At 40.6% G+C, this 127,421-nt stretch overlaps 1 protein-coding gene across 5 annotated transcripts; it reads left to right on the top strand.

Annotated features, from left to right (window-relative positions):
- Positions 1 to 16,899: 16,899 nt before the first annotated feature.
- kcnq1.1 (potassium voltage-gated channel, KQT-like subfamily, member 1.1) lies at positions 16,900 to 119,000 on the top strand. Of its 5 annotated transcripts, XM_070554507.1 has the most exons (19): positions 16,906 to 17,120; positions 17,401 to 17,735; positions 41,362 to 41,452; positions 66,737 to 66,863; positions 67,300 to 67,378; positions 74,353 to 74,449; positions 78,501 to 78,641; positions 87,596 to 87,706; positions 96,124 to 96,219; positions 96,402 to 96,518; positions 101,426 to 101,564; positions 104,062 to 104,085; positions 104,288 to 104,344; positions 109,543 to 109,672; positions 114,559 to 114,634; positions 115,959 to 116,053; positions 116,229 to 116,275; positions 116,387 to 116,448; positions 118,285 to 119,000. In XM_070554507.1, exons 1-19 carry the CDS (start codon positions 16,983 to 16,985, stop codon positions 118,561 to 118,563), a joined length of 2,241 nt encoding a protein of 746 aa, XP_070410608.1. In that variant the 5' UTR covers positions 16,906 to 16,982; the 3' UTR covers positions 118,564 to 119,000. The 5 variants fall into 5 exon arrangements, with proteins under 5 accessions (XP_070410607.1, XP_070410606.1, XP_070410609.1 ...); XM_070554505.1 differs by having other exon boundaries at positions 16,901 to 17,120; positions 116,229 to 116,448; XM_070554508.1 differs by lacking the exon at positions 104,062 to 104,085 and having other exon boundaries at positions 16,905 to 17,120.
- The last annotated feature ends 8,421 nt before the right edge of the window (positions 119,001 to 127,421 follow it).

The raw sequence follows: 127,421 nt of genomic DNA on the forward strand, positions 1-127,421 counted from the left end.
ATGTCAAAACTGTCAGCAATTCAACGTAAAAACTTTGCTATGCTGAGTATTTAGCAAGAAAAAACTAATGGAGATAATTTTGAGCATGCCTAAATTATATTAGCTTAATGAGAATACGTTAAACCCTTAAACCTTGCATTGTTAATCAGACATTGTGGTACTGCAAGCACTGGAGAAATGAACGTATTAATTTAAGGCCTTCATCAGACATTGATAGATGAGATCCTATACAAAGATGATAGGAATCAATAACTGGAGGCTCTTTTGTGCCTGCTTGGACAACTAAGACAATGCTCTAGTGAGTAAACGAAAAAAAAGAGCTGCCTTTTTAACCCTTTATGTTGTAGCGTCATGAAGGGACTGTTTTCCACCTAAAGGTCATTTCCCATCTCTCCTCATGAAGAACTAATCTCCTTGAGATATTGCTCAAGGCCTTTGATGCCTCTGCATCTAAACTGTTTTAACTAGCTATGTGCCTCCCCCTACAGCTCAAGAGAAGACCAAGAAGAACTCTTTTAGAAATCAGAAGAACTCTATTAAATTATAATTAATTAACGTCTGTTAGTCAAATAATCATGTGAAGCCTAATGTTCAATCTGTGAAATGAGAATATTAATTACTTGATATTATAATCCTATATAATATATAATAAGTAATATAACTTTAAACTAGACACTAGACTCCAATCACAAGTATTGTTAAAATCACATGACGCATTCCTTTTGTCTCTCCAATCAGAGCTTTCCTTTCTGACGCGTGGCGTCGTCTGTGCGGTGTTTATTTTGTTGTCAAATCCTGGTTCGACCATAAATCAAAACATCTGGATTACAAACTAATTCCCACATCACCCTTAACTCAGTTCAAACCTTCTAGAGTTTTGAGCCGGGCACTCGTAACTTTTTAACCACAAAGAACTGACAAGCTGGATAATAAAACCTGTTGCAAGCTACATCTAAACGCAATGCTCCCTCAGAGTAAAGCTGAACTCACTGACCCTTCAGGGTCCCGCTGACGCCTGTCCACCACCTGTCGCTTACCTGGAGGCAATCCCAAGACTAGTCTGTCGTACCGTACGCTGTTTCCTCAGCTCCGGTACCAAAGGGGGATCCGAGGACCTGGCATTCTGGATCTACAACGGAGGTCTCCATCAAGGGTATGTAGAGCGGCAAGATAGCATCTGAATGTGGTTTTGAAACTCCGACTGTAGATTAGAGCAAAAACATTTGCTCCCACACAGAACTAGTGCTTCTTCGGAAGCGAGAGTTCTGATAACAAAATTCCACATTACACCTTTCATCTTGCCTCATTCACACCTATCTCCATTCATCACACAGAGTGTTTAGAGTTAGAGTTAGCCTTATTTTAAATTGTTTATAAATAAATCTTCTTAAACTTTAAAACGTCTCTCTCTCTCTCTCTCTCTCTCTCTCTCTCTCTCTCTCTCTCTCTCTCTCTCTCTCTCTCTCTCTCTCTCTCTCTTGACTCTGGGCTAATATGAAGTGTTACCTAATCCCTTCAATTAAAAAGTTCTGATCTTCTGTAATATTCAAAGATCCATCAAATTGATTTCATATTTCCTATGGAGTCTCACATTTTATGGGTCATTACTTAAGATGCAACTAACAAATCATTACAATGTTATGGCAGAACAATTTTATAGATAAAAATAGGCTATTTAAAGAAATTGGTTTCCTTGTCGAATACACAATTATCAATGCATTCCTGAAAAACAGTCAGTGGCAAAAATATCTAAGTTAATGGATGAATAGAGAACTGTGTATGACTCGTCCACACACCTGAACCTCAAACATCCTACATTCCATAATTGTTTATCCATCCATCAGTCCATCCATCCATTTTCTACCATATTTGGAACCAACACACATGTACTACAGCTTACTGGTCCCCAGACTTCCCTTTGCTTATTCATTTTGCTCCAGGTTGTTTCAAGGGACTCCCAGGTATTCCAAGGCAAATTGTAAAAGATGGACTGTCCAGTAAGATCTGTGTCTTCTTGTGGTCTCCTTCCAGAGGAGGACAAATAGCCACACAGAGTCTGAAACACCTCATCTAGCTTCTTTCAATGTGTATGAACAGTGACTGAGCTTCTTCTGAATGATTGAACCCTTTCCCTGAAGGTGAATCCAGTGACTGTGTGGGCGACGTTCTCTTCACCTTTAGGTCATTACCAACAATTAATGACCATACATGAGTGTTGGAAAATCGATCGATCATGATCGGTAAATCAACATTCTTGCCATTGTACACTTCCACAGATTGGCAGATGGGCTAAACATTCACATCTCTACAGATATAGCCCCATTCTGCCTGACAAGCTCTCACTCTCTTCTACCATGAATCATAAACAAGAATCAAAGATGTGTTAATGCTTATACCTTAATTGTGCACCCAAAACTCCTTAACCCTTAACAATCATATCACTTCCGAGTGGTGCTGAGAATAGTGAACTAGTTGAAGCACACCCTTTTCTCCCAATTTTTAAAAAGAAAGACCACTCATTTAGTCCGCCAATCCAAAAGTATTGTTCAATTCAATTTCAATTCAGTTTATTTATAGCACCAAATCATGTCAAGAGTTGTCTCAAGGCACTTCACACAGCAAACATCGCAATACAGTTCAGTTCATTACGCCAGTCAGTAAAAAAAAAATCCTATATAAGGAACCCAGCAGATTGCATCGAGTCACTGACTAGTGTCAGTGTCTTTACAGCAATCCCCATATTAAGCAAGCCTGTGTAAACAGTGGAGAGGAAAAATCTCTTTCTTCTAGCTCTTGGAGAGTACTTTCTTCCGGCTCTTGGAGAGTACAGACACTTTTTTTTTCTCCTCTCTCTCCCTCTCTTATCCCAACGCTCTTTGTCCTGTCTTGTGCACTGCGCTTTCTGCATTTTTTCTGGAAACTGGAAAATGGATCTGGTCAGTTGGTCTCTCAACGCGATTGACAAAATTTTTTCAATGATGAGAACAAGAGAAGGGGCTCCTGGATGCCCCTCTGGGACAGAGCCAGCTGGGTATATCATGGACTCCTGGAAACAGTGGAACCTGATCTGCCTCTCTTAACTGTGTAGAGGATTCTGAAGATGTCTGGATATTCGTGGTTTTGGTGTCGGGATTCCTGCTGTTTGGCCTGAGCACTTACCTGGCTTACCGGAAAATTAACGAGCTTTTGAGGAATATTGGCTCAATCCCGGAGCTCAGGGATGGAATGCATTGCACTGTGAACACACAAACTCATGTAATTGTCGAGATGAGTCGTAACCTTGGAACTTTGGCTGAGATTCAGGCTCTGACCCAGAAGGTGGATTCCATCAAAGACAGAGTTGTGGGCGGATCAGCACAAATTGGGATAGATTAATTACACCATTATTGGATCTAGAGGGGTTGATGACCAACAGAACTCTTAGGCAGAGAGGAAAGTATCTCTGTCTGTCCCAAAACAATCCTTATCTGAATCTGGTGCCCTTGGAGCCTGTGAGGCTGAAGTAAAATCTACCCCCTCAGAAGAAATGTGGAATGCAGCTGTCGCTATGGTAACTCTTCTCCCTATCCTAGCCTGGGTGGGACTGTGACCAGTGAAGGCCGTGGAACCGTATCTGGGAGTCACTGTGCTCTCTAACCCATTATCTCCCTCCCCTGTCCAAACGGAGGTGAAATGTGCTGCTCTGCGGCTGCATGCACCGAAGTGAGGAGAGTCCCAACCCTACCTCCCCACCTAGTGGACACTTATGTTGTGTAATGTCTGAAGTCTGTGAGCATTTCTGTCTGAGGTGTTTCTTTGCATATCAAAGCTACCCTCTCTGGTGAGGGTAACTCTGAAGTACCTTTTTTCCCTCCCCCGACTCTATCCTCACATAAACCCTCTTGATCTATTACGGTAGCGCGACTGGGGTTGCGAATGACCACAGTCACCAATTCCTGTCATGTGTGTGTATGTATGTATGTCTGATCTCAGAATTGTGTGTACTGAAACTCTAATTTCCCTCTGGGATTAATAAAGTATTACTGAACTGAATTGAATTGAACAGGAAGAAACCTCCAGAGGATCCTGGATCAGTATAGGCAGCCATCAAACTTTGAAACCTCAACTGAATCAAAACAGTTCAAACACAGATGAGGTTCTACAGTTACCTCTGATGCTTCCTCACTTAGCTACTGATAAAAGAGAAATCTTATTAGGGAGGATGCTAATGATTTTGTTTCGAATAGAATCGATTTTATTTGTGAAATATCCCATAAAGTCATTGAAGGATGAGGGAATAGATGGTTAAGAGCTATGAGTTTGGCAACTGTACTGAAAATAAATTTAGGAATATTTTTATTCTCCTCAATTAGCCATGAAAAAATTTGCAGATCTATCTTCTCAAAGCTGATTTTTATAGAGAACTAGAGAATTTTTCCAGGATAAGTAGGACTCTTCCGGCAGAGCCATGACATCGTCGTACCGGGCCCGTACAGGCCGTCGGCCGACATCCCGAACACTCCTCCAGGCCAACCCAAGCCGAACTAAACACCATCACTCACCATGCATAAACACTGCCAAACAGCATAGCCTAAAGCCCGGCTATCCACAGAGGAATTCAAGCTACTGCCACAACACCCCTGTCGTAGAGATCCAAGTGAAAAACCGCTCTGTTGCTACCTCTTACTGCCTGGAAAAAGAAAAACCAGCCATCTGATCCGCCTTTTGGGCTGTCAGCGATTATAATCCACTCCACATCACAGGTGTTACATAAGCGGGTGTCATTACTGCCAGCATGAATAACAATCTTACTGTATTCACGCTTATCCTTAGCCAGCAGTTTCAGGTAGGATTTAATGTCACTCGCTCTGGCCCCCGGTAAACATTTAACAATGGTTGCCGGAGTCTCTAATGTCAGGTTTCTGACTATGGAGCTGCCAATGATCAGATTCGGCTTGTCATTGGGTGCATCACTGAGCGGGGAAAATCTGTTAGAAACGCGGATGGGTTGGTGTTGGCCCACAGGCTGGGTTCTATGCTTCCTATGTACTGTCACCCAGCCGGCCTGAGGTCCCGGCTGCTCGGGTTCAACTAGGGGACTGCTACGGGGTGGTTCTGATCTAGTTAGCCCCATGCTAGCTAAGTAGCTAGGGTTATCAATGGACTTTTTAACAGCACAGAGCTTGGCCTCCAGTTCAGACACCCTCGCCTCCAAAGCTACAAAAATTCTACATTTATTACATGTACCATTATCAATAAAGGAGGCAGAGAAGTAACTAAATATCTGACACACAGAGCAAGAGATGGGAGATGGAGAGGGAGAGACAAAAGTCACCATAGCCACGTTGAGGCTAAGCTAATGGGCGAGCAACAGTTTCAACACCAAATAAACTGTGTGCAAACTCAAATGGTTCCCTAAAAGCTAGGTGTAACAACAGAAATCCTGTGTTTTAGTGTGCCCATGTGCTACAATAACTTAGAAATGTCCCAGTACAGAGAAATCAGATCAATTTTAGCGAGCCACAAACACCGAACAGCTACACAGAGTGCAACAGTGGAAACAGGAAGTGACGATCACTGTGATTGTGTTCCTGATTTCCATGTACTGCTGCACAGGTCAACTGCAACAACCCAACAACAGTAACGGCTTTAACAAACTCAGGGGAAATCACATCCATCCCTGGAGCCCTGCCACTGCAGAGTTGTTTAACTAACTCAGCTCCTGCGATAGGTGAGTCCTCCCCCAGGCTCCCCTGACTCCACTTTCTCAAAGTAAGGAGCTGAGGACTTTTTGCATGAGGACCAAATTGCATAAGAGTGACTTAAGCATAGGATAACTAATAAAACAAGCATCTAAACAGCTGACTATGTAGATCTAACACAGTTTGAAGGTGCATTTAGAGAAGACAAATCTTTTAAAATAATTATGCAATTTCTGACCCTTTATCTACTTTAGTCAGCAGCCTCCCACAGAGAGCAGAGCTTACATTCCTTTAGTGTGTGTATGAGCTTTTGCTGCATCTCTGGTTTTCGGTTCCAGACCTTTTTGTCCCAACTGCACACATACATCCTCAGTTGTATATTTTATGAGGGCTAAATAATTTCCTGAAACATCTGCATGCTGGAGCTTTTGGTAAATATTAGTTAAACAAGTAAATATTGCATTTGGTGGAATAGATTCCTGGCGATGGACTGATACACTGTACACCGTGCTTGTTGCTCTTGTGAGTAATTACAACGGCAGGCCTTTGCACATAGGGCCGTGTTATGATGGTATTCACATGGTCATGAGGTTCCTTCACACCATGAAAAATATGCAATTTTCTACAGACTTAAAACAGATCTGCCTGGTGACTGCACTTGGAAAACAAAGTTTTTATTTTTTCTGAATTCCAAGTGTTTGTAGCTGTTTCTCACGTTTGCAGTACATACTGCCCTACATAAATACGCTCCCAAAGCTTCCACTTCTCTCCCGTGTTGTAAATGAAATGCTGCCCTTGCTTCCTCTCTGAAGGGGCACACAGCATACACAGCGTGGGGAGCACTGGCGCCCCGAGGACACAACAGCAGCAATTACACTTAACTCTTGGCATTTGAGTGACAAGGGAACCGATTCAGAAATAACCTGTAGCACAGTCTAGTGTTAAGTGCTAAAATCTTAGCCTGAGGGAGCTATCAGGGAGCTGGGCCAACATGACAAGCAAGCGGAGTTACTGTTTTGAACTGAAACAACTCTCCTTTAAGCATTTCAGAGACTTCAACCCATACAGTAATCTGTTTACTGAGACACAGCATGCTAACTGGAAAATGCACAATGGATGTGTCACCACTAAAGCTCCATCGGTGCAAATGAGCAAGTGTGATATCAAGAACAGAATGATTAAACTGTGAGTTCTGAATTTTAACCAGGGTGGCTTGAGGTTCAATCCTTTGTTTGTTTGACTTTTATTTAACTGAATGTTGTTTTACCTCTGTGTGTGACTGGTAGATGCTTGTACATTTTTAAGGTTGGATGCTTCTATAGTGATGCATCTTCAAACAAAATGAAATTGTGAATGTATTAAAATGAGATTTTTGATTTTTTTCAGGCAACCTTGATAATGTAATTTGTGAATTGGCTTTAAGTATAAAAAATTCATCAATCAAATTGAATTGTTCATTTTTTCTGCTTCTTTGTTTTTGAAGGGACAACAATTATCTTTTGAAGTAGGCCTCTGTGAAAAGGTCATTTACAAATGATATCATAAAGTGACAGTGTGTATTTTTCCTGTTGATAAGAGGCAGTAGATACCTAAATCATTGCAAGCAAGAAGTATTTTTCTGTTGGAGTAAGACCTTACCAATGGATGCCCATTAGGGTCAAAAAGCCCCAGGGAGTGCAAACCTTAGCAAAATAACAAGCACATCAGACTTCCTTTCATCACTGGCAAAAGTGAATAGGTAAATGTGTAAAACAACAACATTTAAGAATGACGCAAGTTTTGTAACTGTTACAAATCAGTAAATGCATTTTGTCCTCATGGGCTTCCGTAGAAGGAAACATGGCATCTAATATGGCATTGCCCAGAGACTTAGGGTGTTTCTCAATGCCAAGGAACCTTGCCTTGATGTCTTGGCCCCGCTCCGGTTGCCTAGGAGATACGTCATCGGGAGCCGCCAAGACGTGTTCCAATGTTCCACCAAGGCGTGTGTTCTCCGTTTGTTAGCCATTTAGCTAGCTAAGCAAAGATACACTGGAGGTGTCTTGTAGCCTAGCCTTGGTCAAAAATTACCCAGAATACACAGCGGAATTTTCTAAAGGATGGCAGATCAGAAGCCAGCAGCTACTTCGGGGACAATTCATGTTTAAAAGTAGGTCACCTAATTTAAAATGTCTTAGGTGTGTTCTTGCTGTGTCGTATTTCTAATTCCATGCTGTAGTTCTTTTTTAAAACACAGAACAGTTTTGTTACCTGTTTTCCCACTACGTTTCCTCAAACTTCCTCAGGCTGACGCTGATGGTGGCGTCACTTCCTTCTCCGTTTATCCGCGGGCAGCAGAGGACGTTGTCGCCCTCTGCTACCCGCTCTCCCCTCTCCGACGATGCAGTCCGCGCGATCCAACGTGTAAACTCCATCGTCCCTGTTCATGGTCCACATCCATGTCTCATCTCGATTGCTTCTTTTATCCATCTTTTGTATTTTTGTTGTTCGGTGTTTACGATCCTTGTCTTGTCCCAGTCCATTATATGGTTTTCTCTTATGCAATGATCTGTTACGGCTGACTTCTTTATTGTACTTTCTGTTTCTTCTTTTGCTGCTCTCGTGTGTTTTCGACTTGCCTCTTTCTCACACTCCTTTCTATGTTCTATTGTTCGTGTGTTGAGTTGGCGTCCGGTTTCTCCTATGTTGTTTTATTGCAGAGTTTGCATGGAATTTCGTAAATGACTCCACATTTAAGTCCAGCTGATATTTTGACTTTTGGGTGCACTAGTCTGTTTCCAACAGTTGTGTATGGTTTTGTTGGTGTGTTTATGTTGTGTATTTTCATTGTTGCTCTTATTTTTTTCTGTTATGCCTTTGATGTATGGTAGGGTAATCACTGGTTTTGGTTCTTGTCTTTCTGGGTTTCTGTTTCTTTGCTTAGGTTGTTCTTTTCTTTCTGTTGTTGTTTGTTGTTTTCTTTTGTTTATTGCCCATGTCGGGTATCCGCAGGTCTTTAAAGCATGTTGTATGTGTTTGTCCTCTTGTTTACAGTCTCTTTCTTCTGTTACCATGTTTGCTCGGAGATATAACGTTCTGATTACTGACATTTTGTGTATGGTGGGGTGTTCTGATGTCCATAATAGATATTGGTCTGTGTGTGTTGGTTTCCTGTATGTGTTTATGTTTAGGGTTCCGTCGGTCTGCCTGGTGATTTTCATATCCATAAATGCTATGCTGCCTTCTGTTTCTGACTCATAAGTGAATTTTATGCTGCATGTGTCATCAATGTTATTTAAGTGTTGTGTTAGTGTTTCTGTTTGTCCTTTTGATATGATTTCCAGTATGTCGTCTACGTAACGTTTCCATAATTTTATTTAGCAGGGTTTTTTTTTTGGGGGGGGGGGGGGGGGGGGGCAGTGGCTATGGCTTTTTGTTCTAGGTCTTCCATGAAAAACTCGCACAGGGTGGCTGATAACGGGTTACCCATGGCGAAGCCTTCCAGTTGTTTGTATATTGTGTTGTCATGTGAGAAGTAAGTGGAGTTAGCTACCAGTCCTATCAGTTGTACTATGTCATCTGCTGTGAGGTTTGTTCTTTTGTGTAGTCTTGTCCTGTCTGATTCTGTTAACTACTATGTATATGTATATGTATACTGGTGCCTATCTCCAGTGGTCAATGGGCAATCAGGCAGGATACACCCTGGACAGAGAGCCAGTCCATTGCAGGACAACACAGAGACACACAGGACACACACTCATACACACACACACACACTCACACGGAGGACAATTTAGACAGACCAATCAACCTAACAGTCATGTTTTTGGACTGTGGGAGGAAGACGGAGAACCCGGAGAGAACGCACAGGGAGAACATGCAAACTCCATGCAGAAAGATCCCAAGCCGGTAAGCGAACCCAGGACCTTCTCGTTGCAAGACAACAGCTCTAACCACTGCGCAGCCCTTAATTGAGATGTAGTTAAGGTCAATTGTTTTAAAGAGTGGTGTGACTATCCCTGTCGTGACCAGCTATTAGCAGAAGAGTTCAATGATTATAATTCTTGTTTCTCCAAATTAAGGTTGTTAGAATATCTGACTGAAAAAGTTTGAGCATTTACTTGTTTAACTTTTTTCTACTCAACTTGTCAAAACATCCAAAATATAGTTTTAAATATGGTACGGGTTAAGAAGAGACTATGAGGAAATGCAAAAAAAAAAAAAAGAAACTTTCATTATGCTACGTGAAAATAAGGTTAATGTTAGGCCACACGCACACACACACACACACACACACACACACGCACACAAACACACACACACACACACACACACACACACACACACACACACACACAAAAACAAAATCTGTCCAATTTTTGATGGTGTATAAATTTACATCATTGACTTCAAACACCACACAAGGCATCACTGCTTATTTACACAAGTACACATTGTGTATCAGACTGTTATTAGCTCTTTTGTTCCAAACACACACTTACAAATGTTGTGTTTGTCACAGCTGCTGCGTGTCAGCCCCGGCCCCTGCTTCCCTTTGTCTGTTTGTTTATGTCTCTTTTTCAGACGCTGACATTTCCCACCTGTCCGCCGTCCACCCTCACTGTGTTTCCCTGGTGCCAGGCTTGTTTCACAGTTGGTTCTCCTCTCCTCTGTCTTCATCCCCTATTAAATACTAATTCTAAATGGATTTGCAGTATGGTGTGGTTGTCATGAGGTCAAATGGGAATTTAACAAAGAGAATGATGTTTAGTTGTTGCCTACTGTGAAAGCCTTTTTTGATTGTGGTAACAACAAAGTGAGGAGATCTATGAAATAATGTAATAATATTTTAAACAATATTTTCTTACATAAGACTAAAATCCAGCTTTATTTTTAAAACAAGGGTCTTTAGATGGGGAATTCTCCAGGGTCTAATGTTTTATGGAGGTAAGAAGGGGGAAGAGCAACAACAAAGTGCAAACTTGGCTGGGTGAAATAAAACAGTGATTCACAATTAAACCTTGACCAATGAAGGCAAAGGTTGTTGGTTTAATAATGGATGTGCAAACTGAATATGAACCTAGAAGGCAATGTTGTTGCTAACCAGAAGCATCCCCCTGCAGACACAGTTTGCAATTTTCCAAATGAATACGTCTTTGAAAAAAATGCAACATGACGGTGACTTATGTTTGCTCCGGTGGTCTCCACAGTGGCTGCCTTTCTGGCCAGCAGGGAAAACTTTAAATGCTTTACGTTGGAATGAGAAGTCAGTAGAAAACAGGTGAGTGTTTCATGAAGGGTGATAGGTCAAGCATTACTTGAACATAATTGGTAATTCACTAATTAGGCTAGGTGTCTGTAAGGAATCCTGTTCATAATACCCAACATCTGGTTTAGATTTATGTTACACAATAAAAATCTGTTGAAATGTCAAGCTCGAATTGTCAGCCTAACGGATTTATTTGATTAGAGTAAAAATAAAAAAGCTTTGTGGATTTCAAACCAGATACACCAGCCTATGACACCTCCATCCCATGACAAAAAGCTCACTAACATAAGACAATCTACATACGAAAACAAATGGTTGACATTTCTGACTCTAACCGATATAATTTTTCTAATGGCAATAAATTTGGCATTTAAAAAATTAAAAGAATGTGTGTAGGTTGGCAATGTTCATGTCGCTTTAAGAAGGTGTACTACCTCAACATGACAACGTGACTCAACGTAATAAATGGGACAGTCCCATCTAGTGGACGACTTTGTTTTTGAGCATACACGCAGTCACCATCTAATAGTCATTATAAAGGTGAAATCCCTAATATACCGTGATGTTGATTTTAGGCCATACTGCCTAGCTTCGAGTTTGATAGATGTCGTCATCTGTCCCCTCTCAGCTACGTTTTTGTATTTTCCAGAAGTGATGAGACATGTGACGCAGCCAAGATGGCGGTGGTGGGAACCGCCCAATGGGCCTCGATTCAGCCCTTCAGAAACCTACGAGTGATGGTGTGGAAGGTTCTTTCATTACGTAAACAGTTGATGGTTCTAGAAAACAAAGCATTCTTGCATTTTGGTTGAAAACAAATTCAGTAATACTCGTGTTCTATTTCTAAGGCTGATAAATGGTTAAATTACAGTTCAGTCTATTCTGAGGGATTAGACATTTGCGTAAAAGTTTAGGGAAATTCTATCACCATGGTAACATGTTCTGTGAACTAAATATGCTCACTGGCAGGTTCTCCTTTAGAAACCCAAAGTTTCCATAGTGTACCTGTCACTTGAAGCGACATGCCTAACAAACACTGAAACTATCATACTGATAACAATTCGTCTTCTGCCCAACGTCCACAAAAGCATTTCCAACCGAGATTGGTTCTGCTTTCATTCCCATTTCTGGTACACATATTTTTTAAACTGTTTCTCGTTTCATCACATTCACTATTTCATCTTTATACCATTCGCCGGCATCCCTTTTCCAATACCACACATATGCACTCATGTCAGAGCAAACCTTGTGCCTCTTCCTGTTGGCTGACATCAACTCAATGTCAAAGTGTTTTAAAATATTTGTTTTAAATATTCTTTAAAGCATTAATGTGGTTTAGAAATCAAAGACAGTAATAAAATGAACAAACAGAGCTGTGGGTTTGAAGGACTACATTCAGTAGCACCCCCAAGTGTTGGTTCTACTGGCCACACCAGAGAAGACCAATGCTCTTTAATGAATCATGCTAATATTTACACAAACTTTAAATTCCTAATATTTAATCAGACATAAAATAACCCCCCCCCCCCCTCAAAGGCAATTTAAAAAAATTAAGAGTAAATATAATAATCATATTTTTTTTTAAGTATACATGTCTCTGCTGCTCAACATTTAAAAATAAATAAATAAATAAAACAGTTTAAATCTCCATAATTTTTGTGGGTGTTTTGGTGAAAAATTGTGTTCTTCTCATTTGAGGTGTGTTGGATGCATGTTGTGTTTTAATGAAAAAGTAGAAAGGAACATGCTCTGCGTCACCTCAGGCTAAATTGACAGGCTGACAGAAGTTGTTACACGGGCAAATCTGGTGTGCTCCAATTTTCTCTAGCCCATCTGACCACCCCTACGAAAGTTTTCTGGGGGTGCCACTGACTACATTCTGAGCTGAATTAATCCATTAAGCCTTTCCAACTCATTAATACAAGAGATGACTGAATGGATAGTAGTCTGCCGGTACACAACTGAAAACAGAGTTTCTCCCTCAGAAAATGTCAGTCAGTCATTTACAGCAAGACAAAGTTTTTAAGGCCTCCTCCCTGGAAACCCCCACCCCTGGTGCTCTACAGAACAAGCTCATTTTTATCGTTTAAAAAGGACTATTGTTTCACAAGAGCAGGTTAGACTAATTAGTCAATTAGACTAATTTTATTTGGACTCACGAGGAGTTTATTTTAGTGGCTATAATTTGCAGCATAATGAAATGATAAATATAAATACCCATAAATGCTCTGAGTCGCTGAGGTCTTGGATACTGAAAGGTTTCACTAATCCATCATTACTCTTGTTGCAAACATTTCTGCCGAGAAACTTCTTTTATAAAATAAAATGGAGATTCTTTACCTCTGAAAAAAAAGAGTTAAAAGTTGCTTTTACATTTTTGCTGCTGCTCATTTATGTCCGATTGTCACTTAAACCCAAACACCTTTTTTTCATCTAGTTATATAAATTACATCTTCTGAACAGGAACGCTTTGAGCAGTCAGTTGAACTTTCACAAAGCAGTCATGTTGTTTCTACATGGCTGAAATAACATGATTGTCTGGTCACATGAGTGCAAGATAACACAAGGAAAAATGGCCTTTCCTTATATTCAAACAAATAAAGCTCAAGTTAGCACAAAGCTGTGCTCCAATATTGTTTTATTAAGCTCAAGTTGGAATAAAAAATGGTCGACTCTTTGTTTTTAGCCTCTAATGTGTTTTTAGCCTGAAGGAGTCACATGTTGAATGAGAGTTGCAAATGATACAACAGCTGTGCCTTTTAAGTTCAAGCAAATGCAAGAGCTATATCCTAGGGTGCCTTCAGAGTTTTTGGCAAAGGAAGGCTAGTGTCATTTCACGTCTAGAAGTACCAACTTCAAGAAGCTCGGCTCCTAAATCAGGCCGAGATGAATATGAGAGCAATAGCAACGGTTCGATCGTACTGGGGACAGTCCATCGTTATTAATTGGGTTATTTCTCCAAAATACATGACCTACAGTAAAAACTAATCTTTACACATTATATGCCTTGGCTTGATTAGTAATATCTTCACATAAATAGGCTTAGTCACTGATAATTTGTTTATACAGTCATGGAGGAATGGATCCCATTCCCTTAATGTGTTTATGCTTCTCATAAATATGGAGGACAATAAAGTCTGAGATCCCGTGACTAATTTCGACTGACTGAGCTGAACAGGACAGAGGTGGAGGAGAAAGGTCTTAGAGAAACAATTGAACCTTATGTAACTTCATCCAAGCTAATAGAATTTATCACAAAGAACATGGAATAATTAGATGCAGACTGTTTAATGTTTGTACAGTTTAAAACGATACTCTGTGCCTTCTGTTTGGTTTCCTCTTTGCTTTCTATTTCATTTCGTTTCTTTTTTGTTTGAATCAAAATTTAATTGCAACAGAATGCTATTGTTAGTTTTTCTCCTGGAAACGAGAACGTGAGCTGCTGCTGTCTCAGCTGGGAAAAAGAATCCCACCTGAGACAACAGCACAGACAGCAGTTAATAAAACACTGCCCCCCTTTATCTGCCCTTATAGATGAAGGCAAGTGTCATGGATTTTATCAATATGTTTATCAATAACCCATTTCCTATAATGAAGAGAGAAGGAGACAATGAGCAGACAAGTCAAACAGTTATAACTGTGGCATAATGCACGAGGCAAAATGCCCCAAACATCTGTTCACAGAGTTTATTTATAGAGAGATGGGAGTGAGAGAGAGATTGTGTGTGTGAAGTCAAGAATGTGTGTGTGTGTGTGTGTGTGTGTGTGTGTGTGTGTGTGTGTGTGTGTGTGTGTGTGTGTGTGTGTGTGTGTGTGTGTCTTGTGTGGGTGTGTCTGAATAAGTGAGCATGCAGAGAGACATAGAGACATACATTTACATTCAGTTGGCTGAGTCCATGATCAAGAATTAATAAACATAAATTTGTCCATAACAGCAAGCATCTACATTTCTCCAGCTGTTACTGTTGGGTAATTTCTATATTGCGTCCAAATTACCTAAAAAAAGTCAGAGCATACACAGAGGGATTAGATCTTTTTGGAAATTATAATCATCAAACAACACATTGAACCTTGAAGCAGATGGACTCCAGCAGCTGAAGGCTAGACTGGATGTTCCTCCTGTCAGCTGAGAACAAGAACCTGAGGATTTAATTTACACAAGATCAACAAACTGGACAAAAGTTTTGACATCTAAAGTTTTTTTTCCCTGGACTGAATGAGTTCATAAATTTGTTGACTTGTAGCTTTTGCTGCTGTTGGCCTTCACACATATGAAACTGAAAACCTTATGAAAAACAAACATGACAATAATCAGACTGCCAATTGTTCAGATGTGTTTTGGGGCGGGGCAACAAGAAGTAAATACAGGTTGAACTTGTGTTCTGAGCCTGAACTAGATTTTTCACTTAGCCATTTATCAAAAATAAAGGTTTTTATCAGTCAGACTTGACATCTGTCCAATAATCAGTGAGGGATTTTTTTCGTATTTATCATACAGGTAAGCCCTCTGCTCAGAGGCTACATGAGCTAAAAAACATGGTTATGGGAAGGTGTTTGGCTCAACCGCACACTTGGTTGTAGTTCACTTTCACACTATGAACAAACAGCTCTTAGTTCAGCTCCTTTGTACTTTTCCTAGTGTGAAAATTGTGTTCACACATGTGTAAACGATCCACAAGAAGAGGTAAAAAGGACCTGGGTTTGTTTCAAGTAGACAAGAGGTGTAAAACATAAAAGCTTCTTGCCTTATTTCAATGGTTCAGGCTGTGTGTGTGTGTGTGTGTGTGTGTGCGTGTGCGTGTGCGTGTGTGTGTGTGTGTGTGTGTGTGTGTGTGTGTGTGTGTGTGTGTGTGGAGGAGGGGTTCTTGACTCACTTTTGGACCCCTTGGTAACAACTAAGCCTGGTCTACACACCACAGCTTGCTAGGTATTGATGTTGACACTGTTCGTAACTTTATGACCACACTGGACTTCCAGCACGATGATGTCCAACTAATCAAACTGGTCCCGTGCACACAACAGTGAGTTCGCTGTACTCTAGTGTCCTCTGTAGTCTCCAGATCTCAATCCAGGTCATTGTTTCTAACAGTTTATTGAATCTCTGTGATGAAAGATTAAATCCGTTCTGAAGGTAAAAGTGGGTCCAACCAAACGTGTATTTTTCCCTCATTCAAATGTGACTTTATTTCAAGAGGGATGTCTTATAGACAGTGTCAGATGTTATGAATGATGTCCCGCAGCAAGATAATTATGTCTAATTCCTACCTGGCAATGGATCCTGTCATCACAAGAGTGCCACTCGACTCTTATTAAAATTTGCTGTGGGGGAGACTTGTTTCCTCTCAGTTAGACTACCTCTGCCAAGGTCACAGCGGAAGACATTTACAGACGTTCACCTTGAAAAATTGAGCTTCTTGGGATCAGATTAACACCATTACCACCTGACATTTATCTAATCACATGTTGGAGAGATAGTCAGCGCACATTCAGAATCAGTCATTTGAGCTTCAGCAAATAGGAAAGTAGATTTTATCCCAGTTTTTGTCTTGTTGGGAGAAATTAAAAGGAGGGGGGATGAAATGGCAGCAGTAAGCTGAAGCCTATAAGATGCAAACCGTTCCTATACATTTAGTGACCAAGTTGCTCTTCCCATTTATTAGCAGTCTCAGCAGTTCCACGTGTCAGTGACAGGAAAGTCAAGAAGACGTAGGTTTACAGAGCCTCCTCAAACACGCCAGAACTCTCACAGATGATCCACATATTAGCCTTGAGTTTAATGAGGAAAATAACTCACAAGCTGCCAAATGGGAGACCACCTCCTGCAAATAAACTCAGGAAGTCTCATTACTAGTCTCCTTTTAACATGATAGCAACATGCACTTGAATTTATGTGCAACTGACATGCTGACTTATTATGGGGTGTAAGTAAGTGTAAGATTTTCAGCAGGATGGCTAAATTTAAACATATTTAGAATTTTCTTTAAATCAATAAAACTGTGTTCACATGACAACTGTTTGACATCTGTGTCGACAGTCTTGGTTTCTGAGAGAAAATGAATATCTTTAAAGCTCATCGTGAGGTTGGAGCTCATGCAGATTTCTGCTTTCCAGTCCAGGCTGCCGGAGCAGCTGGCTCCTCACAGCACACCGCCTGGCGACAGCTCCCCGGGCTGATAAATGCTCTGACAGAGGTAAGAGACGCTCATTCAAGTCTGGGACACGCCATATCCAGAAGAACTCAGTCAGATGGAACGTTAAGTTTAAGAAGAAGACCAACTAGACATTAAGAACTAATCTTCCCGTTTTTATGCGTCTTGGCGCGGTGTGGCGCACAGCAGAAGGTGAGCGCACATGGGCGAACATTTGTCAGTTTAAGTCAGTGACCGAAAAAGAAAAAAAAAACGTGAGGAAAGTTTAGCCTGGGACAGTAGAGTAACAGGAACTTTTTTTTTTTGTCCTGCTCCCGGTCAGGGGAACTTGAGGAGGATTTCTGCCGTGGCACGTGGGATGAGACCACCGAATTTGGAGCAGTCGGACACCACTCTAAGTGCGCATGAATCACGGACACCTGTTGGAAACGACAGAATTCTGCATAGAGACAAAATGCAGGAGGACGGTGCTGTTCCTACAGATGTCACCTCTATTCACCTGCATCCTTATTTATCTCAACCGCGGATGTCTGTGCGGATGTCAGTGTACAGCACCGGCGTGCGTCCAGTCCTCACTCGCGCCTACATCCAAGGACGGGTGTATAACTTTCTGGAGAGGCCGTCTGGCTGGAAGTGCTTCGTGTATCACTTCGCAGTGTGAGTCTTTTCATTTCTTTAATCTCCCTCGTCCGTGGGGCATTCAAGGGCATAATTGCAACTCAGATCCTAATTAATCAGGGAGTTTGTTGCTCGTGTTGCGCATTGGAAGTCCTTACTACAAAGAACTGTTAATCCTGTGAATTTAAGAAAGATGCTGCTCAGATACCACAGCACAACAGGAATCCCCTCTAGGATCATGTAAAGACGGGCTTGCGTAGGCACAGAGAAGTAGAAAAAAGTCAGAGTTCATCAAATTTATGTGAATATCTGAAAATAAGAGTAAATACTCTTGGGATCACTAAACGAATATTACACACATTTTTCATGTGGGAAACATTTTTTCCCCAGACCAGAGCAGACCAAGTGCAACATAGAGGAGCTGCTGGTTTTGCACTAAGTGATCTCAAACAGCACTGCTAATCAGTCTGGACAGAGGGCATAATAACATATTCACATGTATTAATCTATCCACAAATAAAATGCTACAGGCTCAAACATTTTTTCTAAATAATTTTATTTTCCTGATGCAACCCACCTCTCAGAAATTCACTTTAGCATAAACTTTAGAACCCAGGCAGAGGTTTAGGAATGTGGGATATGATTTTTCCAGCACACCCCCATGTGTGCTCTCTGTCCCCTTGTGCTGGCACTGATAGCAGGCAGCTAAACTTGGCAGGATGGAGGTTGTGGAGGATGTAGTGGCCCAGTCTCATGCTGCCTCCCTGTGACCCTGTGGTGTTGGGAGGAATGCAGCCTGTCAGAGCAGGTTAGCGTCTGACACAAAGGGAGCACCATCAGATGTAATGCAAGTCAAGAGAAGATGAAACACATTAGAATAAGGATGCTGATCACAGAGAAACCTTGTTTTATCTTTTACATTTTTTACAGGCTGCAAGTCAGGTGCGATATGGCTGTTTTATACTTCTGCGATCCATGTTTTGTTAGCAAAATATTCCATAAAACACTATAGATTTTAAAGAATTAGTCTAAAGAAATAGAAATACAAGACCCTATATTATATATAGATATTAACTTAAATGTGGTTGTGTTGTCATTAAGAATCATCCTGACACATTCTGTGTTCCACACATTGACCCACACCTTTACTTAAAAGACTAAGCTCACTGAGAAACCGTTTTTAATTGTTATTCATGAAATTGTATTGGTCACTCTGAGTTGAACATCCAGGCTAAACGTGAAAGTAGTCTTCTACCTGCACTTCCTGCATTAGACACCAATAGAACATAGTCAATTGTACGTGAAATTGAAAAACTGACTCACCCATCTTGGCTCGTGATGTGAAAGGCTGTTGTTGGTTTAGTGTCCAGGAGAGCTAATTAGCATTAGCAACTCCACCACACAGCAGAGCTCCGTCAGGCTTGTGTTATTTGTGGAGGTGAAGCATCAATGTTGTAAAGCAGAGTCAGTGGTAGAGTTGTGTTGCTGTTAGACAATTAGATGTTGAAATATCATGAAATATGACTCCAAATCCTGCTTTGCTCTACTTCCCTCTCCTTAGGCTAACTTCACTTCCTGAAACAGGAGAGCCAGAGCTTTTTTCACCATAGAGATAGACTCACAAAGCATTTTTTATACTAGAGATCATTGGCCTAGAAATCTAGATGGACCGTAGCAGAAGGCAAAAGGATTCTAGCTACACTCCATTGTAGCCTCAGTAGGTCTACCATTGGCCTGAGTAGTTTTGTGTCTTGCCAGTCAGAGTGCTCTATTGGTTTGGTGGGCAGACTGTTACTGCGATTGAGCCAAACAACCAAATTGGCGAAGGCTCATTTGAAATGTCTTTGGCATCAACTTAGGACTATGAAAACTTTGGTTTTTCTTTGAGTCAAGAGTATGTAGATCACATATATCAGACTCAAGGCCCACGGGCCAGATGCGGCCCGCGGAGCATTTTTATGTGGCCAGCGAGATAAATATCAAAAATATATTAAAACTGGCCCGCTGGCCGATTTTACCGCAAAGACTTCAACTCCCATGATGCTTTGCGGCGTCAGCGTGGAGCCGACGCACCCCCGCCTTTGTGTTTTTTCCAGCGCCTGCTGCCGGTGTCTGTAGCTCCGCTGTCTTGGACAAACTACACTCCTCTCACTCAGCGCCGAGTTCACTCAGCTGTTTTCTGACGTTGAAGCCCAGAAACAGAGATTCTAACCGCTCAGTAATGTGTTCACGACTGAAAGAGAAAGTTTTCCAACTAACGTCCAGACAGAGCTGATATAACTCCAGCGAGCAGCGACACGCTCAAACCAGCATGGCTCTGTGGTTGCTGTCGTTGTGTTTCCTCCCCGACACACAACAACGTGGTCAAGCTGCTCAGACATGTTCATCAGCACAAACCCATGTGAGCACCTGTTGTCATCTAATGTTGTCATTATTATGATGAAGATGAACAAAACAACAGGAGTCTCCTCCTCAGCTCAGATCAACCCCATGATGCAGGTATCTGGCTGGAACAGGTGAGCATCACAGTAAACCAGTGGAGCAAACTGAGCTTTAAATATGTTGGTTTTATAGTCTTTTTCTGCTCCAAAACATGAAAGTTAACAGGTGAGATGTTGCATTTTCATTTAAGATAAAATTATATTTTTATTTTGTTGTTGGCCCGTGAGAAAAGATTTAACCTACAGTAGACAGGAAGTGGAAAGGCTGCAGATAGATGAATAGAATCGAAAATCCCTTTATTGTTCCTTAGTGGGGACAGCTAGACGTCACAGCAGCGATGACACGTATTACAGGAGAAAAAAGTAGAATAAAAATAAGAAAAATGAATAAACAATAAAACATAAATCCTGAATAGATTTTTAAAATGTTGATTATACCACAAGTAATGAATACCACTGATGCCTTTTATTTAAAACGGACTTGCTCGTGTGTAATTTGGTTATTCTACATTCAGTGTTAATGCAGAAATAAGTATGTTTCCAAATTTAAAGGTTCAAAATTGCATATATGTTGATAAAGAAAATGTGCAAATTTGCCGTCACTTTTTCAAAAAATATTAAGTTTGGCCCTCGACTCCGTCCCAGAGTTTCATTTCGGCACCGTGTGAGTTTGAGTTTGACACCCCTGATGTAGAGGTACCAAACACTTTATGTAGAAAGAGAATGTATTTGCGTTGTTGTCGACAGTTTATGGCAAACTGCCCTAAAGCCTGACATCTGTAGCGGTGAGTATATCACATAGTTCGTTGTCAAACAGCATGCAGAAACGGTGTGAAAGACAACCGTAGATCCTGCCCCCTGACTGAGCTCTGTCTATGGGCTGGCCAGACTATATATTCACATATAGAAGAAGGCTTGCCCAGCTATGAGACCACTGCAATTGTATTGAAGAAACATGAACTTGGTCTTTAAAACTTTGCCATTAAATTTGAGGCATCCTTGATGGTTAGCAAAATATCTCCAACAAATGGACAGAATTTAATTAAAACTTCATGAAAATATTTCTAACATGTATGTCTACAACTGATTAACCTTTGGAGTCAGTTAAATTCAAGATGGCCACCTCAGTTAATCAAATTTTACAGACACATAATACGGATAATGACATACAGTTTTACGTGGTATTAGATAAAATTTGTTGACAACATGAACTCTGAGTTCTAACACAACCTTTCCACTGGATGCATAAGTGGTGCATAATGTAATAGACGCGTTTTACCCTTCCTACTGGGAGCGCTTCAGACACGAAACAGCAGCAAAAGCAGTCCACACAGTAGGTCCCACCAGATCACAAAATCACAGGACAATTTCAACACCACGTGTGCTGTTACACGATAACAAGTAAGGAGACAGATGACAGCATGTATCCAAAGCCCTGCCTTGAAAGTTGGCTGGTGACCTGCACCCCTTGATGAGATGCTATTGTTTTAATATCTACTAATGTTTCCAATTTTGATGCAACCTATTTGTTTTACTGTATAAGGTACTATTTTTGGTTGGTTGGTTAGATTACTACTACTACTGCTACATAATACTACATGAGTTGTGTATACAATTATTCTATAGAGCAGTAGTTGATTCTGTAGGCTTCAGCCCCTCTCATCCTTGCACTGCCCTTGTCTGTCATGCTATTTGAAATTTCTTGTTTCTCTAATGTTATTGCCCTATCGGCCTTGGGGTTTAATTAAATTGGCCTTTCACTGTTCCCCCTAAAAAGCATATGATGTCAGCGGCTCTTGTATTGATTGTAAATGCTCAGCAGAGTGAGAAACTGTAAAATGTCTGCGAGAGGGCTGCAGGTTGTAGCATGAAATTGCAAAATTGTACTAAGCTCAGTGACGGAAAGGCTACAAGGTGGAATTTTTGAATCTCCTTCTTTCTGAAAATGTTTCCACTGGCTGGCATTTCACATAAACAAGGTCAAAGTTAAAGATTACATTTTATCTTTTGTATTTGCTTCTGTTGGCGTGAATAGCAACAAAACCACTAAAACTAGATGGAATTTTAGTCATTTTTCTACACAAAGAAAATAAAAAACTGCACATGCAAGTCTGAAAATCGTGCATTTGAAAGTTCAGTTATGTTATAAAGTGTTCTACTTTGAAATTAATTTTGGAGATTTTTTCCCAACTCTCTTGTGTTTTAGTGAGATTTTGTGGTCGTATTGTGTTACGCTTTCCAGGAAGTTTTGAGGGTCGAACTTTGTTTAGCAAATGTTTGAAGGTAAAAAAGTAACAGTTTCAGAAAAGTTTGACCTTTATTCTTTACCAGGAAGTCAAACATCAGAGTGGGTGAAACCCTATATAGGCTTTGTGTGTTATGTGACTTAGGTGACATACAAGGGAAACTAAAAAGAAAATAGAATATGCTGCAAAGGTACATTTATTTCAGTAATTCATCTTAGACTGAGAAACCATCTAAAGGCTCAGGAACCCACTGCATGTGTTTTGATTCATTAGTGTGACACTTTAAGTCTAGAATTTTGAACCTTTTCATAATATTCGAATTGTCTGGAATTTCGAATGTGCGGTTTTCATCAGCTGTAAGTCGTAATCATCACAATAATAACAAATGCAGGCTTGAATTATCTGGTGTAGCATTTATTTAGAATGCCCTATTTATTAGTTTCACCTTTTAAGTTGAATTATTAAAATAAATGAACGTTTGCACAATGTTCTAATTTTTAGAGTTCCTCCTAGATTGAGATGTTTTTTGTTATAGTAAAAGTAACAAAGTAAAGGCGCAGTCTGCGTTCTTGAAAAAATCTGTTCAAGCTAAAAACAACAAAGGTCCGACCCCTTTCTTTAGGCTCCCCCTTGAGTCACACAGTCTGATAGTGGCAGAGTACGGTTGTGCTGTTTGTGACAGACACACAAGAGCAGTCACACAGCTCTTCTGAATTTCCAGAACCATCTCCAAGCTGAACCTCCTACCACTCGCACTGGAATGGCTATGGTTTTTCCAGGATTGTGCATTTCAGAGGCAACTCGCATATTTTATTTTTTAACAAAACATTGCATTAATTGGTTGCCATTGGAATATAGGAGCATTTCAAGCAATCTGGCAAAAATGGTGCCAGAAAAACATCTCACACTGTGCCTTTGACGTTCTTTTGGGCACTAAAACGTATGTATCAAAGTTAGTGCACTTAATAAATCAAATCTCATAAAATCAACATTAAGATTATTTATGTTTCATAAATCATTTGTTTTGTATTTGCAAATCCCCTTTTTCCTGAGCTGCTGTCAAACAGTTAAATCTGATGTTTTGGTCCTCTGCATCATGTATTCCTCCCACATGCTGAGAATAGACATGTCAGCAGGGAGAGTTAAAAGAGAGCGACTCATAAAGTGCTTTTAAAACTCAGCTCTATTAAGCTGAATCACATATTTTGACAGCCAGAGGAAGGAAAGTCAGACACAAGTGTTAACAATTTAACAAAAAGACTGTGAGATCACAGATTGGGATCTGTCTCCATTAGAGCACTGCTTTGACGCACTGAAAAGATTTTATTGTTTGGTTAACAGAAAAAACAAAACAATCAGCATTTTCTTTTTTATTCTATCTCAAACTGCTTAAGTTCTTTATATTACTTTATAAAACTCAAACGTGAGGCACATAAACAAGGCCACTCTTCTTTTTGTTCGTTATAAATCACTTGAAGTTTTAGTTTATGTCAATGTCCACTTTGTTTTTTAGAGCACAGGGCTAATCGAAATGGAATTGACAAGTCAGATTTAAAAAAATCAGAAAGCATCCAGCAAATAAATAAGTGCCGTAAAATCAAACATAAAAATGAGACGTTTACAACAAATTAGATTAAAAGCGAACTAAAACAAACACCACACTTTATTAAAACCCTTATTGGACTCTAAGTGAACTAGAGGTAAAAGCAAAGATAAGAGTGAGTCTGAAGAGGAATTAAAAAGATTGTACAGACTCTGCAGAGGAAATGTCGGGGCAGGTCGTTCCATAGGAGCTGCCACTGCAAAGGCCTGATTCCCTCTGTGCTTTAAATTTAGATCTCAGCCGAGTGTGGAGCATCTGGCTGCCTGATGTCCATGGTCTTTTAGGGTTACAAACATGATGCAGTTCAGTTAAATAGCTGGATGCTTAATTATTGATAACCTTAAACATCAGCAAAGGGATATTAAAAGCAATGAGGAAATGCAGGAAACCAGTGTAATTCTGCTAAAAGTGATGTTAAATAGAAGCAGTGAAGTCTGAACAATGGAATAGAGATGTAATGGATATGTTTTTAAGGTATCTTTAAATAAGGAAATATTTAATTGTTGTGGTCTGATTCTATTATTATTTAAAACTGGATCCAGTTGATTGATTTAAAAAAACAATCTGAAAACACTCCAAGACACAGTTGGACAGCATCGAGAAGCAAGCTGGCCAAGCGCACTCCAATGATTTCCATAAACTACGACTTCTGCCTTGATTTAATTTAGAGTCTGAAAATTCAGGACCCAGTCTTTAATGTCATCACGTCATGTCATGTTATCACAACAGAGGTCTAATAGGGCGTCCACACTAGCGCTGGCTCCACTCCGCCTAGATACCGTAGAAAGTGTTCACATCCTCATGGTCTGGATCCACGCTCAACCAGTCGTTTTTTCAGCCCTCTTCCCAGGGTGGTCTGCTCAGGGATGAATTGGCCCAACACACCTACTGCCGACTGATTGGCCGGCTCAAATTCACGCCTACCATTAGGGGGAGCCTCCAATAATTTAATAGACTCAGCCAGCTGGGGGCTTCCCACATTTGTGTGATTCATTATCGCGTTGGATACTGAGGAGTCAACAGTGCCTTTGACTGAAGCCGTGTCTTTTTCTCTATCTGTCTCTGAGGAGCAAACACACACACACACACACACACACACACACACACACACACACACACGCACGCACACACACACACACACACATATACACACACAAAATCAGCAATTCTAAATAAGTGATGTAAAAATGAAACTAGTCCAATTTATGATGGTATAGATCACGTGTCAGACACAAGGCCCGCGGGCCAGATGTGGCCTGCCACAAGTATCTTAAAATAAGTGTATGCCGCTTCAAAGCGCACATTGGCTATAAACTACATTTCCCATAATGCATGGCAATTGTGTTCCCAGTACAGTGACTCACCACTAGATCTCAGTGTATCCACTTCCATGTTTAATTAATGCAACAAGTGAAAATAACTGTCCACACATCATCCCAAAATGTCCAGGAAGAGAAAGATTGATGCAGAAGGAAGGGTGTTTCAACAAAGATGGAACATGTTGATGCTTCAAGGAGAAAAACCGGTATGTCTTTACAGTCATTAGCGTCCATGCTACTAGCATCAGCGTCTGCAGCGTCTGCCTCGGACAAACTGAGAACTCTCCTCTTACTCAGTAACACGTTTACTCAGCAATTAGCCGACTTTGAAGCCCAGAAATGGATTTTAACAGCTCAACATAGAAATCGCACCGACCAACTTCCAGACCGAGATGATTTAACTCCAGTTTAGTGACACGCTCAAGTCACTATGACTCTGTGGCTGCTGCGGCTTTAATCCCCCTCCCCGACACAACTGCATGGTCCAGATGCTCTCCATGTCCAGCAGCACAAACCTGTGTGAGTAACGGTTTCTCACTGATGAACTCCTTCCTCAGCTCAGAGCCCAATCCCACAGATGCAGGTCTGGCTGGAACAGGTGAGCATCACAGGAAATCAGAGTGGAGAAAACTGGGATTGAATTATTTTGGTTTTATTAATGTTGGGGTTATTAGGAGCGAACAATTAGTAAGCGTTAACTTACTTTTGGATTCTTCAATAAATTCTGTAAATATGAGAATATTTACTGATTTATTAATTAATTAAGATATTCTTAGACATCTCCGGGGCACCACCCCGTTCTACCGGGGAAAATTGAATCCAAAACTCTTATCAGTCTTTCTTGAAGTTCTTAGAATCCTTGGAGCAGAGACTTCTCTTCGACACAACAAAGCTACTGGAGACGAAAATCTGAATTTTATAACGTTTAATTAACAATTTGTCAAATGAATAAACAGTGGCATAAATGAATAATAACCATGTGATATAATAAAAGGATGTATATTCAAAATAATGTTCAAGGTGTTTTGTGTGTATGTATGTGTGTGTGTGTTTCTAAAATGGAGTCTGTATACAAGATGGCTGACCCCTTTGTCTGGCTAAAGTGTGGGTGGCAACTTGCACTTTAACTTCCAAGGCACTTAGAATCATAAGTAACTTAACCTTAAATTCACTCAAAAATTTCAAAGAATCATGAAACAACACAAAAGATTAATCACGAATAATATCTTTTAGTTTAACCACGTGGTCAAGCAGAAAACATTTAAAGATACCAAACAATGATCAATAAGCAGTTTATTCTTTCAAAATGACCCGACGGACGTATTGGGAGCGAAAGAGGAAAACACGAAACTACTTTTTAAGCAATAGCGCAGTTTTATTGCTTATTCTGGACTATAGAGGAAACGGAAGAAGGAAAGAGAGAGAAGGAGATGAGTTTCTGATCACCAGAACAGTGAAGCGTCCTTCACTGTTTGATTTGACGGTTCTCCGTGTTTCTCCGCAGTTTGGCGTCGTCCGTCGGTTTGATGGTTTTCTCCGTTGTTTGGCATTCTCCGTGAGTGTTTCTCCACGGGCTGGACACAAAGAGAACGAAGTTTCTTTTGTGTTGAGTTTGACAACTTTCAGCGTCTCTGAGAGCTGGATGGAGCTCCGCTCGTTCCCAGTCAGGTCCTGATGGAGTTGGAGTGGCTTTCCAGCGGTTCCGTGGCTCAACTTGGGCACTTAGAGCTTCCGCGTGCTCAAGGGAGTCGGAGCGTTCGACAAGCGTGTCCTTACCGCCAGGTATCCTGGGCAAAAGAACGAAGTTTCTTTGTCTTTGTTGATGATTTATAGCTTGAGTTCGCGGGAAAGCGTCCATGCTCCCGCCTCCTGCAGAACGTGTTTCTGGTATTAGGCGGTGACATCATCCCAATGCTTCCGTGTGCAAAGCATCATGGGAAATGAAGTTTCTTGGCGCTGATGTGATTATTTGCTTTTCAGAGCAATTTAAGCACAGTCATTTTGGAGAAAATCACTGCATAGTAATTTCCTCATGAGGTCAGACCCTCAACATTAACCTTTTCTGCTCCAAAGCATGAACGTTAATAGGTGAGATATTGCATTTTCATTTAAGAGAATTACTATTTTTTATTTATGTTGTTGGCCTGTGAAAAAAGATTCCACCTACTTTAAAATGGGAAAGATAGAAGAATAGAATAGAAATAAAATAGAACATCCCTTAATTGTCCCTCAGTGGGGAAAGTTTGACACCACAGCAGCAATAACATCCATGACAGGAGCAACAAATGAGAGTAAAAAATAAAGAAAAACAAGAAAACATAAAATAGAAACACTTAAAATATTCAAAAGATAAAAAAATAAGAAGAAATGCTGAATATATTCAGTTTTTTAGGAATAAATATAAAGAACATTTGACGAATACCACCGATGTGCTTTATTTAAAATCACTTGCTCGTATGTAATTTGGTTACTCCACATTCAGCGTTACTGCAAAAATAAGTTTGTTTCCAAGTGAAAAGGTTCAACCATTCATATCTGTAGATAAAGGAAAATGTCCACATTTACAGTCACTTTAAAAAAAAAATTGAGTTTGGCCCGCGACTTAGTCCCAGTTTGTCATTTTGGCCCAGTGTGAATATGAGTTCGACACCCCCCTGGTATAGATGATGGTATATAGAGCAGGATGCATTATCACAGTCAGAGTCTCCAAAAGCAGCGCTGCTCATGGCTGCTTTTGTTAAATTTAAGGGAGACACTGCAGACTTCTCCGAAGATTCCACGTTCCTGACAAGTGTGTGTGAACAAACAGTAAATGGCATAAGTGGGGCAGAGACCTCCAGTTCAAAACAGGGAAAGATTTTAATCTCATTAGCGTAACTTAAAAAGGACAAACACTTCCATTGGATGCATATGCACCAGGAACAGAACGAGACCCACAATGGACCTTTGGGGTACATCACACCAAATAGGTGCTGAGGAAGAAAAATGTTTCCATGGAAACAGATAAAAGATCTCTCAGACACATAAGGTTTGGACCAAGAAAGAACTGTTATCTTGAGTCAAACATGTTTACGTCTTGACTAAAGAATGCTGTGACTGACTGTGTCAAAGGCAGCAGGTAAATCAAAAGATGGAAAAGAGCAGAGCATCGTGAGCCAATAGATGGAAAGAAGGTCATTGTAAAGCCTTAATTCTGTTTCATGATCTTAATTCTGATTACATTCTAATTGGGCTAATATGATAAAATGAGGTGATAACAGCTTGTGACAGCTCCATCTAGTCCTTAGCGTCACCGCCAGCTCTCAGCCTATCCCTGGCCTTGTTTCAACTCATGCTGTGCAACAGCCTGCAAGTGACTATCAATAATTGATAGGAGCAACGCTTTGAGCTTTGTTTAGAGTTCAGTGGTGTCTGTGCTGCGGAGCCGATGCATTGTTTTTTGTGTTGCTACACCAAGCCCCAGGGTGCCAGAAGGAGACACAGAGGCTGTATTATCTGAGAGGCCTGGGGGTAAAGAAAGACAGGAAGTAAAATATGATGGAGCAGTTAGTGGCGAGGAAAAGACGAGTCAGACAGTCTTAGCTGAATAAATGGTGAAGCAGAATTGTTTGCTCAGCACACTGACTGTTTATGTTTACTGGCATTTCACATGGCCTGAAATAATTTAAGCTGAGCTGAGCCGACAAATTACCACCACTAGGGAGTATAGTGTTGAGTTGTGTGTCTTTGGATTCTCTACAAGTTCCTCTGTGACATTCATTCATAGAAATGTTCAAATGTGTCCCTAATTCTGAAACTACTTTATGCCACTATTTTGATTTTAATTGAAAACCAGACCAAAAAGTTAAGGATGTGATTTGGATGAATTGTGGTTATTATGTTGTTGTTTTCTCTGTCTGTTCAGTCATTTTAGACAAGACCATCTGCTTCAGCTGTGTTATCCAGCAGCCGCGAGCAGGTCTCTCCTCGGGCTGTTATCTGTGTTAACGTGTAGCGTGCACGTTTTTGCCTCTGTGTGTGTGTGTTAGCTTAAAGGGGAGCATTTGGATTCCTGGCTGGACTTCAATAAACTCTGGCTGTAGCAAGTGGTGATAAGGGTCTTTGTGGTGCAAACATAACTGTCTCTGAACATACTTTCCATCATGGCTGCTGATATATGAACAGCACAGAGATACTTTACGGCTGTTGTTTAAAAGTTTAGGACTATATGAACCAGGTGACAGGTGAGGAACTATCCCTCAGTGCTTTGATTATTTTGCCTGCTTAATGCATTCTTCTTGGAGTCAGTAGCAAATTTGGGGTTGCATTTGAAGCAGATGAAAGTTAAGAAAAACCCTAAAATACAGTGGAAAGCTTTTATGAATGGGAAGGGAAAAATGTTCATGTCAAGTAAGTGCAGCAGTGCAACTAAAACAAGGGAAGCAGGTAAAAGTACAGAAAAGAGCACATAACAGATATTACAGATATCATCTTGTGCCACCTCAGAATGAGATGCCAAGTTAAAATTTTATTTGAAAAAAATGACCCATTTTTTCTTAGATTATTTCCTACATTTAGAACAATTCACTTCACTTTCAAATGGAAACTGCCTCAGAATGGTAACATATGTGGACATAGTTTTTAACTTTTTACCTTTTCCAAAACAAATTTTTGTCTCCTGCACTTGTTACTGTCTAAAAACAGTATTAAGCTATGTTAAATAGACACTGGTTGAGCACTAAGACCAAATGGATAACAACCACTTGTGTTGAAGCCTGTTTCCCATGAGAACCATCCATAAGCTCATCTGTTGGCTCAGCTGATACTTGCTAACGTGTGACTGGCCATCCCTGCCACCTGTGTACTTGACAGTTATGCATTCCTGACATTGCGCAAAAGAGCCTCTAAGCTGTAGTTTATACATATTTTTTGTATACTTACTGTAGACATCCTCCCCCCATCACACACACACACACACACACACACACACACACACACACACACACACACACACTTCTAAAGTCAAATTACGGCCATGGTTACACCACCCTGTGTTTACATTTAAAATAATCTCAACTAATTCTAATTTTTAATTTATATTTTAATATCTCAAACTAAATGTTTCATCTAAATTATTATATCTAAAATAAAAATTTAAATGTAAACTTGAATAATTGTTGAACCATGGTTTATTTGCATATAATGGAAAGGTTTAGCTCACATATTTACCTCTAGATCTAACATTAAAATAGCTGACAAATCTTTCAGGCAGGTGTGAGAAACTCTGTAAACACGGAACACTTTCAGAAATGTAAATAATGATTGTTTATTTGTTATTGTGAGTGACCCAAATATACAGTCAAAATCATTAAAGCTACATTCCAGTTTTCCCCGTTTAGGAATAATGTATGATTTTTTTAGGAATCTGTTAAATGCATTGTAGTAAAATATTGACCATATGTCATTTTTTGGCAACGTTTTCTTCCCGTAGAACTCCACGCAATTTGAATTTGCGTGCCACTCAGCATTAGCCAATAGTGTTGGATAACTGCTTATACAGATGTCAGTCACAGAGCGTTTGCAAGCATTTGAAGACGTATATAGACAGATGCAGACTTAGTGCATAGGAGATATGATGTTAGTGACCTAAAAGGCTTTTATTCACTTTTTATGATATCGGTATCAGTTTATATCAATATTGGAAATTAAGAGTCAGACAATATCGGGGTATCTGATATTGGTAAAAAAAAATCCAATGTCGAGCATTGTGTAGTGAACCTGATTAGGCTCTTTTAATTATGTAGAGTAATGGTTTATGCTCTTTTATGAAAGAGGAACCATCCTACATATTTTATAGTTTTAAGAAGACTCAAAGGTTGTTTTCATCGATAAACTGTCGATAATGTCCGTGGGTCTGTGTTTCAGTTCAATGAAGAGACAAGTTGAAAGTTATAAGATTTATTTCTTCAAATTAAACTAATGATTTTGAAATAACAAGCAGCGGTACAACTATCAACATCGGCAACTTTGTTGAACAATCTTTAACAGTTGATATTGTAAACTTGCTCAAATAGACCTTGTGTTGGACGTGCTGAAGGTTGAGTGTGAGGTGAAGTGATTATGGATGCGTGTGTGTGAAATGTAGTGAAAATTGAGAATAAGGTGAGATGAATGCGTGTGTGTATCTGATTTTGCTTCAGGAAGAAACAGGTGTCTGAGTGAAAAGTGATGGTTTGAATAAACTTAGGTTTTGTTGGAAAAGATGCATCAGACGCTATCTCTCGTGGACTGCCTCACCGTATTGGGACCCTCCTTTTAGACCCGGGACGTCAAAGGACGATGTTTCATCCAGGGGTGACACCTCGGCTGACAGAGAAGACGAAGGCGTGCTGCGACCCGGTCCAGGAGATGACCTCGGTACACGTGATGATGAAGCGTTTGCAGATGCGCTTTCTTAAGTTTAATTACTCAGAAAATCAAAGACTCTGGACGAGTCTGCGTTAGCGGTTGTAATTCAGCTATTCCTGTCTGGCTTGACAGGAATAGCGTGAAGGGGTGGGGGGTGGGGGGGTGGGGGGCTCCGTTCCCCCCGTTAGCGGTTGTTCACACGTCCTCTCTCTCCCGTTGTCAAACACGAACTGAATCATAAGACTGAAACTAACCAAAAGCCTTTCTCTTCTCAAAGCAAAACGTGTGCGTCAGCAAATGTGTTTTGGAGTTTACTGTGAGAGTCTGTGTGTGTGTGAATGTTTGAGTGTGTGAAGGTCACCACTAAAACATCCTCAGAACATTATTTAATTAAGCAGTGATTCATTAGTTATTATGATTACCCAAAGCATAATAATCATTCATTTGATTAAACACATGTATAATGAGCAAAATGATAATGATTATTCTTTAACATTAAAATAAAGAAAAGGAAGTTTAAGACTTGTTATGTTATGACTACTTCCATGGGAACAACATCTTCTGGCACGAAGCTGCAGGTGGCAGATGTTATGGTTTCTCCCAGACTCGCTGGCGTTCAGGTCTTAATCTGTGGGTGAAAGTTCTCAGCGACCCAGCTCTTGACCCAGCCGAGTCAAATGACCTTTGGCACAGAAAACCCATATTTCCTCATGTTACAATTGATACTAATAACCATAAAACAATGTATTTTAGTTTTGTTGGTCGGCTAGAGGTGCACATTCATGAACGAGATGCCTTGCTTTCAGCAGTAAATACGTAAGTGGTGAGAATGGCTTATAGGAAAGATTTGTCAGCCTCTAGATGGTGTAGGAACTGTCTTCTGCATAAAGAAGAATGAGAATCCTGGAAGTGATGGTGTGTCTCCCATAGAACCCTGATCTCAACATCATGGCTTGTGTCTGGATTTACAATGAGACAGAATGATGGGAGGAAGCCCGCACCCAGAGAAGATCTGTGGTTGGTTCTCCAACATGTTTGGAACACCCTACCATCCTAGTTCCTTCAACAACTGTGTTCAAGTGTAGCTAGAAGAACTGGTGCTGTTTTGAAGGCAGAGGGCGGCCAACACCAGATATGGATTTGATTTAGAGTTCTCTTTTGTTCACTCACTGCTTTTTTTGTTGTTGTTTTTTATTTTTATTTTTTTGATTGATGAAAATAAGTGTTTAACACTTCCATTTCTGACAGCATTCTTTGTTTACAGCGTTTTCACACCTGCCTTTGTTAAATGTAAACATGCTGGTACGAGACAGTTTTTTGGCAGCTTCCATTTTAAATGTGATAAAAGTATTCTAAATGTTGGAAATATCAGCTAAAAAACTGTTTTAGCAGTTTACACATGGCATCCCATACCATAGGCTGTTTCTTTTTTCAAGGGCACACATTTGTTTTATCATTCTTTCGCATATCTCATTTCCTCAGGTGTTCCCCTGTTCTCTGTGGCCTAGTTTTTTATCCTGAGACTTTGCTTGTTTTTTCCTTGACTGGAAACACCATGCTTTTGCTACTTTCTTCTACTCTGACACATTTACATTTGATTAACCAATTAAAAAGTCAGCAAATGAAGCAGGCCGGACTAGACTACAAAAGAACAATCAGAGTCGGGAGCTGGCAGCTGTTTGAACCTACCGGTAACCTGACATTATAAACTGATGTTTATGCCAGTAACAGTTATGTCTAAAGGGGGTAAAATGTCCACAGCTGGCAGTAAAAGCAGTAGATGTGACGATCTGAGAAGTATTTGCATGGTGAGTATACATTTGGGGTTTCCCATGGTTATAAAAGTGCTACGCTGTTGTTATCAGCGAGCGGGAGAGGGGGTGCTGTAGGTCAGTGAACCGAACCGAGCTGAGCCCACGCATCTTGTCGTCTAATCATTTCGATTTTTGTGGATGGTTTTGATATGATCAGCATTTTGTACGGAGAAACGTTCAGCTGTCCCAACTTGATCAATCAGTCTGATTAAAAAATAATAAATACACCTGAAAACAATTCTTACCTTAAGTTGACCTCCACTCATTATTAAAGTAACACTTTTTAAATTTTGTTTTGATAGTATGATGTCATTTCCTGTCATGTTTACAAATATTACTGCACATTTTATAGATTTTTTATTTTACTAATATTGAGAGGCAAAATTTCAAACTGTCAGTGTTCACTTTGGTACTTTCTAATGATTACTGTTAGAGAAACACTTATGAATATAGAGTTTTATGGATACAAAGTGTGAAATGTAAATTTAGCATATTTCTTTACAGTTTCAAGTAGCTGTAGTTAACCATTTCTTTCACACAAGTTAGAAATCATTGCATCAGAAGAAAATTACATGTATTTTAGTCAACTAATGTAATACTAAAATTAAAACAAATTGGATGACCAAATTGTGATTAAAATTTAAAAAAGACTGAATTAAAATGTCAAAATTAACACTGGAAGGCATAAGGGGGGACTAGCAAGGTGTACTAACAAGGTGTACCCAATAAACAGGCCAGTGAGTGTAGATTGTTAGGAAACATGGTCTCTTGATAAACAGATATTATCTCTACTTTTACTAATATTTACAGGTAAGTATATCAACTTTTTGCATAATCTGGGCTCCTTCAGTTGTCCATATTTTATCACTGCTCATTTTTGGCATAGCCTTGGTATTTCCCTTTTTTTCATTTACTATTTGCAGTAAACTACTGCCTTTTTAGTTTAAAGACGTCCTACATGTTTAGAGTATTAATTCCATTCATGACTGTTTTAAGCCTTGGATTTCAGTAAGAGGTTTTCAGTCGATTCAGAAATTCCAGTCGTCTTCTTCACATACCTTACAACCTCTTTTCAAAACTGAAAAACACTTGTCCTTGCTTCAGGGTCAACCTCTCTGCAACCTTTCATATAATTGTCCATTTTCTAATAAATCCTGTAACCAGATGAGTTGCTAGAATTATCTAATACATTTTAACTCTGATAGCAGATTTGAAACTGCAGAGACTGAAATGAAACCTGGAACTCTGATCCTACCTGAAGAGATGAAACACATAATTCAATTCAATCCAATTCAAAAATACTTTATTTATCCCAGAGAGAAATTGATTGCTGTAGTAGCTCAGAATAATAATAATAATCAAGTAATCAAAGAGTTATTGTGTATTACAATGGCTGTTGGCAGGACGGATCTCCAGTAGCGGTCAGTGTTGCAGCGAAACTGAAGAAGCCTCTGACTGAAGACACTCTTCCGTTGTCGGACAGTCTTGTGAAGAGAATACTCAGGGTTGTCCATAATTTTCTTGATTCTCTGGAGAATCCTTCTTTGCATCATCTCCTCCAGCGGCTCCGATACTCTGGCTGAGTCCTTGAAAGGGCTTGGAGTTCCTCCATCTTGTTGGCCAGTGATCTCACATAGCCCATTATGATCGATGGAAAAGATGGTTTGAATTTCCTCTTTCTCTGTCTCCGTTTTGCTCCCACTCTGCATCCACGCTTTTTACGTTTTAGCTCATTTGGGATTTGTGGCTTCAGTTGAGGTATTATTTCAGCCTTTACAATGTTAATCAGCTGCTCCCGATTGTAAACAACTTGTTGCCATGGTTACACATCATAACGAATCCTCAAAAAGTGAAAAAAGCTAAAAAAAAATAGCAGTAAAAATCCTCCAAGCTTCACAGCACCAGAAACAGAAAAGTAAAGTGTCTAAAAAATACCGTTCTTGAGAAACTAGAAGAAAAAATGCCCAAGAAAAGGCTAAATTTACATATAATCAACAGAGCTACTCCAACATGCAGCCGCCCAGAGCAGCGCAGTTCCGGGGAAGAGCAATGTTATGAGCTGAGTAGGGCTGGGGGTAAACGATTATTTTTAAAACGATTATTCTGATGATTATTTTATCGAATAGTCGACTATTCTAATGACTATTTAGATGATTAATCTAGCGATTATTTTTCTATTGCACAATTAATAAAAACCAAAAAATCTCAAATAAATTCCTCCAAAAAATTGATAAATTGTTACTGTAAGAGAATAAACACTACAGGCCTTCCATTTTGTATAACACTGCTTTTATTGTGTTGTGGTTGGTTATGTTCTGGTGACATGTAGAACTTAGGAGTGCAGGCTGCTGCCTGAGAGGTGGTTGGAGACGGAGTGTCTCCATGCTGCTTTGTTTTGGTCACTTATGTGCGTGAGGCGAGTGGTGTTATGACTCTTCCTGGGGAGTTTGGCTCGTGTGCAAAAAGGAAGGGCCAATAACGTGGGATTTAAAAGTTAAAATGATGATCAGGTTTATTTACAAAAAAAAAAAAAAAAAAAAAAAAAAAAAAAAAAACCCTAAATCTTTCCATCCACAGGTTGGGAATAATAAAACTAATTCTGCCTGTGGGAAATTAAAACAAAAGTACAAATAACTAGGGACGTCCCACTGGGCAAAGATCACAGGGTTCTGGACCAAAATAAGGATCTCCAAAAGTCCAAACTCTAAACTGGGTGGTTAAACCAAACTCAAGGTGATATTTTAAACTAAACCGAAAACCCACAACACTCTAATTGTAATAAAAGGGAGATCTGCACCACAAAAACGATGAACTCTAAACCAAAACGATACAGCTTATCCAAATGCAAGAAGCTGTTAGCGAAAATGCTAACAGTAGCTTTACCAACGTTAAGTTCAAGTTACCAAGTTTAAATAAACCAAAAACACCCAGCAGCAAACAGAGCAGCACGGAGGAGAGACTGCTACCACCAAAACAGCTCTCCTAATGTCTGAAAGAAGCTCCTTTATGAAGGGAGAAACGCTCCCGGTGATTTTCGACATCTGCGATAGAGACGAAGCAGCGCATCTGACCCCGGAAGTTGTTGTCTGTTGCCGGGAGACGAAGGCGGGCAAAGCAGGAAAGGAATCTAGTAGCGGACGGACGTTGTTCCGGGTCTTCGGTATTTGGTGGAGATGTTAGTGAAGGTGGAGAAGAGGGCGAACTAGAGGAAAAACAGGCAGATTCCTCCTCCATTTACAAACTCCTGGGGATGCAACAAGTGGGCGTGGTGCGTCGACTACCGGATCTGATGTCGACAAATTTTTAGAATCGAGCCGTCGACGTCATCGATACGTCGCCACAGCTCTAGAGCTGAGAGGGGTTTGTGAGTTGTATTACAGCTCACACCGTTCTTCTGCTTCTATCCAATTCAATAGGATCTCTTATATTAACTTATGCAAACAACTTACACACAGATGGAGTCATTGGTCACCACAGGTCCAATTGTCCATTTGCTTGTTAACACAAGTAGCTAATCAGCCAATCACATGGCAGCAACTCAAAGCATTTAAGCACCTAGATGTGAAGAAGAGGACTTGGTAAAGTACAGACTGAGCAACGGAATAGAGAGGGAGGAGGATTGAAATGACATTAAACTCAAATGGTTATCTGTGCCAGACAGGCTGATCCACGTATGAAAGAAACTGCTGATCGACTGCCCCCCCAAATCATCTCCAGGGCTTATAGAGAATGGTTTAAAGAGAAAATATCCAGTATGCACCAGTTGTGTTGATAAATGCCTTATTGATTTCAAATGGAGCATTAAGATGATCAGGTCAGAATTTGGTATGTTACCTGAAAGCATCGATCTATTCTGCCTTGTATCAATGCTTTAGGGTTATGCTAAAGCTGGTGGTGTAATGATATGGGGACATGCTCTGACATGGTTTGGGGAATGTGTTTAACCCAAGACATGCAGAGTTACACACTCACAGATCTTATGGTAAAAAAAAGAATCTTTATTTTAAAACGGGAACTGAAGGTGCACTGGAAAAGCCCATTGGAGATTGAGAACAGGAGCACAGCATCTGAGGAGGGGAGAGCAGATACAGGCGAGTCCAGGAAGGTAAGTCTAAACTTGGTGGGTGCAGAGTATAGACTTACTGGGAGTAGGGGAGCGTAGGAATGAGGGAGGGTGGGTTGGGCGCCGGGACAAATCCAAGTGGGGTGTCCAGGAGAGGGAGTGAGAGGAGAGCAGGAGAGCGGGTCGGCCGGGAGGAATGGAGAACGGTGAGAGCTGCATCCGGAAATCCTAAGGAGCACAGGTGAGTAATCCTGAGAAGTCGCAGAAAACCAAAAACTTTCCAAAACCTGGTAACGGGTAAGCACAGGGAAAAAATCCATAGGTTCACAAAAAATCCTAGAAACACTAGAGCACAAAATCCAAGAGTCGCAAGAGGACAGGAAACTACCAAGCTGTAGTAATCATCAGGCGTCGAGGAGTGTTCTCCATCCTCCGTTTGTAGTCAGACCAGCTGACTGCAAATCAGCTGCAGCTGGAGCCTCCCTTTCCTGAAACACACAACTCAAAGATGGGAAAATGAGAGTAGTATTCACTCCGGCACACGACAGTACCCCCCCCCCCCCCCAAACAAACACCTCCTGGCATCCTAGCAGACGGCCTCATAGTCCCGGATCAGGGACGGATCCTCGATGAAGGAGCGGGCGACCCAGGAACGCTCCTCCTGACCGTACCCCTCCCAGTCAACCAGGTACTGGTTACCAAGTATCCCGGCCACGGGGTCGAGAATCCAGAATCCTGCAAACTGTGTAAACCAAACCCCCCTTGTAGAACCGCGCAGGTGGCGGAGGAGCCGGCGTTGGGCAGAGGGGGCCTGAAACCACAGGCTTAAATAAGGACACGTGAAATACAGGGTGAACCTTATGGGAGCGTGGGAGCTCCAACCGAACTGTGGAGGGAATAGGAACATCCAGTATCTTGAACTGCCCTATGAACCTGGGAGACAGCTTACGGGAAGTTGCCTTTAGCGGGATGTCCTTGGATGAGAGCCAGACCTCCTGACCAGGGGCGTAATCTGGAGCTGGGCACCGCTGGCGATCCGCCAGCTGTTTGTTCCTATCGGCTGTTCTGTCCAGAGCCGCCCGGGTGGAGGCCCAAGCATGTTTGGTCCCCCGGAGGAACTGCGTAACTGTGGAGGGAGCCTAGGGCTGCTGTGGAAACAGGGATGGTTGATACCCTAAGGAGGCTTAGAAGGGAGACTGACCTGTTGAAGTTGAGATGTGGCAGTTATGGGCATATTTGACCCAGGTGAGGTGGGAACTCCAGGAGGATGGGTGAGCGGAGGAGATGCAGCGCAGCATCACCCCAAGCTCCTGGTTCATGCGCTCACATTGTCCATTAGTCTGTGGGTGGTGACCAGACGTGAGGGCGACTCTGGCTCCCAGAGCCTCGGCGGACTCCTTCCATACTCTAGAGATGAACTTGGGTCCCCGATTAGAGAGAATCTCCTCAGGGATACCGTGCAGCCAGAACACATGCTCAATGAGCAGTTTTGCTGCAACTGTGGAAAAAGGGAGAGATTTTAACGGTTTGAGGTGGCAGGCTTTAGAAAACCGGTCCACATTGGTGAGTATCGTATTGAAACCATGGGAACCCGCAGATGAAATCCAAAGCTACGTGAGACCAGGGGTGAGAAGGAGTCGGAAGAGGATTTAATAATCCCGCCGAAGACCGATGCTCTCAGAGTTTCTGCTGCTCTAAACATTAGAATAATTATTTCTTTTTCTATTCCTCACTTCTGATTATCTTCAATGGTGTCTGTTTGTTGCAACCACCAGGTACAAAAACAAACCTGTTTTTATTTGACTATTTTTCTGTCCTTTCTGTTTAGTATCTTCCTGCGTCTCCTCTCAATCCTAAAGAAAAACTGCTACCTGGTTTCATATATATTCACCTTATGAGTTACCTTTTAACTGCAGTTCTAAAAGATCTACTGACCGCAAAAACACCGGAGTGAGCGCTGCGCGCCGGCCGCACCGATAGGTTGCGTCACCGGAGGACAAAACAGGTGATGCGCTCCGCTCCACAGCAGTGAGATGCATCAGGCACAAATAAAAAACAGAAAACATAAAAGGAAATGAGCCGACATGAACGATCGCATGTTAAATTAGTTTTTGAGGTGGTAGCACCTAATTTGATAATGTTACTGTGGCCGTGCCCAGGACGCAGATGTCTGGAGTGCGTCAACCATCAGAGCTTTGCATGTGCAAGCTGGTTAAGGTTAGGATGGGGGTGAGAGGAAGTGTGGAGGTTCCTCCAGCCATTTCTCAGTGTTCGTATTATTAAAATAGTTTTTTTCCACACGATGGTTTATTATTTCATTTTGTTGCAATATTGTAAGATGTTTACAAACGGGTGCAAACATTTAGTAATTTATCGTATAGTTTATTTGATCATTAATTATTTTCATTTGTATTCTGCTGAGATTGGATGAACTGGCAGAGAGGACACTCCCAGTGTAACTCCAGGCAGGAAGTGGAACATTCCATCTGGCTCCTGGAAGCAGGGGACTTGATCATGAAGAAACCAGAAACCAGAAGTTCTGAAGCTCTAATTGAGTTTACCAGATTTTGTTAGGAGGTACTAGTTAAACTTTTTGTGGTAGTTATACTTTGACTTAGACAAACAGTAAATAAACCTAGGAAACTTAGTGTTTCCCGTCTCTCCCCTCCTTGTTGTCTGTAGGCTAGCCTTTGTGTATAAATTTCCCTTTGTGTCTCAGCTTTTGGCCAGTCTTGTTTGTTACTTTTAGTTAAGGTTATTTCCGTGGCCATTTTTTCCTTTGGGCCCATTTTGTTTTGATTTTGGTTAATCATTTATGGAAATAAATTGAGAAGATATTCTTTTTATACCATTGTCCTGTAGTTTTACTGCTCGGTCCCGGACAGGAAGGTTAAATCGCAAGAGGGTAAAGCTCACAATTTGGTTAAATGTCCATTTTACCACGGGTGTCAGTACCGACACTCTGGCACAGCGCGTCACCTCCCGACGCGCAGGGGCTCGTCACCTGCTCTCTTTTCCGAGGACTGCATCTTGTTGGTCATTATCACGTGACATCGACTAGTCGATGAAAGGCATAAAAAGTTACTACAGACCAGTGAAGTCGACTAGTTGAACAACCCCTAAACACTACATGGAAGTGAATTCCACTCAACAGTCCCTCTATACAAATGTGAGAACCTCATTCTTATGCACCATACACAGTTCAAAATGAATAACTAAAAACTTTATACAGACATACAGAGTAATGCATCTTGATTTTATAAATGTAGTTTTTGCAACTAAAATACTGGTAACCTTACAACCTCAGCACACCAAAAATTGTGGGGACCCTCTGCAACCTTTTTGGGACCCCCTAAGGGGGTCATGGACCCCAGGTTGGGAACTACTGATTTACAGAACGCTGACTTGTTTTTTAGATTGTATGCTTAGTAACAAAATTGTATGTTCATTTCAAGAAAGGTAAAAAAAAAAAAAAAAGTGATTTCTTCCACATGGTAGAATTGTAAAAGGCTTAGAATATCCCTGCAGAGGCCTACCTCAGATTTTGTCTGTGACTTAGACCAAACATCAAAGTTGAAGAAATGTTTGCACTTCTGACAAAATCATGAAATTTTGTAATTAATATGAAGAAGGATTAAAGTAACATTTGCCTGAGTTGACAGATTGCAAACTACACAGAGCTTTGATTCTCGGGAAACTACATTTACATTAATACATCATTCCCTTAGAAAAATAAATCACCTTCAATGCAAACATAGCTAATCTTGATATGTGTTGCTTTGGTCTCCACAGGTTTCTGATTGTTCTTGCCTGTCTGATCCTCAGTGTCCTCTCCACCATTGAGGAGTACCAGTCTCTGGCTCACACAACACTCTTCTGGGTGGTGAGTACCTACCCTCGTTAGAAACAGCAGTAGAGGCAACACCTAACCTTTAGATGTTTATGTCCATCCTTTTTTGTAGTCCTTCTAACTTTTTAATGTGTGCTTAAACATAACTAAATAATAATACAATAAATAAATAAACATATGTGGAAGTTTCAATAAAAAATTGTTTGTTATTATTGCACCCAGAATATAAAATCCAATAAAGAGATGAAAGTATAACAGAGCAAAAATGCTTACTAAATTGTATTTTATTCCACAAAAATACTTTGTTTTCAGCCCTTATTCCTTGAGTTATAAGAACTGTAAAAAATGCAATATAAGTGAGATACTGAATCTCAAATCAGATCATATGTTTTATTGCTTTGATAACATTGTGAGAAATTCCTGCAGCCTTTAATGCTAGAGATCTCTGTTCCTAATCTTTTTTTTTTTTTTTTGGCTCCTGTCATCGTCTCAGCAAATTTTATTGGTGTGTTTTTCCTGACACACGCAAAGATGCTTTAATTTGATTTCCACAGTTTTGACTTAGGGGTTCATCCTTCCAAACCAGTTGCATAAGGATAATGAATCATCCAAAAGTAAATTTGGAATATAGTTCTATTATTTTGAATAAATTCAGTTAAATAGGTGCTCAAAAAACAGACTGAAGGTGAATGCGTGATTGTCATTTAAAGATGTGGAACACTCATTTAATCAATACATTTGCAGCGGTCTTTAGAATGAATGCCTTTGGGGGGAAACAAAGCTCAGGTGCACCATTTTTAGGAACTAGAAGATTGCCACATGAGGAGAGTTTCACACGACAGGATTTGGAGTCTCATTTCCTCATAAGCAGACTTTGTTTGCTTTGCAATGTTGATGTTTTATCTCCACAAATAACACAAGCCTGGAGGAGTTCTGTTGTATGGTGGAGTTGCTAATGCTAATGGTTAGCTTCCATTAGCCATTCTCTGCTGTTTCCTGGATGCTAAGACAACAGCTTTCCCTGTCATGAGTTAAGACAGTGGCCTCACCAGCCAGAGGTGTTAGGAGTTAGAGAAAGTGTGGCTGTTTTCTGCCTTGCTGTTATTGCTCTGAGTAACTCATTAAAGAAAGTAAAACACAATGACTGATGCATTATTCACTTTACACACACATTTCACTATAATATCAAGTTGTTGGTAATTGAAAAAGTAGTTTGAGGTATTTTAGAGCTTCTAATACTTCTAATACTAATATTTTTGCTTCTAATTCACCAATTCACCATTAGCATTGTTAGCTCAACATTAGCCTCTAGCCTTCTTCACCTGAGAGAGTAAACCTTCTTAGGGGTACAAGAAATAACTTATGGGTTATTCTTGAAACAACTAGGGAGATTTGGGGATATTTCGCATGTCTATGTTGAATTACGGATGCCGACGCTGCAGTGTTAGATCAGCGCATATCTTACAAACTCACAGAGAAACTCACAATGAGTATGTCCCTCTTTAGTTTTTTGAAAGGAGAAAAACTGCCAAACAAGAGTCGTCGTCGTCGTCGTCTTCCTCCGCTTATCCGGGTCCGGGTCGCGGGGGCAGCATCCCAATTAGGGAGCTCCAGGCCGTCCTCTCCCCGGCCTTGTCCACCAGCTCCTCCGGCAGGACCCCAAGGCGTTCCCGGACCAGATTGGAGATGTAACCTCTCCAACGTGTCCTAGGTCGACCTGGGGGCCTTCTGCCGGCAGGACATGCCCGAAACACCTCCCCGGGGAGGCGTCCAGGAGGCATCCTGACCAGATGCCCAAACCACCTCAACTGGCTCCTTTCGATCCGGAGGAGCAGCGGTTCTACTCCGAGTCCCTCCCGAATGTCCGAGCTCCTCACCCTATCTCTAAGGCTGAGCCCGGCCACCCTACGGAGGAAACTCATTTCGGCCGCTTGTATCCGCGATCTCGTTCTTTCGGTCATTACCCAAAGCTCATGACCATAGGTGAGGATTGGGACGTAGATCGACCGGTAAATCGAGAGCCTGGCTTTCTGGCTCAGCTCCCTCTTCCCCACGACAGATTGGCTCAGCGTCCGCATCACTGCAGACGCCGAACCAATCCGCCTGTCGATCTCCCGATCCCTCCTACCCTCACTCGTGAACAAGACCCCAAGACCCCTTGGTCTGCCACCCGATTCGCATTGCACCGGACCCTTCATGTTCCTCCTGCGGGTGGTGGGTCCACAGTTGGACGAGCCCATGTATCCGGTTCGGGCTGGGCCCGGCCGGGCCCCATGGGCGAAAGCCCGGCCACCAGGCGCTCGCTCACGGGCCCCAACCCCAGGCCTGGCTCCAGGGTGGGACCCCGGTAACCCTCCGGGCCGGGTACTCTGACTCTTTGTTTTAACCGCCATGAAAGATCCTTCGAACCGTTCTTTGTCTCACCCTTCACCTAAGACCAATTTGTCATGGGAGACCCTACCAGGGGCACTAAGTGCCCCAGACAACATAGCTCCTAGGATCATTAGGGCACTCAAACTCCTCCACCACGATAAGGTGACGGTTCAAGGAGCAGCCAAACAAGAGTAAAACATGAATATTTTAATTTTTTTTAAGTCAGTCCTGGACTGAGTCCTGGGTTGGTTGGGCGGGCATTCTCCTTTTGCACCCTCTGTCCCTATCCCCAGGCCAGTAGAACCATTTTTTAATTGTATTTATAATTTCTGCCTCCGTAGATGCCACACAGACCGGATTCCTTCTAACTGCAGCTGAAAATAAAGGCATACACATGGAGAAAGACTTTAAAGAGGACGACACAACAGTCCATGCAAATGAGACCTGTGGTGGGCTAAGTAACTGGCTAGTTAAAAGTCAGTTTTGCATTAGTTAATGGATGCAGCTCGTCATATGGGGTTGAAAGTGACAGCCAAAGTTACAACATTAAATCATCATAGTCACTTAGTACTTACACTGCCACAGTTTACTTTACCAAACACAAACCAGCAGTTCTTTCCTGACACTAAAACCAAACAAGAATTTCACGTCATATTGCGGGCAAAGTGGCAATAGCTGTCTTGAAGCCAGCGATAGCGTAGCGTTATAATTTCGAGGCTTGTGACATTCACAGGCGCACTGCGTGACATTTCGCAAACAAGTTGTTAGGACTATAGGCATTTTGACTTTGAAAAGAAATGTGATTGTCATGGGTGCCTAATAATTTTATCCTAAACTATAATTTTATCAGCTGTGTGATAGAACAGTCGTGTTACTATTGTGATTAAACTTACCAATTACAACGCCTTTTAGGTGGAGCCTCTCAAAGGCCACCTTCCCATTTTGCCCTCGCCAAGTAATTCCCTTGGCGAGGGCATTAGTCATGGCTCCTTTGAGGACCTGCCACACAGTGTCCTTTAATGTGGACCCCCCACCCCCACCCCCTGCAAGGCCGAGTGTTGAACCCTAAAATTAGAAAAATTGATCTTCATTACCGATATTGGTTTGCTGGGTTCCTTATATAGGAAAGATTATTTCTGATTGGCTTAATGAACTGACCTGAATTGGAATGTTTATTATGTGAAGTGCCTTGACATGACTCTTGTCGTGATTTGGTGCTATATAAGTAAAATTGAATTGAATTAATTTTTCAAACAAATATTATACAAACTTAAAGAAAAGCCTGGATAGCCATTGTGCTCCACTATTTATTTGGCGTTTCGTGGTTGCCTGATGAAGGACAGAGACCTGAAACGTGGGGGGCACAAATAATTGGGTGGAGCTTGTTAGCTGCACAAGCAGTCCTTTAACTCCTTTGGCATGTCTACCACTTTAAGATATTGAACTACACATACATTGGATGTGCATGCCAAAATGCATTGTCCAAAACTTTGTTGTAAAGAACAGAAAACAGCTCACCAATTCATGGGCCAATGTTGGACTGATTCCAAGCTCCCTCTCCAGGGCCATCCGGGCCTGAACATCTGCCAAGGGGAGTGGTGCCTGGTCTCCACACTTCCCCCTGTGGTCAGGCCCTGAAGAGCAGCAACAGCAACAAAAAGGTCCTGCACCATTTTGGTGAGGCCGCGTTGCTGCTGCAGGATTATTTCCTGTTTCACCAGGACTTCATGCAGGAGAGCTGAAAAGCATTTCAGACACAAAGAAACAACATAATTTAAGCTTTTTTTGCATTTACCCGCGTGTGTGTGTGTGTGTGTGTGTGTGTGTGTGTGTGTGTGTGTGTGTGTGTGTGTGTGTGTGTGTGTGTGTGTGTGTGTGTGTGTGTATTTAACTTTATAAACCATCTTATATTAGTATGTATGCGTGGATCATGTATGTTCGTATACTGCAACTGGCATGTGATGACTGGGTGAGTGTAAACCATAAAAACCTTACATATTGTGTCGTCCCTCTGCTGCCACTGCCCTGGAGAGGAGTTAGGGCAAACTCTAGGCAACTGGAGAGCCGATTCCTCCCTCATCATCCCACCAGATGATGAGGGAGTTGGAACTGGAACCCCCTGGGTTCCCTGGTGACCCTGCAGGTCAGTGGCCTGCAGCAATAATGTCCCCAGGGTCATGACATGCTGGAAGAGTGTGTAGAAGAGGGAGAGGAAGAAGAACAACAGTTTACAAAATGCAATTATTGACCTCAACAGTGACGTAATGGCTCCAGAAGCATTTTTCTCCGTGTAACTGCCTCATTAACCTTTGTAAATTTCCTAACGTATCACATTTGAAACACCACGCTTACATGATCAGCTACACTCAAACCCATTTGCTATACATATGTTACTGTGGTATTTGTTGAGATTTCCATTACCTGGTAATTGGTCAGGTCAGGCAGAGGTACAGGTTATTGGGGAGGTTGAACCTTCTTCTCACCGGGGGGATGGCTGGGGGTGGGGGAAGCCCTCTTCCAGGGGTCTGGGCTTCATCCTCTGATGAGGCTGTCAGACGTGCTGGAGCGCGAAGCGGAGGTATGGATCCAAACACGGGTGAAGAAGGCAGGCAGACAAACAGACAGACAGACAGGAACGGTTAAAGGCTTTAATGATAACACACGCTGACACAGAAACAATGATCCAACACGAGAACTGAAGGGGTTTAAATACAAGAGGGTTGGGAGCTTGGGTGATTGGAAAACGAGAGGCAGGTGGGAGCAATTAACAGAGACAAGACTAAACCATAAGGGGAGACAGGACAGGGTGTGACAGAGGCCCGGTCCTGGACATATACTTGGCCTTCGGAAATGAACACACAACACAAAATTTTTTCGGAATTAAACATATTGGTAGAGCTGGATTCTGACTATCTGTAAGGTCCCCTCCTCGCAGCTCGGTGCATCTCTGATCGCCACGGCACCTGTCTGCTGCACGGGCTGCCAGCTTGTGGAGCTCTTGGAAGGAAACCGATGTTTTCCACCCAGTTCTCCCCAGCTCTGATCGCAGCAGCACTTGTCTGCTGCGCGGCTGCTGGCTTGTGGAGCTCCCAGGAGACCTCTGTGTTCCACCCAGTTTTACCCAACGGTCAGCCCGGCGTATCTGTGACTCAGAAGCTCCGGTGTTATACACAGTTAACTCTGGTTGTAGCTAGGTTGCTACCTCCATTAACTTAGCTCCCACCTCCGCGTTAGCTTTGGGTTAGCATGTAGCTACATCGCTTCAGTTTGATGAGTGTCATCATTTGATCCGGCCTTACAGCCCCACCCTCAGAAGAAGAAGAAGAAGAAGAAGAAGAAGAAGAAGAAGAAGAAGAAGAAGAAGAAGAAAGATCTTCTCTATAGCGCCTCTGAAGATAAAAATCACGAGACGCTTCACAAAAACAAAAAATGTAAAAATATAAACAAGAATTTAGAAAATAATTAAAAATATATTTAAAATGAGCAAAAAATAGACAATTGTGATTAAAAATGTAAAGAAAGAGAGAGAGTGAATAGGAAAGAGGGAAATCAGTGGATCCTGTGGAAGGTGGAATAGGTGGGGAGAGCAGAACAAGGAGAGGGTGATGAAGGTCACATAAAAGCCAGCTTGAACAGGTGAGTTTTCAGCTGCTTTTTAAAGGAGACCACTGAGTCCACTGATCTCAGGCTCAGGGGGAGAGAGTTCCAGAGTCTGGGGGCCACAGAAGCAAATGATCTGTCACCTTTGGTCTTTAGCCTGGTGCGCTGCACAACCAGTAGGCTTTGATCACTGGACCTCAGGGACCTGCTGGGGGGGTAGGGACTAAGAAGATCACCCATGTAAGATGGTGCTTGTCCATGTAAGGCCCTATAGACCAGAACCAGGATCTTGAAATTAACCCTGAAGTTGACTTGCAGCCAATGATGCTGGAGGAGAGGTGGGATGATGTGGGTGTGTTTGGAGGACTTGGTCAGAAGCTGAGCACAGGCATTCTGAACCACCTGTAGACGGTTCAGGGAGGTTCTGCTCAGACACGTGAAAAGAGAGTTACAGTAGTCTAAGCGTGAGGAGATGAAGGTGTGGAGAACTGTCTCAAGTTCAGAGCGGGACAGAATGGGACTCAGCTTAGCAATGTTCCTGAGATGGAAGAAGGAAGAGCGAACAAGAGCACTGACATGAGAGCTGGGTCAAAGGTCACACCAAGATTCCTGACGGAAGGTTTTGAGTGAGAAGCAATCTGACCAGGAGAGCCTTTGACTTTGGGAACCAGCTTGTCTGGGGCACAGATGAGGATCTTAGTCTTATCTTCATTCAGCTGAAGAAAGCTCCCAGCCACGCAGGTGTCTCTTTCTGTTCCGACGCTGCTACATGCAATATTTTTTATTTGTTAAGCCTTCAATTTATTTTTACTCAGTAACGGAAATTATTTAAAATGTAGCGAATTATAATTTTTTTTAAACTTATTCAAGTAAAAGTAAAAGTACAGATTTTAAAAACGACTTAAAAAGTATAAATTTATAAAAAAAAAAGCTACTCAATTACAGTAACGTGAGTAAATGTAATTGGTTACTTTCCACCCCTGTATTTCACCTTTAAATATTATTTTCATGACTGAATGCGTAAACATTTGCTTCTAAAACCAGTTCAGGGCCAGTTTTCATCAAACCACACACTTGTTTACAACAAACAATTTTAGTATGTCCCGGTGGGCCCAACGGAGCGAAGGCACCTCCTCTAGAATCAATAGGAAATGGGATCAACTTAACCCCGAGCCGCTGAGCACGGGAGCTGTTGGGTGAAGGGTGAGTTACTCTAACTCAAATAAAAGAAACCCCCCCAAGAAAGGATGAAAGGACCCAAGGATTTTCTGTGTGAAGGACTGAAGAGCGCCACATTGTGACAAGTTCACCTTGGACTGAGAATAGTCATGGTGTTTCAGGAGCTTCCAGGTCAGAAACACATGTTGTTGTCATAAGGAAACAGCTCCATATGTTTGTGTGGGTGTCATTAAAAGAAGGTAGAAAAATGTAGATTTTAACAGAATTGTCTTGGTAAAATTATTTCCCCCACCTTTACTTCACCCTCTGGAGATGTTTAATCTTCTTATTCTTCTTTTATATACAGATAATGAATAATTAACATTTGCAACCGAACCTCTTAGAATCTCTGACGCTCATCTGTTTCATTCTCTGCTCCAAAGGGAGTGTTTAGTGTTTGGTGCTTTCTAGCTTAGAGATTTGCTCTGACCCTGCCACTCGTTTTATTCTCTCCCCCTCTTACTGAAGAAGCATTCCCCTTTTGTCTTCTTTCTTTCTTCCTGCACATTCAAGGTTAACAGAAACCACTCTGTTATTTACTTGGAGATGCAGCTCTGACTGGCAATGTTTGTAGTAGTATGTTTGGTGAGATGCCTGGCAGTTTGCCCAAGACAATCCCTGCTTTCCAAAGGTTTTTCACATTTTGAACACAGAGGACGATCAAGTATTGCTGCATGTTGTTTGATTCTGAGTAACTCAGAGTATTGTTGCTGTTTGAGGTGCTTCACTTACGATTTTGCTAAGACTGTAGTTAGTCATGGACATTTTTGTGCAGCAAGAGATAATAAACAAGATTTGGATGTGGATTGATTGATTGATTTGGGTCAAAATGCTGCTGAGAGGAACTCCGAGAGTGAGGTGTAATGTGGGGAGATTATTTTGGGAGGAATCTTAGACTTATTGCTCCTCTTGTGGTTCCCATGATGAGAGAGAAGAAAATGTGTGAGCAGAAAAAGGTGTGGCCGTGGGGGTGATACATTAGATCACAATGACAAATGAAAGAAACAGAAGGTTAGAAACATTTGTTTGCTTTTGTGGCTGTGGGGGTGATACATTAGATCACAATGAGAAATGGAAGAAACAGAAGGTTAAAAACATTTGTTTGCTTTTTAGGCATTAATCATGAACATCTACAAATGTAAATTATTGTTATTTGTATTTTGTTTTTCATCAGAACAAAGTAAATGCATCAGCTGTAATATAAAACTATAGAAAATATTTGACCTAACATTTATTGAAGGAATTCATATGACCCAGGACCTCTGGATCTTTGGGGCTTGGAACTACTACATCTTCTGCAGGACTTTGGGGGAAGGTCTGTGGCCCCTCACACTCATTATTAAACACTCTATAGAGAAACCTTACATACACAAGTGCGTGTACGCACACAGATGCTCACATGGTGCTCTCACAAGTATGGCTATTTTTGACACATAACCTAAGGCTGTGGCTGGCACTAAATGCACCATGAATTATTACCAAGAGCTCTTCAGCAAAAAGTGTTACTGTTATATATCATCATGTTGTTGGCACAGTGGTATTTTGATTTTCCACTTTTTCTGCAGTTCTAGAGGCAAATTGTTGTAAATCATTTATTTACCCCCCCCCCCCCCCCCCACACACACACACACACACACACACCCACACCCCCACCCCAACCTCTCCCTCTCCTCTATCCCCTTTCTCTTGCATTTCTGTCTTATTTTCAGATTTATTGACATGGGAAAAATGATCTTGATAAAAGTCAGAAATTTCGATAATGTTAAATTTTCGATTTATTGCATGCCCTACTTCAAATAGCTTTTAGTTTTAGTCAGTTATTAAAAAAAAGATAATGCACAATCTTATTCAACTTTGCAAGACCTCACTTGCACTCAGTGTATGGGTTGTGAATAACTCTCAGATGCTTAAACATCTTAGCTCAATAACTGTAAATTTGCCAGTAAAGCACGGTTTTGTGTTTGCTATGGGTTTGCTATGGGCTGTGGAAGTTATATTAAATTGGGTTCAAATCAGTCGTCGATGTACTGTACATCAAATGACTACTTTTGGAAGATTTCATAAAAATCCAACCAGTGGTTCATGTGGTTCATGAGATATTTTATAACAAGTCAGGATAGGCTTTCTGGCAGCGAGCAACCAAAAATGTGTTAATATAAATTATTCAATCTATTTTAGAGGCAAATGTTTACGTGTGTTTCCTGGTCTTGATTGCAGATTTTCTTCTGCACTATCCTGACCACATGAAACGGAAGTCTAAAATCATTGGCAGGGTTATGACTCACCCTGTCCTCATGAATGACCCCAACAAATGCAAGTTTCTCAGAAAAAAGGGGGAAAGAAAACTGCTCCGTAATACTACCAGAGGTCAGAAATTATATAGCAAACTGTCAAAGTGAGGCTACATTTCATACATAATGTATAAGGACCATTTGTAGAGTGGCTAAAACCACAACTCACTTCCAGTCTATTCTATGAAACCCACATCACAACGCGTTAGAGCTTGAGCCTAAGTGTTCCGTGTGTGTCAAGGAAATTTGCCCAGCAAACTTTTGAACGAGCCAGACATTTAAAAAGAAAAAAAAAGACAAAGAATGAAAACAGAAGGAAGTTAATTAAAAAAAATCATGCTGACGTAACACTTTACAGCAGGGTTGTACAATCGTGGATCTCAATGACAACCATCCTACGTTTAGGATTCAGCTGTTTCTCTGTTGATCCCACTAGACTTGAAGCAGTGGCTAATGTACATGTTTCTGAAGAATGAGAGGACATTTTAAAGGTAATTCTGCCACTGAGTCAAGTGTCTTGGGGACAAATCTAAAAAAAAATGCAGGACAGTGGTCCTTGAGGACCAGGATTTGACATTGATACTGTAGGTAATGGCTTTCTCTAATGCCAGTTTAAACACATGTTCGGTGTGACGGTAGTTCAATTTATAATTTGGCTTGAAACTTCTTCCTGTCATGATGCTGCCATGCCCTGACCACCATGCACCATCATTCATCTCATCAGCCTTCATGCTTCACACCTGGTCCCCTCATCTAGCCCCAACCAAACCCTGTTTCCACTGCAATCCCAGCCTGCATCTCATCAGCTTCATCCACTTCACCTGCTCCTGACTCCTCAGCTCATCACACACATCTGCTTCCTCTGCTACTGAAGAACCAGCCATCCAACCATTCATTGCCAGATTATTGAACGCTTCTGCTAGTAAATCTTCCGGCCTCTTTCATCCTGCATGATCATAGCCTCCTGACCTTGTTTCCACGCCTGACCCTTGCCAAGAACTCTGCCTGCCTCCACGTCCCTCGCCTGTTCACCGACTGTCTCCAGCCTCGCCCTTTACGGGTAACACCACGTCTTAGCTCCTGGCTAATAAAGACTTTTAAAGTGCCTTACTGTGTCTTGGTGTCCTCAAGGGTCCTCAAGTTCTGCCTGTTACAGAATAATCTGGCCATACTTGCACCCGATGCCGACACAGGACTGACAAAGCAGGAGTTGAGCATCCATCTCAGGCTTGTAATCAAAAGGCTACGTACTCCTGGGTCTGCCTTGAGCCAACGTACGATACACTTTGACCTGTCAGGGATCCAGCGGGTGAGTTTCTCATGCTCCTTGAGTTCATGGAGCTGGAGAAGGAACAGGAGTCACCTTTCTGGGGAACGCACCTGGCATTCAAGCCATCGCCGCGCAGAGGTTCTAACCCTCCGTCCAGACCTGCTACGGAAATCCTGCACAGAGGGCTCCTAACAACGCGTCGAATGTGGCCCCGGAGACCCTCTGCTAATTTGCTGCCTTCCCAGCTCCAAGGTTTATCAGCCACACCCCCACAGTCACAGACTTCACCTGATATCACACCGCTCCAGCCTCAAGCCCCTCCTGTCATCACGCCGCTCCAGCCTCAAGCCCCTACTGTCATCACGCAGCTCCAGCCTCAAGCCCCTCCTGTCATAACGCCGCTCCAGCCTCAAGCCCCTCTTGCCATGCTACGTCAGCGGCGGTGCCGGAAGTCTTCCGGGGCTGCTAAAAATGTTGGTCCTTCTCCCATGCTGGTGTCAGCGAGTTCCCTAGACGACACTTCATATTATGCGCCTAAGCCGGCCCTAACTGAGGAGGCAGTTAGGTTGATGATACAGATGGTTGAGGACTCAATCTGGGTCATCTTTACTGGACCATTATGCCCCCACCAATGACTGCGGGCGGCTGAGATGTTAAATACCCTATATTCCACCCATCCGGAGTTGACTTTGGTTCCAGCCCTTGGTAATCATTACCTTTATGTCCGGAGTGTTTATGGGTCTGCACTCGAGGATGTCGCCGCAGAGGGTCTGACCTGCTGTGAGGGATGGACAACTTCCCCAGAACCCTCCAGCACCACGCCAGGTCCAGCGGTGGTCCCAGAGGTCGCACCGCATCCACGTCCAGCGGTGGTCCCAGAGGCTGCACCTCATCCACGTCCAGCGGTGGTCCCAGAGGCTGCACCGCATCCACATCCAGCGGTGATCCCAGAGGCCGCACCTCATCCATGTCCAGCGATGGTCCCAGAGGCCGCACCTCATCCACGTCCAGCGGTGGTCCCAGAGGCTGCACCGCATCCAGGTCCAGCGGTGGTCCCAGAGGCTGCATTGCATCCAGGTCCAGCGGTGGTCCTGGCGCTGTCTGTCCAAGGGGCTCTGCCCGAGGCTCCGCCCATCCAAGTGGCTCTGCCAGTGTCCCCGTCTTCTCCAGAGACTTTGCCTTCAGCGTTCCCATCTCCTCCAGAGACTGCACCTCCAGCGTCCCTGTCTCCTCCAGAGACTGTGCCTCCAGCCAAGTCATCAGCGCCATGTCCGACGCCACCAGCCAAATCATCAGCGCCACGTCCGGTGCCGCCAGCCAAGGCAGCAGCCCCACCTGCAGCAGCTCCGCCTCCAGTCCAGTCGGCGCCAGGTCCAGCGCCTCACGTCAAATCACCGGCAGCCCCTCCTGCAGCGGCTCCGCCTCCAGTCGGTGGCCCGGCCTCCAGTCCAGTCGGTGGCCCCTCCTGCAGCAGCTCCGCCTCCCCTCAAGTTGGCGCCTCCCCAAGCCAAGTCAGAAGCTCCACATCCCCTCAAATCTGTGCCTCCGGCGCCTCCACACCAGTCTGCACCTCCACTCAAGTCGGTACCTCCTCCTGCAGCAGCTCCACCTCCACTCAAGTCGGCGGACCCGCCTCCAGGGATTCTGGTTCCGGTGGTCCCGCCTCCAGCCAAGTTGGCGCCTCCAGCCAAGTCGGCGGACCCGCCTCTAGGGATTCTGGTTCCGGCGGTGCTGCCTCCAGCCAAGTTGGCGGACCCACCTCCAGGGATTCTGGTTTCGGCAGTCCCACCTCAAGCCAAGTCGGTGCCTCCAGCCAAGTCGGCGGACCCGCCTCCAGGGATTCTGGTTCCGGTGGTCCCGCCTCCAGCCAAGTTGGCACCTCCAGCCAAGTCGGCGGACCTGCCTCTAGGGCTTCTGGTTCCGGCGGTGCTGCCTCCAGCCAAGTCGGCTGACCCACCTCCAGGGATTCTGTTCCGCTGGTCCCACCTCCAGCCAAGTCGGTGCCTCCAGCCAAATCGGTGGACGCGCCTCCAGGGGTCCGTCGTCGCCGGCCTCCAAGAGCTCTCCAGTGTCTGCCTCGTCGCTCCCGGACTCCCAGATTCTCCTGGTCCCTGGTTTATCATCGCCGACCCCCGAGGGTCCTCCAACTCTTGCCTCGTCCCCATCGGTCCCCCAGATCCTGTCGGCCTTTGCACCTGACTCCACGTCACTGGGCCCCAAAACCGCGTCTCTTTGTGCGGCCTCCCAGCCGCCCTCCTGAACTCTGCTTCATCAGGCACCCTTTACTGTGCCCGCCTTTATGTTCTTGGTTTCTTTCTGTTCTCGTTTCTGGCACTCCTTCCTGGTCCCCCTCCTCCCGCCCTGCTCTGGTTTCTTGTGGGCGTCTGGCATTTGAACTTTGAACTAGTTTGTTTTTAAATGAACTTTCCCAACACTGTTGCACACTGTTGTCATCTAGCGGCCACGTTTGAATTGCACCAATAGAAAAGAAAATACTAAAATGTTTGCATGTAAATTCTTCCACAAATTCGATACACGGCTTTTGAATATCGATATAAATCTCAAGAAAAACATCATGATATATTGCCATACTGACATTTTCTTACATCCCTTACATGTAACAATGTCTTTTTTATGGTTTAGACTTAAAACTAAGCATTATGTATGGGCCGTAGAAAGCTGCTTCCTCTCTGCAAATCTTCCATGCAAATAGCCTTCTTACCATTTTTCATGTGTTCATTTCAGAATCAGATGGGTTTTATTGCCATGTACTGTATGTGATATGCTGGTTCTAAACTCAACTTTCCATAAAAAGATGTTTTAATCTTCACATGTTTTATTTATGGACCCAGAAGAGCCCGTTAGTTTAAAATGTATACATGTGTATTCACAATGATCATGTCATAGAGGTTTCAACTGATCTCCAGAGAAAGTTCTTCTCAAATCTGAATCCATCTGACAGCATGATCTTAATATGGATTTTTAACACATACTACTGGCAGTAGGGGTTCCTTGCTCTATCAGCGCATTGGTTAAATCTGGTATTATTCAGACTTTCTAGCAGGAAGCTGGTGGGATAAAACCTGCACAATGTTTGGTCTAAGTAATTTGGGTGTTTGCGTTAGCGCATGTGCCTCCTTCGGGTCATACCTAACAAATTTCAGGGCTGCTCTGCATGTGTGAAAATGGCTCATGCCTGTTTTTATCCCTTGCTGTTGGGAAATAGATTGCCTTTTTGGAAAGGCTGTTTGTTTGTTTACCCTTGAAGTAAAAAACCTTTGCAAATAAATCAGGAAATTATATTTAAAAATATATATTTAGCACATTATTAGCTTAGAGGAATGCAATTTAAGATTTTATTAATCCAATTTCCTTTTCGAGAAGTGCTATTTTATATTCAGTTGCTCTGACGAAGAAGCGGAAAATACTTTTTTTCTGCTCAACACAATAAAAGTGTCTTAAACCTTGGGTGTTTTTTCTGTTTTCACTTATTGCAAATATGTCACCAAAATAACTGAGTTTGAAAAAAATCTATAAGGCTTTTATTCTTTGCGTTTGTCAATTGTTAGGACGTATGTGGATGCATTTGCATTCTCGTTTCCACCCTGTTTATTCATTTTCACATTTTCAGTTCATACTGTGATTAAATCAATATTTTTTCCTATTCTTTCTTTTTTCAATCCAGTGAGCTGAGGGTGAAGCTTCTATGAAATAAAAATAGAGCAGCTCTGTTTTAGAAGCATTGATTTTTTTTATTTTGTACTGGACGCCTGTTGTTTTCAGTTGGTTCAACTATTTTCATTGACATGAATATAATGATTTGGAAAACAGCAGTGAAAACTAACTAAAACACACAATTAATACATTTGATTAGAGTGATGTAAAATGCTATGTCTTTCTTGCAGTTAGTTTGAATACTATTTCTTTGTCCTGTGTGCTTCTAATGAAGCTTTTGAGCAGATATTTGGAGCTTTTTTTGTCAGAGGGAACCATCTAGAGGCAGAAAGAATGTATCACACCTGAAGCCCCTCTCCCTACATCAGTGGTTCCCAAACTTATTTAGCCGCGCACCCCCTTCTATGTCCCGACCATGTCGACGCACCCCCCAGCCCCCACATCAGGGCATGGCTATATATATATATATATATATATATATATATATATATATATATATATATATATATATATATATATATATATATATCAGACATCAAGCTAAACAGCGTGCGCGCTTATTGAATCTGTGTGTGTGTGCCACCTTCAGATTTCTCCAACATCGTTAAAAATGATCAAATACGGAACATATCGGCGTGCGCAGGCCAGAGTGCTGAAGCTCGGCGCATTGTTATTATGAAGCTAGGGCACATGTGGAGGACACACGCGCACGCGCGCACAATAATATACTTGTTTTCAATTACATTTATTGAGCCCACTTACTTTTTCTTTGGCCGACCCACAAATGAGTTTCTGGCTACGCTAATGGTGACATATGACAGACTTCTCTGAGCTCCACAGCCATTACACTTTTCACCTCGCGCACCCCCTAGTGGCAGCTCGCGCACCCCCGGGGGTGCGCGCACCACACTTTGGGAATCCCTGCCCTACATCCATGATTACGACTAAAAGCAATGGCTCTCGTTCATGAACGTGCACTTTTAACTGTCAAAAAAGTGAACACACACACACATATACATACTGTGTGTGTATATATATATATATATATATATATATATATATATATATATATACACACACACACACATATATATATATATGTATATATATATATATATATATATATATATATATATATATATATATATATATATATATATATATATATATAATTTCCCTCTGGGATTAATAACATATCTTTGAATTTGAATACCGTAAATCCTCTAATACAGGCCCAGGCCTGTATTTTACTCAAGCTCCAAGCCTTTATTGGAAGGAGGGCCAGAATTAGAGGCAGGCCTCAATTTCTTTTTGAGTAAAATTAACTACCAGTAGAATGAATAAAAATGGGGTGTGTCTATTTCAATTTATAAAATATTAGGTTCATCTATTGAAAATGTACAGTTAACATGACGTGGTACGGCTTGCCTATAAAACATTAACAACAAGGCTAAATTACAGTAGGGAAATACTGTATTGTAACAAAACAACAGCAAACATACCTGTACTCCATTTTAAACGTTATTAAATACCGGTATTAGTAAAGCCAACAGCCACCTTACAGCTTCCAAGTTGAATCGTTTCGTCTCGTTTGGGTTGTAGTAAAAAATAAAAACCCTCAAATTCAATTCAATCTTTGTCCAGTTTGAAAGTAAAAAAATAAAATACCAGTAATCCAATTCAGTTTAATCCTCATCCAGTTTGATGGGTCGATGTTAAAACGTTTAGCAGCTTGTTCCCCAGAGTGTTCTGCAGCATATATCAGCACGTTCTCTTTGAAATTGTTATCAAATTTTCGCCTCCTCTTCGGCTCTGCACCTGCCATGGTTAAAGTTACCCTTGCGGTCTATCACTGGCAAATCAAAAGTGAGACAGATGACACCCCCCCCACCCCCCCACCCCCCACCCCCCCACCCCCCCGTGGTACTTGCCTGTTACTACATTCCACCCGGCCACAATAAACAAAATGGCCATTATTCACCTCCGCCGACTCCGGCCAAAATGTGATACCCGGCCATTAATTGAATACAGGCCAATATTAGAGGATTTATGGTATGTAGGGTTGGAGAAATTGAGTGCTTTAAGAGCTCAATATATATTACCTCTACTTATGACCAATAAGCTGTGATACTTTATATAAATATAGAATATCAACCTGCTTGGTCACCTTATCGTGGTGGAGGAGTTTGAGTGCCCTAATGATCCTAGGAGCTATGTTGTCTGGGGCACTTAGTGCCCCTGGTAGGGTCTCCCATGACAAATTGGTCTTAGGTGAAGGGTGAGACAAAGAACGGTTCGAAGGATCTTTCATGGCGGTTAAAACGAAGAGTCGGAGTACCAGGCCCGGAGGGTTACCGGGGTCCCACCCTGGAGCCAGGCCTGGGGTTGGGGCCCGTGAGCGAGCGCCTGGTGGCCGGGCTTTCGCCCATGGGGCCCGGCCGGGCCCAGCCCGAACCGGATACATGGGCTCGTCCAACTGTGGACCCACCACCTGCAGGAGGAACATGAAGGGTCCGGTGCAATGCGAATCGGGTGGCAGACCAAGGCGGGAGCCTTGGCGGTCCAATCCCCGGACAAGAAAACTAGTTTTTGGGACATGGAACGTCACCTCGCTGGCGGGGAAGGAGCCGGAGCTTGTGGCAGAGGTTGAGCGGTACCGGCTAGATATAGTCGGACTCACCTTGACACATTGCATTGGCTCTGGAACCCGAGACCTGGAGAGGGGTTGGACACTCTACTTTGCTGGAGTTGCTCCGGGTGAGAGGCGGAGGGCTGGGGTTGGCTTTTTGTTAGCCCCGAGACTCTCTGCCTGTGTGTTGGGGTTTACACCGGGGGACAAGAGGGTAGCTTCCTTGCGCCTTCGGGTCGGGGAACGGGTCCTGACTGTTGTTTGTGCTTATGGGCCAAATATCAGTTCAGAGTACCCACCCTTTTTGGAGTCCCTGGGACGAGTGCTAGATAGTGCTCCATCAGGGGACTCCATTGTCCTGCTGGGGGACTTCAATGCTCACGTGGGCAATGACAGCTTGACCTGGAGGGGTGTGATTGGGAGGAACGGCCCACCTAATCTGAACTCGAGCGGTGTTTTGTTATTGGACTTCTGTGCAAGCCGCAGTTTGGCCATAACGAACACCATGTTCGAACATAAGGATGACCACCGGTACACTTGGTACCAGGGCAGCCTAGGTCACAGGTCGATGATAGATTTTGTAGTCGTATCATCTGACCTGCGGCCGTATGTTTTGGACACCCGAGTGAAGAGAGGGGCGGAGCTGTCAACTGATCACCACCTGGTGGTGAGTTGGATCAGATGGCAAGGGAACATGCCGCGTAGACCTGGCAGACCCAAACGCATAGTGAGGGTCTGCTGGGAACGCCTAGCAGAAGAACCTGTCAAGACGGTCTTCAACTCCCACCTCCGGCAGAGCTTTGACCACGTCCCGAGAGCAGTGGGGGACATTGAGTCCGAGTGGGCCTTGTTCCACTCTGCGATTGTCGAGGCGGCTGTTGCTAGCTGTGGTCGTAAGGTGGCCGGTGCCAGTCGTGGTGGCAACCCCCTTACCCGCTGGTGGACACCAGAGGTTCGGGGAGCCGTCAGGCTGAAGAAGGAGGCCTACAGGGTGTGGCTGGTCTGTGGGTCTCCGGAGGCAGCAGACAGGTACCGGATAGCCAAGCGGGGTGCAGCAGTGGCAGTTGCCGAGGCAAAATCTCGGGCGTGGGAGGAGTTTGGTGAGGCCATGGAGAAAGACTATCGATCGGCTCCAAAGAGGTTCTGGCAAACTGTCCGGCGCCTCAGGAGAGGAAGGCAGCAACTCGCTCACACTGTTTACAGTGGGCATGGGGAGCTGCTGACGTCAACTGAGGCTATAGTCGGACGGTGGAAGGAATACTTTGAGGAGCTCCTCAATCCCACCAATGCGCATTCCGAGGAGGAACCAGAGCTGGGAGGCCTGGGGATGGACTGTCCGATCTCGGGGGCAGAAGTTAATGAGGTAGTCAAACAACTACACAGCGGCGGAGCCCCGGGGGCGGATGAGGTTCGTCCTGGGTATCTCAAGGCTATGGATGTTGTAGGGCTGTCATGTTTGACACGTCTCTACAACATTGCGTGGTCATCGGGGGCAGTTCCTAGGGAGTGGCAGACCGGGGTGGTGGTCCCCATCTTTAAGAAGGGTGACCTGAGGGTGTGTTCCAACTATAGGGGGATCACACTCCTCAGCCTCCCTGGAAAGGTCTACGCCAAGGTACTGGAGAGGAGGGTCCGATCGATAGTTGAATCTCAGATAGAGGAGGAGCAATGTGGTTTTCGTCCTGGCCGTGGAACTGTGGACCAGCTCTATACCCTTGCAAGGGTGATGGAGGGGGCATGGGAGTTTGCCCAACCAATCCTCATGTGCTTTGTGGATTTGGAGAAGGCTTATGACCGTGTCCCCAGGGGCACCCTGTGGGGGACGCTCCAGGAGTATGGGGTGGGTGGCTTTCTGTTAAGGGCCATTCAGTCCCTTTACCAGAGGAGCGTGAGTTTGGTCCGCATAGCCGGTAGTAAGTCGGACCTGTTCCCAGTGAGGGTTGGACTCCGCCAGGGCTGCCCTTTGTCACCGGTTCTGTTCATCACTTTTATGGACAGAATTTCTAGACGCAGCCGTGGTGTGGAGTGTGTCGAGTTTGGTGGCAGGAGAATCTCGTCTCTGCTTTTTGCGGAATATGTGGTCCTCCTAGCTTCATCCAGCTCTGACCTTCAGCTCTTGCTGGGTAGGTTCGCGGCCGAATGTGAAGCGGCTGGGATGAGGATCAGCACCTCCAAATCTGAGACCATGGTTCTCGACCGGAAAAGGGTGGCTTGCCACCTCCGGGTCGGGGGAGAGGTCCTACCTCAAGTGGAGGAGTTTAAGTATCTCGGGGTCTTGTTCACGAGTGAGGGTAGGAGGGATCGGGAGATCGACAGGCGGATTGGTTCGGCGTCTGCAGTGATGCGGACGCTGAGCCGATCTGTCGTGGGGAAGAGGGAGCTGAGCCAGAAAGCCAGGCTCTCGATTTACCGGTCGATCTACGTCCCAATCCTCACCTATGGTCATGAGCTTTGGGTAATGACCGAAAGAACGAGATCGCGGATACAAGCGGCCGAAATGAATTTCCTCCGTAGGGTGGCCGGGCTCAGCCTTAGAGATAGGGTGAGGAGCTCGGACATTCGGGAGGGACTCGGAGTAGAACCGCTGCTCCTCCGGATCGAAAGGAGCCAGTTGAGGTGGTTTGGGCATCTGGTCAGTTTTAATGTTCTCATGTTATGATTTGTGTAGCTAACCAGAGGTTGACAAGTTGAGGAATATTACCAAGACACCTCAGAAACACGCCTTCTTTGATACAATGCTCTGATCTGGGGTAAAGGACTATGTATGTGTCACGCGTTTGACTTAACTTTACTTTGTCCTTGTGTGACTGCAAATGGTGATGACCTTGCCATATCAACATGCTGAAACATATATCAATCAATGTAATCATAACAACATTCGTTTCAAACTTCAATCACTCAGATTAATGAAAGCATTTCATTATATTATAATTATTATTAGTAGCAATAAACAAACATTTATTTAATGATTATTTAATTTATAACTTTAAAAGTTCATATTTAATTTAAGAAATCATTCTTTGATTTAGCAAATAATCCGAGCTGCAAGTGTTCCTTATTCAGAGGCATGAAGAATCCTGTTGGACGATAAGGGAAGCTTGGGCCTTGAGGAGAGAACATCATTGTTGACAATACGTTATCTGTGTTCAGACCTGCAGAGAGGCTCTGAGCTTCAGTGGAAGGGATGAAGGCAGACAGATTAAAGGGAACACGTGCAGTCGCATGTCTCCATATATATTTATATGGAGACATGCGACTATATATATATATATATATATATATATATATATATATATATGTATGTATAGGTACTTCTGCAAATATGTGCACATGCTCTGTGATTGCCATCTGTACTTAGGAGGATGTCTAATGCTGAGCGGCTCTCAAATAGGAAGCCAGTGCAAGTCAATAAGGCTGAAAATGCTATTTTCTAATTCTGTTTATGTGCCACTGATTTCACATATGGCGGTCATGAATTTTAAAGACACATTTTGATGCCAGGAAAGAAAAGAATAGAACTTTATTGTCCACCGTGGTGGAAATTTGTCTTCGGCTCTCAAGAACTAAAAAAAAAAAAAACATTAATGCATACAAACATTCTTGACACTATGTGCTCTGGTTGGGTCCCATCGTTTACCTTGGTTAAGGACCAGTACAGCACTTGGTACAAATGATTATATATATATATTTTTGGTTACAAGAGGCACCCTAAAACGCCTTCCCAAACTCAAGGGTTCAAACTGATGGAAGAGAGGATGACTGCTATCTGCTACAATGTTCCTTGCATTGTTCCTCATCCTTCCAGCAGCCAACTGGGAGATACTTGTTTTGTGGTCTGTCAACTATTTTGTCTGCCCATGAGACAATTCGCAGGAGTTTGGCCTTGGATTTGCAGTTCACATGACCAGACCAGGCTGGGAGGTGTAGAGTGAGAATGTTCTCCACAGTTGCTTTATAAAGTTCTTATTTTAGAGTGGGGCACAAGTTATTTTAGGTTTTGTGTGAAAAGGGTTAGCAATTTCATAAAGCTTGCCATTTGGCAAGTAGCAACAATGCTAGGGGAGAGGAGATTATGTGGTGATGTCATATATGAGACATGCCGACGTCTAATTTGTAGTCATAGGAATTCTCAATTTTTACAAGCTAATAAATCTCAAAGTACGTGGCAGGTGGGGTCGAAAAACATAGTTTGTTTTCATTTAAATTAAAGTACAACATGCATTGCTCAGCATGAATGAGTACATCCCACTACATTTGTCAGAAAACCTCTAGTTTCCTTTCAGAATCAACATTTTCTATGAGATACCATACTACAAAATACTCCCACAAATGTGGGTCCTTGTTTGCAAACTAGATTTGTTAATTTGCACACACAAACAAGTGATTTTCCTAACAAATCCATTTAAGCTCGTGTTGCAAAAAGGAGTACACCCCAATTATAGTCTTAGGAGAAAAGCCACACTTAAGACTACAAAATTAGAAATTAAAGGCATTCAACCACAGGTGAGTCTAATGATTCATTTAAGAGATGTCCAGCAGACAGGTAACTATAAAAGAGCATTACTTAACAAGAAAAGCCCAAAGCCCTTCCCATTTCATGCTGTCAGCAACGGCTCCACATGGAAGAGAAATGTCACAAAATCTGACAAAGGAAATCATTTATTTACACATAAAACGTGAGGGCTGCAAGATTAGGAAAGCTTTACTTATCAGTCAGAATGTTATAGCAAAAGGTTAAAAACAGTTTAAGGAAGATGTAAGTGCAACCATCTTACAGAGACATCCAGACCATCAATGGAAGTTAACTGGAGCGTTAAAGTTCACTGCTGTTAGCTAAAGCAGTAGAAAGCCAAACTGGAGTGACTGATTCCCGTAACACCATACGGCGCACACTGCAGAGGAATGGCATGCATGGGTATCGTCCACGAAGGAAGCCTCTCCTAAAGCCCATGCACAAAAAAGCACACCTATTTGCTAGAGCCCATGCTGAAAGAGATTAAAACTACTGGGACTCTAGACTCTGGAGTGATGACATAAAGATCACTGTTTTTGGAACTAATGGTGTCAAAAATGTATGGCGTTGTAAAGGTGAGGATTTCTAAGAGAAAAGCATGGTGCCTACAGTGAAGCACGGTGGTGGTGGTGTCCTTATGTGGGGCTGCATGAGTGCTGCTGGTTTTGGGGAGCTGCAATTCATTGATGGCATTATGAACTCAACAATGCACTGCTCTATACTGAAGGAGAAGATGCTGCCATCACTCCATGCACTTGGTCGCCGTGCACTTTTCCATACGACAATAATCCAATACACACATCTAAATCTAAGGTTGCATTTCTGAAGAGGAACAGGGTGAAAGTAATTGAATGGCCAAGTGTGTCTCCTGATCTGAACCCAATCAAACACCTGTGGAGAATTCTGAAGCAGCAAGTTGAGCATCACTGCCCATCCAGCACCCAGGCTCTAAAATAGGTTATTCTTGAATAATGGAAAAAATAGATGTTGCAATATGTCGCCAACTTGTTCATTCCATGCCTAGAAGACTTGGTGCTGTCCTTGAAAATCGTGGTGGTCATACAAAATGCTAGATGTAGTCGTTTTTGTTGGGGGGTGTATTGAAGATGTTGTGATCTAAGTTATATTATTAACCTTAATTTCAAGTTATGGAGTTAAACAAGTGTTCGATAAAACCCAGCTTTGTGAAAATTCTGGAAATTGTTCATTTGTTCATTGAGCTGCTGATGAAAATCATACTTTTTAAAGAGTGTGTACTCATTTATGCTGAGCACTGTATGTGCGATTCGTAAGGCAAAGCAGATTAGAAAATAGCTCTTTTAGCTCCGTTGACTTGCATTCCTTTTTTTGTTCATGAGCTGACCAGAGATGGAGGAGACTTAGGAATATAGAATAGCATGTGGCTCTACGGAATGGGGGGGTGGGCTTAGCAAAAAGAAAACTGACTTATTTCCTACATTATATTACAGTACACGGTAAGACTATCTCTTTTAGGGATTTCTAAACAATCATACTTATTCCCTGAAAAGGGGGACTGCTGACACTTTATAGTGCCTGCAACTCATTCCTTTTTCACTTCATATCTCCAGATTTTCCTAAGCTACCACTGAGACAAACTAAAGGAACACATCTCGAGGCCATTTAACTGTTCTTGCCAAGCAGCAACCTCCTGGGCTGAGAAATGAAAGAAAAACAAAGTGCTAATGATGGTGGTTGTGGGAAAATGAGCTGCAAGTTCAACCACAACAATATTTGGGTTTTTACAGTACTAAAAACTTCATGTTTCTACTTGAATTTTTTTCTTTGCATGTCACTTCTAACATTTTAGTTATTTCTTTTTTTTGGGAGGGGTCCAACTCCAAATTACTTTAATACTTTGTGAGTCACTTTATTGTGGAGGAAAGAAAAGTATTTGAGTTAAAGGAAACACCTCCACGGATGTGCACATAATGTTCTAAGTTTGATACTCAAATTTAAGAATTAGCAGCTACTTTAACTTCAGAAAGTTATGTTTGCAATTTAGTTTTGTCTAACTAAGTTTTAAATATACCACAGGTAAAAAAAACAAGTTGTTATTACCCACCTTTTGTGGCAAAAACATTATTTTATAGCAGTGGATTACGCACATGGGTGTCACATAGCACAGATTTATTAAAGTTGTGAAGGCAAGTATCGCTAGAACTTCACAGAACTCAGGCACTTCAGCGAGTGGAAAGATCTGTGGTAGTTTCTGAGGTATGTTGGCCGCTGCAGCTCCCCCTACCTGTTACCTGGTTATGAGGGTGGGTCAGCTCACCTCTCCACAAGAACAGTTTCAGTGTCTCAGAAAATATTTCTGAAAAACAGCAGTGCAGCAGCGTTTTCAAGTCCACCAGTCTGGTTTCTGTCAACTTTACTGAATTACAGTCATAAACAAACGCCGTCCATGACGTCATCCCTCCTCCACTTTTGTACATAATATCACCCTCTTTTGCACATAGAAACAAATTTGTTCTTTAGAAAAGAGTAAAAACTTTAAGACCTTGCAAAAGCACATTTTCTGCAGAATCAAGACACTTTGTTATTTTTGTGAAAGTTAAACAGCTCATTACATTTTTAAATCTGTGCCTAATGATTTGTTGAACTATTTTTCATTAACTTTTTAATTATGCATCTCTTTCTGTTAATGAATATGGTGGGAATGAAATGCGTAATTAAAGAAAATGGAAAAGATGGAGATTGGGAACAAAATTAAAAGGGTTTCATAGTGCTTTAATGTTACTGCAGGAAAATCAGTGCATGTGAGAATTGTAGGTGTGACAAGGATGACCAGCAGGGGGCACTGTGAGTGGGCGGGCTTGAGCCAAGATGGGCGACGACATGAATGCAAATTCACAGTGTGACATAGATGTGTGAGGATTTTCAATCCAAGCATCTTATTGTCTATTTTCTATCAGAGGCTAATGCAGCAGATATTTGTAGGAGACCTACATCTATCTCCTCTGGGAGAGGGAATCTCAGAGTGATAATCATGAATAATCATTACAAAATGTTTTTTTCTGTCAACCACACTGAAAAATATTTTTGTCAGAGCTGTATAGGAATCAGAAATCAGAACCAGTGCATCTCTACTTCTTTTGGAAACCTCAGAACAAGCAAAACACAGATCCAATGTATTATTAAACAGCGGGTCATGCATTCCACTCAAGCCCATGTGTAGCTGTGTACCCGCCCTTCTGTTGCAAGTTAAAAACTAACATTTAATGAGGGAGAACTCGTCATTATTCATCATTATGCGATGCCATGTTGCAGCATTAATGTTTTACACAATTGTTGACGACACATTGGCTATTCTCCAACAATTGTATTTATGAGAACAGATTTTTGTTGAGAATAATCAGAAGAAATGCCCTTTCTACTGAACAAAGCACAACTAAATGTTATTAATAGCAACGTGTTAATCAGGCCCAAATACGTTTAGCAGCTGAGTCGAAGGACCCGTCAATGAAGTGGCGTAAATTAAACAGCAACAAAGAGTGTGCATCTGCTGGGGGAGAATCAATAATCCTTAGTGAATTGTGATGACATGATTAAACAAGTGTTAGAAGCTTTGAGGAGTGGTTTTATTCCAGTTTAATTGTATTTGTTTAAAAGAAAAGTTGGCACAGATGTGAACAGATGTTCAGGTGTTTGTTGCATTGAGCAACCTGCGGCAACATCTGATGTTTGTTTTCTATCCCTCTGTCCCTCCGCCTCATTTCTCTAACAGGAGATCGTCCTTGTGGTGTTCTTCGGAGTGGAATATTTCGTCCGCCTTTGGTCAGCAGGCTGTCGCAGTAAATATGTTGGCATCTGGGGACGACTACGGTTTGCCAGGAAACCAATATCTATTATAGGTGGAAACACAATCTCCACACACACGTATATCTCTGCTCATACACACAAGCAGACATGTCATTTGCCACCCACTCACACCATTTTTTTTTTTTGAAAAGGCCGTAGTACAGTCTGGGCTTCCTCCTAGATTGAGATATTTAAGACAAATTTAGCATGAAATTAAAATGGTCACTGCAATATTTTCTCTTCTTGAGTTTATATTCATAAAACATAAGCCTCCAGGTCTGCTTTTTTTTATTAATCAGTGAATATTGCTGCAATACACAATGTGTAACCCTTCTCATCTAAACTAATATAGCATTTCTAAAATAAAAGCTGGTCATTTTGAACACAACACTTTTCTTGCAAGACTTTCCAGTGCTTTTGCCTCTGCTGTTTTAAAATAATCCAAGAGTGTACTTTGGGTTAAGATCATTTGTGCCTGTTTTGACACAGATCTGATCGTAGTTATTGCCTCGATAATTGTGCTGTCAGTCGGCTCCAAAGGCCAGGTCTTTGCCACCTCTGCTGTGAGGTAAGATGAGAAAAAATGTTTTTTTAGTTTTTCATGCATGATTATTTGCTTCAGAGCAAAGTAGTTACCCTCATATGGGTTTTTGTTTTTGATGTTTTAACTTTTAAAAATGCAGTTTAAAATGCTAATAGTTTACTTTCTTGTAGGAATTAAAGTCATTTAAACCAACAAAAGTGTATTTCACCACTAAAACTGCACTGAAGTGATAACTAGTCATGCATGTCATGTCCCTGTTGTGTTCTTTGTCCCACTCTTTATTTATTTATTTATTTATTTATTTATTTTTTGCAGAATTATTGTAATTAAACCAGGAGGTCAGGGTGTTTTTTTTTTTACAATGTTTAGTTAGCTGGGCTTTTGGCTTTGAAGTTCTCCCATGAAGGTCACCCACCACCTTGTCGCTGCCTTATTGTTAACCTTAAACTTAACCAACTATGACCTGTCGTGCTTAAAGGTGTGGGACACTCATTTAATCCATACATTTGCAGCGCCCTCTAGTAGGAATGAATGCCTCGTGTGTCATACCCTGGGGGAAAAGCTCTGGTGTGCCTGTTTCAGCAACTAGCCGATTGCAAGATCAGAGCTGAGCTTCGGATGACAGGATTTGAAGAAGAAACAATATTTTAAAACCCTAACCCTGACCCTCTCAAGATAAAAATCACAAGGCACTTCACAAGAATAAAAAAATAATAATTAAATATTAAAAAGTGATGGGGTCTTATTTTCTGATATTTGTGCATTTCGCCTCAGATTGGCTAACAGCTACGCAACTCTACCACTGACTCAGTTTGCTTAGCAACGTTGATGTTTAATCGCCACAACACACACAGGTCTGAAAGAGTTCTGTCATTTGGTGGAGTTGTTAATGCTAACGGTTAGCTTCTACCAGCTGAGACGCTCTCTGCTGTTTCCTGGACGCTGTAAATCAACACCCTTCCTTGTCATGGATGGCTGAGTCCATGAAGGATAAGTGACAATGTGATGTACAGTAGATCTCAGGGCCGTGCAGAGACCTTTGACGGGATGGGTGCTCAAAGTAAAAAAAGGGACACTTATAGAGCAATCCAATAAGTTAGAAAATTCAGATAATGAGACCCTTGGGTTCAAACAACATAATAAAAATATATAAATTAGTGTCATTAGTGTTAATGTTAGTTCATAAATAATAGTTTTAGTTTTTAAAGCTGACTTATATCTAGAGATGTTACAACCACATTTTTGCCCCTGATCCGAGTCCAAGTTGTTTGATTTTTGATTATCTTCCAATACTGAGTCCTGTTCTGATACCAGGTGGTGATGCAACGCATTATAAAAGAAGAAATAAGTCGTCCTTCTGTCTGTATTTGTCATTTTGTTATTTTAGCCTGAAAAGGTCACTCATTCAGGAAGTACATTTAACAGAAATCAAGATAATTTATTGCTATTGCACAGGTGTACAACCAAAGATATTTTGTGCTTACTAAAGACAGCTCTAGTAAGAGGTAGTAAAATAAGTGTAAAATAAATGCAACCACAGAGACTTATCCATTAGGATTTACAGCTTTGTTAGCTGAGATCTTTTTCCTGTCAGTAGAAAATTCTTGATCCCATTCCATGATCTCACTGAACTTAACACTAAACATGAGAGCTCTGCTACCGACCTAACAACAACACCCTTTACACAAAGGCACCATCATCACATATGTGGCAGGAGTCTCAGAGAAACTTAGAAGAATCTTCTCCAAACACAACATCCCGATAAACTTTACCCCAACAACACCCTCAGACAGAACCTGGTCCATCCAGAAGACAAAACACCCAAACAGAAGCTCAGTGGGGTTGTTTATGCAGTCCAGTGTAGGAGCACTGTCCAGATGTTTACATTAGAGAAACTAAACAACAATTACACAAGAACATAACACAACACAGGAGAACCACCTCTTCAGGTCAAAACTCTGCAGTCCACCTTCACCTGAAGGACAAGGGACACACCTCTGAAGATGACAAAGTCCACATTCTGGACAGAGAAGATAGATGGTTTGAGAGAGGAGTAAAAGAAGCTATCTATGTCAAAACGTGAAAACCCCACTTTAAATAGGGGCGGGGCTTAGATTTCACCTTTCCAGAACTAATAATGCAGCTTTGGTCAAGGTCAAGGTCAATTTTACTTACAGAGCGCATTTACAGCAGCAAAGCTACACCAAGGCGCTGTACAAGGAAAAACAAATCAAGATACAACAAATCAACAATAAAAACCTAAAATAAGATGAGCACACAACAGTCACAATCTATGATAAAAACTGTAAAAAAAACTATTAAGATGCTCAAGTCAACCTACATTAAAAGCCAAATCAAAAAATTGCGTCTTAAGAAGGGATTTAAAATGCTCCAGATTCTGTGTGGTCCTGATGTTGAGAGGTAGCTTGTTCCACAGTTTGGGCCCAACCACAGAGAATGCTCTGTCACCGCGAGTCTTGTGGCGGGTTTTTGGAACTGTTAAAAGAGCTCGAGAGCTGGCCCTCATGGTTCTGGCAGGGACGTAAGCGGACAGCAGCTCAGAGATGTAAACTGGGGCCAGGCCATGAAGGGATATAAAAAACAAAAAGTAAAATTTTGAAATGGATCCTGTAAGAGACAGGAAGCCAATGGAGAGAGGCCAGAACCGGGGTTATGTGATCCCACTTGCTGGTTCCAGTCATCAAGCGAGCCTTTGCATTTTGGACCAGCTGAAGTCGGTGTGGGGAGGACTGGTCCAGGCCAGAATACAGGGAGTTGCAGTAGTCCAATCGGCAGGACACGAACAGGTGGATGACATGTTCGAGGACATTAGCAGGAAGGTATGGCTTCACTTTTGCTATCTGCCTTAAATGATAAAAACCTGATTGGACCACTGCACTCACCTGTCTGTAAAGATTACAAGAACCGTCTAAAAACACACCAAGGTTTTTAACAAAGGGTTTTAGAAAACCAGAACAAGGACCAAGAGGACCAACAGCATTGTTTAAAAGATTAGAACTTTTTTTTTTAATCTCATTCAGTTTCAGTCTAGGTCACACCTTCCTGCATCTAATCAACATGATGACTCACCATCAATAGAGGCTAACGACTCATCAGGAGATGGAGAGGCGGGGTACTCAGAGTAGTTTCTGCACTTTAAATAACAACAGACAGCTACAGCTTATGAGCTTGACTCTCCCATATTCCAGTTAGAACTGACAAAGCTCCTCAGAGGAGAAGTGAAATGTTTTAAAGAAACCAAAGAAGTCCAGTTGCCTTCATCTGAACTCTTCACAGAAAGTCAATAATAAAAAATACATAATAATGTAATAAAACGTATATGATTATGCTCACATTCACTTTTACCATCTCTTTGTGGGAGGTGGAAAATTTATCACGCTTAACCCTCTTATGACCATAAATATAACAAGATTTTTTTTGTTTTATGGCTTTAAAATTGTAATAAAAGTGTAAAATGTTTGTAACTTTTTCCACAACAACCTCAGCTTTCAGTGTCTAGTTTGTATTTAGTGTTTATGTTTATTAAAGCCTGTAAAATTGCAGCTTAAATGAAAAAAAAACGGATTTGAATTCTCTTTACATTTATTACTAAACAGGAACTTCAAAATGACTTGAGCAAACTATGTCAAAAGAACTACCAGTATTTAAACTCAGAACTGTGTTGCAAACACTCAGAAAACAGTGTGACCCCTGACCTCATGTTAACCACTTTAATGACTGCAGCCTGTCTGTGACCACAGGTCTACGCTCTGGTCCAGAGAACGGGATACAGTAAAATAAATACTAGGTATCATCAAATAACACTCATGGGCTACTTCACAGCTGTAGCTACATTTCTACCAGCATTATGAAGATCAATAAGCAGATAAAAGTTTAAATCTAAACATTTCATTACAAAAAGTCAACTGATAAAATTCTGCACTGATAACATTATATTTTCAGCTAAATAAATATTTATTGTACGTATAAATAATGCTGGAATGAAGCTAAATCATTTAGTAAACCGTTGAGTGTTCAAATAAAAACCAGTGTGACTTTAATCTGTCCCTCCTCATGTCACCATCTACAGAAACAGCCTTCTGGGACACCTGACCAACCAGGTGGATTTTATTTGTGACGTTTCCATAACTTTATAAAAGCTGCTGATGAAGATGATCAGACTGTCTCCTCCCTTTGGTTCTCGCTCTCCCGTCGCCGTCCGCACCGTTTCTTTCTGTGACGCTGCAAAGCTGGTTTCCTTCTAATAACGATATTTGGAGTAACATGAATTACATCATGTAATACCTTGTTGGAAAGCTTGTTTTATGTACTTTTAGAAACCGTTTGAACTATTTTTATCCGATTAGTAATTCAGAAGTTATGACCTGGAGAATCTAGAGTGAAACACATCCGTGATTCTTTGTGAGTTTCTTCAACACTTCAGAAGTCTCTCTCATGTCTCATTTTATGTCCCAGACATGCAGCTACCTGACTCTGCTCCACACACACTAACCACGGACTCAAACGCACGTAAACAAAAGCTCTGATATTAAAATCTATCCAGCTGACATGAAGCAGGCAGAAAAAAAACTTACAGTTAGATGAACGCAGACTCCTGTCTGCAGAGAAAACACCGGTCTGTCGTCTCCATGGCTACAACGTAGAGCGACAGCAAGGACAACCAATCACACGTTAGTTTGATGCGGCAGAGCCAATAAGTGAGCTTGTAGGCGGGTCTAAGGGAAAATAACCTTCAGCTTGAGGCGGCTGCCTCTGCATGGCCCTAGTGCCCGATTTGTATCACAGTATAACAGTTTTGTACGGTAAAATCTGACAACGACCGGAAAAAGGGCACTTTGGGCACTTCGGACAAAAGGGGCAGGGTCTCAAGCACCCTCCGCACCCCCCTCTGCACGTGCCTGGTAGATCTGTCAGGCTGTTCAGGAAGCTAATGCAGGAGATTGGTGTAGGAGACTGTTTTCATGTTCAGCCTGCATGAAACACTCAGTGTCTGATTATAAACAGAAAAATGTTTTTTAGTGTTCCACACCTTTAACCCTTTAAGACTGGTGGGAGCGCTCCCATTTGTGTATCTGTGTTCAAATGCTTGTAAAACTGAAACTATGTAAGAAAGAACACATTTTTTTGGCATATGAAACCGGAGGAGTTACACTTATATCTCACACCTGAACATGTCCCAGAGTGCTGCATATTTCTACTAATGAGTTTGCAAAAAACAACCAAAATGCTCAAATAAGAAACGTGTTTTCATTCAGACAGACGCCGTGTCGTTCTGATCTGCAGCTCACAGGGCTTCATGCATTAGTATAAATGTCATCACGATGTCAACTTGAACTGTCACATGATTATCACGTACCCAATCACCTGCTTTGGCGTCATTTCCCCGCGAATTGTAGTTCTTTGTAGTCCCAGTCTTTCGACTTTTCCTTGTGCTTTTTCACAATAATAAGTTTAGACAAACACATCCTGCACACACACACACACACCACTACGAACATTTTGATGACTCACAGACCCGCCAAACGGTGCATCCTCCCTCCTCGAAGCAGCTGACGTCAATACACCGCCGGGTGATGTTTAGGTTTCACTTTCTGTTTCCTCACTTATATATTCATGCAATATTCTTTATTATTGTTATTATTATTAGTGAGAGAAAAGGAAAACTATATACTAGTGAAAAATTTGCTACAACTATTCAACATTATATTTTTAGACTCCAGTTGATTATTATTATTATTATTATTTATAAAGAAAAATATTTCATGTGTTTTAAAAAGAACCAGAAATGGTATTATTATTTATGTTTTCATTTTTGTTATAGTTTATATAAATGAGTGTATCTCAGAAACTATTTTATGGAAGCACTTCAAATTAATTTGTGGTTGTTTGAAAGGATTGTGTGAAACTATTTTCCATTGACAATTTTGAGGCATAAAGCTGTGGCATTTCTGTATAATGAAAAATATGCGTAAAAACAAAAAACGATTTTCAGTTTCTGTGTAGATAATTGCATTTTTTAGTAAAATAGTTTGTTGCTATGAACATTTTACATTTATATAAGTCAAACTTAGAATGTAAGAGTTGTATTGATGTGTAGAAAGTTGAAATACTCCAAAAAGTGTTACCACAGCATGTAAAAATGTAAATATAAGTTCTGGTGAACTTGTTCTATGGCAGGTCTTAAAGGGTTAAGATGTTTCAAGGTTCTTTTGTTCTTGGGTTTCCTTAGAAAAGTTTGTGATGTGTTTTTTTAATGGTTTAGCTTACTTCATGTTTTCAGACAGGTTTTTTTTGAAGCATTTTCTTTGTACTACACATGTTGCAGTAATCAGGTCTGTGTGGGTGGTCATCATAGTCCCAAGTCTAGAATGGTGCCTGTAAATCCTTTATGTTACTAGTTATTTTCACTTGCAGTCAATATGATTTTTTAGGTCACCAAGCAGACCCATTCACTTACTGTGTTTTATGCTAAGCTAAAGCTAGTGGAGTACAGCCGGGCCAGGAGAATGACTAGGCTGATTAAAATTTTTTTTTTTTTACCACTTTGGGAAATATGTATTCACTTTTGGGTGGAATATCCCTTTGACATTTGTATTTTATACAGTGCCAGGTTAGTTAGTTTAAATAGTTTTATCTTTTATCTGGCACATTGAATTGCCTCTGTGTTTGAAATGTCCTCTATAAATAAAGCTGCCTTGCCTTTTAATTCATGAAATTACCATTTGAAAACTGCTTTTGTGTCATTTAACCAGATTATCTTTTGTTGATGCTGAAATGTGTTTGCTGATCTAAACTGTGACAAAAAAAAAGAAAACAGAAAAGAATTCTGTAAATACTTTTTGTACAGATGTTTCTGTTGTTTCACCCCTTTTTATGTGTACTATTAATAGTTATCAGTCTTATTGTGCATGCATGATTACCTGCCGTCATTTGATGTAAATTCAATGTCAGCATGTAGAAATCGTGTAATTTTCCAGAGGGATTCGCTTCCTGCAGATTCTGCGTATGCTCCACGTTGACAGACAGGGAGGAACCTGGCGTCTCCTGGGCTCTGTTGTCTTCATCCATCGACAGGTACAAGACCGCAGCTACAAATGTAGATTACATTTCAAGTTCTCAGCCATCACCGCCACTGGGGCTTCTGAGTATTATTAATAAGCTGGAGGCTCTCTGTCTGGGGAGTAATAGCCTCTGCTCATCACATATTATTTTCCATACCATTCAGTGCAAATAGCAGGTCCTCTCCCAAGGATACATCTTATAATCAAGAGTAATTCAGCACAAGTAAAGCACAATTGGTTTGGGGGGTTTTCATGCTTGAGAGACATCAGCTGGAGAGGATTATGTCTTCCTCCAGGGTGTCGTTTAGCTGAGAAACAGAGGTGGCCGTGATTATCCCCGGTGGCCATGGTAGTCGCCTTTAATGTCTGCATAAAAAGAAAGAGTGATGAGCAAGACGTCAAGGATTTTTCTCATCCGGGACCACCTGCTGTGCTCTCTTGCATCGGCCTTGGCTGATGACCACATTGCTCCCAGCTGAAGTCATCAACCAGCCGCTAACCGGTGCTGTTAAAAAAATAAAAAGTCAAAAGGAGAGAGCTGGTGCAAAGAGATATTGAAGACCTTTTCCAAATTGATGCTCAGACGTGCTGCAAAGGACACCACATACTGAGGGTTTTAAAATAGCTATTAAACTTTGAAGAAAAAAATCGACTGTCAGAGCTGACGGCGGCAGATGGTAATTTCCTGTTTATTTATTTAGTTCTGTTTTTTTTTAAGTCTTTCTTGGGCAATAGTTGTGCTGGTGTCTTGTTAGGTAATTAAAAAGTGCATAATTAAAGAGGAATGGAAAAAGTAGCATATGCTTAGGCAGGGCATATAAATTGTTTTTATACAGTGGCTGAGCTTAAGTCATGGATTTGAACGTTATTAGAATATTATCCTGTGAAGCACAGACTTGCCACTAGATCAGGACAGCTTTTACTGGCTGAACCTCTAAATATATAAGAAGTAAAAAAATGAAAATCAAAATAAAAGTGTGTATTTACACATGCTGTGTATTTTTCCTCCGTATCATTTAAAATGATGTTTTGCACCAATCAAATTTATACTGTATTCCTTTTGGAAACAGCATCACCACTAGATGATGCAGGTTTATTTCACATCATTTTTTCATTATCATCCAGCACCTGCTTGCCGTACACTCAGAGCAGTGCAAAATGAATTTTGAGAGTTTTAGTGCCCAATTCCACTCACAAACACAAGCTGGGTCCTTAATGTGGTGCACCTTTCACACACACACACACACACACACACACACACACACACACACACACACACACACACACACACACACACACACACACCAGCAGAGTCTAATGGGAGAGGATGATTGCGAGAGTGACTCTGAGAGATGTCTGGTTAAATTCAGTTCTGATTAAAGGCTACAGCAGTCACTATGTGTTTTATGGACAGGCTGTCTCCATTAGAGCCTCTCTCCGTATTCATGCTTTATCATCATTCTATTCCAAATTTCATACATGTTGGGTATAAAGTAATCACATACTCTCAACAGGCTCCGCGCAATGCGTGTGCTCACTACAGTCAGTATTGTGAAGGTGAGGATGCCACCTTGAGCAGAACTCTGCCAAGTACATTGTTCCTGCACTTTTCTTCTTCTTCTTACAAAACGTCAATATTTTTGCACAAATAATAAAAGTGCAGCACATCTGTGTTAAACAGCTGGAGTTCTGAATGGAGCAGCGTTCATTTACTCCAATCAGTATCCACTTCCTGTGTTGTTACAGCATCAGCTGAGCAGAATCCCACTGCCTGTGATATGGAAAAAAAACAATTTTCAACATTGTTTCAAGCTTGTTTGCTAGCATACAGAAAGCCTGTCTAGCATGCATGAGCTTTCTAGGTCACAGCAGCTGCTACACATGGGTTACATAACAGTTCAATAAAAATCTACCTAAGCTCTTTAAATAGAATTATGCATCCGTGAATACAACCTATTAGTATTAAACATGTATCATTACAATTATTGCATTGTCAGAATTGCTTAACTTTGTTATGCAGAAGCTAAACAAGAATAAATAAGAATTTCACTCATCTGGAAGTCAGTCCTATTAAGTGCGGCGACTGCTGTGGCCCTCTTAACAGGTAAAACACAGGTTCAACCACAAAGCAGTTGAGTCTTCTCCAGCAGCGTTTTAATGCTCTTCAGAACTAGTTCAATTACAGCTCAACTGAATAGGAGCCAGGCACAATTAGACCTCCTGGGCAAGATGTAAGTAGCTGTTTATTGAACTCCAATAAATATGGTGGGGTTATTTTAAATCTAATATAGAGAGAAATCTGAGGTTTACAATTCAGACTAATTGGGAGCAAGGAGCAAAGCAGCAGGGGTGGCCATTGTGTTTAGTTTTCCTATATTTCTGTTTCTTTTTGCCACGGCGGTCAGTTATCCACTCAGCAAGAAATATTGTTTTTCTTTGTGTTGGTTCACGTCCTTGTTACTTCCCCTCCATGCCAAGTGTGTGTTGCACTGCCACCCCCTACTCCACATCCGCTCCAACAACAAAAAATGACCCACTGTTTTTGGATCCTGGCGACTGACCACTACGATCTACTTTATACAAAGATGCTTTCCAATTTTTTAGACATGTCATTTTCCAATTTTAAGTCACGAAACCCTTCATCAGAATAGCCAGACTAGTGATTTCTCTTTACAATAATCATAGCCACTCATACATTTCCTGGTACTTCCTTGTCTCGGGTCAAAGATTAAAGTCCTATCAGCTGTAAAAAACACTGGTGTGTGCAATTTGTCCTCCACATTTGACCCATTCCCATGGGGAGCTGCAGACACGGCCGCTCGGGAACTATATGGCAGTTTAACCCCCCCAAGCAAACCCCTTAAAGCTGAGCATTAAGCAGGGAGGCATTAGGTCCCAAGCACCATGTGGGGTTTTATCACAGCTGTCACCCAGAAGCATCAGCAACACTGCGTGCACAAATTCTGCTTGATAGAATTTCACATATTCAGAAATGTAAAGCCTAAAAGTCAAATATCTCATTTATGCACACAGCTTAAATGATGCGCGCTGTCAACCAGAACTACAGAGTTAGGATTTAGGGTGCAGATACTCTCTCTCTTTCTTTCTGCTGACTAGAGCTGCAAGGCTCTCATCTCTGGTCATTAAAATTCCCCAAACTATTTCAGTAAAAACGTTGATATTCCCCATAACCCACCATTTTCCTTTGAACTGAATTAATAGTCTAGGAGATTTTGGGATGACTTCACCAACTTACAAGGTTCAGGTGCTTTGAAAGAGAACGCAAAACGTACCAAGGTCATTGCTCCCTACAACATTTGTAGTCTATAGGCACAAACCATCTTTGTTAAACACATTTCGGTTTGAATTCTTTATCGGGGTCACCATAAAACATTTAATAGGAAGCTTTCATGTAGAACAAAGACAGAAAAACAAACGCAGTCAGATGCGGCTCAGTGTTCCTATATGGAGCCCTCTGATTGGCTGCTTTGCATTCTTTCTACCTTGAAAAACATGTCAGTTTGTTGTTGACGCTATCCAGATTATTGTAAACATTTTAAGACAGAAAAGAGCATTGCATTTACATTTCAGTAAGTGACCCTGATGATATTTAAATTTTTAGGCTGAAGGGACTAAATACTAAATAAAATATCAGCAATTGGATAGCAGCGTTGCATAACACTGGAGTTCTCGAATGACACCACAAACACCCAAATCTACAGAGGATCTAATCTTTTTTATTTTTTATTTTTTTCACGCTGCACATTTACATGAATATTCACTTCCACATGGCATTTTATCAACACCGCCTCTTTAGATGATGAGCAGTCAACCCATAAACGCAACCATTAACATTCATAGTGTGTATTCACTTATGGTTCAGTTCAATTCAATTCAAGTTTATATAGCGCCAAATCACGACAAGAGTCGTCTCGAGGCACTTCACATAGTAAACATTCCATTACAGGTCAGTTCATTAAGCCAATCAGCCAAATATGGTTTATGTATTCTTAGAAATGCAATCTTTTTATAGGTGACTCACTTGATGTTTGTGTTGATTCCAGGAGCTGATCACCACGTTGTACATCGGGTTTCTGAGTCTGATCTTCTCCTCCTACTTTGTCTACCTGGCAGAGAAAGACACCGTCAATAGCAGCGGCTCCACTGACTTTGGAAACTACGCTGATGCTCTGTGGTGGGGAGTGGTAAGACTGTGTATTCATTTATCAGAATCACACTTATTGTCATTGAACTAATACACTGTTGAGCAATTTGCTTCGGTGTCTGTAGTGCAGGAGACAATTAACACATGAGCAGGAAACATGACCATAAATGCATTTAGACAATATTGTTTGTTTATGTGCAAACATCTCTACTTTAACTTCACTTAGACTCATAACTTCCGGGGCTGTGAATGGCGGCAGGTCTTTGTGGACTAATTTAAGGGCATTCACACGAAAGTAGATGATAAAGGTTCATAAATGCTTAAAGTTAACAGATGTCGATGCAGAGATTATACAGCGTTGCTGAGTATAGCTCATGTGTGACCAGTGAAAGGAGCAAAGAAGAAGATGACAACAGAAATGGTAGAAATCTGAAGAGAGGCATTGCAAATATGTACAGAACTACAAGCACATCTGTCATGTTTCCCCTCTTGGGCTTGGAGACAGACAAGCAGTAGGGAGGAGACTCAATGCACTGTTTCTCTTTATGTTTTCGGTTTTTCTGAGAATTTGCAAAAATCCTGATCTCCTCCACCGTTGTTGCTGTTTGCGATTGTCTGAAACTGATCTCAGAACTCAGCAGTGAAGCCTGAACTATCCCCTCTGCCAGCGAGAGTCTGTGGAAAGTGGCATTTGACAGCATTTGAAATGGGCAAACATAATTATAAAGTGAGCAGAATGTCCAGATTAAGAATCGTTTGTGTCACTTCTAGATTTAAAGAATGTTTCACAATTTTTTTACACCTTTATTCATAAAGTATTGTAAACAGGTCCTAATTAGTTTAAAATGTATCCCCCTTTACATTTCTTTCATGATCTGAATGTCAGATTCTCATTCTATCTCCATTACTTACAACTCATTTATTTTCTTTTGATCTGGAATTGATATTCTTATTGAAATATAAAATATTTTTAGTAATCTGAAGTAAATAAGTAGTTTATCATAAATTGGAACTCTTTCTTAAGGATCACCAATTGGTTGGAACTACTTCTAATGCCAACCGAAGTGTATAATGTGGCACAGCAGAACTGTATGGTGCACCATGAGACATGTGCAGAAATACCGCACTCCCGTAGCACACAAACATCATTAAACATCTCCAAATGAGACAAAAAAATAAAGACTTCATGTTTGAGGTGGTCAGAAAAGGAGAGGGAGACAGGTGCTGCCAGGATGAAACAGACGTCACATTTGGAGTCGTTTGGTGCGACAGGCAGGCATTATCCACGAACAAAGGGAAAGAATAAGGAGTTGTTGAAGACTGGCAGAAATGAAGCTGCCTCACAAATGGTGCTACAAGTCCCTCTGACAACCACCAGTGGGTAAGGAGGGTGAAGTGTCTCACAAATAGGGTGACTCCTAACCTCTGAGCCAAGAGAGAGAGTCTTTTATAAAAATTATTATTACTGGGGACAATAACCATAAACTTTAGTGTGGTTTGAAGATTGCTGAGGACAGTTATTAATATTTTTATGCATAAGTATTCATCTATTTGACGTTTAATTAAAATATGCATGGTGAAGCAGAGCAAACTCCTAACCTCTGCCATTTTGGCACATGTAGCCTCACTTAGAAACATACTCACAAAATAGTTTACAGCTTACTCGTTATCAGCCTTTAGTTAACTCCAAACTCCAAGCCATCCGCTGGAATAATAAAATAATAATATTAATAATTGTGGTTTCACAGTGGGACTGACCAAGTTGTCAGATTTTAACCTTAAGTTAACAGTAGGTTAGCTAAAGCACTAGCGTTAACGATTCAGCACAATAATTACTGGGCGGATGGAGCAGATTTCTCAGCATTCTCAACATTTTTTGTAAATAAATTAATAAAAATTTGAAATTCAAACTAAATAAATTGAGTGATTTTTTAATTTTTATTCACAGTTAAAGCATCATTGATTAAATAAATGTGCATGTATTAAAGAGGTGTTTAATATTGTTTTTAAATTATCTGAGTTTTTCATGCAGGCTGAACATGAAATAGTCTCCTACATCTATCTCCTGCATTAGCTTCTGATAGAAAATAGACGGTGAAACTCTAGGATGAGTAAAGCCTGACAGATCTACGTCACACTGTCCCTTAACATTCATGGACTCACCCATCTTGGCTCATGACACATGTCCCCAGTAATATTTAAAATTGTCCACGCTTAAAATGACGCCTATGATCGCCCTATTGATTCACAGAGGATTACATAGACCAAGTGTTATTGAAACATACAGTACTGAAAATAAAACAGTCAATGTACTCGAGAACATTAAGATATAGGAAAGCATTCCTTGAATTAGATTGATAGTTGCTGTGGAACCTGGAGTTGCTTCAGTGCAGACTGCTGCATAGGTGCATGCTGTTAAACTCTATCACTGCTCCCATTGAACCCACTGAACAGTTTTTGCATTCCTGCTGATTTTTGTTACTTGCAGTTTCTGGAGTTATTCTATTTGCACTCAGCCATGTCCCATTTGCACAGTGTTCCATTCATGTTCTCACTCCTTCACTACTCTGCTACAGTCTATGTCACAGTGCATGTTTCAAAATGTGTTAAATTCTATTCAGTCCTAAAGTATTTTTATATGTACAGTGGGGCCACATTGTATTTGGCAGCCACCTATTGTGCACGGTGTCAAACTTAAAACGATGAGAGAGGTCTTTCATCTTCATCATAGGTGCACTTCAACTGTGAGAGACAGAATGTAAATTTTAAATCAAAGAAATCATTTTTTTATTAGTCTTAAATAATTTATTTGTATAATTAATTTCCACAGAGGCATCTCTGACAGTAACATGCTACCTTAGTAGTGGTTTTGATATTTATTGATATTTATTGTCTTGTGCACTGTTGATGGCGGACCATCTGTAATTTAATTGCATGAGCTATTACAATAAAGTCTTCTGTTCTATTAGTGGAAACTGGCAAATTGGGGAATTTGATTTGGAAGCACATGAATAGCATACAACTGATAACAATAACTTAAATGTTTGGCTTTGAAGACATAACTAAAAGGGAGTATAAAAAAACGAGTCTACACTGAAAGTGTATCGGGCAGTCAGCTCAGCTCATACTGCTAGTGTCTTCTACTTCCTGGATTAGCCAGAGCCTTATACCTTCAAGGTCAACGGCAAGTAAAAGAGATATATGGACAGATGTCAATGAGCAGGTTAGGTCCAAACTACGTAATTATCATCTTCCACTTTGTAGGAAAAACTAATTCCTCGAAAAAAGGATCTACTGATTTGGTGGCAAGAGCATGAACAAACTTCCCAGCACTACTTGCAGTGAGAGCGCTGGGAATTGTTCTGTTCCTGCTGAGGGAATATTTTCAAAGGCAGAAGAGGTTGAAAGCCAAAAAGAACATCCTCACATCATCTTAACTGTAAATATGCTTTTGCATCCAAACTAAATCTGTGAGTTTGAGAAGATAAGAGGAAGAGCAAACGTGTTCTCGGAGAAGCTTAACAAACGTTTCAATAAGATAAACATGTTCAGATGTAAAAAGCACCTTTTCAGGTGTTGTTGTCTGTTAATTATTCATAATCAAATGCAAACTCACCTTCTGCATCCTTTTTTTGCTTCATCCTTAATTTGGTCATCACCACACACAATTTAATTTTTAGACAAAACGTTTTATGTAAAATTTTTAAACAGGTTCAAATTCTAGTGTGTGAAACATGAGTCACGCCCTCGCACAGTTGTTGAGATAATTTCAGAGGTGCTTTCTCGAGTTGTTGCCAACAACCCTTAAACGCTTCTTTATTTGACTGTTGATCGTTATCTTAAGTGTATTTATTACCTGCAGTATATGCTTAGATCTTTATTTTATTATGATGATTACGAGTGATTTCCTTTCTCTTGGAGTCTAAACTTTATCATTTCTGCCAGCTCTGAACATTTCTGCAGGATTTACTCCTAAGAAATTATCACAAATCTCAACTCCATAGTGAGTGGAGTGCAAACAGAAACAGCTGCCGTGTCAGAATTCCTGGTGAGTTATTGTGTAATTTAGAATCAGGGCTCATATATTTATTTTTCCTTTGTTTAAGTAATAAGGTGAGAGAGACAAATGTTTACTATAGAGAACAAACTTGTCCACTCATGTTGAGATCGATCTTCAGAATTCACTGATCCGATTCGAAGGTAAACAAAAATAAATAATTATTCGTTTATTTCACCAGCGTGTGCCCCCATTAGTTACAATTGATTGACCTTCCTGCACCTATTTAAAGGACAACAAAAGCAGAACAACAACAGGGGGCACTTGAGTGACTCAGGTTATTTTTACTGCTCAGCATTACATGTAAACAACCAGCTTTTTATTATTTATCAGTTTGATTATCAATTTGTAATCCATTTATTTCACAAAAAGCAATGTCATTAAAATGTTCCATGAGATAGGAACAAGTTGAGTATTGTGACAAGAAAGTAAACACAGAAATCACTAAAAGCAAGCTTTTATCTAACAGTGAAAAAAAAGAAAAATATTGTGTTTACTTGCACAAAATCTTTAAAAAAAAGCTTAAATAAACCACTTGAGGACTTATGCACCCATGCAGCATTATCTGTCCAAACTATGATTTATTACAGATTGGATAACATTAGAGTTTTTGCACAGAACAAAGAAAAACTGGCAACGCGTGTGATTCACATTGCCGTGTAAGCAAATAAAAAGCCGGGCAGTTAAGGATGCTGACATCAGTTTTTATTAGGAACAACCATCCTCCTGTACTGATATTTCTTTTTTTTTAATCAGTGGGTCATTGATCAGTCAGCTGTGTTTTGTAGTTTAGAAATCCCAAGTAGACGACAGTGGCAGACTAAAGAAGACTTTCTTGGTTCTTGTTCCTTTTAAAATACTTCCTTTCCTTCTGGCATTTTTCTAGGAGCCGCTCAATAACACACTCTGAGTTAAGAAGTGATTCTTAAATGTTTTATAACAAAACTCCAAACTCTTGAATTACCATCATGATAGAAACTGAATAAAAGTGAAGAAGGATACAAGCACTTAGACGTGAAAGAGCAAACTTCTCATCTGAACCATGCTTGGAGGGTGCAGGATGATGCTTCAGTGCTGAGTAGTATAGCGCTTTTGTTGTTCATCTGCTTCCAAAACAACTGAAAACTAATTTTAAACTTCTTGATCCACTTTTCATTCCTGAGCATGTCCTTCACAAATTTATCACAATATTGCCCTCTGCCTTTCTGTTTTGAGTGGTTTGCGTTTGGAGACCAAACTGTAATTGAGTAAAAGCCTGGCTCACACGGTGCAAAATTCAGCCTTCACAAAAAATCTGGTAAATATCACTCTGAGCAAGCTTTAGACCGCACAATTGTCTCCAAAAGATGTCAGTTATTGCCTGAAGGTTATTTCATCTTATTGCTATTATATTGTCCTAATGCATAAACTGGCCATTGATTAGCTCACACTGAACAACCACACACTGAATCAAACTCACAGCTTAACTGACTCATGATTCTTTTACCGTAACAGATTCATTCTACAAAGTCTGAAAAGCACTCAGTGGGAACCCTTCTCAAGTCAGCTGCTCTTAACTTTGCACCAAATCTTAGGTGGGTTAATTAGCATGTTAGTTAGCATGATAAAGGCTGAGACCCAAATTTTCAAAGTACCAATACATAGATCTTAAAAACCACCAATACTTGTACCAGTGTTCGAGAGGCTTAAGCTTAATGTATGCTTCTCCGTCTGTGTTGGTGCAGAGACATGCAACGCCATTGTAGCGTACCAAATGGCCAAGTGTTTCATCAAAGTGACCTGAAGTTAACTTTAGGCCAAACTTCTTCATACAGGTCAATCTGACACTGTGGTGCTGATAGAAGTCTGTGAACTTGCCCCGATATTCCTTATCCTGTGGTATGTCAGAACATCATCAGGATTAGCAGATCAGCTGTTGTTGGTCGTTCCAAGGTCAAAAATGAAATCCAGAGGAGATTGTGCTTTTTCAGTACTCTCACCAAGACTGGAACGACCTTCCACTTCATGTCAGGCTGGCCCCATTGCTTGCAGTGTTTAAGACTCGTTTAAAAACACTTTTATTCGCTAGTGTTCAGTCAGGTGTGAGAAGGGACACTTGTTTTGCTGTTTTGTTTTTGTTTACCTGTATTTCTTTTTATTTTTCATATGGTATCTGTTATGTTTATACCATATCTTTGTGTTGTTTTAAAGTGCTTTATAAGTAAATTGCCCCCTCAAAAAAATATATAAAAACAGAGCTGAAGATATCTAGCAGCAGACATGTAGCAGTTTGAAGAATACTATGTGGAAACCCTGAAACGTTATTCAGCTGTGACTGGAGGTGAAAAAAGATACGCAGCAAGTATTTTATTCGTGGACAGAAATGAAGGGAAACGTGGGGATAGAGGTGGCGAGTACATGAAGAGGTGTCCATGTTAAAAAGTCTCTAAACACAAAAAACACAATAGTAAATACACTGTTGTGGACCGGATACGTGACTGTAAAGGCGGCAGGATACCCCAGAATAGAGCTACACACTCTGTTGTCTCAGCGGGGAATTGCTTTGCAACAATCTCGAGCTGGCGGAGAAGTCAGAAGGCAAAACGTCTCCATCAATACATGTATACATTAGGCTTTAGGCTTTACTAGACTTTACTGACCCCTTGCCCTTGCAGAACGGCTTGAAACAAACAGACAAAAAAAAAACTCAAAGGAACAGACAGACTCTTTCTAATTTCACTTTATGTGTTTTGATGTAAAAAAATGTATATATATATTTTCATGTTAATGAGGCGCACAGTGATAAGTAACACTCCAAAATCAGAAACAAGTTGTCACCTTGTTTTGCTAGTTATGCTGTTTTACTCCTCTAGGGTGCAAACTGCAGAAAATAAAGCTGACTCATTTTCTAAATCTTTCATTGAACTTCAAAACTTTAAATCTCTAGTTTTGGACGTGTTCTTAGTTACTGCAACCAAAGGTTCTTTAATTTTAGATATGTATATATTTCGTTTTTTGTCTTGTTCATAAAGTCTAATTTGTTTGACAAAATATTTATGGCATTAATCTGGTGATTTGACCAGCTACCTGTATGTAGTTGCTTCCTGTTTTTAAGTTTAAATCAATCATACCTGCTGGTGTGCTTATGGTAACAAGAGGGATTGCTGAAATATTAGCAGGTAACACTAATTTATACATTCTATTATCTTCTAAAAATATATTTAGATTTCTTCACTTCCCTCGTCCTTTATTTTTGCTGAAAGTTTAAAAATATAATCTGCATTTTATCTGTGCTTCTGTTTTCACCATAGTTACAAGTGAACTCCTGAGCAGATCCAGTGGGATACTAACACTTCAAGCAAAACAAATAGTGAAGAGAATATCGGATGAACTTCAGCCTTTTAAAAACTTCAGAGGCTAATATAACAAAGAACACACACATGCCCAGCACAGCTGGCATCTTTTTACACAAATGAAAGTAGTTTGTTTTTCATCCTGTTTTCTTCCAAAAACATTCTGTACATTCCGAATGCCCAAAGCTTCTTTCCAGAGTATTTCTCTTATACGATGGCACCATCAAGTGGCTGACAAGCTTATCACACAAAAAGTCTGTCGCTCTGTTTGTTTAAGATGGCGACGTCACGTTTCTGTTTATAAATGTGCTTCTGTAGCCGACAAACATAGCTAAAACACGTTGTTTTATGAGTTTTATTCTTATGCCATGTTTTGTTCTCATAATTTATATTTTAAAGACTTTCTTGTCCATGAAAAATTCCTCAACTCTGCATCAGCCGAGGTATTCCTTAAATTTGAAGCAAGTAAGCGGTAGTTTAACACTATTGGTTAGTTTTGGTCGGTGCTCAGTTTCCTATTGCACGGAGCTCTGTGGGGCAGGGGGCGTGCTTAGCCAAAAACATTTTTAAAAGATATATCGCTTACATTTCATCACAGTACATGATGAGATAATTGCTTTTACAGATTTCTGAAAAATCATACATCATTTCTGAAAGCGGAAAACTCTAGAAAGCAGCTTTAAAGCCAAATGTGAAAATGTCAGCTTGTGGTCAGAAACTAGGAATTTATGACAGAAATCAAAGGTACAAGCATTAGCTCAGGTGGTAGAGCGGGTTGCCCCATCATCTGAGTTTCATGGGTTCGATTCCAGCTCCTGCCAGGGGTATTCTGCTATTGTGTCCTTGGGCAAGATACTTCACCCAACTTGCCTGTGTTGGTGGTGGTCAGAGGGGCTGACGGCGCCAAATGGCAGCCTCGTCTCTGTCAGACCACCCCAGGGCGGCTGTGGCTACAAAGTAGCTTACCATCACTGGCAGTGTGTGAATGTGAGAGTGTGTGAAAAGCATCTTTGAGTGTCCTGAAAAGCGCTACATAAGTTCAGTGCATTATTATTATTATTATTAAGTAACAATTTTACAATCAAATGCACACAAAACAGTCTAATGACTCAATCATGTTGGAAGGAAGGTTGCATTGAAACAAATTTCCTTTTAAAATGGCAGAAGAGGGGTGTAGACTCTGTTTACAGTCTGTCTTGCCTCCCTGGTTCCAGAGACACTCAATATTGGATAATCAAGGCTAGAGGCTAAAATTGAGCTTACTATGCTAACGATGAATTAGAAAAAAATTGTCCACTCCAAAAATGTCTAAAGCTACTTTTGTCAGTTACCAACAACTCGATATTTTAATGAAATTATTCATCTACTTACCAACCTACTGTGTATGACTTGTCAAGTCATCTAGAATCTTCTGGTGCTGACCTGTATCTGGCCACAGCTGTGCAGTGTGGACTTGTTTGTTTTGAAACATGAACTCACATTTGACCAAGTAGCAATATAGCAATGTTATCAAAATTCACCAATTACCATAAACATCAAGATCACTGAGAGTCTACATGAGTTCTATTCACATTTATACTATTGTTTGTTTTTCTTTTCCTTTAGGTGACAGTGACTACTATTGGCTATGGAGACAAAGTGCCAAAAACCTGGATTGGAAAAACCATTGCATCTTGTTTCTCAGTGTTTGCTATATCTTTCTTTGCCCTGCCTGCAGTAAGTGGAACATTTTGTTTTTGCTCGATGGGATTTAATTTTAACACGTCAGTCTCAGGGTTTTATTATTAAACAGGACATTTTATGCAAAACACAGCTTTTGCATAATTTTTATGCTGCCATATAGGTCTCTACTGCCTCTAAAAGCAGTCCACATGAGAAAAAAACATCCATTTGTTTACTGTCTGTGTTTGGTTTAAGGAATTATGTGCCCAAAAAAAACTGTTTTAAAAGTTCTCCTTTTGTGATGTCACAAACAGGGCAAGTAAAATAGAACCACCTCTCACTTCCAAGTAAGATTTGCTGTGGCAGTATAAACACCTCTACTCTGAGCCCCTCCCAAATATTGGAGCTTCTAAGCCTATAGCAGCCTGAGCGGGGGATGGGTGGGCAGGCCAACTCCAGCTTGTTTTCTTTATACTGACAGAGCCCTCAAACAGCTCATTCTAGAAGGTTCTACATTTTTCAAAAACAAAACTGTTTAAATTGCTTTATGCGAGAGAGATTTTGTGCAAAGAACTTCATGAACATGTTATTTTATCAACCATCTTTGGCGGCTTGCCCATGGGGGCACTAGAGCCCCGCCCCACCAGTCTCACAGAAAAAGAAGGTGAAGATAGAAATAACAAAATATAAAAAACAACATAAAATTAAATTCAACAATCTATACAACATACATAAGTGTTGTGTATGTTCAGCATGTAAGTGTAGTTTAAACATGTTTTTTCACACTTTTACCATGACCGAATCAGTTGTTTTTTTTAATTATGAAGAACCAGAAAATGATGGAATGTGGCATCAGAGACTTATGAACACTCCCCAACAGGTAAAAAGTGGATTTTTGTACTATAACAGATTATTAAGACCATAGACCAACAAATGTAAGACACTTTTGACTTCATGAAATTATCTTTGTTTTGCTTCTGACTTTCCATATATTGGTAAATTTTAAGGATGTTTTTGGTACAAGTTTGTTGCAGTCTGTTGTGTAGTGACCCTGCCCACTGTGGAACAGGCAGTGGGTGAGGTGCATTGTGGTTAGCTGGGTTTCAGTTGTTTTATTCTATTTTGGTATGTTTTGGGGTGTTTTGTTGGGGTTCTATTACTAGAGATGTGTTTGTTGTTGTTAGTCTCTGGTTTAAAGTTCTGATGGTGATATTTTTGGTTGGCGTTAATTTTGCACTGTGAGTAGCAGTTCCATTTCGAGGAATGGGACCATGGTGCCATTCAGAAGTCGAGTAAGAAGTCCTCTGTTATTGCATGTTGCCAGTGTTCCTGCTTCTCCTGGATGCATTTTGCTCATCTGTCGTGTAGACATGGAAACTCATAATAATAAAAAGTTGACTTGTTGAACATGTGCACCTTCCTGCAATAGACCAAGCAAATTTCTCAGCAGGTAAGTTGCCATCTGCACAAAATCTGTTAAATGTGCCCTGCCATTAAAAAAAATAAACATAAAACAAAATAAAAACTTAACCAGCCGCCACTGTCAACCATTAAAGGTTTATTTAATTAAGTTCCCAGTCTGCTTGTAACTTGTTTTTTGATGAAAAAAGATGTATTGTTTTTTGAAAGCATACACAAAGAAAAAGGCCTGGAGGTAAGAAACAAACATGAAGTTATAGCAACAAGGAACAAATGTGCCCTGTAGTGGCTGACTGCAGTAAACATTTTACACCTCATCCCCTATGGGAACTAATGGTTAATTTTCCTGAATAAATAATAGAAATACATCTCAGATAACAAAGTTTTATGGCCCCTGCTCATTCCCATAGTTTAAATCTGTCAACTACATGTTCAGATATAAAATTTTCGGTAACATTTTAGTTTAGGGAACACAACTTAACCACTAATTAGCTGCAATTAATATGCATAACAGATTACTAGTCATTGTTAAGCACTTATTAACAGCTTATTACTAATGCTGTAATTCTAACATTAACAGGCCATAAATTAGGAGTGTTATCATAATAAGCCATTCATAATGGTTTGTTAACTGAAAGTAACTGGTTGGTTGTTGATTAACCATCGACATATAAATATTGGACAATGGGTTTCCATAGGCTGCAATAATAAATTTTTGAGCTAAAATGGGAGGTGACCACCACCGCCATTTTGACCGTGTCACAGGTTCCGTCAACCCCAAACAATTCCACAAAAGGGAAGAGAGGTGGAGCTGAGGGCGGGGCTGTACGGCTGGGATCAACTGACGACACCCGGTCGAACTAGCTACAAGCTGACCTGAAGCTAACCTGAAGCTAACCCAAAGCTAACGCGGAGGTGGGAGCTAAGCTAACGGAGGTAGCAACCTAGCTACAACCGGAGTTAACTGTGCACAACACCAGAGCTTCTGAGTCAGAGATACGCTGGGCTGACCGCTGGGTAAAACCGGGTGGAACACAGAGGTCTCCCGAAAGCTGCTGAAAGCCGGCAACCCGCGCAGCAGACAGAAGCCGCGATCAGACAGAGATGCGCCGAGCTGCGGGAGAACCACAAGCCAGCAGCAGACAGAAGCCGCGATCAGACAGAGATGCGCCGAGCTGCGGGGAGGGGAGAACCACAAGCCGGCTGGCAGCAGACAGAAGCCGCGATCAGACAGAGATGCGCCGAGCTGCGGGGAGGGGAGAAACGGGTGGAAAACATCGGTCTCCCGAGAGCTCCACAAGCCGATAGTCGGAACCCAGCTCCACCAACATGTTATATTTCAACCCATTTTCTAAAGTGCAGCATTATGTTAAATGCACTGGGTTTTACCCTATTACATTTAAATTTCATGGTTAAACAGTACATGTTAACATCTAAGCTCAGCTCGGCAGTGACCTAAAATACATAAATATAATTTTACTTACCGAAAAAAATGAAGTTGAGACTCCTTGGATGCTCTATTAGTGCAACTAATGCCACAGCAAGTCATTTTGTCCAGCAATTGCACAAAAAATATCCAAAAAAAGAATACACAAACAGAGAGACTCAAAATCCCCGAGCAGTTTCCAAGCCAGACTGAGGCGCTACTGAGGCCTTTCCACGGAGCTAGCTCTGTGGTCACGTGGGTCGGATGCTCATTAATTATACAGAGTTTTAGGCTTTTAATACACTGAAACAGAAGAGTGAGAAAAAAATTCACCCCCCTCAGAGTTGTCATGAGTGTAAACTAGATCATTTAAACAAAAAACATGTTTTGGTACCAGGCTGTAAACATGTTTATTTCTGCTGTGAAATTGGTATTTTTAACATGGGAGTCAATGAGGATTTGCTCGCTTCTGACACCAGCCCCCAGCGGATGAGGGTGGATCTGCAATTTTTGGTACTTCCGGGTTGGCCTCAATTTTTCACCCGCATTGTGGGGGATTGTGATTAATGCACATACTAAGTCTCAAATCAATATGTGTCTTTTAAAGAAGTAATTCAAGGGGAGCATATTCTTGCCTTTAAGTGGTTAATTAATACAGAACTACTAGTAATTAGGTATGAACAAAATCTGACTTTAGAATGGGGAACAGATTCTTGCTTACAAGTGGTTAATGGATTGTGCTCTATTAAAATGTGGAGTTTGGTGTTTATGTACATAACACCACAACAAAATATTTTTGGTTATTAATGCAGAATAATTATTCCCCTTGAATTACTTCTTTAAAAGCCACAGATTGATTTGATCTAATTAGTATGAGCGTTAATCAGCAACAAACCATTTACTTTATTATAGTAAAACTCTTAATTTATGGCCTGTTAATGTTAGAATTACAGCATTGGTAATTGCACCTAATAATAGTGTAGCGGAATATAGTTGGTATATTCTTACACTTTTATTAAGGTCCAGAGATATCACTGATCTAAACCTGAGCTGGATCATTAATCTTTGGACCGGGCACTTAGAATCAGAAGAGGTTATTTTTACCACAGGGAATTTTATTCAAACACTTTGTATTGACTTAGAGACAAGAAAAGAGAGAGAGAGAGAGATGGGACGTTTAAGAATATTTATTTTATAATAATTCGAAACAATCACCAGGACTAACTCTCTAATGATGGATGCAAATGGATGTGATGCTGAAGTGTTGGTGTGTGTGTGTCAGTTCAGAATCTCCATCTGGTGGAGGCGAGTCTGAGTGCGAGGTGTTGTTGCCCTAACTGACCAACGATGGATTTCAGGAGGAAGACATGAGACGCAATCTATGCTGATCTACGTACCGAACGCGGAGACCTCCGTGTTAGATCCGGATGCCAGGTCCTCGACCCTCCTTGGTGCTGGAACTGGTGAAACAGCATCGGCAGCACAACAAACCAGTCTATGGATAGTCTCCCGGTACAACGGCAGATTTCAGCATCACGTAGAGACCCCCCTTTATTGGGTCATAGAGTTCAGCTTTTATTCTGAAGGAACCGTCGTCTTGTTGATAAAACGACAGAGTTTTCCAGCTTGACAGTTCTCAGCTTAAAAGTAGAAAATACAGCTGGCCAGCCTGTACTTCACTTAGCGATGATGGACATCAGATGGATTTGAGAGCTGGTTGAACTCGCGTTGGAACTACGTTGAAACTGGCGGTGGAACTGAACTAAAATGGCGTTGTTCTGTTTCATTAAGCTTAGTTGTTTTTGAATCTTAGCCAATCGGAGTGAACAGATTAACTAAACACCACAGAGCTCTGCCACGCATCAGAAAGGAAGTTCTGATTGGATGAGTGAACAATGTGTCATGTGTTTACCTTATGTGGATCAGAATGTCTAGCTCAGTTAGTCCAATGTCCTGTTATTCATTAAACACATAAATCATAACATTGTGATTTCACAGATCAGTCACCTGATTATTATTGACCAACAGTTGTTTTGATTAGCTTTATTAGAAATAAAGTTCTTTGATTAACTAATGAAAAGCGTTCTTCGTCCTTCTTCTGTCTTCTTTGCTAGAATGTTAACACCCGAAGCAGGTGCACGACCTTGGCAACTTATGCACACTGTCACTGTGTCAAAGGGCAGCTGTTAATGGCAGAAATGGCATATTCATAACACTGCAATAGCTTAATAATGACTAATTCTGACTTAGTAGTCCATTGATATGCATATTAATTGGCAGCTAATTAATGCTTAATTTGTGTTCCTAAACTAAGGTGTTACCAAATTTTCTTGTGTTCTGTTGAAATTAGTAACACATTACTTAAAAAGCACTATTCTTGTGTGTGAAAGGGTCAGCTGGCCTTTCAGTCCCATTTCTCTGCTGTACCGGCAGCACCCATTAACGGGATACTTTGGCTTCACTGTTGAACAATGGAAGAAGATGGAGAAACTTTGTTATGAAGTCCCTCTTTGGAGCCCGAAGTGCAGAAACTTTGACGAAAATCAGAAGCTCTGAAATAACAGGTAAAGGTGAAGCTTAAAAATGGACAATTCAGAAGAATAATACTCGTGACCCCTGCTGCCTGGTTAAAAAACGCCTTTGCAAGTCATTATAGAGACTGATGTTTTCATCCTAGAAGTGCATACAGAATAAAAGTTCTTCTATAAAAATGGATATAACTTTGCTGGCTTATTAGTCTAATTAATGACAGTACAAACAACAGTTTTGATGACAATTAAACAGATGAGAAAACACAACAAAGCCAATGGTGTTTCTGTCTGTCAGAGTTGTATTGCCTATTTCACCAACAGATGGCAACAAGATAAAAGCCAAAAGCCAAAACAATTTACATTCGACTCAAGTTCACAGGTGTTGTTTCCCCAGTGACTCATCACCAGTCTCTGAATTATATACTCACAGGCATGTCAATCAAGCCAGCTATGCTCCCAAACATTGCAGTCTTTCCCCGCTAGCACACTGATCAGAAGGAAATTGCCTCTCAATAAATATGAACAATGTATTGAAGTTTATTGAAGCCACAGATTCACGTTTTCGTTCATATTACACTTAAAAAGAACTCACAACTGATTTATCTACGATAAAATGTGGATGGGAACGTCTTTTATAAAGTCAGTCAAATAAAGCATCAGTCTTACATTAAAAAGGTATACTACATTATCTGCTGAGGTCTTTGTTGTGGCTTTGCAGTGAAAGTGTGTAAAGAGTTCTTATTTACATCACATATTTGCCTCATTAAGAATCCAGTTTGTTTAAATAAGGGCTGTAGAAATGTACCAATACAGAGCAAGAGTTCTGTACCAGTCTCAAGTAGTTTAAAATAGATGCATAAAAGTGGCTAGATGATCTGGCTGGTTAGATTGGACAGATGGAATTTATTTTGCAGCAATGGTAGGGCAGGTTATTGTGGTGCACCTGTGTGGAACACTGAAAAAAAAGTTTGTAAAATCACATTTCTGTTTACAACCAGTCACTCAGAGTTGTTCTTGCAGGCTGAACATGAGAATAGTCTCCTACACCCATCTCCTAAATTCGCTTCTGTTAGAAAATAGACGGTGAAAATCTAAAAAGTCTGACAGATCTTCTCTCACTCAACATTCATGGACTCACCCATCTTGACTGGCAATGGGAAAGACTGTTGTTGGTTTGGCATAAAGTAGCGATGCACCGATACTAGTATTGGTAAAAGTTCACTGATACCAGGAACCGATACAAATGCAGTTGCCTGAAAGCGGCTTCCTGGTATCTTGTCTTTTCTGTTCACCGTATATTTTAGTTTTGTGATCATTTCTGTTTATACATTTTATTTTTTTATCTACCCCACAGTCTTTTCCTGTTCAAAGCAGAGAAGAAAATTAAACCTGCATTCCAATTCATTGGATTTTTTGGTGTGGTAGAAGTATCAGTATCGTCAAGTACTCAGATCCAAGTATTGGTATTGTGAAAAAAGTGGTATTGGTGCATCCCTAGCATAAAGGAAACAACAGAGAATGTCTCGACTTTTAGAAGCTAACCGTTAGCATTAGCTGTTATCCAATCTGGGGCAAGATGTCCAAATATCAGGAAATAAGATTCCTGCTGATTGAAGCTCAGCTGTGATGTGGCTCACTTCTGATTCCTGGAGATGGTGCATCGGTATGCAGTATCTCATGTTTCCTGAACCACTCTTTCAAAATTTGAGCTCCGTGAATCCTGGCATTGTCATCTTGGAATATGTCTGTACTATCAGGGAAGAAAACATCTATTGATGGAATAACATGGTCATTCAGTGTATTCAAGTAGTCAGCTGACCTTGTTCTTGGAGCACATCTTGTTGCTGAACCTAGACCTGACCAACTGCAGCAACCCTAGATCATAACACTGCCCCCACAGGCTTGTACAGTAGGCACTAGACATGATGGGTGCATCACTTCCTCTGCCTCTCTTCTTACCCTGATGCACCATCATTCTGGAACAGGGTCCATCTGGACTCATCAGATCAGTTTTTAATAATGCATTAAACAGTTCTTAACCCAGGTTTAGTTGTTTTTGCAATCTCCTGGTGTCCTGCTGAGCTGAGGTGGCCTCATGGAGGGGGCCATCGGCTCAAACACTGCTGCTAACCACTTAAACATTCTCCCTCTCCTGATAATAACATTTTACTTTCTTTGACATGAAATGTGCTACCACTAGTTTACCCGTTTAATTATAGATTCACTAGGATAAAGACAATAAAGTTTATTTCTTACTAAATGTGCGTGTGTGTGTGTGTGTGTGTGTGTGTGTGTGTGTGTGTGTGTGTGTGTGTGTGTGTGTGTGTGTGTGTGTGTGTGCATGCGTGCATGTATGTGTGTGTGTGCTCTGTCTTCTCGATCCCCAGTGAGTCGTGGAGGATGACTGCTTATACTGAGCCAGGATCCTCTGGAGGTTTCTTCCTGTTAAAAGGGAGTTTTCCTCTCCACTGTCACTAAATGCTTGCTTAGTATGAGGATTACTGTAAAGACACTGACACCAGTGAGTGACTCAATGCAATCTGCTGGGGTCCTTATATATAAAAATTTTTACTGATTGGCCTAATGAACTGACCTATTTTGGAATGTTTACTTTGTGGAGTGCCTTGAGATGACTCTTGTTGTGATTTGGCGCTATATAAATAAACTTGACTTGAATTGAATTGAATTGAATCCTTAGATGTTTTCTCTGCTTGATGCACGCCAATGATCTGACCCTTCTCAAACAGATTAACATCTTTTCCACGACCACCAGATGTGTCTTTCCACATGGTTGTTTAAGCAACTCATTGCATCAGTTGGGGTTAAATAACTAGTTAGCCATGCAGTAATGATCCAATTGGAGGCCTATACCTATTTGTTTAGTTAAGGCTGGGCAGTGTATGTTCTGTAATTTTTATACATTACAAAAATAGCAATATAATTGTGTTTAAACAAAAGGTAAATAGACAGAAATATTCCCACCTTCAACATCACATATTTCACATCTATCCATATTTGGCTCACATCCATTCCAGGTTCTGGATGGTTACAAACTGAATTAATGAGGAAGAAATCTACTGTGTTGTTGCTCACAGGGAATTTTAGGCTCAGGCTTTGCCCTAAAGGTGCAGCAGAAGCAAAGGCAGAAACACTTCAACAGACAGATCCCTGCAGCTGCCTGCCTCATACAGGTATTTGAAAAATGCTCAAACAGAACCTAAAAAAGTAGCAGGGCTGAATGGTCTCAAAGACTAACTTTCATTATTGAGACTATCCTTTCATGTACTTCTTCCTGTTCTTTTTTCTTTTAATGTGTTTCAGAACAAAGAATGTCCAGTCCAACTTAAATATTTTTATTTTCATATCCCAACAGGCATCATGGAGATGTTTTGCAGTGGAGAACTTTGATTCGACCACATTCAAGCTCTTTTTGAGAAAGAAATCCCACATTCCTGCTGCCTCTCTGTCCAGCCCCAAGCCCAAAAAATCGGTTAGTAATCATTTTGAGATTTCACTGGCTATTGCAACTTTATTTTATATACATATTTTATTCACAGCAGTTCAAGTGGAGGTGAATTTATTTTCTTTTTTGAGTTTATTGGTTTGACTTGATGATTATGTTGCTATGCTTCGGAATAAAACATTTGGTCTGAAAGCCATAAGAATAAAATAAATGAGACTAGCCAGTGCAGCAGCACAAACTTTGTGTATGTGAATATAATTTATTAGTTGAATCAAAAAACTTGGAATTCTTCAGTAACAATTATTTTTTTGGTAAGTTTGGTGGTGTAATGACGATTTAAAGTGGCAATGTGTAGTTTTACCTTCAATCACTGGAAATATCCATCAAAATGTTGAAAATGAATAAAACCATGTCCACTCATTAAAAAATTGCCGGCTTTGTAACATATAACCATAAAAATTGGGTCTAAAGCACATAGAGCGTGGGTCTAGCGTCTTTGGGGATGCCATATAAGTAGGGCTGCAACTAACGATTATTTTCATAATCGATTAATCTGTCGATTATTTTTTCGATTAATCGATTAATCGGTTCGTTATTGTTTAGCTATTTAACCTATACAAGTGATGGATGCATTTCAGTTAAGAAAAAAATATATAAGAAAAGTGTGCAGTTGACTGCAATCTATTTTATTGCACATGAACAGTCAGCAGTATAAAATGAGCTAAACAGTGCAAAATATCAGTCCAGAATAATTTTTTAGCATTAGCTGGAAGCCTGCTCCTTCCACCATGGATAGTGGCCTCATGTCTTTTACCAGCATGTTTAGAATAGAGTTTGTAAGTGGTATGAATTGCTGGGGGGTGAGTGTCTTGTTCCCCATGTAGTTGTCCATCGTTGCTTGTTTTTTTCTGCATAAGAAACACAAATAGACTGAAATAAGTACACATATAAAATAAAGCAGCACACACACTACAACACTAAATATTATATTATTTGAATTAATTAACAATATACAGTGATCATTTATTTTGAGGATTACGTTCTACAAAATAGCCCGCAACAGGAGATATTCAGAAAAAAAGTCTAATTTTTTTTACTATTAAAAAGCTCTAAGTAAGAAGCTCATGAGGTTTTTATTTTGAGTCGGGAGTGTTTAAATTAGCTAGAAAATGTGAAAAATGTTTATTTTGTGTAATACTGTTTAAGAAACATGATAAAAAATGTGTTGTGAGGCGTTTTACAGCGTTAGACAGTAAAACAGCCTTTTAATAGTAAAAAATGACTTTTTCTGAATTTCTCCTGTATTTATAAATTGAAAGCGTACAACTATGCCGCGTTATATTCACCTGGACACAGCTCGTCTGTATATTTTTCTCCGCGGAGTTGTCCTTTTTTGAATGAGGAACATGGTTATGGGTTTGTGCCGTTTTTTCTCTTAACCAGAACATTCTTATAAACAGACGTGCTAAATTTGGCAAGCGCATGATACACAACACGGAGGAGATTCACGATTGCATCTAGTCAATCAAAAGTAGAACACCGTAGACTGACGCGGCAAAAAAACATGTTTAACATCCACTATAACGATCTCAGCTAAAACACTAAGTCCAGCTTGTTTATTTTCTGTTACTTACCGGGCTGGCTCTTCCAAATGACGGCTCACTTGACCGCGGTGCTCTTCCTCTGCTGCATCAGCCCCCACATGTTTTCGTCTCAAATGTTCACTTAGGGACGTCGTGCTTCCGTGCCATGCTAGATGGTTTTTGCATATTTTGCAGGTCACCCGTCTTTTCAAGGCATCTAGAGTGAAGTCCGGGGTTTCTCTTCAGTTTTGTCGCTTCTATTTTTCTTCCGTATTTCTTCTTGTTCCGCCATCTCTCACAGCAAGATGAGCGTCAGTAACGTGATACGTCATGAAAACCGAGGGCACTCATTGGCTCATTTCTTCTTCTACGGCTCCACTGGTAGATCAGTGGCTCATTACTGCCACACACTGGCGGCAAATTTAACAGATTGTAGCCGATGTCAGATTGTGGTAAAAATAGACTTTATGCGGTAAAATATGATTATTAAACAACTAATCGATGACTAAAAAAGTTGTTAACTATTTTAATAATCGATTATAATCGATTAAATCGATTAGTTGTTTCAGCTCTACATATAAGACACCATGTTTCTTTTTGGCCAGCCCGGTGTCCTGTGCCTGTTAATGACGTCACACTACTTTTCCATGTTCGCAAACATTTCAGTAGTAAGAAACATTAATTTAATAGCAAAACTGTTAAACTCTTTCCAGAAGCTATGTGAAAAAACATAATCAAAAGAGATGCAACATATTTTGGCCGAGTGGAGTTTCTGTAGTATGATGATGTCATCAGCAGGCACAGGACCCCAAGCAGATCTGGAAACTACAGAACCAGAAAACTACAATCAGCATTGCATTATCTCAATGGAGTTAACTGAACTATCAAAGTTTGAGGAGTCACGCTGAGGTTGCATGCTTTCTGCTCCACAGGTAATATTTACTGCAATGTTTTTTTAAAGTAGCGACAGTCACGGTGATATGGTGTAAAATTACCCTGAAATGTATGTATGTACTACCCCCTAGTGCCAGGAAACTACACACTGCCACTTTAACGGCAAAATTCATCAAGCCAAAAATCAGACTTCAGAATGTATTTGTTTATTTGTTTATGCTATTTGAGCTCCAAACCAAGTTGTGATCTTAAACATGTTCACTTTAATCATATAATGTCTTCATTTCATTACCTGACCTTATTACTGTGTTTCTCTGGCTCTTACGTTCTCTGTCACTATGTTTTTATGCCTCTAAACTTGACCACTTGATTCAAAATTTAAGATGATTCTTTGTCAGACCATTTATACTTTCATACAACATGGCACAGAATTATGTTTCAGGTCCCAGGAGTCAATAATGCAGCAATAATATGGTGTAATATACTGGTATAAAAATGTCCAAATGTACAGGTAGGGTGGTTAATGTACAGGAAGCAGAGGTTCTAAAGTTCCCCGTAATGAGTAACTGGCTGCCCAGTTTGGTTATGACTTTTTAAATTATTGTTTCAAAGCACTTTGTTCACACACAGATTGAAAGTGGATGTCCATATACGATGGTCATTCATAACCCACATTCCCTCTTTGCCACTGTAAGTGTGCAGAATCGTGAATGCGAGACCAAAAACTATAATAGGATGTCCTACAGCGTTTCATTCCAGATCTAGATCCCCTTGGACCAACAGGCTGCTGGGTAGGGTCATCGTATTTCCCACAGTTATCATGAGTTTCATCAGTTTGAGCCTTGAAGGCAACCCGACGCTGCAAGAGGAGAGCGGTGAATCAATGTGGGGACGACTGCTGCAGGGGAGTTGTGTTGACAAGTAGATGGTTTCTTGGTCCACAAAAACATCTATTTAATCCCATATTTCACTGGGCTGTAACTGTCAAAGGAATTTGCAAAATGTCTTGTTTCAAGCTGTTCTCCTTTGCCTCTTCAGGTTGCATGGACTTGCTCTATTTCTGATTGGAAGGGTTTGAACATGTACCCTTCCCTCTCTAAACATTCAGGTGTTTGGAATCCATCTCAACCAATTCTCAATATAGTTTTCATGGGTCAAAATGTGCAAGAAATGTGAGAACTGCGAGAGGGGTTTGTGACCCATTTGCAAAAAACAGACACAATTAAAGCTGCAATAGCAAATCTGCAAAACAAGCTGGCTTTGAAACACAAACATGGTTGCATAACTCTCACTCCTCATGTCAACTATCATCCCTAGGCCATGCACACCTAATACCAGAACATGCATTTCCACATTAAATGAGATTGTTGCTGTAGTGGTAGCAGCCAGCTGTTTCTCATTCTCTGGTATTACTGAGGGGAGAACCTCTCACGCCAGTGGTGTTCTGTTGCTAAATACATGAGTGCATTATGAATGGAGGATCCATGGTAAAAGTGCTGAAGTGCAGCAGTTTGGTGAGACAGACAACTGGGTGGTTGGGGTTTTATTTATATGTTTGTGTTGGCTGTTATTTGTCTGTTTTCTCAGTGTTTTGATGGTTCTATTTTTGGTTGGTGTTAATTTTGCACCGCGAGTAGCAGTTCCAATCTGAGGAATGAGATCCTGGTGCTGTTCGACTTTTCCAATGTGTCCAACAATAATGTTGGCTCTAAGTGTGTTTGCGCGTGTTGGATGCTAGGTGTTATCATTCTTCCCAACCAAATCAGCATTGTAAAACAAATTGTTGTGTTTTTATGTTGAGGCAATGACCACAGTTAGTGGCAGCTGTTGAAAGTAATTTATAAAGTAATCTAATTAACTTAGTTACTATTGACATACAGTAATCATTGTTTCCATACTTTTGAATGGAAACAGCAGTCAGTAATCAAATTACAGTTTCAAGGTAACTGGCAACATTGGTTACAACAGTGTTAAGAGACGTGAAAGATATGTATGTGATGGCTTGTTTTGCAGATTTGTCATTTTAGCTTTAAGACCCTTTATGATGAAATTGACAAATTTGTTGCTTGGTGGTTGCATTTTCTATGCAATTATGCTCTAAGATCTATGGGACCCAGTCACATTTTTACCAAATGTTCTATGCATACCAGCTCTACATTAACATAGTTTATATTTATGCCACATGTCTGACTAGTCAGCAAGAGTTTTAGAAGTGACCCTGGCATTAGTAACATCCATGTGAAAACCAAGATGCAGGTTTTTCTTGCAAATTGTCAGAACTCTCACTATTTTAACAGAAAGTGTTTTGCTGTTAGGGTCAAGAATATCAGTTTAGTGCCAGTAACCTGACAAAATACAAAAATTATGAGACACAGCTGTCCTTATTTTTCTGCTGGGTCATCCAAATGTCATGCAAATACCATTTTCTGCGCTGATGTGTTTGCATTTATTTTGCAGGTGAAAATGAGGAGGAAGCTGAAGAGTACTGACAAGGACAACTATCCAACTTCTCCCACAGTGCCCAGCATCACCTGCGACTCAATATTTGACAGCGGGAGAGAACTAAGTTCAGATGTTTACAGCACCATCGGCACAGGTTCCAAAACTTGCTTGTCATAGTGGTTCAGCACCTTTTACATTGACATCACTAGATGTAGGGCAGATATTAAATCATCTGATATTTATGCTAAGCTATGCACATTGTTTTATTAAATTAACAAAGAGTGTTTCCTGTCAGTGAGTATGCAAATAAGAAAAGAGTAAACAATGCAGCCATGTCTGCAGATCAAACTTTTGTCGATGGTACCTTAAACATGTTGTTAGATTTGAAGGTGAGAAGATTGCAATTTCAAGAGATTTTTTATTTTTTATTTTTAGCATTTGGCAGATAAAAAGGTAAAGGTAGGTTTTTTGCAGAGAGAGTGGAGCATTTTAGAAATACCCTTCAAACACTAAGAATTAATAATAAAGAACTAATCAGTTTGGTAAAATATCACAGGTCAGTGATTAAGCATCCGAAATTCATCACATTATATGACATTTCCATTTCTAAAAAGCATTTTCCGATTTGTGTGGAAAAAGTTAGATGAACGCATTAAGCTAAATTAGAATCAAAATGCGTTCCTGTCTGTCTCTCTGTTGGCCATTTAGCATATTGCAAACCGTCTGCTTGGGATATGTTCCAGTTTGCCAATGACACCAAGAAGGATAAAGGGGCTGTTGGGAATACACTGACTCATCTTAACATTGTGTAAAAAACATACTTTTATCTGGAGAAAGTGGAACAGTTCTATTCCTATTACAATGTGGAAAAAAACTTACAATTGAAGTAAAAATAAAATGCAAAAATCTAAACCCTCATGGATAAAATAAAGACATCACCACTAAAACTTTAAATATTTAAATCAAATATTTGCCTCCAGCACTGTTATCCATTTTCCTTTGAATACGAAAGGTTTACCACTGAGTTGCATCATTTTGTAAATCATAGGTAGGCAAGGTGTGTGTACACATGGAGTATTGAGTCAGAATGTTTAGATTTGTAGAAAAATGAAGATTCTCTCTCTCTCTCTCTCTCTCTCTCTCTCTCCCTCTCTCCCTCCCTCTCTCTCTCTCTCTTCCTACACGCACACACACACACACACACACGAGAAAAAAATGTAAATTCATATTTAATCACTTGTAATGTCGAATGTTTTCTGCACATTGGTTAACAGAGGTGGATGAATACTGACTGGACAAATGGACTGATGTATTGATAGATTAGTACAGGATTGATGAAAGGGTGGATAACTGGATGGATGGTTGGATGAATGGGTGGAGGAGTGGCCAGTGTTCTCTGAAACATTCCATGTGAACTGAATGGACTCTCACCTTTATTATTCACAACACTGCATGCAGGGTGTTAATGGATATGCTGTACAAAGAAGAACAAAGAAAGATGCCAGAGAGGACACTCTGTGTTGAAAGGATACTTTTAGCACATCCATAGCATGAAACAGCTAATTGGAGGATGCTGCTTGTGATCTCTATGAGTTTTTTGTTGTTTGTATTGCCTCACACACGAAGAGCTTGGATGGCTGACTGCAGCTCTCCCACCAACATGTAACTCAGCAAATGTTTGTGCTTTGCACTCAGCTCTGAGCATAACAGCAGGGTTTAATTTACCCTGTTGTAAAGATGTGTATACTTCATGCTCACAGTTAAATCTCTGCCTTTGATTTGAATCTAATCTGATGCTAGAGGCCAGACTGCTCATCTAGCATAACAGCATGTTGCTTTTAACTGTGATGCATTTTAGTAAATTAGCACATTCAAAGTATGCATTGGTCACAGAGACTGCATTTCAAGTAAGACAGGTCTTTTGTGTATTTTTAATGTCGCTCTGAAATATAAACATCCCACCGAACAGTTTATTGTTGAAACCAGAAAGCCTGAGTGACATCGAAATTGTCTGTAAATGTTGAGGGTATAGTGATAACAATGCATTATATATGCAAACACACAGTGATGTAGGTGGGCCTGTAAACACTTGGTAGTACCGGAACTTTGCAATTTTATCTCTCAAAGTATATATATATATATATATATATATGTATATATATATATATATATATATATATATATATATATATATATATATATATATGTGGTGCTGAGAGATGGGTACATACACATTTTTACAATTTGCACTGCATTAACACCATTCTATCATTTTCCCTTTGTGTCAGTTGGCAGGCAACCCTTTACCTGACATCGGAATATAGAAACTATTATAAACTCAAAATCAGCAGTGTAATATTTGAAAACTTTCATTAATTGTTTTCTTGTCTATTTTTCCATTTGTTCATTTGGTTGTTTCTATATTTAAATGAATTGCTGCTGATTAAAAAAACATAGTTTTAGTTACTGACTTTTGCTTTTTTATCACTCAAACTGTAACATGAACTGCAGACATGGTTATCTGTCACTCTAGTTTCCTATTTTATCTCTCTGTAGTTGTTCAGCTTCCTTCTCTCAGTTTAATAGCTTATTTTCTTGCTTGTGTCTTTTTTCCTCTCTTCTGATGTTTTATCCGTGTGCCTGGTTTGCAGGATCCCAGGCACTTGGAGGATGTGGTAAGCTGCTGTCAGTGCCTGTGTTCTGCACTCATCCTTTGTACATGCACTGTTCTTTCCTGTGTTTTTTAACAGCTGTCTGGTTTCCTAATTATGTGACTAAAACAACACACATGTGCTCCACAAACCTGTTATTTCCTGTAAATTTCAGTTCCTGTCATGGTCATGTTTTTGTGTCCTGTTGTGTGTGTGTGTGCCTCAGATCGCCAGCAGTCGTGGACATCTTTATCTTCTCTTCAGTTCAGCTCATCACCTCCAGGTAAATAATCTGTTAGTTTAGAGTAAACATCAGCCAAGTTCAAATGGGTTAGAGTTAGGGTTCAAATACCTTAGGTGTGAACTCAAACACACAAGCTGGTGTATTCAGTTGACCTTATGTTTTATCTGATTGTTGTGTATTAAAAAATTATATTCCAGACCTGTGTTTGTGCTGGACTCACACCAACACATGAAATTTAAACTATTTTCCTACTTCAGTAAATGAAAATACATATCTGCCTGTCGAAGCATGTCAAGATACATTTATTCTGGCTAACAGCACAAATTAAGAACTTTCCATTTCAAATCCATCCAACGCCGTGTCACTTCACACCATTTTTCCCCTTTTTTTCACACATCAAAATCATGAACCTGTTGTATCACACTTCTCTAACTGGTGTGGTTTCAAAACACCGCAACTCTAGACTGAATCATCACTCGTTTTCGCGCAGCCTTCGACAACAAGTCAGCTGGCTCTGCATTAATTAATTGTTTATTAATTATTATTTTTTTAAATTTTATTCTATTCTATTTCAGGAAAAACTCTAATCCCCACGTGACCAATTATTGTGATATATCACATCATAAAAGAATCTTGCGCTCGACTCAAAGCGTTTGAGAAATATGACACCAAATGTTAGTGTTAAACAGAAATGGGCAGTAGAAAAGGCTTTTTGTGCTTTTCTTCCAAAGATTACTAGAATTCCACCTTTAAAACTAAATAATATTACTGATAAAAATATAACATGTTGACATGGAATCGTGTTTTGCCCCGGGTATTTGTGCTCCATCTATTTAAAATCCTCTGATTCTAACCACTTAATTAGTGGAAGGTCTAATGTGCGTGATAGTACCGTCTGAAAGTGTACACCAGTTGAATACTCTCCACCTACTCCCAAACTGGGTTGGCCATGAAGCCTGTATAAAAAAGAAATAATGAATTGAAAGAACCATTTAGGAGCTGCTGTTTAGTTTTTCCCTTGTGGGCTCCTGCAATAACACGGTTGTTCAACATGGCAAAGGGCCAAGGAGAACGAAGACAACACACAAATAGATTTCACACTACTTCACACGACATGTTTTTTCTCTTTTCCTGGTAATTTATGCTAAATCTTACACAGTCAAACTAAGTGCTTGAGAAATGTTGGATATTGTAATCGCACAGTGTTTGAATTGACAGGCAAAATAAGACGATTTTGAAGCAAACATTTGCTTTGCTTTTAATGTGTTTTGATAATGAATGAGATGGAAGTGGGTGTTTAATTCATAAGTGATGCAACCGGGACTTTGTCTTCTGCTTGACTACAAATACGAGGTGAGACGAGTCAGATTCTGTTAGTCGTTCTACGCTACAGTAATGAACAAAGAGACAGGCTGCCATGAAAGGATGCTGGGCTGCTCAAATTAGGGGAGGAATGAAAGAAAACCCATGTTTCATTTTAGAAAAAACTAGAAAGTACAAAGTGACAAGAGAAGCAAAGGGAACAGATCAACAGCATTCTGTTCCCCTTGGACAGGTAGGGTCAGTCTTAAAGGGATACTATCCAACTTTTTCATATTTATCATTCATTTGAGCCAGTATGACCCTTTACGTAATGAAATGTCACTCAGAATCGCTCTGTGGCCAGAGTGCTGGTCCGGTCCCTGTAGGACTTACTAAAGTGGAGCTGACATACCTGAAGCTGACGTCTGCTTCCTGCATGTTTCCTGCCTGTTTTAGATCACGACCATAGCTTATTTGTTTGATTTAATGATGAATCACTCCTGTAGACACTAATGAAGGCTGAGGAGACATTTCAGCTGGCTGGCCTTAAAAAGTCTTGGGACTGCCATTCTGCAGCGAAATGAGACCGGGCTGGTGACCAGCATGAGGAGAAGGAGCCAAGTGTTGTGGCTGTGAATGGACCTTCCACAAACTACTGAGGCAACTATTATTATTGTGCATTGATCATCCAATCAACCAAGCAGCTAAAACAAGAGTAAATACCAACAGGAGAATTTTCAGAACATTTTGTTTTATTTTTGAAGCACTATCCCCACTTTCAACTATGATGGTGAGATTGATACTTAAATGACGTATTTCATTGTAAATTTGACTAATGAGGCTTTCCAATTATTTAAATATTACACTAATTATATTTTTTATGAGGCAATATTGTTGACTGAGAAATCTCATCACCTCAGACTTTAAAGGCATTTATATTGAGCCTCCTTCAAATGAGAACAAAGTAGAATAAATATTATAGGTTTACTGTCAACAACATAGTCCCCAGAGAAAAGGTGCCTCGTGCTGTGAAGCGTAGCGGTGGTTTGTTGATGATGTGAAACTCCTTTTTAATTAAAATGACACTAAATATCTTGTTAAGATTCGCAATAGTGTCAAAACTATCAAATACATCATTAGCCATGCCAGATTATTTCTATACACAAAACCATCTGCAAGGAGCTCCAGGGAAGGTGCGTAGGCAAAAGTGTAGAGCACTGAAGCAGCACCAGCACACCCAGTCTGATGAACCAGCTTTCCCTGCATGGCGACATGGTTTATGCAAATTGTTTTCTTTAAACTGATTTTTCTTAGGACTGCGGTTTCACAAATATCAGCTTATATATATACTCAACTCAGCCTTTATTTATAAAGCACCTTACATGCATGAGCATGCCACCAATGTGCTGTACAATTACAGAATAAAACATATAGCGCCACAGACATAATAAAACCACAAATGAGAATTACAAAATATAAAACATTAACAATTGCTAACCTACAGAATTAAAAGCCAGATCATAAAAGTAGGTTTACAGCCTCATTTTAAAAACTGCTACTGATGGAGAGCCCCTAATAGTTAGGGGCAGTGCGTTCCACAGTTTCGGACCCACAACAGAGAACGCTCTGTCCCCTCTCAACTTCAACCTGGCCTTAGGAGCCACAAGTAGCAGCTGGTTCTCAGAGCGGAGTGACTGGGCTGGAACATTTGGCTGCAGCAACTCCGTCAAATAGGCTGGAGCCACACCACTCAGCGCATTAAACACCATTAAAAGAAGTTTAAAACTAATTCTAAAATCAACAGGCAACCAGTGGAGAGCAGCCAAAATTGGTGTCACGTGTTCACGCTTCCTTTTGTTGTCCAAGAATCTTGCTGCAGCATTCTGGACAAGCTGCAGCCGGTTTACAGTACCCTTACTTACACCAAATAAAACAGAATTACAATAGTCGAGTCGTGAGGTAATAAAAGCATGAACAACAGTCTCAAGGTCACGTCTAGATAAAAACGGCTTTACTTTAGCCAAACGTCTTAAATGATGAAATGAAGAGGATACTACAGTACCCACATGAGCATCCATGCAGAATGCACTGTCCATCTTCACGCCAAGGTTGACTGCTGAAACACCCAAATAGGAGTTCAGTTCACTGCAGTCTACGTTTGAAAAATCAACATGTCCGCTCGGACCAAACAACAGTGCCTCTGTTTTTTTCTTCCCATTGAGACACAGGAAGTTTTCTGCCAACCATTTCTTAATTTCTGCCAGACAATCCAAAAAATTTTTTATCTTCTGATCACCGGCGCCATCTAGAGGCAAGTGCAATTGGCAGTCGTCGGCATAGAGATGGAATCCAATTCCAAACTTTTGTAAAATGTCACCCAATGGGAGAATATAAATTGAAAACAGCAAGGGTCCCAGTATTGAACCCTGCAGTATCCCCCATGGCAGATGAGCGAAGCCCAATGAGAAGCCACTCATCCTCACACAAAACATCCTGTCACGTAAATACGATCTAAACCAGTCCAGGACTTGCCCAGAAATTCACACATGATGTTCAAGGCGATGGAGCAACACTTCGTGGTCTACAGTATCGAAAGCTGCTGTAAGATCCAATAGGACAAGCAGCACTGGACTGCCACCGTCTGTTGCTAAAAGAATGTCATTAAAGACCTTGATAAAGGCAGTCTCGGTACAATGCAACATTTTAAAACCTGATTGGAGGGTCTCTAAAATATCGAAGTCCTTAAAGAAGTCCATGAGTTCAGTATAGACACATTTTTCAAGCATCTTACCCAAAAAAGGGAGCTTGGAGATTGGCCTATAATTCACTGGTAAGGAAGCATCCAACCCAGGTTTTTTTAAAAGTGGGTGAATAACTGTTTTTTTTAATCCGTCGGTACAAAACCAGAAGCCAGACTGTTATTGATTATGTGCAAAATCAGTGGTGCAACTGTTGGAAAAACTTCCTTAAGCAAACGGGGGGGGGGGATATCTTCTGGTGACCCACTAGGTTTAGACTCGTTAAACAGACTGGTGAACTCTGAAAGTGATACTAGATAAAAAGAGACCAGCCGTTCCTCAAAAGACGTAGAGGAGCTTAACACACTAGATTTAGGCAGGGCGTCTCGCAGCATCGCCACCTTGTCGATAAAAAAGGTGTATATATATATATATATATATATATATATATATATATATATATATATATATATAAAACACTCTTTACCAGAAAATATAAGATAATGCATTTAAAATAATTTGAAAGCTGCAAATCTTTTAACTGGGAAGAATTTTAAAATAATATTTAGCAATGAAAAAGGGGCAAAAGCTGTCCTCAGAAACAGAAAGCTTTAAAATGGCTAGAAATGTATGCAGGACGCCATTGTTGTCAAAGATGCCAGTTCAGGGAACCATTTATGAAATTTGCTGATTTACGTTCTCTACTTGTGTGGATTTACCCTTTCTTATAAAAGCATGCTAAATAAAAAAAAGTTTACTTGTAAATGCATTTTGGAAATAAATAAATATAGACTGTCCACTGGTATGTTCATCATCCAGGATTTCTAGAGCTTTTCTGCCAGATTTTTGCCATTTATTGTGGTTGTGGACTCTGATTGAATTCCCCATCTTTAAGTGACTGCTAATGCAAATCAGAGCTCTGTTTAGAACAGGCAAGGGCATCTGAGGCCACAATGATTTTACATAATATAAATAATTTCAAAATCATTGAGGGTTTTGAGAAAAGTTGTGTTTTCAAGGATGTATTTTTGTGCGACATCCTGTCTGTTTAATTTTACTGCAATAAAAACTGAAGAAGAAATTGGAGAAAAACAATTTCTACAAACCGGTAAGTAATGAATTCAAACCTTGAAATAGGAACAGGTCACCACATCGATGATCACATTTAAATCGCTGTGTTTGTGTGATCATGTGCAGTGAAAAGAAGCATCGGTCTTTTGGATACCCAGTCCTCGAACCTTTTCCCGAGGAACTGCAGCTTTGCAGACGACATGGAGCTGGAGTCGGAGCGAGAGAGTGAACTGGCTCCTGCCACCTCACTATCACAGTGAGTTCGCCCCCTTTTCATTGAAGTGCTGTTGCAAGAGACATTAACACCACATTGTTTACAGTGTTCCTATGTGAGTGAAAATTTAAAGAGTGGAAACAGGAAGATCTGCATATATAGTGTGCTGTTTGTAATTAACCTTTGCAATATGCCGGACCCAGAGGTCTCATGATGCTCTGTTCCACATGCTGCAACCGATATGAGGAAATGAGAGTTAAGTAACTGCACTGTAATGTAAGAGCACAGTAAGTGAAACAACTGGGGCGACAGTTTTGACCCGTGGGACTTGCTTTCTAAACGGCAGTGTAATGATGCAGAGTGAGAACTGCATGCAGCAGGGTTGTTGGCAAGATAACTCTGTGCTCTGTTGGCTCCAAAATATGTAACCAGCTGTTCTCAAAGAGCAACGCCACATCAAATCCCATGCTAAATTGAGCCATCATGAGATAGTACTGTTTATGGTTTCCATGACGATCAAATAAAGTGTGAGAAATCCTTGGAAATGTTATTTATTCAGCTAGAACATTTTTTTAATTCAATTTGAGATTAAATTCCTCCCAAATATGTCCCTGTCATATTTATGAATAGAAAATGTCAAGTTTTTTTCTCTCCAAAAAGCTGATTTTGATCTTCCATGTGGTATTGTGAATAGAAGATAATTGGGCTTTAGCATTATAGTAAAAAGGCCACACATCTTTTTAATTACAAACAAAAAAGGCTCTTTGTTTAATGCAACCAGAAGACATACAAGAGAAGTGATAAGAAGAGATTGGAACAAAGGAGTTTGTGAGGTGAGAGATAAAAACATTCAGCTTCGCATCAGGAATACTTCTGAGCAATCGAAGGTTGTAAAAGAGCAAGACATTGTGTAATTAATGGAGAAAACAAGCCAAAGCTAAGAGATAATGATAGTGACAGAGGTTATATTACATTAAATACAAGGAGGCAAAACAAGACGGTTTCTATTTTTGTGAAACAAATCAGAGTGCCTTTGTAACGAGGAAGTTAGAAGTGTGTTCAAACAGAAAGTGGTAACCTCAACACTAAACGAGAATTCCCATGAACTGTAAAACACATGTAAAGAATAATGTTACCATGTCAACAGAGAAAAATGTTGGATAATCTGAAGCCACCCCAGTGTGAACCTTGTTTTTCAAGTTCAGCGAGCTGCTGGCTGTATAATTCAGCTGTTCAGGACTCCAAATTTCTCAGGAAGGTCAGTGGTAATTCCCCATGGCCACAGTATTCAGTTATTCCCATTGTTTTATTGTTCCTTTTTGCGTAATCGGATTCTAGGCTATATGACAAACGTTGCCCACTTGTGGCTGAAGTGGTAAATAAATATTAACAAACCATAAATAACAAGAGAACTAGAGTGCTTGTAGAAAAAAAAACCTACTGGATATGTTTTAAATCTCAGAACTAAGGAACATATAAGATATGTAAAAATAAGTTAGTCAGTATAATGAGATTTTGTAAGAAGCAGTATTATAGTGATGTATTGGAAAATTTAGAACCAATGTTAAATGCACCTATAAGATAATAAATAAAATCATGAAAAAGAAATGGTCGTTCAATGTGAGTTTGTACATTTTATTTGTATCATCACAGACAGAAAATCATAAAAGATCAAAACAAAACATAAAGTCATAAAGTGTGGAAAAATGAATTAAAAAAGAGAATGAAGAAAGAAAATGAATAAGAAAAGTTAAAAAAAAAAAAACAAAAGATCCCGGGAAAGACTGAATTGGTAGTAACAGCAGGATGAAAGGAAGGGAGTGAGGAGGAATCAACAAAAGGTCACACCAAAGCCAGCCTGAACAGATGAGTTTTCAGCTGCTTCTGGTTGGTGAGAAAAAATAATAAAAAAGGACAAGTTTGTGAACTGGATACACAGAATTTGATATTAAACAGGTAAAAATACTACACACTGGGGATTTAAGTCTTTTCTAGTGAATAATATATTTTCTTTATGGACTAATTATACGATAAAATGTCTTTTTGCTTTCTAAGAATTTTTTGCAGTGTGTCTTTTTTTGGAGTGTAGAAAATGTTTATTTTGAATCCTAGGAATCCTAAGGTAGAAAGGGCCAGTGTGTGTTACAAGTTTCTGTCTACACCCTTTTGGACACATAAGTCAACTGGAATCCGTTGTTGTTTGTACCAAAATAAATTAATTCATTCAAACTTCTAACTATTAACAATTATGTTATATTTCAAAGTTTTATTCAGATATGTACTCAATATAACATATTTTAATTTTGTATTTTTAACGTAATACACTAATACTAATGTGAAGAAAAAAACGTGTCTTATTTGCAGACAGTTGTGAAAAAAAAAACTATTTCCCATAAATAAAAGTGTTCATTTCTAATTTTACATAAAAATATTGACTGCATTCGATAAAAACATATAAAGAAGAACCCAGGGGTAAAGGCAACATGATTTCCTTCTCTTCTTTTGAGTTGAGCTTTGACTAAAATAATACCCAAATCATTACTAGTGCTGAATATTCAACAAGAGCTTAGTATTTAAAATAAACGGACACAACACAAATTCGTGATTTAGGGTTTCGTTCAGTTTCACCTCACATGTGCTGCCAGCCTAACAGCATCTCTATGAACTCACAGTTTTCCCATATTTAAATGAGGTAATGTGTATGTGTGCATTTAAATGAAACCCACCAGGTTTGTAACTTGCTGCCTTGGCAAAAAGGAGGATTTTAAAAGAGCTGATTGGTTTGTGCCATGCATTTAGCATGAAATTCTCTTTCTTTGAAAAGTTGGTGTTTTTTTGCGTCTTTGGCAAAAATAAAGATAGAGAGGGGGGGGGGGGGGAGGGAAAGAGAGAGAGAAACAGTTTGAGCTTTCAAAAAAGGAGGGCACGTGTGTCGAGAATTTTTTTCCATTGATGAGTGTCAGGAGCTGGCATTGAAGTGAGCTCTTGGGGCGTGGGGTTGTCTCACCCTGGCCTGTACTGGTGCCCCCGAAGTCCCAGGCTCCTCCTATTCCATGTGCTTGGGTCTGTTCTCAGGGCTAACTGATCGGTGTCCGTCCTTTATATCAGCTGCTGGGGCATGAATCCCCCCTTTCCCTCTCCCTCTCTTTCCCAGTTTGTGTGGTACGTCTCTTTTCTCCCTGCCTGTCCGTTCTGAGGCGTAAACAAATGTGTTCTAACATGCCACAAACATGATAAAGGCCTGTGGGAAACAGGAGGAATATCCCACATCACTCTTGCTTTAGAGTAAAACTGCTCTGGCATATTCTGACACCCGGATCAACCAATCTGTCAGGACAGGACAGGTTACAAAAAAAAAAGAAAAGTTGGCTCCACAAATTAATGTTATTGCTGTTTTATATTACTAATCAAAAAACGGGATGTAGTAAACACAAACTCAAAGAGCATTCCAACAACAAAAGTATTTTACAGAACAATTACCACAGCCTACATCCATCCCCAAACTCTAATTTAAACATAATATAAATGAGTAACTATTTATTTATTTGTTTGTTTCATTGTCAAATTAAAATGAGAAGATGCAGGGCTCGATCAGAAAGCACCAATGATGGCATTTCTGCTTGATAAAGTCAATAGTTGTTGTTGTTGGGTTTTTTTTTGCACTTAAAATGAATGGTTCTGTTGGAGCTGAGGTACATTCTTTTTTATTGTCACCTTAGTCGGGCGTGTTTGGGACAGATGTCCGTCTTCCGATTGTGCATTGAGAACAAAGGCAAGTTAAAGAAATGCAAATTGTTCTGAGTTGTTAAACCTGATGGTGGTTTGCACCAACTTAGTGCTATTTACTTTGTTTGTTACTTTGCTACTTTGCTTTTTACTTTGTTTTAGGAAGGATAAAGTAGGAGGCGCAAGTGAGATACAGCAAAAGAGGTGTAAAGCAGTCCTGTCATGTCATCTCATATCATAGGGAATAACCCCTTTTAAGATGCATGTTTTTCATTAAAAATAATACCTGTTTTATTCTTTGAAATCTAAGATATAATTGAGTAGTTTTGAAAACTGTATCTGTAAAATAAAGATTTCTGTACCAAACGTTCAACTAAGTCTTAAAGAAATGGTGTCCTTAATGTTTTGATGATGTCCATCGAAGGAAGAGGAAACTGTTTCATTACTTACATAATTTGCATCATGTGTATGAAAAATTGTCATCTCCATTTTAAAGTCAAGCATATTTGCCTCACTGTTTGGTCTCCAGTTACATCACTATCCCATATTCTTTTTATTATAAAAATGGATTTCTGTAATAGCTCAGCGAGGACATTATTGACATATTATCCTGTTAATTTGACCAAATGTTATGATAGCCTTTTTGCAGCTCAGCCCATTGCTCTGCCTTTGAGAGCTGTATAATGAGACTCATACAGACCCTTTTTTTTCCCACAGCGAGCACGACTCAACAACACGTTCAGCGCTCTCCCACCTCACAGACTCATTCACTGCTTTTTCACTGTAATGAACCCTGATAAGTAACAGCTATTCAATAATTCCCACAGCCTAATAATGTAGGCTAACTACCTCACAATCACTCTGGGCTTTTTACTGTTTTTCATCCGTCTTTGTTCTCGCTGTTCATCACCGTGGTAACACTCACAGCAAGGCGAACCGTAAGGGAAAGGCTTTGATGTAGGCTGAGCAGCAATCACAAGCATGCTTAATATTTTCTTCTAAACTGATGAGCTTGGGTGTAAAGGCCATGTCATCCATCTTTTCTTTGTTTCTGTGGGGGAAGACACAGCAGAACTGCAAAACAACTAACTTTGAACTTAAAGTTTTGTGCAAGGTCATCTATTTTTTTATTTTTTCTGAGGCAGCTGTTAGATTATTTTAAAAGGAAAATTCATTTGAAAGTTGTTGTTTTTTTCCCCCAGACTGACAGAGTCACATCGAAAAGCCATCCGTGTGATCCAGAGAATGCGTTACTTTGTGGCCAGGAGAGATTTTCAGGTACCAGCATATTACTATTTTCTCAGAATGCATTTCTCTACACAGGTGTCTTTTCTTAAATATGTTGTTTAATGTTTTGGCATGGAAAAGCATATAAACATAACATGCCTTACAGAGTATAAAAATAAATACTTTACAAATGAGCACTTAGAGAAAAAATGGGGGAAATTTTTAAAAATGTTCTGCTATTATTAAGTATGTATGTGTAAAAGTTCTATTTACTGCACTGCTTATTGTAAATAGATTATAGATAGCTTCCTGAACAGACTTGTTCAAAGAAATAGCTTTTTTGTTTGAGAGGACTGATGAGCTAACAGCTATTCTGAGCACAGCTAACACTAAAGTGTATGTCTGCTGGCTTACAAGCTGCTATGTCCCAAAATGCAGTAGCACTTTGTGCTAAAGTATTCCATTCATGTTTACTGTTTGGATTTGCTCAAGCTAGCTGTTAGCTTGTTGGTTATGTTGCCCCAATCGTGTCACGATTGGGGAAAGTAGAATAGAACCACCTCTCACAGAAAATAGAGAGCTGCTGCTAGAGGAGCAGTGGCTCTACTCCAAGCTCCTCCCAGATATCAGAGCTTCTCAGCTTATAGCAGCCTGAGCAGGGCATGTGTGGGCGTGGCCAGCTCCAGCTAGTGACAGAGCCCTGAAATGGCTCATTCATGAATAAAACTGCTGAAATTGCTTCATGTGAGAGAGATTCAATAAAAATAATTTCATGAACATGTTTGGTATCAACCGTAGAACTATTATAACGTAGAAACAATGTCCCCCTTTAAAGTTTGTGTAAAACACCAAAATTGGGAAAAAAGAACTGAATTGATTAAACTGAGAGCTGATTTGGCTAATTATTGTAAAGTGTAATACCCAAATAAGGAATAAACAGTGATTTCTGAGAAATAAAGCTAAACTTTAAAATGTGTTAACATCTAGAAAAATTCTCCTATTTGGATTAAACACAGGTTCTTTAAAGCAGCTGTGCTACAGGAACTGTCTGGAGTTTTGGGGTGATGAGGGATCACAAGAACATGTACGGCACAGTGTAAAACACTTTACAGTTCCCCCCGTATTTGTTAATAAAATAAAATTGATAGAGACAAATGACTGTGTGTACAGGACTAATTGGACTAATTGGGCTGGAAAACTCCCTACACCCTATGCTCTGCATCTGATATTAGCGAATTAGAAAGCCACAAACATCAAAAATATATTCTGTAAATAAAAGTTTTGCATAAAACCAAAACGTAACCATTAAGCAAGCAAACACTGATTTAGACCTCGGTCATTTAACACTTACCTTTTAATTACCTTTATGTTTCAGCAAGCTCGTAAGCCGTATGATGTGAGAGACGTGATCGAACAATACTCTCAAGGTCATCTCAACCTCATGGTGCGCATCAAGGAGCTTCAGAGACGGTAAAGTGTTTAAGACGAGACAGATCCTCAGAGTAATGCATGGTGCTCAGGTGGTAAATGCCGCTTGCTTGAAAGCAGGACTCAAAACAACTTTGAACTCAAGAAAGGAACGCTGAGAGTAAATAAAGAGGGAATACATTTTCTCCTGACTTGATCCTCTGATTGTTTTTCTCAGACTAGACCAGTCTTTAGGGAAAATTACTTTGTTCCAGATGGGTTCAGGTAATAATTCACTTCACTTTGCACTCAGAATACTTGACGCTATCTTTGAAACAAACCACAAACCTAATCCTCTTCTTTTATTATTTACTCCTCTGATGTTTGCCTCTGAAGACCGAGCCAGAGACAAAGGCAACAACTCCATTGGATCAAGACTCAACCGCATGGAAGACAAGGTGGGATTCGTGCACCATCATTGGGAAATGACAAGAACTCCTCCACACCTGAGTGTTTTATATCTTTTTTTTTTGTTTTGTGTGTGTGTGTGTGGGGGGGGGGGGGGGGGGGGGGGGGCAAATGTTTACATCAAAATGAAAATGCATTTTATTCCTTTTAACATTTAAGGTTTATCTTTTAAACTTATTCTCCAGAGGCCGATGACAAACACAATAAACAAATCCACATCAAATGGATTTATGAGTAGTTCAAGCTAATGCAGCAAAAATATCAGTTTTTATTTATAAAATGAAAAAGAAAATGTCTCTTTATACATGTGGCCCTGCTATTATTGATTCAAAAATAAATCTTGAATTGACTGTGCCACTTCCACAGCACACAACAACGCTAGGCCTTTCACTTTCATTTTCAGAAATGAATCAAAGCAAACCCGTCGCCCGCAATTTGCTCCTCGAGTGTTTACAAATGCACACTTAAAACTGTGTATAATGTGATCAAATACAATGCACTTCTTTTGAAAATTGGGACTATGATTTTCCTGGAAATGTGATTCTTGTGAAAGTGCCACTTCATGTGAACAGGTTCACTCTTTGGTTTCTATACATTTTACCTTGATGATGCCATAAACGGCGAAGAGGCAGCGAGATCATTTTACAGAATGGGGAGCAAAAGAGCACACAGTTTGAAATCCATGATGATAATTTTGCAACATTAATTAGGAGTTTATCACCAATTTATAAGTTCATGTCTGTGTAAAAAGTGTAAATAATTATCATCTTACTCACTTTTGATAACTTAGAGAACAGCTTGTGTTAGGAGAAATAGCTAATGAATGAACAAGTACCCAAACACAGCAAAGACTGATTCTTGGAGCTGTTTAATTAAGGCAACAATCTACTTTGGACATGAATCCATCTGCAAAAGTTGCTGTTTAGCTCATAAATATATTCCTACGGATTCCATGTTAAAATCATATTGTTGCCATTGTAAATCAGCTCGACTCTCTTAAATCTCTACAGACGTTATTTATAAAATCTTCACATTGTCACTCATTTTAAATAACATGGTTATTTCAGTAGAAATGCTTTTAAATCTCCGGAAGTTACATTGCATGAATTATATGAAATTTTGAAGCCAATTTAGGATGACAGCACACCCCTTTGGTTTTAGCTGGATTTGAACTAGCCATAGATCTTTCCCATGACAAGGGTTTTACCATTTTAAGCGCTTGCTTTCAAACTGGTTCCAGTGATTCTTGAACCCAAACGCCGAGCAGCGTCACATGGGGCAGCACTCTGTAGCCCTCTTCTGGCCTAAACTCGCACAAAGAAACTTTGTGGTTCAGGTAGGAACAAGTTCAAAGTGCAGCAGCAGTCAATTCAGTTTATTTATATAATGCCAAATCATGACAAGAGTCATAAGAAAATCATTGAGTTCAGTTCAGAATGCCAGTTAGTTAAAAGTGTCCTACATAAGGAACCCGGCAGATTAGATCGAATCACTCTTTGGAGGTAGTTCTTTTTTTAATTTTTGCTATTTTATACACGAACCAGCAATTACAACTGGAGAATAATTGAATGCAGCCATTTTAATTCAAAATGTCTGCCATGAAAATATGTAAATTGCATTTCACAGAACAGATGCCATTCAGGATTCTATCTACAAAATTATGAATGTTGCAGAAAAACCCACTAAAATGGTCTAAACACAATTCCTTTGCAAACTTATTTCCCAAAAACTTTTCTTCCTTATTTATCTCTAAAGCATCGGTAAATTAAACTAAACTGGTTTGATTTGTGACAAAAATGTTTTAATATCTAATGCAAATCTTTCAGATAAGTCACATGGACCAAACTCTGAACCGCATGGCAGAGTCCCTAACCTTCCTCCTGGACCAGAGTGATGCTGGCAGTGATGCTGGCAGTGGAGAAAGCAGAGGCAGGCAGAGGCCGCGACTCAGGCGAACCTGTAATGTCCCCCACAGCCAGGACAGTCTGCCAAGCTACGACCAGCTGTCCTCATCCTCTCCGTCCTTCGTGTCCAACAACACCAGCAACACGGCTTGTCCCAACCCTCCTCTCAGCTCCACTGCCAGTCAGGATGAGAGCTGCTGAAAGCCTCAAAGATTGTCTCAATTTGTGCTTTCCTCGCCACGATGGGTTACTAAAGCTCACTGAATGTTCTTAACTGTCCATTGTTGGGTTTGTCCATAACAACCACACACAGCTGCATCTGCTTCTCTAAGTTATGCAGTCCTAAAATTTTAAATAGTATTACCACAACTTAACTTTAATTATGACATCCTGTGGTCAAAGGTGGGTACTGCAGCCCATATTCAAAACACGCAAGTTTCATGGCTGTTCCCAGCTACAGATCGGCACCAGAAGATTCTAGAAAACAAGATGACGAGTCGTACACAATGAGTTGATAAATACATTTCACTTTAATATTGAGTTATAGGTAATTGACAAAGTAGCTTGAGATATTTTTTGAGCCAGCTTATTTCTAATTCCCCCGCTCTGACGGTCAGTGAACAGGGTGAAACAGTCCGTACCCCCCCCCCCCCCCCCCCCCACCTCACCCACTCTCACGTATTTAAATTTTTAAAAGTTGGTAGCCCTGCTTTAGCATTGTTAGCTCAAGCCTCTCGCCTAAAAGTAACACAAAATAATGGTGTGGCAGTGGTCCGCAAATGGCGGCCCGCGTGCCACGTCCGGCCCGCGAGCCCTCTCTTTGTGGCCCCCAAACCCCGCGCGCACCCCTCACCCCCACTCCCGACGGCCGACCGCGAGGTTTAAGACAGAGCTGAGGAAAATAATCAAATAATCAATGCATGAGATGGAGGCATAAACGGTTTTGCATCATAGAAGAGTACCATAATCAATTATAGTGGAATGTAGTTGTGTTATTTTAACGGCGGCACCAGCGCAGCATCCAAATCTGTCAGAGCGGTGTTCTCCACATTTACCGGGTAGGAAACTTTGATCTGCCTTTATGTGGTACTGCAGGGCTGAGCGCTGGAGTTATAACCTGAGACCGAACCCGAATCGAATCAGCCCGACCTGTTCTTTTGGATTTGTGCCGTAAATTATGTTAATTGAACGTGTTGTCACGCGGTGCGCTCCGCTCGCTCGATCAGCAACTGAGACAGAGAGACCAGGAGATTGTCTGCTCACACAAGAGAGAGGATCGGAGGACGCTCCTCCAAACACACTTTATTATTTGTACAATTTCATTTTTGTTTCTCCTGGAATCGCTCAGTCAGACCGAGTGCTGTGATGTCGGGAGGTCCGGTCTTGGGGAGGGAGCGGGGTGAGTGACGGCGGCTGCAGCGTAATCATCTGTCTCTTTTATTTAGGGACACGGAGAAGTCAAAAGGAGAGAGAAATAGAAGATTAGAAGTTCTCGTTCCAGTTTATTCTTTTGTTTCATGATGATAAACTGATGTTAAATTCAGCTTAAAGAGAAGCTGGGAGGAAGCTTTGGTTCATTTTAAGTTACAGGAGATCTTGTCTCCTATCTGCTCCTCCAGAGACAGCATGGACATGAGGGTTACATGGTGAGGATCCCACAGGACAGGTTAGTGCAGTCACACAACCGAGCTGGAGGGAGACAGACGCTGTTCTTCTTTATATTGCAAGCTTGTGTGTTATGTGCATTACAGCCAGCAGTCTAAACAGCAGCAGCATCCCCCCCCCCCAACCCCTCACCCCACGCACACACACACACCCCGGCCCTCTTAGTTCTGGGTCTTTTTTGTGTGTAGCCCTCGGACCATTATAATTGAGGACCCCTGCTATAGAGCTCCGGGAGTTGACGTCACTTCTCCCGGCATGCAACAGTTCAAATCAAAACGGCGCCATCTTGGCAGGCAGAAGCCCGTGGCTGGGCTATTTGTTATTGTCAGAAAACTCAATCAAACGGGAAATATGGTAGATTCTTAGTGGGCTTCCTAAACTTATTATGACGTGGCTTTTTCTGTCTTATTACTCATAGCAACAAGTAAACATCGCATAAAACGTTGCCTTGTGATTTCTGCATGCTGCCGTTTACGTGCCTTTTGATCACAGCAATTAACCGGCTAAGCTGTATTTCATTTTTAAGCAATGGTTGATCAATTGTCAGATCACACATAAAAAGCACTTTGGATTGCTATTATCTGTCTCACCGAGACAGATCTCAGACAGATCCTGAGACGCTCCTGCCTGACATATTTATTTTATTCATGGAAAAAAATCAAACTAGTGATTTCTCTTGGCGTTCAGTTTATACATTCAAGCAGCATAGCACTCTATTTAAACTTCTTACATGTAAATCTATGTTATTTGTCCATCCATCCATCCATCCATCCATCCATCTTCATCCATCCATTTTCATCCGCTTATCTGGAGTCAGGTCGAGGGGGCAGCAGCCTAAGCAGAGGCCCAGACTTCCCTCTCCCCAGCCAGCTCCTCCGGGGAAATCCCAAGGCGTTCCCTGGCCAGGTCTGCTCCGACAGCTTCTGGCATTTTTAAATAGTATCCCAGGGGCACGGTAAGGGTCGGAGATGTTTAGTCTATTTAATTTCTGACTATATAAAACGATTTCTTTGGTTTTAAAGTGTGAAGTAAACTCCGACGAAGTAAAATCCAAGCCGATCCCGTTCATTTTGTTTACCTTTGTTGCCTGCCAACATGGCGTCTACGCTCTGAGAGCCACGTGATGTCCGGAGCTCTATAGGGTTTCAAGATACAGTTTCTGGGTTGCTGCTGTTACTGGCTAACATATTGCCCACCACTCTAGAATAATTTGATGGCTGGTTTCGAATTGCAAATACCGACCCTGCAGCATTAGCTGGCACAGACTCGGCAAGCCTGCAAGCTCATAGATGGTGAACAAAGACTGTGTCCCTCTGCTTCCATTTTGAAAGGAGAAAACTGACAACCCCCAGCTGGTTCTTTCCAACATGATTGAGGCATTACACTGTTTAATGATTGTTTCACTGTAAAATTCCTACATACTGTAGCTTTAAGCTAAACCACAGACACTACTGGTCCAGTCATGTTTTTTACTGTGAGCAGCTACACAAAGAAACTAATAGATCTTGAATTTTTGAAAATCTCAAATTTCTCAAAGGCATAACATCAGAGGTGACGGATTTTTAATATTTAAAGAAGTATTGAGTTTTCGTTTTTCATATTTTTATTTTTAAGGTATTCAAAGTAGCATAAAAGCAAAAGTTGTAAAAGGAAACGTAGCATGGTCAGTCTTCTGTAACACCCCCGCAGGCAAACATCACAACTTGTAGTTTTCACAGTCAGCATGGAGCCTGTTCGTATCCGTTTGTGCGGTTTTCATCCATTCATTTTGTAAAGACGTTCTTGTTGTGAGGAACTCTGTGCCATCTTTCATGCCTTGTGCCTTTGAGGTTTATCCACAGCTTTTCCACTCTTGTTAAGGTCATCAGAGAGGGAGGTTTGTGCTACAAACTTCAACTTGCACCTCAACGAGGTGCTTAGAAACATCCCCACACTGTCTGCAACACGAGCCCAAATCAAGATCAAGTCAAACTCATTTTCCATTTATAAAGTTCTTCACTTGTGCCAATATTCAAATATCCAATGATTATTTTTTTAAAAGGTTCTTCTGTCTCAACTTTGCTCCATAAATGTCATATTTGTACCCATTACTGCAAATTGGCTCTACGTGCAACCACTTCAAAGTCCGTTAAATCTTGCAGTGGTCCTTTTGTAGTGAACAGGGGTGTTATAGAAATCAGGTTTCCTTGTTCTCTTTTTGGGGTCAACTTTACATCTATTAAATGCTATGTTGTAATTATATAAGCAAACTTTTAAAGAAGAAAACAACTACCTGGAAGTAATTTGCCGTGTTGTTGTAACCTTTCCCTGCTTCATGCACATTTCAAAGTTTCCAGCAGCCGGGTAAAAGATCCCATCACTGCCAATTATTAAAAGGAAGTTTGAAGTATTAATGATGCTTTGAAATGTTTCCTTACCTGGCCTTTCCTAACAAGCTGAAGCTCTAACAAGCTATTTAAATGATGAGATTTTTGTTAAAGTTTCTGAGGGATAAAATCTCACTAAATTCCTTTTTTTTTCTATAAAACTTTTTTCTCTTTTTTTTTTCTCCAGAACTCTATATGTGTGTATATATATATATATGTATATATATATATAGATATAGATATAGATATAGATATATATAATATAGATATAGATAGATAGATATTTCAGTTTTGATCTTGTGGAATTTTGAAGTATTTTAAAGACAAAATGATCAGACTTTCATATTTCCAGAAAATATTTATGATTTTTTTAAAGATTTTTGTTTCAATACCAGGACATATCAAGGATGTGTTTAAAAATCAGCAAATTATTCGCCTTCTGTATTTTTACTTTTATGCTGATGATGATTAAAAAGATACAAGTGTGCCTTAATATTCTGTAGATTGGAAATTCTAGATTATTTAAGAAATTTATAATTTATTCAGATTAATTACAATAACATTGGTCCTGGTTTAGCATCAAATGCTGTGTACACTATCCTGTTTGTTGTCAATATTAAAATTAAGTTTCATCATTACGATGCTGTTTCTTTTCAATATTTTTCACTTATTTTAAAAAATATTCAGAAATACAACTAACAGTTGGTCATTGTGATAGAGTATCTGATGCCTGGAGGGAGGGAGGGAGGGAGAGAGAGAGAGAGAGAGAGAGAGAGAGAGAGAGAGAGAGAGAGAGAGAGAGAGAGATGGATGGATGGATGGATGGATGGATGGGTGACCTTTAGGCAGCAGATGTTGACCTTTCCAGCCATTCCTTCACACACGTGACCAAGTAGCGAAAGGACCCAAGTGACCATCTGCCTCTGGTGTCGACAACAATAGGCTGCACCCTCCTGAAGTGTGCTGCGGGTGCTAGGCCTTTGTGTTGGTCTGGACTTTAGTGAGGGTGAAATGGTGTTAGTGGAGGGTGTGAAAGTTGCAAAGTTTCCATTTCTTTTTAATCCTAAATTGTGACATTTGCGTCTGGCTGCTGAGCAGGAATGTCCTACAATATTGTTTCTCTTTATTAACAGTTAAAAGTTATTTACCCTAAAACAAAATACAACACTGCTGAACTACAACTGAACATAGAAATTATGAAAAATCAGGGTAAAAGGGGGTTAAAATAGATTTCACTTCACACATTAGACATTTTTACCAAATTCACATTAACCTTAATATTTTGGAGAACAGTATCAAAAATACTGGCATAGTTAGAAATGCACAGAAGACACATTATTTTATCTTTTTTTTTTATTTATTTAAATATTATTTTGTGTAACTGTGTTTCAAGTCAATCAGCATCAATGTTCTAAGTGTAAATGCAAGTGTTGTTTACATCTTTAAGAGACAACAGTGGGAATTTCAAACCCATGATCTTTTTTGTTCACCTTCCCCCTGACTCCACCCCCTTTGGGAACAAAATATGAGGTCACGTTTTGTTCATTCAAAAGACCCTCAGCCAGCGCTTCAAAATCTGATTTTTGGGACACAGAATTTCTATCATTTATGCTCTTCTTAATTCTCTGCAATTATCCCAAAACTCCAGCATAACTACAGAATTTACAGGTGTGAACTTTAGATACGAGTGAATACAGGTAAACAGGAACCACTCTGATGGTAAATTAGAAGATCATATTACATCATAATTTGCATAAAGGAATATGTTATTTTTTTATGATGAGTGTTGAACATGTTTGTACTACATTCTGACAGCCTGGGGAGCGGGGACTGTTTTTGAGTGTTTGGTTTAGTTGTACAGTGATCTGCAGCACTCTTTAGAAGACAGATAATAAAAGGTTCCATCCTGGTGAGGAGGGTGTGTCCTGATGCCATTTGCTCATTTCCTGACTGTAGAGCAGTACGGTTTCTAGATGGAAGGCAGACTGGCATCATGATCCTCTCTGTAGTTTTGTATTTTCTCTACAGTTTGCATAATGATTAGGGACTATGGACAAGTAAAAGTTTACAGAAGTGCCTATGATGGGTTAACCCCTTAAAGCAGCCAGATGGAGTTTTATTATACTTCCATGAAAAACCTGATATATGCAGGCCTAAGTCACTTTCATAAAACACACAGTGCCGGCAAATCAATGCAATACTGTCGCCACAGTAAGTTTTATGAAAGTGCCGTGGCAGCATAGCGACGCGGGAATTTTACGGCATTCATGCCACCAAGCTTTATTATTACCACAACGCCAGACTAGTGAATGAAGATCACGCCTTGGCGCATCATATGGTGATGTCATGATCACATGTGGAATGTTCGCCACGCTCCAACTGGCAACTAATTAAACATGTGCTGTAAGTTTCATTTTTTTAAACAGAACCAGCTGAGATGATAAACTGGAGTGATGCAGAGCTCTGTGAGCTTCTTTGTTAAAGCTGGAGCTCAGATCGACAAAAAACGTGAACATGAGGGTGATTTGCGAGGCTGTGGTCGTGCAGTTTGACCGGTTCTGCGACAGCTTAATGAGCACTCTCATGACGAAAGTCAGCCTCCAACAGTCTTCAAGCTCAGCTTGAGAACCTACAACTCCCATCTGCAATCCACCAATGAAAACATACCCAGGGAGTGACAGGAACAACTAGTGATGGGAGTACAATAAGAGTAGATTTACAATATTAGCAAGAATAGAAGCTACACACAGCAGACCGTTTCTTTTTGGAGTTCAGTTTGGAGTCTAATAAAAGAATTATTTTTTTTCTCTTTTCAGTTTTGTTGTTTTGGGTAGCTGTCGGATATTAGTGACGTATGCTTTTGGGAGGGTGCACTCATGGCGTTAGCGTGTCCTGCTGAGACGTCATGCAGTTTGCCTCACTGGACTCTTGGGCCATAAGTGTGCCACATTTTTGGAGTCCTCATGGTAGCTGTTTTTACAAAACAATGCTGTAAATTTGCCGCAACACTGAAGCGGCATCAGGGAGGCTTAGGTCATTTATAAGTGGCGAGACAGTCAATTATCACAATACTACCACCAAGCAAGGCAAAATAGCTTATTGGTACGCACTGTTGCAGTAATATTATGCTGATTTGCTGGCACGGTGTGTCTTGTAAAAAGGTGACGTGAGCAGTCCTGTGTTACAGCCTAAACACACCCAGAGTGGTCTGGTAGCGTGTTTTTCTTTAGTTTTATCTTTACATTTCCAGCACATTGGCTCAATTTGTCACGCCGCTGCGCCAAGAGCGTCCGTGCTCACACTGCTTGGCTGTAGCGAACCCAGCCAGACAATGGTGAAGCGTACTGATGTTTCTCAAGGTATTTTTATTCATGTTTAGCTGGCATCCTTATTTTGAACATAAATCCACCTTTTCTTTCTTGAAACACCGTAAGAGCTAAATAAAACAGATAAATGAAATTATAATGAGCTCTTACAAAGATGACCTTTATGCCATATAACCATTCACAATATTATTGAATCTACATTAATAGTTGAGTGAGATCAAAAATGTGCATAAACATGTTAAAAGCTAAAACCAATATTAAAACTAAGTCCAAGCATGTGAACCACACAAAGGCTACTATTAGCATGGGTGTTCACCTGGCTCTACGGTTGAGATGGCTGTTACCATTGTTCTGCATTTAACCACTTTAAACACAACAACATACATAGAAAATCACATCAATCCACATAAAACACATGCATCAAACAATACCTTGTTCCCAATTCCAGCTAGACGCTTAATTGTCAAAAGGTAGGGTATAGAGGCCCAGTCCGGTCTGTTTGGTCTTACAGCATGCTGTCAGTTTCCAAGCAAAAGTCAATTGGCCTTCTCTGCTCTCCCTTATTTCCTCTGCTGGTCCGCTAGTTGACTATCCAGTTCGTCGGACGGCCACGGCTCAACCTGTTCCATCATCACGGCTCATCACTCATGCCTGGCGATTCCAGAGCTCCCACGCTCTTCAGCATCATCTTCAACATCCTACAGTAAACCCGTTCTCTTTACTTTCTGGAACGTCACCACGTCCTTGTTTCCCTTCAAGACATTGCCGGCATTCCTAAATCAACTGCGTGTTAGACGTCACCTATCTCTAGCACTTCCAATGTTTGGGTCTTTTCACACGCTACAGCCCTCCTCACTGCTCACAATCTTGAGCCAAGGTGAGGAGCCCAACACCCTAACTCTGCTCCTGATACACTCCCAAAAATTAGCATAATTCAGTAGGTTAGTTTGACTTGGTTTGTATGGAAAAAGCTTAGAAAAGGTTATAAATAACATTTTGACTAATCCCAAGCCTGGCCCCACCCACCTGGTGACATGGTTCATTTCTATTGGATCACTACAAGGAAGCACGTGGCTGTATGACATGTCCCATTCTATATGAAAAGTTGTCAATATCATTTGGCTGTTGTAGCTAACCTGAAGTTAGAGAAAACAATGCCGACCTCATTAAAGTGGATATGTGTCACCTTACTCATATCTTACGTAGACGATATGAGACCAAAATGTAGGAATGACTTTAGACTCTTGTTATTGTTTTGACTTTGAAAAAAGACAAAAGAAATCCAGAGAGGGTGGGGGTTGGTGTAAGGGTCAATTTGCAGGTGAAATAAATGGCACACTCTGAATTGTAGCTATTGTCCTGCTCTCCAGCCAGATGGCCTCTTTAGAGCCTTTAGAGCTGCAACCCAAGTACAACAGGAGAGAACACACTTATCTTGGATTAGACTCTCTAAAAGCCTAATTTGAAAATTACATTTGTTGTTAATGGATATAATTTTAAGCCTGACAGCACATTTCCTACTACTGTGACTATAAAATATCTCATAATACAACCCAGAAAATGTAATTACTGTAAAACAAATTTCTTTTTTGGGGGTTACTAAATTTATAGCTCCAATTGAATTTTCTATCCCTTCAGAGGCACTTATTAACCCACTCATCTGTGGCTGACTTGCAAGAGTTTCATAAGCCTCCAGTTTTAC

Source organism: Nothobranchius furzeri, chromosome 9, assembly GCF_043380555.1.
Source record: "Nothobranchius furzeri strain GRZ-AD chromosome 9, NfurGRZ-RIMD1, whole genome shotgun sequence".
NCBI lineage: Eukaryota > Metazoa > Chordata > Actinopteri > Cyprinodontiformes > Nothobranchiidae > Nothobranchius > Nothobranchius furzeri.

Excerpts from the sequence above, each read along its gene's own strand:
- kcnq1.1 (XM_070554505.1), top strand. The coding sequence starts at position 16,983 with ATGAATATCTTTAAAGCTCATCGTGAGGTTGGAGCTCATGCAGATTTC. Across the intron at positions 96,220-96,401 it reads CAGCTGCCTGCCTCATACAG|GCATCATGGAGATGTTTTGC; the intron begins GTATTTGAAAAA and ends ATATCCCAACAG. Across the intron at positions 104,086-104,287 it reads CCAGGCACTTGGAGGATGTG|ATCGCCAGCAGTCGTGGACA; the intron begins GTAAGCTGCTGT and ends TGTGTGCCTCAG.